The 121896-nt window shown below is 45.1% G+C and overlaps 1 protein-coding gene and 2 long non-coding RNA genes across 12 annotated transcripts; 1 reads left to right on the top strand and 2 right to left on the bottom strand.

Moving 5' to 3' along the window:
- Positions 1 to 11363: 11363 nt before the first annotated feature.
- CD44 (CD44 molecule (IN blood group)) lies at positions 11364 to 93980 on the bottom strand. 9 transcript variants are annotated; one of them, XM_015251765.3, is made up of 19 exons: positions 93774 to 93980; positions 59763 to 59928; positions 55967 to 56100; positions 50107 to 50175; positions 47389 to 47619; positions 43241 to 43357; positions 40814 to 40942; positions 39428 to 39553; positions 37134 to 37247; positions 36554 to 36661; positions 33632 to 33760; positions 32014 to 32151; positions 30118 to 30219; positions 28175 to 28264; positions 27089 to 27295; positions 24390 to 24455; positions 20738 to 20809; positions 18566 to 18644; positions 11364 to 12341 (listed from the first exon to the last, which is right to left on the bottom strand). In XM_015251765.3, exons 1-19 carry the CDS (start codon positions 93841 to 93843, stop codon positions 12137 to 12139), a joined length of 2352 nt encoding a protein of 783 aa, XP_015107251.2. In that variant the 5' UTR covers positions 93844 to 93980; the 3' UTR covers positions 11364 to 12136. The 9 variants fall into 9 exon arrangements, with proteins under 9 accessions (XP_015107251.2, XP_072825881.1, XP_072825884.1 ...); XM_072969780.1 differs by lacking the exon at positions 28175 to 28264; XM_072969783.1 differs by lacking the exon at positions 33632 to 33760.
- Positions 93981 to 111988: 18008 nt separating this feature from the next.
- LOC140699009 (uncharacterized) lies at positions 111989 to 115489 on the bottom strand. The gene is made up of 2 exons (XR_012077035.1): positions 115247 to 115489; positions 111989 to 112172 (listed from the first exon to the last, which is right to left on the bottom strand). It is a non-coding gene; the product is annotated as an uncharacterized lncRNA (long non-coding RNA).
- A 133-nt stretch (positions 115490 to 115622) lies between these two features.
- Positions 115623 to 116808, top strand: LOC140699008 (uncharacterized). Of its 2 annotated transcripts, none has more exons than XR_012077033.1 (2): positions 115623 to 115932; positions 116587 to 116808. It is a non-coding gene; the product is annotated as an uncharacterized lncRNA (long non-coding RNA). The 2 variants fall into 2 exon arrangements; XR_012077034.1 differs by lacking the exon at positions 115623 to 115932 and adding an exon at positions 116007 to 116170.
- Positions 116809 to 121896: the final 5088 nt, after the last annotated feature.

Here is a 121896-nt window from a genome sequence, read left to right as displayed (position 1 = left end):
ACATCGCCATGCTAGAATCACGTCAAAATGGTGTCCCACTACAGTTTGCAGCCGCTTCGGGGCATGGCCACAACCTCAGGAGCCTGCATGTATGATTGAGCGTAGCTGTTGTCTTAGGTGGCAACCCTGGAAGCAGAACCTGAGATAGGATTCAAGTGCATGTGATTTTTTTGAGGAAGTGCTACTCAGGAAACGCTATAGGGACATGAGGGTGGCAAGAGAAGGAAGGGGAAGAGCTGAGCAAGAAGATAGCCTCAGGGAAAGTCTAACTTTGAGCTGTTCCCCTTTGAGGACTTGCCTCTGAGCACCCATATCAGCCAGTCATCGGCTGTGGGCTACTTAGGGAGGCAGCCAGAACCTCCCGGGTAAGGCAGCTCCCATCTGCAGAGAGCCATTCTCTGGAGAAGAGGGGCAGCCGGGAGCTGTCAGTCCTCAACACAGCGGCTGAGGGGTGGACGCACCAACCCGAGAAGGGGGTCTGGGCCGAGGACCGACGGCATCTACCACAGCGCTCACTGTGCACGTGCCTGCCACGCGGCAGGCTCTTGTGCACTTTAAGGCTCTGAGTTCTCCCAAGGACTCTGTGAGGTAGGTGCTCCCACTCTCCTTATTTTACAGATGGTGAAACTGAGATTCAGAAACACACACACGTAAGAAGCAGCCAGCCTGGAAGTCTTTCTCGTTTCAGTGTGTCCCACTCTACTGGCTCTGTCTTCCCTGACGACCCAGCAGAGTGTATCGCCACATTATCAGTTTTCAATGGCATTTGAATCTCTGTGTGGCGGGCAATACTCCTCCGTGTCTGATTTGGGAGCCCAATCGTGCATGTGACTTTAGGGCTTTCAGAGAGGACTGGTCATGCTTGTCGTCTCATAAGGCCTTACATCACCTACTTCGCTGCTCCCTGAAGACATGAAACCCATGACTGGTAAAGAGAAGATCTCAAAGGATACCTGGAGCACCGACGTACGTCTGTAACAGCTGGCCCGGCTAGTCAGAACATACTCTCCTCCCCAAAGCGTCTGCTAAGTCAACAAGCCAATGAGTGCCACCTTGAGTGTCAGCTCTGATCCACTGAGAGTGAGGGGGTTTCCAAAACACTATCTGTGCTCACTAGGAAAGAATCATATTTGCTTATCAATGACTGCAAAGAAAGAGAGAAGAGGCTGTGATTTATGTTCGTCTTATCTCTGCCATCCTTAATTGTGGCAGTCAGGATGAGCTGCACCAAAGTGACAAACAACACCCAAGCCTCAGCAAGGTAAGTTTATGACTAGATCAACCATAGTTCTGCCACAGGTCCGTGGAGGTCATCCTGCCCATTGCAGTTGCTCAGGAACCCTCGGTGATGAACCAGCGACTCTCTTAAACAGGTCTGTTGCATTTCCAGAAGGGAAAAGAGCTCTAGGAAGGGTCTCACATGAGCACTTAAATGTCACGTCAGCTCCCAACTCATTGGCCAGAACTAACACATGATCCCACCCAGCTCCCAGAGAGGAGGCAATGCAGCACCATCATGTTCTCAGAATGGAGGAGATCCAGACACATTTGCTGAACAGCACTAGCAAATGACCATAGTCCACCTCTCTTGTCACTTAACATTCGATTTTACTCTACTTTCCAAATGCAAAATGTGCTCACCACTTCCCCATGGGGGACCACATCAAAGTCTCATCCAGCCATGGCGTCAGGCTCAAAGTCCAGGATCCTGGGGTGACTGCTGCATGAAAAGTCCTACCTAGGGTTCAAATGTGGCTCCTGTTGGCCTAGAAATCAATGGACAAAAAAGCCAAGTTTTCTGCAACTCCTAATTTCTCCTCTACCCTGCCCCCTAATATACTCCAATGGCGAAAAAGGGACAGTTAAGTCACCATAAATACTCTCACCTGGAAAGAGGACAAATGGAAGACGTACAAGTCACTGAGCCATAGAATTTCAGAAATCCTGGTGGGCAGACGTTAGACGGCTCCCTATATTGTGGACAAGGGAAATCTCTTGAATAGATCTGAATCTGGCTCCCTGAAAGGACTTCCCCAGTCCTGTCCCGCCATGACCCTTAATTCCACCTCCTAGTAAATCCTTCTTTTCCCAGCACTCTTCATTGCTGCCTGTGAGGAGGACATTTGGGAATCACCTCTCCTGGAGCAACCTCCTCTGCTTTCAGGGAATCTCAGTGCATGCAGTCACACTGGTATTATTTAAAATTTATCTCATTTGTATAAGCTGTTAATAAACTTAGAGGACACGTTTGACAACAGGAAACATTTCTAGCATAAAACTTCTGGGAATAAAGTATTTTCCGGAAAACAGACGTTTGGTTGTGTATTTATCTTTCTATAGTGATGGAATAGACCATCAATTTTGTATTTTTAACATTCAGTTCCTTTTAATGGACAATATAAGACATCAAAGAAGCCAGTCCCTGCTTTGAGGAGCCCTAGATTCTTTCAGCAAATTCATTTAGCCAAAAGAATGATTCCAAACCAAAACTGAGAGCCAAAATTTAGCATGGGATTAAACTTTCCCCCAAACACCAAACAGAAGATTCATATGTGCTGCATTAGAACCAACTAATAGGGATGAACCGTTTTAGAGTCCTGGATGGTTTTGAAACTCATTTATTAGCTGATTGGTGCTGATGCCAGCTGTCTCGAGGAGCTGTAATGAAAATCATTCCTGTTAAGAAGATGGGGCAGAAGCAGTCTGTGCACAGGTTACGGGAGCAAGCCCTGGCTCTAGGCCCCTCACTTTGGCATCCGGGCTCTGCCATTCACTAGCTGAGTGACTTCACTCCCTGTGCCTCAGTCTCCCCATCTGTAAAATGGGGATCAAAAGGTACTTGATCTTGCATGGTTGCTTGGAGTCTTATTTCAGTTTCTGAGTTTAGCACACATTTATGTGGTGCTCCATGCCGGACACTGTTCCAAGACCTTCACGATGTCAATTTGTTTAGTTCTGACAACTCTAGAAGCGATGTCCTGTGATCTATTGACCCCAGAGAGATTAAATAACTTAATTGAGTTAATACACACCACATTAAGATTTTTGATTATTTAAGTTTTTAATTGAAATATAGATGATTTACAATGTTATATTAGTTTCAGGTGTACAACATAGTGATTTGATATTTCTATTGTTTATACTCCATTTAAAGTTACTATGAAAAAAAAGATTGACTGTACTTCTTGTGCTGTACATTATATCTTTGTATCTTATTTATTTTATACCCAGAAGTTTCTATTTACTTCCCTTCCTCTACCTTGTCCCTCTCCAACCCCTCTCCCCTCTGGTAACCACTAGTTTGTTCTCAGCATCTGTGAGTCCATTTCTGTTTTGTTATATTCATTCCATTATTTTATTTTTTAAGAGAATACCTACAAGTGAAAAATACAGTATTTGTCTTTGTCTGAGTTACTTCGCTAAGCATAACACGTTCCAGGTCTATCCGTGTTGTTGCAAATGGCAAAATTTTGTTCTTTTCTATGGTTGAGTAATATTCCTCTGTGTGTGTGTGTATGTGTGTGTGTATACATCTTTTTTATCCATCCTCTGCTGATGAGTATGTAGGATGCTTCCATCACACCACTTGTTTTAACCAGCGTCTGGTAGATAGTAAACCCCCAGTTAATGGCAGCCATCACAGACAGATGCCCTGTTGTGCATCCCTGTGGCATGGTAGGTGCTCTGTTGCAACTGTCGGTGTCCCCCAGACAAGGATGTGTAGCCCAGAACACAGCACAGTGCCCAGCGCCCAGCACATAGGAGGTACTCAGAATTATGATTAAATGGCAGCTAATTAATATTTCCTTCTCCTCATGATGTTTGAATCCTTTTCGAAACACAAGATGTTGATAAAAAGAAAATGTGGACCATCAGTTGTACCCTGACCCTTTGTCTCACCATCCAGGTGTCCCGGTTCCACTCCACCCCCAACACACAAGCTTTAGAGCACAGACTCCCACCTTCACCCTCTTCTATCTGATTTTACTTTGAGGATTCGAAGACTGAAGTCAGGTAGCAGGACTCCATATCCATGTGGAGAAGGGGGTGGTCTGAAGTGTCCACTAGGGGGCGCATTATCAACAGGTCAGAAGAGGCCGCCAAGATGGTTGGCCCAAAAGGGAAAATAATCAGTTTCTGAAAGGACTGAAACTAGATAGGAGAATTCCCACTGGTCTCATCCTTGGCTTTGCAGACGAACACACAGAGCTTTTCTTCGTCAGCTTTTACACAAATCTCTCAATTTTGCCAAAGGAGAAAGGAGGTCAGGAAGTCTTTGCCTGCTGAGAAACACCCCTGCCTGGTGCTGCCCTAAGACAGAGCCCTGGGTTGCCAGTGACTCTGCAGCTCAGTCTAGACCTTGTGCTTCCAAAGGTGCTGTGCCCCGGAGCCCAGGGAAAGGGGTTTCAGAGGGCAGGAGAGAAGAGAGGCCAAGTATGGCCAGTCCAACCTGCCCTGGGAGTGCAGCCAGCAGAGCTCACTGAGGATTAGAGGAGAGACGCTGTCCTTACCGAGATTTTGCCTGTTCTGATTTCTCATCTACTGTTTGCCGACGGTCCTTCATAAAGTACTATTTCTTCCAGAACAATTGTTCAAGTCTTGCTCTTCTTTGCCTTTCTCTATTTTTATCCTTCTGACAGCTTTTCCTGACATTTCCTTCTTCATTTCTTAATGAGATTCAAAGAATTCTGGGAGGAGAAGAAAATAAAAGTCCCACTCTTCCTGAACTCCAATAACCTCGCCTGAAGTTTGAATTGCCCTTAAGCCTTTGGTGCTGAAACCCGTTTCTCCACTTCTGCATGGAACAGGATCTCTGCAGCTTGGCCCCTGGAATTCCAACCCATCGCCTCTCCCTCCCCATCTAGAAGCACCCCTCCCCAAGTGTGGCTCTAGCAGAGCCTCTGTGTAGTAAGATTTTGTCAGTAATGAGCCTTGGTAATTCCACCCTTCCCTAGAAAATGGGAGGGGGACCTACTGTCCTTTCTGATGGCTATTTGGGCATCTCAGGGTGAGAGGTTCTAAGGACGCCAATCCTTAGAACGGTTTGGGAGGGGCTCAAAAATTCTTGAATTACCTATGACTTTCCCTGCATCGTGACTCATGTTGTACCCAGGCCCCTACTGTGCATTCACCCAAGAAAAACACTGAAGATGTCAGGAAGGAGGGAGGGAACTTGTAGACATCCACAATATTCCATGTATTTTACACATTATCTTATTTAATCCCCCAGTAGTCTTTCTGGTGGCAATTATGATCCCCATTTTACAGATGAGGGAACTGAGGCACAGAGCCATTCAATAACCTGTGTAAGGTCATAAAGGGAGCAAGTGGCTGGGGTTGGATTTGAACTCACAGCCTTATCTTAAAAATCACCATTTTCTAACTAAACTTTAGCTGCCTTTCTTGAGGTTTTTGCCACTCCTTTTTGAGGACTTAGGAAGGAAGAAGCGGTTTGGACTAGACTCCTGGAAAACAGCAGTCATCTCATGATGAAGCAATCAGTCTGGAAGCCCAAGGGGGCGGGACTGAGGAGGCGGGTGACGGCGAGCTGCGACGGGCAAACTACTGGAGTTGAAGACCAGACATCACACAGGAGGCTGGGGTTCTGGTTGTTGGGAAGGAAGGATGGCTCCACCAGACTGCCTGTTCCCCTCACCCTTTTCCCCGGGCTTCATGGCAAAAATCACATTTACATGTGGCTTGCTCCTTTCCCTTCTGATAAACACAGCATCCATGAGGTTATTTATGGTTTTCTCAATTAATTCTCTCACCTGTGACCTAAGTGGTGAGTATATCTTCGCGTACTCATCCCCAGCCCCTCCCTGTGGTTTCTGAACACCTCCTTTGGCCCCACCAGGAATGAGGGCGTGCTGACCTGGTCTGTGGCATTTGGAGACTCTCCTTTAACTTTGACAAATTCTGTTTACCAAACTTCTGCCCATGGGCAATAAAGTACATTAAGTCAGAGACTTTGCATGGAGCCGAGCTCCATTCCAGATCCCACCACTTTCTACTTGGGTAGCTGGGGACCATAATTAACCCCTTGGTACCCCGCGCTGCCTCACTTATTAAAATGGAATAAGAATTCCCCTTCATGGGTTGTAGGGAAGACTCAAAGGTGTGCAGCCCCAGGTATCTATAAGTGCTCAGTGAACAGTAACTTTTACGGCTATTACTGAGCTGGGCCTTCTGTCCTGCATTAGAGACACAAAACCCAAATCCAGCCCTCAAGACACCATCTCGTGGAAGAGGCAGGACCACGGGCAAATTCATGAAATGGCAGAGAAGACCTCCATCAATGACACGTGGACAAGGTGAAGAGGTGGCCCTGAGAGGAGAGAACAGGCCCCACCCGGGCCGGGGTGGAGTGAGCCAGCTTCCTGGAGGTCATGATCAAAACTGTGGGTGGTGCCCCAGCTCTGGTTAATCTGCAGCCACAGCTGGAATTGCCAAGATTTCACCAAGGGAATCTAGCTCGTTTGCTTTCTGGACTGCTTACTCTTCAGCCCTGCTTTAAAAGCAAAAACCATTTCTGTTAAAATCAAAGGGCTTCCCTCACCAGAGCCTTGGATTTTGAACTATTCTGGTTCTAAGTACCCTAAGTTAACAGCAATGCACATTTGAAAGCTACTTAGAGTTCAGAAAACTGGAGAGGATGGTGAAGAGAGAAATAAAGTACTTACCAGCGCGTATGTGGGAGATGAATTAATATTCAGATAGGCAGTAATATTTTTGAGGACCTGATATATGCCAGCCATTGTCATGTACTTATTACCTCATTTAATCCTCTTAGCGACTCTGTGAGGGTTTTATTGTCCCTTTTTTATGGATGAGAAAACTAAGACTCAAAGTATGTGAGATGTGTGAGCAGGGTTGCACAGTTACGTGGTAGTCAGTATTAAAACTCAGATTTGTCTCTTTCCAGAGCTCATGCTCTCTTTACTGTTTTGGCCCTCTCCCAAACTGTATTGACACAGGGTCCCGCTCCTTCCTTTCCCAATAAAGGGCATTTATAGAGTTGTTCATGGTTTTCTAAATTAACACTATTGCCAGCAAGGCCAAAATCGTGTTTGTATCTTAGACATGAACATGAGAGGTGCCCTTGAACACAAGAATCTTTCAACACACCTGTCATAGGCTGATTGTATTAACGGCCCTGATCATTGGGCCCCTTGTAGCTACACTTTTTGCAATATGACTTTGCAGCTCCTTCCGTTAAGAGGCAGAATCTGTTTCCCAGCCTTCAAATCTGGGCTGCTCCTGTGCCTTGCTTTGGCCAGTGGTATGTGGTGTTATGCTGAGTGCAGCTGTGGGCCTCTGCCCCATAAAGGGCTGTGGGCGTCTCCTCTCACCTGGCACCTTGCCTGGACTGGGCACTTGCGGGCAGGTGGGGGTCACATAGAAAGAGACTCCGGTCCTCCCAGCCAGCCCAGATAAAGCCATTGTAGTTCTAAGTAATATTCTTAATTTATTTCTTGGATGATTTCTTTATTTTCTCTGTGTTCTGTTTGCAACTCCTATTCTTTGCATCTTAGATTTCCTAGAATTTTATCTGCTTTTCTTATCTTTTCTCCTCTGTTTCCATTGCTTTGTCTTTGCTTGGTTTCCTGGGATATTTCTTCAAGTTTATTTTCCAATCTTTCCACCGAGGTTATTTTCTTAATTTGTGCTTTTGTGTTTAAATTTTAAAAAGCTTCCTTTTTAGGTGTTTGCTGAATGTTCCTTTTTACACTAGTATTGTGTTCTTTCATGAGTAGACACTTATCTCCTCTTTTCTTCCTGAGATTATTAATGCTTTTTGGTAGTTTTAAAAAATATTTTATTCCTTTTTCATTTATTTATTATTGTATTATTTAATTATTTTTTTTATTTGGGTGGGGGTGGGTAATTAGGTCTGTTTATTTTTAGAGGATGTACTGGGGATTGAACCCAGGACCTTATGCATGTTAAGCATGCACTGTACCACTTGAGCTATACCCTCCCTTTTATTAATGATTTTTTTTAAAAGTTTTATTCTCCATGAATTATCTCTGCTCATCATGTGTTAAGAGTGAGTCACAGAAAGCTGAGAGCCCTGTGTGCCTGGCGGGGCTTGAGATCTTCAATGTAGATTGCTTGCTGAGCCACTTCCTTGGAGAACTATCTGGGTAGTATCTTTTAGGTTTGCTCTGAAGCTTATCAGAGTCCCCAGGAAGACTAAGCTTCTGCCTGGAGCCTATATGCTTGGCTGCCAGCGTTCTGGGAGCCAAGCCGCGGAAAAGTCTAGGGAAACTCAACATTCCTTATGTATGGTTTCACTTTTCAGTGTAACATTTGTAATGTCAACTGGGTATGCTTTGTTGCCCCCCATTCAGAGACTCTCTCTTCTGTCCTCTGCAGAGAATTAACTTCAAGTCTTGCACTGGGTTTGGGAAAGAACAGTCAATCATGTACTTACAGTGGGGAAGAAGATCTGGGGGTCTGACTGCATCTTAAATAGACTTTAAACCCATCCTGATTTTAGCCCTGCCTTCTCCATCCCATCCGGAGGTAGCTAATGGTACTAATTCCTATGCCTTTGGGGCTTCTGCTACACTAACCTGGTTACTTCTCAGCTTTCCCCACTGCTGGCTTGGGATTCAGGTCTTCCAAATTTTTCAGTCAGTTACCAATGAACCATCACTTTCTAGCTTCCAATTTTTGTTGTTCTTGTTTCTTTCTCCATTCTCTTTGACCCTATTGGTTTATGCCTTTTTTGTGATATCTCATTGTCTTTTTAGGGGCTTGCATGAGGGAATGAAGGTGAGTATGTTCACTATCCTCTCTTTAACTAGGTCAGGGGTAGTTCTTGGCTTTTAAAAAATGAACACTTCATGGTATCTTATTTAATCTGAAACACATGGACCACACACCTCCTATGGAAAATTAAACTTTCTCCAAAAGAAGACTCTCAAGTAATAGAAATTCATGTAATTTTTCCTTTTAGACAGAAATGAGTGTGAAACTTCAGCCACCTCATACACCTTTAGCCTTGTGCGTCTTAATTACTCGGACAGCCCTATCATCACAGGTCTGCCTCCCCACACCGCCCACCCCTTTAAGTCAAAGACTCCTGAGTCCGTTTTCTTTAGCCTTTTAATATGTTCCAATAAGAGCTTTCAACAGGGTAGAATACATATCATGCTTCCCTCATTATTACCAGTCCATTAAAAAATATACCAAAATCAGAGGAAGGGTGTGCTGAGAAAACTCAAAGTAACAATGGTCATCATCCATTCCTGAACAATGACTATTCTTTGAAAATTTAACCCAAGTGATTTACAAAAAGGCATATCTATGACACAAGAGTGAACATCGTTCTTAAGCACATCTTACTCTTCTAGAGAAGTTGGAGAGTCCTTTCTCCCATTTCTCTGCTCTACCAGAATTGAATGATTCTTTGGCTAGGAAATCAATTCTTGGTGCCAGTTTCAATGGAAACCTTCTGAGAGGTTCTGCTGGAGAACTCTATTCTGCCAGGCTAGACTCTGAAAAATACGGATATGAAGATATCTTTTGCCCCATTTTTTTTCACCCAGTGCTAATTTACAATGAGACACAGAAGATTTGCAGTTCTAGGAAAAACTACACCTTAAGCTCTCAGCTTTGCTCTCTTAAGCTTTGCAAAATAATAAAATGCTGGCCTCTTTCTTTTATAAACAATTTAGTGACTTGCCCAGGCCACCTGGCAAGTCACTGGTAGGAGTGACGTGCAGTCAAGTTGTGCTTCCGGAGTTTCGCCGTTATTTCAAATGGCAGAGAACATATCCTATTCCATGAGGACAGGGAATAGTGCAGGGGTACAGACCTCCCCGAGTCCTACCTTGGGAACACAGAGGTATATCCAAGTGAGGGGCTACAATAATAATAAAAGAAAAGGCCATATTTAATTCCAAAATAAAACAGGAAATAACCTCCCATGTCAGCCTATGTGATAGGACTGTCTAGAGGGGGTGGAAAACCAACCCTAACCGTGAGACTTGAATGACCATCCACGGCCCCATAGAGAAGCTGGCATAGAACCTGGCATGGCCCTCCTGAACCTGACCCTGGAGTGGCGGGCTGCGCTGGGGCGAAGAGCCTGCGTGAGCGTGTCTGGGTCTGCAGCAGACCCAGGAGAGCTCTTGGAAAGCAGGGAGCGACTTGGACACCAGTGGCAGCATAACTGCGTAGGCTGGTGTGCCCGTTTTCTTTTCATTCAACTTGAAAATAAAATGGACACCAGACAGCTGAACATGGAGCTGGCCAGTGGTGTTCACAGAAGAGAAAGGTTTTCAAAGACCATGATGGGGGGGGGGGGGGCTTGTGAGGGTGGACAGGGGAGAGCAAAGGTCGGGAATGGGCAAAAAGCCAGCATCTCTCCTTTAAATATATCCTTCAGAATCAGCTCTTGGTGTAAGCCTGGCTCTGATGTATGTGGGACCTTTTCCTTCTTATCTTCCTCCTCCTCCTCCCCCATAGTTGGTCTGAGAAACAGTGCCAGTTAAGTTTGTCAGTTTAAGCAACAGATTACTTTTTATGGGGGCCCAAAAAAGAAGGTCCCGTTTTATAGGAGTCCTTACTTTCCAGATTCAATTTCTTCTGTTACAAGTAGCCTCTGGAAGGTTCAGGACCAAGGGAGCCTCCTGAATTTATAAATAAAGACACAAAGGATTTGCCAAGCAAGGGATAAAGCCATTATTCTCTTAACTGGCCATAAACCTACCCATCTGGTGATAAGATTCCAGTGGTGGGAAAGAAGCCCTGTAACCTTTTGAGGGACTCTCCAGGCACTTAACCCTGAGTAGCAATTGCATGCGGGACAGACCACTGGCTTGGTAAAATACAAACGAACAGAGTCATAAAAATACTCCAACAGGATCTACAATGCTCCCTCCCCCTCTTCTCCAACCTGTGCCAATCAGTGGGCTACTGTCTGTGTTCCTTCATTTCCACTGGCTTCTCCTTTTATTACAGAAGGTCAGAAGGCACTTCCATGTTGGTTTTGGACATCACTAACAGGGGCAGCGTCTAGGACATGGGACGCCGCAAATGGTAGGTCATGCAAATGTAATGTGACTTTGTTCAGAGTCTTTCAGGGGAAAAAATCGATAGCCATGAAAACATAACAGCACCTGAAGCTCCTCCTCTCACAACTCTGGTTCTAAGTCAGGACTAGAAAGCCTTCGGAGCCTCAGCAAACAGCATTGTCTCCTTTCTATGAGATTCAGTTGAGTGCGCCTGAGTCGGGGCTTAGCGGCTTAGAGGTGACAACCTTCAAGGAGAACCTCCTCACATCTTCCTGATGAGCTGGTGGGACCCACACCTGGCTGATTTAAAAACTGAAGGAATACAGCACAAATGGCGAAGGTGGAAGAAGTACAGGTATTTATTATGAATCAGCGTAAACCCTTTATGCCTCTGACAAAGTATCAACAAAGGCATAATCCTCAAAGGACCTCCAGGGTTTAATATTTCAAAAACACAGATAAATAGCTTACTACAGATAAATAGCTTCACCCTTTGGGTATTTCCCAGAAGCATTTGAAAAATTTCCAGGGGGTCTGTAGCAGGTGATGTGTAACCAGTACACCCCCGTTCCCGGCCCCACGGGAGAGAAATGCCCAGGGGTTGGGCGCTGGAAGGGCAGCGTGGACCCCATTCAAGCTCCCTCCCAGGGACCCATCCCTCCTAGCCCTGGGGGACATCCTTAGCAGGCGGCTGTTACCTGGGAGGTGGGGTGGAGGGAAGGCTGGGGTCAGGAAGATGGGTTTCTAGCTTTTGCCAGAAGCTGTCAGCCCATACCCCAGGAGGTGAGAGGCTTCTAGGTGGGAACTGGAACTGTCAAATTTGTGCCAATAATTAATAGGGCCCTCATTTCAGAAAGCAATGCTGTTTTTAGAAATTGGACCTAACTTTAAAAACACACAGACACACACACACACACACACACACACACACACAGACACACACACACACACACACCGATACACACCCCCCCAAAAGGAATAGAAAATTTTATGCTAAAAAAGATCCCCAATGAAACAATCAGTAGCACACTGCATCTGTGAAGTGTCCCAGCTCCCTGTAACGGTTAGGTCTCCGACGATGGTTTCTTTCAAAGGTCATGGAGTCGGTGTTACACCCCAATCTTCATGTCCACGTTCTGCAGGTTCCGCGTCTCGTCGGCTGTCATAAACTGGTCTGTGGTCTCTGACGACTCCTTGTTCACCAAGTGCACCATCTCCTGAGACTTGCTAGCTTCTCCGTTGAGTCCACTTGACTTTCTCTCCTCCATAGCTCCATTGCCATTGTTAATCACCAGTTTTTTCTTCTGCCCACACCTAATCATTTATAAAAATCAGATGAGAAATGGGTGCAATGATTCAATTATCACGGTCATTGTCACTGCCACGATCACCACAGTTTATGACGGTCTGAGTATGTTTCATCTTACCGACTCTGAACAATCAGCACTTCTCAAAGCAAGACCCCTGAGGCAGCAGCAAAAGCAGCACCTGTAAACTTGTCACAAATGTAATTTCTCAGCCCCCATCTCAGGCACACTGAATCAGAAAACTCGAAGCAGTAGGGCCCAGGATCTGCGGTTTAGCAAACACTCAAGAGCTTTCTGATGCGCACTTGAGTTTGAGAATTACGACTCTGGGAAGCCAGTGTTATTATTATCCCCCTATTACAGCTGAAGGAATCTTGGGGCTCAGAAAATTCTGCAACTTGCTCCAGGTTACTCTATAAGTAATAAAAGAACTGAGATTCAAACCCTGGTGTGTCTGACTCTCAAGTTCTAACTCTCCTACCATATGATGCAATGGAAATGTCGGTCTCTCTCAAGCTCTCTAGCAGTGCCTGCAGACTCAGATAAGCCATTAACATGACGGCTATCAATCATTCTGATTTGTGTACTCAGGAAAGCCCCATGACTTCCTCTCCCAGTCAACACTTCGATGGCCTTGTCAGGGCTATGCCTGCAAGTACGGGGAAGAATGAAACAATAGTTCTCTGGAAGTGTGACTCCATACTGATTTTTCCCTTAACATTGGTTAACTGCCGTACAACCCTGGGTCTGGAGGTTTGACTACCTAAGGCAAGTCGTTCGCTGTTACTTTAAGAATTCTCAGTAACGTTACTTAAGATTCAAAAGCAGGTCTTCCATGGAAGAGCATGACCTTGATCTTGTCCCTGGGTCACAGCATTGCCTTACCCCACCCAGCCTGATGTAATCCTTCCTCTTTCCTGTAACATGATCACTGCCACATGTCTAGTAAGTCAGATGTTGCTTAAACGAAAGCAAAGTTGCAGAACTTCACAACCAGAAGTGGGGTGGGGATGAGGGGAAACAGGACAGTATTTATGGGACACCTCCTGCATGCCAGACACTTTACATGTAATTTCATGTAATCCTCACAATAATCTCATAAAGCAGCTATTATTCCCATTATACAGCAGTGGAGACTGAGGCCCAGGGAGGTTTAGTAACTAGCCAGAGGCCACACAGCTAGTAAGACAGACAGAGTCAATATTCAAATCTAGGCTTTTATGACCAAAAGCCTGGGCTCTGCCCAGCTCTATGCATGCTGCTAGCCATCTGGAGATGTGGAAAGAGGATGAAGGCAGAACTGTTCCCTTTGCCGCTGGATATTTGGAGTTGTACAGACAAAGCTTCTATTATTCATGATCGTGGGCCATTCCCTCCAGGACTGCCAAGGCCATAAACTTTAATCACTTGTTTGGGGAAGCAGAAATTATACCTCCTGAACAGGAGGTAGATCCTGTCTCCCCTGGCATGATGCGTGGTGAGGGGTGGAGGGTGGGATGCTTGACCTGGGCTGGTCTGTGGGGCTGGGAATATGGGTGCAGTCCACATAGACAGGAGCGAGGGCTTGGACGGCCTGGTGTGGGGACCTTGCCGCTGTGTCACCTGGGGCAACTCACTTAACTTCTCTGAGCCTCAGCTTTCTGATCTGTGACACCAAGCTATTAAGAGTACCAGTCTCACAGGATTGTGAAAATCCCCTGAAACAGAGCCTGGCACTGGATACATGGGTGTGCTGCAATTTTATTTGTTGCTGTTATGAACCATGTGGGGTGAGGAAACCAGGGCCTTGGATAAACACTTAGAATAGTATCCGGAACTCAGTAAAAGTTCAGGAAACCCTCACTATCATTGTTAGTACAACCAGAGCCGTGTGAAATGGATTTGGCTCGTTTCATCTGGCTACCTCCACCCACCTTGTTATATTTACTATGAAGATGATGTAAAAAGCCAAAGGTGGAAGGCTGCTTGTGGTTTTTCAAATTCTCAGTGGGTATCCCAGGTGTTCTTTGGAGCAAAGGTGTCTTATTAAAGTCATTGCCATTTGCCTACCTCGTGGGTGCTTGAGAAGTTGGATGAACTATTGCAGGAAAGTGATTTATAATCATAAAAAAATGTGTGTGCGTGGAGGTGAGTCGGGGGGATTCACGGTATTTCCCCCAAACGAAGCTGACTTTGACCTGCAGGGCTTAGCAGTGTGCGCTTGGGTTTTGTCCTGCCCCAGTTTCTCTTTGGATTTAGGTGTGTGTCTGTTTTCTGTCTGAGTTCTTTTAGGAGGGAAGGGTGATTCTCATAAATAACTCAGCTCAATATCTGATGCTCTGGGCATTTAATAAGTACTTAAAAAAAACAAGTTCTAATTTCTTCATTCTTATTAGTCACAGGAATTTTAGAAGGAACCTGAGAGTCAGGTTCGTCAGAGGGTCCCCACCTCTTCTCTGAGTCCAAGAGGTCAAGCACGTCATCCGAAGCGACACTGCTGGTGACGGCAATAACGACATAGTATCTGCGACTTAGACGTTCTGACTCTGAAGACTCTACTGAGCTGCATCTTGCCTGTTACCTCCCTTCCTCTTCAATCTCAGGCATTAGCTGAAGATGCAGTGACCACATGACGTGGAAGATGCCCGAGTTAAGTCTGGCCAGGAGAGGGTGGGCAGGCTGGGTAGGGCTTAGGACCCAGGTAACATACCTTTAGGGCTTTTATCTTAAAGACTTAGTGGGGTAACTTAACAGCTGATCTTATGTCTCTTCTACCAGATAATCCTTAAAGGTATTTAGAGATTTATTTTGCATCCTGTCAGAGCTGTACCATTCAATCCAATAGCCACCAGCCACATGTGGCCATTTAAATAAAATTAAAAATTCATCTTTTTAAGGTGAACTAGCCACGGTATGACTGCTCAGTAGCCACAAGTTAGTTAGTGGTTGTGTATTAGGGCAGAATGGAACATTTCCGTCAACACAGAAAGTTCTACGGGACAGCTCCGTTGTAGAGGGCAGAAGCAGGTTGGGTGAGCTCAGATGACAGTGAGCTAGGCTGCAGCTTAAAAGAAGGAAGGCATTTCTAAATCGTGGAGCTTTATGGAGGAGACATACCAAGCACAGGGTGGATGGCTGCCCTCTTGAGTGAACAGAAAAGACAGTTATTCCCATGAGAGTGAATGCCGGCAAATGCATTTTCTGTACGATCAGTGTAGAAATATTCCTTAATCACTCCTGTTTTGTGAAGCCTTCTCTGGCCAGGTCCTGACTTTTTTTCTCTTCTTCATATAAATCAGATAAATTCTTTAAGGCAAAGGCACCTAACTTCTTCTCTTGGGCCTCATTCAGTATCTACCAACTCAACTGACTCCTAAGACAATTGTTGGCTCTTAAAGACAGTGAATAAAGCTATGCTTGCCACTGGAAAGGTGCAATTCACCGACTCCGGTTATAGGAGGAACAGCAAGGAAAGATGATGTGGGTTATGACAGGGATGGAAAAGCTAAGGAAATAGCAGGACCCCTAAATCCGCATCTTTAAGATGATGTGACTCACAGGTCACTTGGTCATGGAAGTTCACAGTCAACTCTCAAACCTCAGCTTCAGCAATGAATGCTTTTCCACTTTCAGCCTTTATCTGTAATTCATGTGCCAGGGGCCGGCCCAGTGTATGTTCTCAATGCACTTAGCTAACTCAAATTCAGCAGGCCAATCCTGCCACAAAACCTCAAGATTCTAGTAGGGGAGGAAGAACCCTTTCCGTTTTAGCCTCCTCGTCCCCCTCTGCAGCGCTGACTGCCAGAGCCGCCACGCCAAGGACGCTGGCTGGATAAATGAGTGCCTGATGCAGGCCTCTTATCTCCAAGCAAACTTTCTTTGAGGAAAATAGAATTCTGTATCCCTCTAAAACGCAACACTCCAAGCAGAAAGGCGCCAGCCTTTTAAGAGGATTAGAGCTGGGCCGGCAGCTTTAGAAACACAGTGCACATTCAGGGGCCGGTGCAGCCGTTAACCACCCTTCAGCTGCGCGGCAAATCTGTTTTCGATGATCAAATCAGGACCTGGTAATTTATGGCATCTCAGCAGCTACTTTCCCGGTGAGATACTCGCTGTGCTGGATCCCGCGCGTCCCTGTTTGCCTGTTGCTAGGGTGACCGCTGGTCTTGGGAGGAGGGGGAGGGCAGCAAGGGGGCCCGTTTTTTGCTGCAGATATGATGGGAAGCGACACGGGAGCTAAGGAGCCACGCTGTAGGGCCTCCAGCTGCTCTGGGGACAGCTGCGATGCTTCCCTGAGGTCTCCCCCGCACTGAGAGCATCTGGGGCCACTGTTTCTCTGGTGACAAGTGCGAAGCTTAGGGGCTGTATCCATGAGCAGGAGTGGTGCATTCTAGGGACCGGAACACAAGGACTGAGTTCCAAGAATAGGAAATTCATATTTAACTGAGTGAATGTAATCAAAGGGGAAACACGGAGGCCGAGGGAAAATATAAAGACTCTTTGTAAAGGCTCCCTCAAGTCGCATTATTTCAATTCAACCAAAAAAAAAAAAAAAAAAAACCTCCTTCCATTTAGTCATGGGTGCTTTTCTAGGAGGTCTTTCAGATTTCTTTTCCTAGTTTTCCTTCCTTATGCAATCGGCTATCGTGACTAATTTTTTTTTTTATTCTGCCCTCAAAGGTTCAGAGAGCAATATAGCTGCTTGACTTTCAAAGCCCTTTCATTAACTTGTACCAGCGTCAGGTGGCATTATTTGCTTTCCTCAGATAAGCACCAGCTGCACACGGCAATGGAATTAGCCGTTTCCTGCTTTCCAAAAGCCAACAGGAAAGATTCCAGAATTTTCTCCAAGTCTTTTCCCAAATAAAGGGGCATTTTTGTGGCCTGTTAGATGATCTATTGATACGATAAAGGATGGTCCCGTGTGGAAATAAGATTTTTTTACCTTATAAGAAAAAAAACCTCAAGGGATGTTTATGAAAGGTTTAAAGTTCCTCTCCATTCACTTGGAGAAAAATCATGCATCTTTAAAGCATCTCAAATAGGGAATTTACTCTTAGGTTCTGGAGTAAGTTCATTTCCTCTGATGCTAGAATTACTCTTTTCTTTTACTTCACTTTAGGTGGCGGAATTTCTGAGCCGGGTCGTAGCTCAATCAGGTGTACACATTGTATAAATTCCAAAATGATAGGCTTTGGTCCAGGTAGGGAGACAGGGGGCCTTAACAAAATGAAAACAGCCTACATGCCAGTTCTAGGGAGTTGACTGTCTTTGTTCATACTTTCCTAAGGAAAATTCTTCATTGTTTCATAGCCCTCACTCTCAGGGAACTCTTCCTAGGCCATAAACTGAATCTTTTCAATGGCAGCTTCCAGAAAATAGAAAACAGTGTCATTACAAAATATGAACAACAAACAAACACACAAACCCAATGCCTGCTTTAGGAAAGGGTTCTAGAAGTTTCTGTGGGCTTCAGACAGGCGAAAGGGCCAATTCCTGAATCTCCGTAACAGCGTTTCCGTGCACTATGACTATACTTAATAAATATTTGCTTAATGACTCAATGAATGAATATATTCTTTCATGCCTTCCTGGTGAGATATTTCACAACTTTCATCAGATAAAGTCCCCCTTGGTTTCACCCGGCCTCCCCCCAAATTAAGAAGCACAAAAGATTCAACCATTATTTAAAAACAGATGTTCAAATACTCACAGCCTCGTTTCTCTAACAAGCATCCAGAGCAGGGCTTCCTGAACTGTACTGCCCACATGAATCCTTATCAAAGGGGCCTGGGGTCTTATCAAAACACAGACTCTGATATGGGTGGTCTGGGGTAGGGCCTGAGCCTGGCATTCTGCATTTCTCACAAGCTCCCACGGTGCAGAGGCTGCTGGTTCTGGGGGCTACACTCTGAGCAGCAAGGACATAATGCCTCAATTTTTTTTTAAATTGAAGTGTAGTTGACTTACAATATTCTATTAGTCTCAGGTGTACAACATAGTAATTCAATAGTTTTATAGAGTATACACCACATAAAATCAATGCAAAATATTGGCTATATTCCCTGTGTTATATATCTTTGTAGCTTATTTATTTTACATTTAGTAGTTATACAAAGTGGTTTTTTTTTAATAAGGTTCTTTAATAGCCTCCATTTAATTGGTTTATTTGTTCTTCATAAACTGACAACACAAGCCTAAGTTTAAACGATGCCCTTTCAAAGCTGAAGGCCCTGAAGACCGTCCCCTTACCTTCTCCGACTGTTGACCGCGATGCACACCGCAAGGATCAAAGCCAGGGCCAGGAGGGATGCCAAGATGATCAGCCACTCTGGTGTGAGTGAAGCAAAAGGCACGTGTGAGCTTGGGGAACACACTTTGTGAAAACAAAAATGCACTTTATAAACGGACCTGGTCCAAACAAGAATTATAGTCAGCTCTGCACATGGGTCTAACCAAAGGTCCAGCCAATAATCAGGTAATACTGGAGGAATAATTTTGCTATATAGGTCTTTGTCCAACAGGTCTCTTGTTTTCATCTCTTATCATCAGTCAAGATTTCCAAGACCCTCCAGGAGAAACATGTTTCCAAAAAAGTGCAGATTAACCTGTGGAAACTTGTAGATGCCTTTGGGGCATTGTTAAGTAGGTTAAAGGGGTATTCCTTAAAAGGAACATTCCTCTCCTGTATAAGAGCATTCAGCTTACATTTTACTAAGGAATGAAAGTGGAGGCCATATACTAGGGGGTGGGAAAAAAGACATTCCCGTTGGAGGGCTGAACTTGTGTGCATTCACTGTTAGGGGGGGTCCTTTGGCAAAACTTGTCAAACATCTTCAAAATGTCCATGCTTCTGATCCAGGAATTTACAGGACCTCAGAATTAGCTATACAGATATTTATTTCTGTGCTATTTATAACAGTGAAAGTTGGAAACAACCTACTATTCAACAGTAAAGGACTGGTTAAATTAATGAGGAAACATCCATTGTATTGCGTACTAAGATACAGGAGGAGTGTATGCAATGACACTGGAAAGCTGTGGCCGATAAGTTGGGAATGAAGTGTATGGTATAATTATGGGTTTGTATGGAAATTAGATTGAAAAATGACAGCAAGGATGTACATGAACATGGTAACCATGGTATTTATGGATGATGAGGTAGATAATAAGGGACTTATATTTTTACCCTTTTGAAATGTCTCCAATAATTAACATATTACTTGTAGACCAATAAAATGTCATATACGTGTTTTAAAACCAAGCTTTAGTAGCATTAAAATATGACTTGACAATTTGGATAAATTTAGTTGCAAAGTGGGTTGCATATCCATGCAATGGACTAGAGCTTAAGGAACAAGGAAGATGGGAAGTCACTTATTGTCCATTCTTCTTTGGGAATCTTGATTCTCCTCTGATTTCCTGCTCAGTCCTGCCTGATCTCTACCTGGTGAGGTGAGTCTGGGGAGGAAGGTAGAGTCAGGAGATGGGGAGGCTGACAAGAAGGTACCATTTTTGTTCTTTCCCCGGGTTTCTAGCCCTGAGATGCTCTGTATTCACTCTGACCAGAGCTGGGAAAAATCCTGCTGCCTGGTTATAGCTAACTGCGTCCCACTCACCCCACCTTCTCAGCCCACTCCGCCTTTCCACCTGCTCTGCTCAGACAAGCCAAGGCAAGGTGACCATGTCCTTCCCTCTCCCCCAGGAAGGCTCAGTTTGGAGACCTCTGGAGAGGGGAGAGATAACAAATTTGTAAAGAGTAATTTACTACCCTAGGAAAAATCTTCCTTTTTTGTAACCCCCCCTTTACAAATGCTCAGTTTTGAGTCCAAATCAAATAAACAATGCCTCAAATCTTGATGCTCGAGGGAGCCAGGTGGCCCAGCCCTCTCCCTGCAGGCGTCTCCCTCTCTCCTGTCTGGATCGGTACAGACTGCCCCACGAGAAAAAGCAGCTTGGGAACCAGGAGAAGATTTTTCACTCCATTCAACACACATGACCCTTGTATTTCCTCACTGTCTGTGAAGTGAGAGGAAAGTTACATACTTCACCCCCAAACCCAGAAATAAAGAAAGAACTAGACTGGGATAGGAAGGCCCTGGGGGTGACGTGGAGTCCCCAGGGGGCCACTCATCTGGGAAGGAAGCTTTAGTAACTAACATGGCGCTTACTTTGCGACAGGCCAGGGACAGCTCTGAATATGAGCTCTGCCAACCTATGGGACAGAGGCCAGAAGGAAGGTTCAATCCTCTCCTACCAAGAGGCTGTGGTGCTCTCAGTCACCCTTTAGCCTGCAGGTTCCAGGTTAGACATTTAGGAGAATGTGCTTTCCAACTGGTCTCTTCTTCCTTTCTAGGACCTCCAGACAGACCTGCTTTTAGCATCTTTTTTTTTTTTTTCCTTGCTTCACAGCTCAGAACTCACCTGGAATTTGAGGTTTCCGTATAGGACCCGAGGTGGTGTTTGCCCCGCCTTCTTGACTCCCACTTGAGTGTCCTAAAGAGAAAAACGACATCTCTCAACCAAAGTTTGGAACGCAGAACCACGAGTTCCTTACAGAGCCAACCTCTAGGTGTTGCGTCACTGCAGAATTATTTATAGATTCAAGCCACTGACATTATAATGTGTTACACGAAAGATATCTCCCCAGAAAAGTTTGGTTTGATTAAGGCTAAGGCTTGGAAATGTTATTTTTCAACAAGAGCACGAGAACTCTCAGTGGCAGCATTGTGCAGTGTTTAAGAGGCTGTGGGGCAGGGCGGTGCAAGATTCAAGTCCTACCTCTGCTAGGTCAAGTCATCCCTCTCCAGGTCTCAGTCTTCTCGCTCATAAAATGGGGTAACAACAGAGTCCACTTCCTCATCATTTTACAGAGGTTTAAAGAAGTGTGCAAGAATGGTGATTGTGTACAGTTCACTATTTTCGACTTTTAATTTAGGACCTTGCTACTCAAAGTGTGGTCCCTGGACAGGCAACATCACATGGGAGCTTGCTAGCAGTACAGAGTCCCAGGCCTCACCCCAAACCTCAGAAGCCTCATTTTAACAAGAACTTTAGGGGACTCAAAGGCTTCAAATAGTCCAAAGCAAATCTAAAAATTACATCCAATATCTTCAATAGACACAGGCATAAATATTAAAAAATAAGGATTTGGGGCGGGTGGCAGGGGCGGGGGTTGGCAATGGTCCTTTCGTTCTGTCTGAACAGAATCACCCTAATGAGAGTACTGGCTAATATATTCCTGCAACATGCATTGTCTTTCGAAGACAACATTTTCTACTGCCACAAAACCAACTAAGGAGACAAAGAAAGAATCTCAGACTGAAAGGAAGCAGGAAGTATCGCAAGAGAAAGAATCCACAAGTCAGAACCAGAGGTTCATCAAAATCAGGGGTGAATCACGTTTTACAAGAAACTTCTAAGACATCTTGTGAAGAGACGCACCCAAATGAAAGCTTTGGTTTTTGTTTGCATTTTGTGTGTGTGTGTGCTTCCTTCACTGCTTCAAAACAAAATGTGAAACATCCCCACTGAAATGAACCCAGTGGGAACCCACTGCAGAATCCTGAGGGCTCCCAAGGAAAGAAAATAACCCAGGAAGTCTGTCTGGCTAGTCAGTGGATGGAGATGATCAGGCCTTCAATGAAAAGCTTTTCTCAGAGAGTCAGACTGTCGGTGGTGCAGAGTGGACACTGAAATTTTGTTAACTGCCGTCATTTTGGATAGAAAGGCTCCTGTTCGTGCAATTTGATGTTCTTGTTAAACTCAAAACAGAGGAATACAGATTCTATCGGACATTTGGCTGTTTCAACATGCTGTCTGGACAGTGGCCTTTTGCTTCGCAAACCTCAGAAGGAGTCCAAGGGGTTTTCTCTAGTTGCCTCCCAGTGGCCTTGGCCATTGGCAGGTGTTTGCCTGCACAGGTCATGGGATATTTGCCATCTAAACTGGAGATCTTTGGCCTTGAAAACCACCTAAGAGATACAACCACTCTTGCTGGTCTGCCTCTGACTCACAGCAGCCTTTGATAATTGAAAGGGAGGCCATTAATGCATCATAATCTCTTTATTAGGATTTAAAAAAAAAAAAAAGCGCTCCCGGCAAGGAAAGATCTGGGTGTGTGTGCGGCCAGATGAAACCTCCCATTTGAACAACAGACACCTGCACAGGAGTCAAACAAAAGAGACCGTTCCCGCCCACCTGATTTTCACTTGAAACAAAAGCAAAAGATGGACCAGATACACCGGTCTTGCCTTGCACCCTAGAGGTCTGCAAACTAGCCGGAGCTGGGCTGGCTGGGAAAGCAGGTTCTGCAAAGGGGATGCTCAACACTGCAGCTGGGAGGTGAGATCCAATCTGAGACATGTGCACAGAGATAATTCAACTGGCTGGTGCGACTGTGAGGCAAAATAGCCTAGGATAGTGCTTCTCAAACCACCTAGTGGGGGTGGGGTGGGGTAGGTCTGGTTAAAATGAGGCTCTTGATTCAACTGGTCCAGGATGGCTGGGGATTCTGCAGTTCCAGCCAGCTCTTAGGTGATGTCCCTTGCTGTTGGTCGTAGGACCACACATGGAATAGCTGGGGTCTCCTGATTTTAGAGAGCATTGTCTTGCAGTAATAACTCCAAATTCGGATCATTTCCAAAATCCTTTCATATTCCTGATACCTCATGCTTTTCATAAGAACTCTAGGAGGTAATGGGGGCTGGTGTTCCATCTCATTTTTACTAGTAAAGAAGTTGTGGCTGGGAAAGGCTAAATGCCCCACCCAAGGCCCCCAGAGAGCCTGGGACTTATGTCTTTATTTTAGAAGCGTTTCTACTGAGTCCCCTCACCCCTGTGCTCTTACATAATAGGTCATTACTGAAGTCACCATGTAAATATCCGTCTTCATATTTGCTTTAAGTGTCTGAACCTTTAAGCCTAGAGGCAACCCTCCTCCCACTTAGGCAGGAAGGGGACAGTAGTTCATATGGATCACCTGACTTGCCTGGGGTCACCTGGACTGGAGATGCCAGGGAGACCCCAGTAAGACAGCACCAGCAGAACCTCTCAGCAGCCCCAGTGTCAGTGGTCACACGTGAACCTGCCTCATGGTAGACTTTTGCTGCCTGAAGTCATATTTCTAGGGGTGTGATCAGTACAGTAATTACGGCAGTAATAATGGTCATTACAGAGTACTTTCTCCAGATCATGCTTCTGAGAGGCAAAACAAGTCCCCGGGGCTGGGAACCTGGCTTCACCTCCCAGCTCACTAGTCATGTCAACTCAGCCAGGTAACTTAGCTTCTCTGAGCTTGAGTTTCCTCATCTGTAATATTGGGATAATAATAGTACTGACATAATTAAGTGAGTTAATCATAAATGAAATACATGAAATCGCTGATATTTGGCTGTTGGCCTATAGAAACGGCAGTTTCATATCGTCCAACTTAATACATGCAAAGTGCTTAGAACAATGCCGCCAGCACACAGGAAATTCTCAATGAATGCTAGCTATTATGCCATGTGCTGGGGGTTATGCTAAATACTTTACAAGTATATTCATCATTTAGTCTTTAAAACGATGCCCTGCGACAATTATTATTACCCCAGTTTTATTGGTTAGGAAATTGAGTCTTAGATCCTTTAAATAAGGCCCCCAGTTTACATATGGAGGAGCTGGAATCGAACCCAGGCCATTGTTTTGGAAAAGTCTATGTTTTTATTCACTCTAGTGTAATGCAGTGTTAAACTGACAGCCTGCTTGATTCTTTCTGATCCTTTCAGATGGAAGAATTATCTTGAAAGTGGTAGTTCTCAAAGTGGAGTCCCTGTCCCAGCAGAATCAGCATCACCAGGGCACTTGTTATAAATCTATGGTCAGGCACCACCCCAGACCTACTGAATCGGAAGCTTTAAGGATAGGGGCCCAGCAATGTGGTTTAGTAAGCTCCCTCTGAGATTGTGATGCATCCAAAGAAAAATATGAGAACCATTTTTCAGGAGACACTGACTCATACATACTTCATTCATAATCAGCAGGTTGCATGGTTAAAACAGAAAATAACTCAATAAATAAAGCAGCTCAAACTCACCAGCTGATTCAGATCCGTCAGTGGTATGAGACCTCTCGCTGGAGTCAACCGGTGAGACTTGGTCATCTGGAAGGAGCAACGAGGCAAGATTCAGTACTGTGTTCAGGTACGCTGCATCTGTGTTTTCATACAGCCTATCACAAAGTGTAGTCTTTCAAAGGTAACCAAAGACGATGATAAACGAGCTCTGAATGGGCCCATGATATTAATTACTGTTCATTGCTGAATCCACTGATGAGTGGGCCAGAGCTTTAATCAAAATTTTAAAACCTGGGACAGCACAGACCATCAAAGATAACCATAGGAAGTGTAGCTTTAGTAGAAACTGTAACACTTTAACAAAAATATTATAATGTCTTTGCAGGTCTGATGGTAGGATTTGATACTGTATCTTTGAAATATGGACTATATGCTTTGGATTATGATAAATGTGATTACTGGGAACAGGTGTACTCTGTGGCTTAGGGCATGAGACATTTAAAGAGAATTCTTTGAGGCAGGAAATAGAAAAAGGTTTTGATGTGCAATAAAGAATATTGGAGTTGAAGTATATAAAGATTCAAAGAGAAAAGTCAACTGCTTATTTAGAGAAAAAGAGCCTGAAAATAAGTGAAAAAGAAATGGAGAAATGATAAGTAACATGTGACTAAGGTGTCCCTGGTTATTAGAATATGTTTCAAATAATAATATTTTTCAAAAATTAAATCTATATTTTTAATATCGGAAGTTAATGTGGTCCCATATCCTCAAATATCCATCACCAAAAGGCTTTTGATTGAGACAAGTTCATGAATTGCCAAAATCTGAACCCGCAGGTCAAATTTGGATTCAGCATATGGAAACTCACTCTTCTCCCTTTTCCCCACACATCTCCCAAAACTATAATGGCAACTTAAAACAAAACAGGACAATAACTTCATAAAATGGCTATAGTCACCCATTATGAAAAGTACATATAAGGAATATACAGTAATCTGATCATCACCATTTCCTTGATTAGAGTAGGTGAAGATTACCTGTAATCTCCCATGTAATTGTATAGAGGAGATAGATTGCTTTGTTCTTTGGTTGATGGTAAGAAGAATAACTGAAAATAGCATTTGCTGAAAGATGACACCAATACTGCCCCCACCGCCACCACCATCACAGTCACCGCCACCACCACCACCATCACAGTCACCGCCACCACCACCACCACCACCGTCACCACCATTACCACCACTACCACAATTCCAAATGTTTACATTGTATGGGAAGAAATGAGCCTTATCCAAGTATTTTGGAAGAAAACCAAGGATGAGAGTCAGATCATTTACCCATGGAGAACAACGGAAAGTCTGTACCACCGCAGGATGTAGAAGGAATCAGCATATGTAAAAATCAGTTTTGTGGAGAATACTTTATTTACTAATAAATAGGCTATGTAATCCTTCGAGGCTACTGTGACTATTAAAATTGCCATTTAAAATCTAAATTCATTAGGCTACATAACAGGTCTCATTTTGCCAAGAGAAACCAGGCAGTGCTTCAAGATTCATTTCTCCCGAAGAATACCAACCACACTACTTGGAATTTTGAATAAACCGAGGGCAGAATCATACTGCATAAAGAGCCAATGGATGTAAGGGGATTTGTCTTGCCAATATTGCTGAGGTTAGTATTTTTAAAACCTGTTTTCCTTGAAGCCCTGGGGTGGGCAGCCCAGAGGGGAGAGGCTGAGCATGTGGCATTCTGGGTTTCTGTCTCCACATCAGTTAGAGCACCAATGACGTTATCTGTTTTATATACTGGGTTCTCATAAGATTTATCCTTCTTTTGAGGTGGAAGGGGCAGGGAAAGGACCAATGCTGCTACATAGGTACATACACACTCACATAAATACATATACATATATATTTAAATAATATGTCTTAATGGTTGAGTGGTAAAAAAAACACCTGAATAACTGCCATCAGGAGGGAGAGTTCGGTTTTAGTTTCTTAGCCAGATCAGGTGTTTTGCAGTTCCGTTTTCTTCAATGTTAGTTTCTTAATGCAAATGAAGAAACACAGAAAAGTCAAGTTGGGACGACTGCTTATTTGAGGAAAAAGGTCTCATTCTTACACTAGGTTCATGTCCATCTTAACTGAATAAGTCATCTTCAGTCATCTCTTTGCCATCACAAGAGAAACGATGCCTGTTCATTAATAGGAGATTAAATCGTATTAAGTGTGTATCTTAACAGGAAAAGGTTATCCATAAGCCCTTCACCAAAAGTATATTCACCAATCCATCACCAGTAGAAGATAATAATTTCAGAGCAAAGACGTTAGTATATAGAAATTATTTACAAGTTGGGTAAAACCTTACTAATGGGTGGCATATGCTGAATAAAATGAAATTACTAATATTTGGCTACTTTGACTGACATATGATTCAACTTAACATATCATAAGATCAGAAACAAGACAAAGAAAGAAATTCTTCCGTAACAACCCAGTCACAAAAATAAATGGAAGTTACACAAGCAAATAAAAGCATTATTTATCTAAAGTAAGTCTGTTCACTTGCACACTACAATGATGATCTGTGATGAAAGCTGTTCCTGGGTCACAAATCAGTCTCGTCACAGCCTACACCAGAGAATGTCCCCTGTAATAAGAAAGTGTGTTGTTTTTCCCTATCGAGAAAGCAAATCAGATAACAGATGGCCAAATTACCTGATAAGGAATGATCAAGATTAGAGGTGAAATCTCCAAGAACAGTAACTCCGGTAACTCCAGGGGACTCAGGCTCAGTAGGGGTCACTGGGAGGAGGGTTGTGTATTCATTTGTGTCTGGAGAATGAGGAGTATAACCTTGCACTGAAGTGGCTGAGTCGTCAGGAAGATTTCCACCTCTTCTTCCACCTCTGCCATCATTCCTATCTGTGTGAAGGTGGAATCAATGGTAAACCCACTTTTGTAAGAACACCACCCATCATATGCTTGTCTTCAGAATGTGCAATTGCTGCAAAAGCTTGTCACTTGTTATTTGTGAACACGGAGCAAAAGACAGGGAGGTTTGTTACACCACTGGGCAGAATCAATATTTTGCAATCAACACCACCTGGATATTACTCAATGGAAGAGATTTTGGTGCTCTTAATACCCGGAAGAGACATTTGTTACAACAACCGCCTGGGTTATTAAAATAAGGTTTATGCCGCTAGAACTGTTACCCTGAAGTCAACCCAAGTACCAGATAATCTTGAGCTCTTACTCAACTGGACCACCACCTTTGATGAAGTGGAAGGTAAAAGTGAATTGAAAGGTAAAATTATGCTGCTTGCAACTGGAATAGCCAATGAAAAGTTTCAAAGACCAGAGGCTTTGATTATTCTTTCCTTGGCCATTTCACACGGCTTCTTAGTCACCAGCATCATGGATTTATGGTCCAGAGGATAAACAGCAAAATAATATTACTAATGCCAGGAAAACAGAGCATGATACAATTCAGACCTTTACACCAATCGTAAATCATATATAAGCGATGTTATGTGTAAACCAAGCCACTAACTCTAGATTTGAAGAAGCCCAGTCTTTAAGATTAAAAAATAGAGTTTGCCTTTAATGTACAATAGTTTCTAACAGATCTACAAGCAGAAAAATCAGAGACCCATCACCAGCCACACCTTCTGATCAGAAGTATCAGCATAACTGCAGCCAACTGATGTCCCTCCACCAAAGACACTACAAAGGCACCCATAATTCATTGACTTTTTTTTTTTTCACTAGCTGAAGCCACCTGGGCTTTACAGTCCTTACTGCTAGATGTTGGAGCAGAAGTCGTCGGGTGCTCTTTATCTTCTTCCAAGCCTCCGTGTGATGTAGAGACGCTCAGAGTATCACTCCACTCTGTTTCAATGAGGGATGAATCTGGTATTAATTTGGAGCCATGAAACAAATCCTCTGTTATCTGCTGATGGGGAGGATCTAGCTACAAGTGTCAGATGGGTAGGTGCGTAGGAATACCAAGGTTCGGGCAAGCCATTCTTCTCTGATTGACATAAATGCACAACAGATTTCTGCTTTGCCCCTAGTTGGCTTTGCTTTTCAGTATAACCAACAAGGTCAAGTGCCAAGGTGACACCTGAGCCAAAACTTTGTCCATCCTGGATCCTTGTGGCCCAATTATAGCACTTCTTCCTGTCACTCGGAAAAACCAGAGCACACAGAGACAAAGAAAAAGGAACGTGTGAATCCCAGTGTTCCTATTAACCATCAAGAGCACCTAGCTATGTGTCAAGACACGTGACGGTAGAGAAAATAAACACCATCATAGCGGATAGCGTATTTGTAACCACAAGAGAGGAAGAAGTTCATCTAGAATTACTTGCTCAAGTAACTCAGACCAAATTTATACAAGGAAACACTTAAATCTCTTCTGAAGAATATTAAAGTTATCATTGTACTCAGTTATTAGGTTTCTGATCTCATCTGTGGATGCGGATTCTCATCACTGAGCTGAAACACCAGGAAACTCTTATCTGGGCAAACACAGGGCCCTCGCTGATATATATCAATTTCATGTTGAATCATTGCCCGTATCTGAAAAAGCTTTGATTGTTCTCAGTTAATTTCTTCTGTGTTCTTCTAAGAAACATACTGACCTCTGAGTTACAGGTGCAAGCACTCCATAAAGCACACCACTAAGCACACCATGTCCACCACCAAGTAAATATTACAACCAGGAGAGAGACATTCACCAAATCCCAAACTCAACTTCAGAGCAAAAGTCAACAAGGACATAAAGTAGGAATACAAAACCCTTGACTGGCAAGGACCATTTTTAGGCTTATCTGCATGTCCTTTGATGCTTAACACTGGGCTATTTACATTCTTGACGATCAACACATGCCTGTTAATTTTTCCCTTTGCCTAAAAGGGCTCACATGGAAAGAGTCTGCCTATTATGTGAGACCTTCTTAATTCTGGACTTCTTTCATATTCTGTCAAGAAATTATGAATGGGTGATCTCCAGGATAGCTCTATAAATGTAGTGGACGTTAATGCTACTAGAAGTTTAGCACTGTTTCTACCATGGTGATGGAGATATGAGCAAATGTTCCTCTTTTGTTCCCTGGCCCTGCCATCTATGTCAACTGTCAACAGCAAGCCTTGCTCCTCCTCTGTGGGCTGATGTGATTTCCCTACTCTCCATCACTATCTAGCTCCAAAATGTCTTTTTACAACCATCAAAACGTCCTACCCCTATTCTGCATTGACTGAAAGATGGGAATCAAAAGGAGATGGTCAGTTAAAGCGTAGAGAAACGACCATCTGAGCTGTGGTCTTGGGTTTCACTGACATTACTACTCAGAGAAGGAATGGAGTCCCACACCCTTTTTAATTCTTTCTTAACATAAAATCATTGACTCTGGGAAGCACCAAGAATGGAAGTATAATCAAGTTTAAAGAATTCATCAAGAAAATATAGACAGTGAAGACAGCTTTTATGTTCTGAGCTGAGCTGAGCTACGTAGCACTGAGCGAGCTGTTCCACCACCAAGCTCTGCATCAGGGCCCACGGGAGCAAGAGCTGAAGCAGGAATACAGGTCAATAAGGAGACTGGAGGAGGGTATAGCTCAGTGGTAGAGTGTATGCCTAGTATACACTAGGTCCTGGGTTCAATCCCCAGTACCTCCATCAGATAAATAAATAAATGAACAAATAAATAAATAAAGAGACTGAATGTCATTATCCTTACGAGTTGTCATTGAAAGAGGTCCTGTCCTGTCCAAGTCTTCCACCAAACCTGTGTTTGGATCTGCAGAAGGCTGAAGTGTTGTACTATGGCTGGTGTCCATATCTGAAGGAATTAAATCGGGGTTATTACTTGATTTCCTAACTACTACCTGAGGGTGGTTTATGGTCTAGAGACAAATTATTCTTATATTCAAACTTGAATAAGAGGAACTGAAGTAGATTATCATTTCTCCAAAAAAGCATTCCAAGAAGTAACTGGTTTTCCCTGAAGGGCCGAGTTATATAAGAGCTATGATTTTTGTTCTTTTTTGCTGAGTCTGGAAGGATGCTAAATGAGCACATGATGGGCTTCCCAAGCCTTGCAGAGAGAGAAGTATAACCCCCGTGTGACTTGTCCCATTCCATACACATGATGTGACACATGGAGACAAGACAAAGTGCACTGGTTCAGGAGCCATTGTGTCACATCCTCCTTACTTGGCAAAATAACTTTCTTTATAGCCCTCTTCCCTCATTTGCTCCTCTTTCGCTTTACAAAATGAAGGTACAAATAAAACACAAAATCATCATTCAATAATCTCTAGATGGAGGCCACAGGAATATTCTAGGGCAAGAAATAAGAAGCAGTGGATGTCAGTGAATCATTCTTCCCATAAACACAAGCAGGAGATGTCTTTGGAATGTGACATGTACAATGTTGAGCATTACAGTTTTCACTGAAAATATTTATGGAAGCTGTTTCTAATAATTATCACAAATCAGTCCTGCTGAAATAACAAGTTCTGGGTGAAAGAGCGGTCACACAACCCATAAACACCATTACTACTGCTGGTGTGATTTGAAGTCCACCCACATTGCTACCTCTGGGGAGATATAATCAGTCCCAAATCACCCCAGAGGGAAACACTGGACCATCAGGCACCCACCTGTGCATTGTAGCCTTTACATACAAAAAGAAAAGGACAAAACGTGGCTGACTCCATTACCCCAGATTTCAAAAAAGAAAGGCTAGCTAAGTCAAATCAAAACCCCAAGTGGATATTCTCCCAGAAAAAGTCCTGCCTGTTGATGGTCCCTAGACACTCTTGTTCAGCTTCTCATTGATAAGTGGAATCCTTTAAGAGGTATCACACCATTCCACGGTTGAAGCCATTTATAATGTTCCTGACATGATCAATTTAATGGAACATCTATCTGCTCATCAGTAAGTCACTGGGTATCATATTTATATCTAAATATGCAAGAGTAAATAATAAAATTTTCGGAGCCTTTGAGGTACTTGTTTGGAATGAGTACTCACCAATTTTTGATCTCTAAGATTTCACTACCAAAGACAAGTTACATCTTTGGGTCTACAGTGGAAATAGTCATTGAATAGTCACTCTTTTTAAAACACTGCATTCAAAATTGTAGACTAGATAAACAAGATGATACTGTATAGCACAGGGAAATATACACAAAATGTTATGGTAGCTCACAGAGAAAAAAATGTGACAATGAGTGTGTATATGTCCATGAATGACTGAAAAATTGTGCTGAACACTGGAATTTGACACAACAATGTAAAATGATTGTAAATCAATAAAAAATGTTAAAAAAAAGAAGTAAATGGAAAAGAAATCTTGAAACTGCTCCTCTTCAGAGGAAATGACTTCCAGTCTCAACAACTTAAGACTAATTCTTCTTTGACTCCCTTGCCAAATTCTCCACCCTCAACCAGGACTTCATATCCAGATCAATGTGCATATCACTCTTACCAAGAAAACTAGTTTTTTAAGAAACTTAAAGTTCCTTAGGAAACCACACTGGTCTAAACTCAAGGGCACATTTCTAGGAAAACAGCCACTTGGCAGCTTTAAAAAACATAATATATATATAAAAGCTCAGAGGCCATTACCCATCCTTCTTTCTGTTTGATGACCTTGTCCCACTGGATGTGAGATTGGGTCCAAGATATAAGTCCAGGAACTGTCCTCTTGATGCTGCGTGGTCACTCTTTGATTTGGATGGCTGTCATGGGCTGAAGCTGTTGTGACTATGCAGTTCAAGCAAGTGTCAAAATGTTAGTTGACATTTGGCCAAAGATAGATCGATTTTTTTTTTTAAAGACTGTATTCTCAACACAAGACAATGAAACCATCTTCTAGGTATAGAGGGCCAGGAAGCAGCATAAATGCAGAATGTCTTAGCAGGTATGGGTTCATTCAGGCTCATTTTCCTAGCAATCAGCATGTGAACTAGAGGACACAAAAGCATTAGTGACTTCTCTAGTGGGTAGACAATAAGTTATAGACATCAAAGTAAAGATGAAGGAGCAGTTCTTGACCCATGCCAAGTTGCCACTGTCCCCTAAGGGAGGAAGTGTAAGAGCCCAACACATGATGTCACTCCGAGACAACCACATCCCAGCGAAAAACACATTAGGCCAGCGGTGATTTAGAGAAGGAATCAAGTAACAGCTTCCCATGAGATAGATACACATGAAAGTAAATGCCACTCATCTCAAAAGCATGAATGGAATCCATTAGAAGCATTACCTTCTAACAATGGGATTTACGGCACAAGTGGCATACAGGAATGAAGCACATGCTTTTGCTTTCTTCTGAGCTAATGAAGAAGTATAGGTGGCAAAGATGACAAGAATAGCCCCTTAGCAACAACCACACCACACAGCCAGTCACTGAATCCATTGCTTTGCCAGGTATGCATTCAGAAGTTGCTGTGCACAGGAACAACATTATGCATTACAGTCTATGTTGCAAATGGAAACATGGGAATAGTTCTCGCTGACACCAACTAAGAAAATGGTATTCACAGTCTTTAACAAGGCAGGATGCATTTCAGTCTTTCTGTCACACAGACAAAAGAATCACGCACGGGAGCCAGCAGAGCCAAGTTAGCGGGCATCATTTAGAAATGATGACAAGATTTGAGTCCAATCTCCACAATCCCACAATTCAAGAATAGACAAGAGGTGTTTTCTGTACATCTAAGAAGAAATCATTATATATTCAAGGAGAAATCTCCAAACAAACATGACAAAAGGGCCAAATGACACCAGACAGGTATTTTTCTCAAAATGTCTGGCTCCATTTCCTCAAATACTGGGGTTATGAACAAATGCTTTCTAACAAGCCCACTGTTTCATAGAACTATGTTGTAAAGCTGGACCCACATCATAGGGTAGATTCCTTTACAAAGGAAAAGGGAGTGTTTTATAAGATCAGAGTCTCTGTTACAGTCTCACTAGGGGATACTCCAAACTAGATCTGAGAGTGACACCTGCAAGAGCATGTTTCCTGTGTTTCCTTTCTGTGCCTGAATCCATTGCTCTTCACGTAATTTGCTACGAGAGTTAAAGGGTTGGCTCTGCGCCGACGGCATCATCATTGATGAAGGAACCTTAACATCTTGTGACAGTCCCTTCAAAGTCTTCTTGTTCACTGCCCTCAATCCCCAACGTTTAACCCAAGAGGAAGTTTTCACCCAAATTTGCCTGTTAAACCATCCATTACCAGCTGTCCCTGCTGTTGAATGAGAGTCTTCCTTTGGTGTTTGGGGATATTCCCCAGGCCATTCATTCTCGAGCCACTGCTCTTTCTGGATAGCTGTTTCTTCTGTTGTACTACTAGGGGTTGCCCAGGCTGTGAGAAGAATGTCAATTGTGAGCCATTATTGTTCAGTTAATTTCCTTACCAACACATATCTTTCTACCCTGAGAGCACATACATGTAGGAGAGAAGGTAGGAGAGGAAAGCAGTAAGGAGCGAGACCACTGATACACTGAAAGGGGTATCAGAAAACCCCTTCGATTTTTCAGAAGGGAAAACTAGAGCCCAAAGAAGTTCTGATTTGCTCAAAATCATATAGTCAGACTGGGACAAATTTAAGACTAGACCATGATCTATGAATTCCCAGTATTATTCATATTTTACTAGAGTCTGTGGACTCATATATCCTGTCTGAGAAAACCCTTTGTTCAAAAAATTAACTTCTTGTCTCCAGGGATTTGGGGGGAGCAATATATTATACAAGAATCAATGACAACACCAGCCTAGTGGGAAGCCTTCTCCCAAATGGTGGCCACATGACTCATAACCACACACACTGGAAACGCACCAGCAGTGGATCTGCCCAGCATGAAAGATGCTGGGAATGGCTGGGATGCTACTCCACTGACATATTACGAGGTTATGTCTATGGAGCATCCCAAACTGCCAAAATTACTTTTTAACAAAAGTAATTCAGTGGAAGAAAATTTTTCTAACCACTCTTTGGCATTTATATAAACAAAAGGAGTGTAGGACAGGCTTAAAATTTCAAACACTCAGGGTTGCAATTGTTCAGTTTTAAAAAGGACAAAATGAATGAAGTAAAATTCTATCAGGGTGCCTTTGGGAAAAATCAGAAAGCCACTGACATTTTCATCTATAGCAACTAATAGTAAATTATTTGTTCATCGAGAAAATGAGAGTGTATAACACAGCAATGATATCTTGATAAAAAAAAGAAAATGAGTGTGTAAACTTGCCAATTCGAAGTATGTTTTGCAACTCGTAAAACTGGTTGTATTTCATTATTTTAGAAAATGATATACATGACTTGATAATAGCAAAGACTTAAAAAAAAAATAAAACGTATTGTCCTCATTTTACCCTTGCATTGGCCAAAACATTCCTGGGGTTAACTGGCTATCCAGAGGGAGGAAAAGAAAGAAACAAACTCTTAAATTTTACCTCCCACTGACTAAATCACTACCTCCTGACAAATAATGAAGTTAGAAGAAACACTGGGTGTAATTACAAAAAAAAAAAAAAAATTAAGCCAAACATAGATTGCCTACTTAAAGCTTAAAAAAAAGAAAAATAAAACAAACCAAAAAATGCATGCACACACACACACCCCACCACTGCTCTATACTTCTTTTACCACTGTCTTTATAAACACAATGATCCTTTAAAGATCCAGTAATCTTCTGTTGCTTTCAACATATGGGTTAGCAGGGGATAGGATTTCCATTGTAAATATGAAGGTTGGATCTCTTCTAGAAGTTGTGATGTTCTTTGGATAAAGCCCAGAGCTCACCAATCAGAATCTCTTTGTTTTGAGAGTCCTGGTAATAGACCTGCCATAGCAGCTGCTGCTTCCTCTCTGCTCAGTTCTGTGTTGTCCCGTATTTCAACTACCCTCCAGTAATGATGCCCCTTCCCCCCACCTTTTGGCAATAGGCTCATGAATTCCAAACCTCCTAAATAGTTTTCTGCTTTTTAAGTACAAACTGTCTTAAATAATTTCTAAGATACACTGTTAGGACCCAAAGGGACGGGTACAGAATCCCATTCTGAAGAGACCTCTGCTTCTTAATTTCTTCTTCTATCAAAAGACTCTTGTTAACTCACCTCGTAAACCTCGTGCGTGTATCAAATCTATTGGGGTAAATAATGAGACGTAGGCCTGTTGGGCGTAATCAATACAATGCCCAAGACTTATTAACCTATTCAGTCCTAGCTGATGTCTGAGACATTTCTTTTGTTGTCTGAGGACGTCCTCAATCATGGATTCCCAAACTCTTTTTGCCTCTAAGTGATTATTTCTTACATTTCTGCTTTAGGAGTATTCCAGGCTATGAGAATGATCGTTGAACATAATTTTAACCATGCTACGAGCTATTATCCTAAGCTAAATCTTCTTTTATTCCAAACATCATAAGCATCTCCCTGAGAGGAAGATTTTAAAAAAAGAAGAGTGTACACTTCTTATTTCTTTTTTTGTTCTATCCTCATAGTCCAGCAGTGAGACCTGAAATTGTTTTAGGAAACCTGAGATGTTTGCACATAAGTAGGAATAACAGCATCAAAGCCTTCCCCAAGAGTTACCCTGGGCTTAAAAACAGAAAAACAACAGTCATGGAATTCAAATGCAGACCATCTGAGCTACTAACGTTCCTCCAAGGGGTACAAGGGGTGCCTTTCTACAATGCAGTGAGGAACAGAATGTGAAAAAGAAACTGGATTCATCAAAGATCTTCATAGAAAGTAAAGATTTCAAAGATCATTGCACTTTTCATGTTTTCTTTCCAGGTCCCACTACAGGCATCAAAAGAACACACATCATACATTTCCATGAAAACACACAGATTACCCAGATGGAAACTCTGGGAATCTTTAACACAGATTCTTCAAATATCTCACATATTTTTAAACATTTTAACTTTTTAGACATTTTGGCCATTTAGGCAATCTGATAAGTTAGCATTTTCCCCCCAAATTCTAAGAAATTGGGCACATATTTGGCAGCTTTTCACGCTCTGGGGATAAGAGAAGTTATTGTGTGGAAATAGAAGATGTAGCCAGTGTCTACACAAGAGTCTTCCCTATTCTTTGGAATGACTTCCCTAACTCATCTCAGCCAGGACTGCTGACCACCATCCTTCTTACGTGTGCCTGTAGAATGCTGGGTCTCCTCTTCATCATGGTGACTGAAAGACGAGTGTGGCGTCTGGGTCCACTTTTCTCCATAAGCACTGGTGCTACTTCTGTCCACATCTGTCGTGATGATGGTTATACACACAGTGACTTTTTATCAATCAACTTTTGATGATTCTGTTCTTCCACTAAAGTACATGACCTCTAATGGTCCTGTGCCTAAATGGTACCTCTGAGCATCTACCTTCAATGCTTTTGAGTGACTTCACTCATCTCTCCCAAGGGAAAACCAACGGGCATGGACTTTCTTAATGTTTACCTTTTATTCCACTATATCCATTTTGTCAAGGGCAGTATCACAAACCATTTTAATGCATTCATTTTTAAAATGAAGCAACATAAAATATCCTGTGCTCAGATGATATAATTGATAAATGACTCCTAAGCTGACCTGAGTATCCTCATGAAAGTTCACTAAAAATTTGTGATGAGATATTAACTAAATTTCCCACTGTGTCCCGATGATTGATCTTTGCAACATCAAAGACTTTGAGGGAAAAAAATATTTAATTAAGTATGCATAACCCATTACCAGTCATCCTTGTGGTTGTCTGAAGCGATACTTCTGGATTCGAATGGCCTGGGCTCCATTGGGTCCAATCCTGGTTCTGTTGTGGGTGGTTAAAAACCCGGGGTGTAGTTGAAACTGTGATAATGATGATTGAAGTAATTAGGCAAATGTTATTTCTGGAGCTTACTCTGGAGTTCACCACTTGCTTTGCACATTTCTCCCTTCTTTAGTCTATAAAGTAAATCATCTATACCAGGTGGTATAGACGGTTAAGTAGAAATGCCGGGAAAGCAGAGTTCCTTCAGCTTGATTCAGCCATACTGTTAAGCATCTCAGTGTCCTTTGCATTCTGTCAGAGAATACGCTGGGGTCAGAACATGAGATCTTCTGGAGAAAGCAGCCAAAGAAGCTGCAGCAGGAGGAAGAAGAGCTTTGAAAACACCAGCCCTCCACCGAGGATAACCAAAGGCATCAGAGCTTTGCCCATCCATGCAGTCTGCAAGTACCCTCTGCGCTTGAAAGCCCAGGGAATTCATATCACTGGCAAGTGAGCAACACGGAGATCCACTGGCTGAAGCGTAGACACCTGGAAGTTATACCACGATGACCACTTCACTTCATTAGCAGTTTTGGTGGGGAAAGAAACACCATGAGCAGCCAGAGCTTTCCTAGAGATGAGTCCAAGAAAGAATAGCTACCTAGAACAGCCATATGACTCAGCTATACATTTCTGAATATTTATCAAACGCTTACAGTATTCTCGCCCAAAACAAAGCATTTCACAAGCAAGCCATTCACAGCCAATGAAAGAAAACCAAGATGCATACATTCAGTAGAAAAACACCGTTAAGTAACCAACCACCATCCGCGGAAGCTCCCGGAAACTAAAAAGTGGCGTCCATCCACCAGGGCCCTGATGCTGTCACCCAAAACAGTAGGGCTGGAGTAAGAGATGCACCTGGCAAAACCACGACGAAATCAGAATCTGTGTCTTTTGTGAGGGGTTATTTGTAAATCCATCCTAATTCTTTCCAACTTTTATTTTGATGCCCAGATAATACAAAACTCTTTTCAGAACTATAATACTTTCAGCTCTATTTCACAAATTAATGAAGTCAGGTTTAGAGCCATTAACCACATTCTCAATAAGCATGCGAAAGTGGCAGTTACCACACCCCAACAGAAAAAAGTCGGGCATCCTGCTGAATTACGTGCACAGGTGCCAAGAAGAAAAGTGAGCTGAAATTGGAAAATATGCCACAGAGATGAGAAAATATCAAGGGAAGTTTTCCCCTGGAGTATGAGCGTATGTTTTATTTTCAGCTTAATCTGTTTGGCTTACCACCCAAGAGTTTAGTTTCTCAGATATCAAGACCACATCTTTACGATGGCCCCACCTAGAAGATGTGGCCACATTCCGAACTCAGGAGACAGTATAAATCTCCAGTGTTTGGGGTTATTTGGTTTTCTTTCTGAAGTTACTAAAGATAGTTTCCTTGTTCCCTAGACTAAGCTGTGTGGAGATGTCCAGCTGAAGGATATACTCCCTACAAGCTTAGATATAAAGCATTTAGTTCATCTCTGGTATTTATTGTATCAATGTCCTCCATTCAGATGCACTTGGGCTTAAGCTCTTCCTTTGGAGCCCTCCCTCCTGGGGTGCTGGCCTCTTGGGAATGAAACTCTCAAGTTTCAACAGAATGGACATAATTTCAATGACCTGAGAGAGCTCACATAGCACCCCAAAGGTACACCTTCTCTGAAAAAAAAAAAAAGGAGAGCTGTAATAAAATCAGGCTCAAGATTCTCATCTCTGTTCAGTAATATCTTTGATCATTACAGGCATGAACAGGAAACTCAGTCATCTGGTAGAATATTAGATGAATCTTTGAATTTTTTAAGGGGATATTTCAGCTCAGTTTCAGTCCCTGCTCTCAAAAAGTTTTATAATTGCCACCAATTTGGGTACCATTAGGCAGTGGTTTCACTATTTGTCTTTAAGAATTGGCCCTGTTTTGTTGTAGCTCAGCTTTAACACTTAAACCAAACAGGAAGAACATGAGGCATTAGGAATTGCATAAAAGATATTTTTCCCACTTCTCCTCCAAATACGTTTTGGCTTCCATTAAAAAAAAAAAAACACAAACAAAAAGCAGTTTCTTCCTTCACAGTCTCATCAAGGTATAACTAATGTATAGGCTTATGTTCATTTTTCATATTAACTGTTTCCCAAGATTGGAAATCACTACTGGGCATCACTCGGATTAATCGATACATCTGGCAGCAATGGTTCTACTGGAATGGATTATTCTTACTGGTGCTGGAGAGAAAATCTTCATCATCATCAATGCCTGATCCAGAATAACTGGGCTGTTTGTCTCTTTCATCTTCATTTTCTTCAGTTGGCTCCCAGCCTGCTGAGATGATATTTGAATCCGTACCTGTTGTGGTGACTTGCGTTAGTGGCTGAGCTGGATGCCAAGCAACCCATTTGACAAAGGAAGAAATCAGGCACAGAATGTATAACGGAATTCCCAAGATTATAAGAAAAAAAGTGAGACATTTGACTTGTACATCCCAAATGCTTATAGTCTGGTCTCTGAAGCTAATATAGAGATCCTAAAACAATTAGTGAGGATCTTTCCAATTGAACACTCTTATTAAGGAAGTTAAAAGAATAAATGTGGACATAACCCCACCAAAGAGGTAAAAGAAAAAAAAAGCCGATAAACACTCCCTCATGCTTTCAGATGCATTTATTATTAACTTGTGAAGCCTATGCCATTAAAGCTAGAATGTCAAGAATAGAACGAAAAGATTTCGCACATGCCTATTGGTTTTGTCAAGCCACCTTTAGAAAAATCTTGGAATCTAAACCCATGCCAATCATTTCTAAAACCCGTTAGTTGTATTCACAATGGGCCAATTCACTTTTTGGTCTTCTCCAGCACGCAGTCTCTGTAGCTCTGAATGCAAACAAAAGCTACACTGCAGTTCCCAGTAACACTTCCGCATATAGCAGGGAAAAAAAAGTTAGTCAATCAACAGAAAAACCATGCCTGGCATTTATTAGTCAACCAAAAGGGTTGACTAGAGCGGACTGTAGCCAGTATTGGGGGAAATGTTCACTTTTCCCCTTTTGGATGCAATCAGTCATAGGCAAGGAAGTGGAAATCCTCCACCTCTTCTCAGTGGTTACTCAGTGGTCAATCTCTCTTTATCTTTAAGAAAAAGGGGTTTTCTACATTTTGAATGAGATTCATGCTATCTTTTGGAATGACCACTTGCCTTTTCATACTATGAGTATCTATCCCAAGAACAGTCTCACTGTTGGAGGTTTTCTGTGTTTTGTTAGCTCTAGCTATGCCACTTTATTTTCTCATAAAAAGTCAAGAACGTTTCATGACTTCAATCATTTTAGAATATCTTTCAGAATCAAAATTTTGTTCTGTCTTCGAGAAAGACCCAGCGCCTTTTTAACAGCCCCCTTATTAGCCTCCTCCCGAGACACATGGAAGAAATCTGCTTATGAGTGTTACAAAATCAAACATAAATCACAAAGCGCATTATCCTTCTAAAGTCATCAAAAACATTTACGAAACCAGAATGGACTTCAGACTTGGACAGCATCCCCGAGGTCAACAAGAATTACTGAAGACTGTCAAGAAAACATACGAAATGAGATAATAATAACTCATTACCAGCCGTTATTGTTGTTGTGTCAAGATGACTCTTGGAATCTGATGGCTGAAACCACCGTGAAAACCAGTCCTGGGCTTCTTGCCTCTCGGTTGCTGTTTTGGAAGTTGTACCACTAGTGATCATCAGAGCTGTTGTGATCATAATTGAATTGAGTGCGGAAAGGTTAATTATCAGTTCCTAAGAAACAGCACTGCATATGCTTTCACTCTTTTACTGCCCAAGTGTCATCTCTACTTGATATCGACGGCGAAAGAAAAGGAAGAAGCACAGATGTTGCATTTCTTTCAGAAGCCCAAGCTGGGATTCACAGAATGTCAGAGATGGAAAGACCTTAAATATCTGGTTCATGCTCCTCATCTGGACAGACTTTGACTTGTTAAGAAGGTTAAACAAGACAGAGGTCTTGAGGAAAACATGAGAACTGTCTTTGAATTTTGAAAGGCTGTGACGTAAATCAGGGATTACATTTTTATCTGTGCTCCCCAAATGCCAAATGAGGACCGCTGGTGAGAATTTCAAGGGGATGAATATTCTTCCAGATGTTGGATTTAAAAAGGTAATCAATCATCTGAACCATCCAACAGTGAGCTTTTGCATAAAGTATTGCATTCCCTACCATCGGAAAGATCACTTAGCAGGAAAACATTATGTGTAAGACATTAACAAAAGATCAGAAGTGTTGATTGAACTAGACCATTTAAGATCCTCTCCAAATCTGAGCATCCATGATTCCAAAACCCAGCTCTTCAGAGTCCTAGCCTTTTGTCTTCTACATACTCCATCTTGGCCAACCAATATCATCACCAATAATTTAGGGCATGATATTTCTGCCAGCAGTCCCAGACACAAAGCCCCAGCAACCCGAAACACGTGGAAGAAGGACACGGGAAATGGAAGACTGAAAAAGATGCTGTTCCACTTTTCTCCATTTAGCATCCAAATCCTCTAGCAGCCTTGCCCATGGTCACTTTTACATCAGCACTAGATTTTGCAAAGCAGAACAGAATATTCTGAGTCCCAGTCTTTGAAAACAGAATAATCAATCAGGCAAGACAGAGAAGAACTGAGCCCATGATCTCATGAACAAGACAAGAAGCAAGAGTCTTGGTTGGAAAGCTTCCAAACACTGCCATTTCTGCAACCAGGATGTCCATCAGAGGAAGAGTAGAGAATAGTAGATAACAAACTGAGAAAAAGTTCGAGGAGAGAAGCCGAAGCCATTATTACACCCAAATACAAAAGTAAAGTAAGTTAGATTTCTTTTTCCAGCTATCAAGAAAGCACAGGAGTAGCCCAAGATGAAGTACTGACAAGAAGACTTTCTCCTTCACAGTGTTTGTCCTATGAAGATACACATTGTAAACATTTTAAAATAGCATTTCTTTATTCTGCAGGCAATCTCTCTCCCTCCTCTCAGCATTATCTTAATCACTATGATATGTAACCGTAACATCACATAAGCACTATTTTCCTTACAGGAGTAAGGAAATAAATAATACAGCCCAAATAAAAAATACAGTTTATTCAATGTCTTATAAGCTAAGCAAATGTAGAGGATCATTTAAAAATATTTTTTACTTATTTATTATTGTATTACTTAGTTATTTTATTTTGGTGGTGGTGGGAGGTAAGTAGGATTTTTTATTTTTAGAGGCGGTACTGAGGATGGAACCCAGGACCTCGTGCATACTAAGCATGCACTCTACCACTTGAGCTATACTCCCGTCTGTAAAGGACCATTTTTATAACTCTTCTTCTGCAAAATGAATGCCTAATTATTCTGAAATATAGCCGTATCCTCCATCAATGAAAGTTAACAAATGAACATATGCTTATAATCTCCAATGGCTATAGACTTTGAATCTTTTCCCATCAAAAGCTCTCAAGTCGAAACACTTTATAATGATTTAAAATTAATAGTCAGGCATCTAGGGAGCTTGTTAGAGGCTCAGATTCTGACATAAAGCAACAAGTCAGTTCCTGCATTTCACAGTTGAGGTTTTAGACATCCAAACAAGAATCCAGGGCTGACACTTTCCATCCATAAATCAGTATTTCCCTCTGGCATTATGATTGGCTGTGCTAATTAGATCAGCAGAAAATAGGAGTAGGCATTTTCTAATAGACTTCTTTCAAGAAGACGTGTTCTGAACAAATCTCCCAACTGAAGCCTCTGAGGGAAAAGTAATTCTGATTCTATGTGCATGTTGCCAAATGGAAAACAAGGAGGACATTTAGGAGAATCCAGTCATATCCTCAGACCCGTGGGCCTCTCATAAATTGAATGGTCCCACACCCTGTTCTCACTAAAGATGATGACAGAGCATCAGCAGGAAGCTTCGGCATGAGAATGGATGTCCTCTTCCTCAACACTGAAGGCCTTGGCATTCAGGGCAACACGATGAGCAAAAGATGTAACAGTTTACCTGTCGTTGCTGTTGTCTGATCCTGAGTCTTAGGCCGTGAGTTACCATACCAGGACCACATCCAATTACTTTGCTCCTGAGTGGCTGCATGACTGTTTGAGTGCACAGTTGAAGTAACTGGATCAATTATAAAAATATCATTTAGTGAGGTCTTTCTATAAAATCTTTATCTCAGTTCCATCTATGTATAATGTACATATATATTATAGAATGAAGATCAGACAAGAAAGATGGAGGCCTGGTTTTATCTTTGCAGTCTCCGAAAGCCTCTTAGAATCTTAGGACAACATCAGAAATGCAAATTCTGTATGGGTATCAATTCAGTACTACTCATTCTTCCAACTGAGCCTCTTGAATACAGGCTCAGAGCAAAATCAAATAGCAACTTAAGAACCAATTATGGAAAAGAGATTTTCTGTCTACTTGATTGGGTGACCCAGGCATGAGCTGAAATTAGCATCTCATAAAGTTGCTTTTCATTCATTTATTTTCGGAGTATCTTTAGAACTGCTTGCTTGTATCTTTTGGGTCTGTCTAGCATTTTACTTAGGTAGCTTGTGATGACAACTAGCATTTCAAAGTTCCACCCACACTCGTTAATCTCAAGTTAAGCTTCATACTCGAGCAGGAACTTTGCAAAGAGTGTGTGTTCAAAGTGTTGAAATCAGATAACGCTTCCTCAAGTATTCATCCATCACTTCCCGTCACTTTTAATTCTAATTCAGAGTGTGTTTCCAGAAAGGAAATAAAACTGCCCAAGCTTGAAAAATTCTGGACTCTATTCAAATTAGAGAAAAGATAACCAGTGCTATTTTGCAATCTGAAATCTCCCACTTGACTCTCAAGTTGGACTTGAGTCCAGAATGTTTCCCTGTAGAAGCAGAATGGCAAAGATCATCAGGATAAACATCTAAACCAGTTGAGATTTTTAAAAGCCATTTAAAATCATATGCCACGTTGAAAATCTGATCTAAGTTATGGCTTCTCTCCTCAAAAAACAGATCCTACACATACACAGTTTCAAAGTTTTGCATATTATTTCAGGTGACCTTTGAATGCCTCATGGCCAATCGAGTCAACTGGAAGTCCATGAACTCCAGGTTAAAAGCTTTGATTCTAAACACATCCAGTGTTAACTGCCCACACAATACGTTCTGTGCTACAAAGGACACATTTGCACAGGATGAACTAGACAGACAGGAGGCAATTTCACCAATCACGCACCCAGTTAAACCTGGGCAACCCCCTGGAAAATCTGCAGAGAGCTCATTCTTCCCTCAGAAACGTTATGAAAGATGCAGAACTGTGGCCTCCCTCACCCTATAGTACATCAGGTAGGGACCAACAGGAAGGAAACATACAAGAGTGAGACAGAAATAGGCATCATTTCTGTCTTCCTAAAAAGAGTTGTATGAGATTTGGGGAAAAAGAAAAAAAAATAAAAGCTACTGCCTAAGCAGCACAGTTTTCAATTTTCTCCACCCAAGTGGACCATGCCAGACCAAAAAATACATATATACACAAATATATTATATAAAATATATATTACATAATTATTATAATAAATATATACAATATATATTTTAAATATGTATTTAAAAAATATATAACCCAGAAGACAAGGAAATAGAGCTTTCCAAATAGGAGTCTGCTTCTTGAATTCGTTTAAGTTACTGGATTCCAAAGGATTCCAGATCAACAACAGAGAAGAGGCTGACTCTAGGAAGACTTTTCCAAAAACATTTATAATAAAAAGCCTGCTGGAAGTCAAAACCTACCCAGATGGTGGTTCTTACTGGCTCTCCCTACTGCCACCCACTAAGGACGCTTAAGGATGGAATGAGCCGCGCAAGCCCAAGATGCACTTCTTTGTACTGAGCCAGCCCTCCTTGACCTCTGCCCCCCTGCCTGCATCAAGGAGGATTTGCAATCACTCCCTCTCACTGAGTCCCACCTCTCAGTCCAACAGTCACGAGGCTTAAGGACTCTCCTTACTGGATTTGGTAAATACGGTCTATTCAGGAACTTATTAGCACTAACTGTTTCGAGTACACCGTAGGCTGCAGTCAAGTTTCTACCCGATCGTTTTCTTTGACAGTTTTCTTTGCATGAGTTGACTTATTTGGAGCCACCACTGGCCTTCCTGGCCCCTACAGCACATCCCTGACTCTCAGGTTGGCCCTGTTCTCACTCTGCTGGACATCATGAGTCTCTTTCTAAACCACTAAAAGAAACTTACCTAAGTGCTCTGGAAAGAGGAAAGCATAATTCTTTTCTCAACTCAAATCCTGAACTGTTTTAGTTAAGAAAACACACTTAACTAAATCATTCCCTTGATTTCTGAATGGTACACAGGCTCCATGAAGACACGTCCAGCTCTGAGTCCCCAGTAAGTACAGCAATGCCTGGCACAAAGGAGACCTCAAATACTAGCAGAATGAATGGCTAGCTTACTAGGCCTTCCTTCTCATCAATATTACTTCCTAATAGTGGTTACCACTGGATCCCAAGCATTAGAATAGCTTGGTACATAGTAGGTCTTCAAAATATGTTTGCTGACTAACTTAGGCAGGAAAGGTGCAGTCCTTAAAAGATGTGCTAGAAATGTTTATAAAATGTCCTCATTGCCTTTTCTAAAGCACATGTGAAATACTCTTCTACACAGGCTATTAGCAGCTTGACTGCTAATTTCTTCTGGCTCCCATGAGATATATTTTGGCCCGATTTTTTTCTTCGGTGGGAAATGGGACTTGAGGATAGACCTGATCTGCTTCCCACTGAAAGCACTAACAGTTGTGTTGGCCAACATCTGACAAAACTGCATGCCCGGGTGATAACCACCTTCAACGTGGCTACTTTACAAAGGCGGGGAACTCAGGAAGCGGCTGGGAAGGCTTCTCTCAAGAAGGATCGTCTGTGCGATTATAGACAATACAGTGACACCCTCTCCAGAGAGCCAATAGTCTGGGAAATCATGGGCAATTTGAAAACATCTGCTTTTGAAATGTTTCACAGAATCTGCCGGGGATGACCAGAACCCAGTCCTATTTGTACCACCCCCTCAGTAAGATGCTAACTGAAATTTAGAACACCGTTGAGAAAGTAACCTTACATTATTACATCACAGTGTTCAGGAGACTACCCTGGCTTCTGGGCGATGAGGAAGAGAAAAGGGCCCCGTCTTGAGCATGTGCAAGACCAGGACATTTCTGCCACACTCTTTGGAGCTCAGAGTTCCACCCCTCAAGAGTTGTAGCCAGGAAAAGAGAAAATCCACACCATACTGGGAAAATTGCCCAGGAGGCAGATGTCTTGTTTGAGTTCGAATAATCCTCCACAGGAGGAACGCAGCCAATCTGGAAACCTGTTTTAAAACAAACCATAGGGAAAAAGCAGAGAGGGAAGCAAAAACGGAGACAAGAGGAAGATGTCAACACTTTCCAATGAAAGTGAAGCACCAGGGGCCAAACCCCAAGAAATCCAGTGCAATGTTTACATATCTCTGCTCCAGCGGCCCCAAAGTCATGAATTAGCCACATAACCAAGCAAGTATTAAGAGCCTTCCCCTATCGGCTGGGATATAAAACTCTTAAAAAGGTTTAATTTGATCAGATAACTCCTTCAGATACACTTCCTCAGACCAAAAACAAAGGAATTGTTTAGACAATCATGGATGGTGACTATGACTAATAATAATTAAGGACACAATTAAGAACATGAACATAAATCAGGTTAGAACATAAAAATATAAAATGAAGCTGAAGAAAGTAGCAGATGGATGGTATGTGTACACCACCATCCCAATTTACAAAAACAATCTTATCCATAGGTGGGTAAAAACAAGAAGGAAACACGCGAAAATGCGAATAGCTTCCGCACCAGGCTTGAACCATCACATCTCATCAACAAGGGATGTTCTCCTAAAACACTTCCAATAAGGTATTTCTCGTAGATGAAAAAAAAAAATTGCAGGCAGTCGCAGTCAATGCATACAGCGCACTGACACACACCGTAGCCCGCCTCCGCCCCAAATGAGGTCACCACCTTCTATCACAATCAACACACGAGTGCCTAGCACTCGGGGAAGACCAGAGATGTTTTCTGCAAACGCATCGCTATTGGAAAGCACAGTGACTTATTCTCCTTACTGGTAGCAGCGGTGTTCTCCGGGTTGCTAGAGACCGGGGGACTGCCTTGGTCTTGGGTCGGGTGCGCAGTTGGAAGGTGGGTGTGGAAGATACTGTAACCCCCGGAAGTGCTTCTTTCGCTGGAGCCACTGCTCACGTCATCGTCGAGCGTGTTGCTGGGGTTGATGTCCTCGGGGTTCCTTCTGTATTCCCCTTTCTGGCTGTAGCGGGTGCCGTCACGGTTAACGATGGCTGGGAGACAGAGAAGGCACTTTGAGAACTTGCCTGCTGACGTGTCCTGACTATAGGAAAGACTGTGGTTATCATATGAGACAGTGACTTCAAAGCCACTTTCCTTTTTTATTGAGCAAAACAACACAGAGTGGCCGATGCACTAAGGAAATGAACCCTCCCCTACTCACCCTCATACCCTGGAAACGGGGAGAGGGAAGCAGGTGTGCTTGGGAGTCCTCATGTTTGAATCCCAGCTTTGTGTGGCTCTAGACAAGGCAGGTAACCGAGCTTCAGTTTCATCATGTGTAAAATGGGATAACACCACCTTCTGTCGTGAGCACTACAGGAGTCATTGTATGGAAAGTGCTTAACATTGTATCCAAAATACAGTTAGTGCTCAATAAGTGATCATTCTTCCTCCTGGTTCCCACCCTCCCTTCTGAAGTCCATGTGATATTTGTTGTTACTAATTCCACCTATTTGAAAAAGGATTTAAACTAGGAGACAAAGAGGCCAGCAGTCTTTGCAGGGATCAACCAGGCGTTACTGGTTTATCTGTGCTTCGTTTTATTGGGCTTCGCAGATACTGTGTTTTTCATGAATTGAAGATTTGTGGCAACTCTTGTGCTGTCAGATGATGGTTACCATTTTTTAGCAATAAAGTATTTTTAATTAAGGCATGTATGTTTTTAAAACACACTACTGTTGAACACTTGGACTACAGCAGAGTGTAAAAGTAAGCTCTATGTGCACTGGGAAAACAAACAAAATCTTTATCACAGTATTCACTTTATTGCGGTGGTCTGAAACCAAACCCACAGTGTCTCTGATGTATGCTTGTACATTTACAAAGGCACAAAGAATTAGATTTTCTTTCTAAGGTGCCAATTTTGTCAGTTTAAGTGAACTCCTACTGCCGGCTGAGAAATCAGCATGCTTAAATATTGGCAGACCCTCTGCTACATTCTGTGAAGTTCAACCTGAAATTAAGAAGCACAGATGGACATAAAGATCAAGATCTTTGGTTTAAACAAAGAAATGACTAGAATGACAGGAGGAAGAAAAGCAGGAAGTCGTTCACTGTTCCCCTCTAAAAGTGTCTGCTGCCTTCAAGTGTGGGTCCCTCAATGCACAAATGTGCATTTAGCTGAAATGATTTTCTGCTACATTGCACTGGTAGGGCTAAAGATTATTTTTGTCCACCTATCTTGCTTGCCCAAGTGGAACTGTTAATAAAACATATATTAAAAGTATCCCAGAGTCTCAATCACTCTGATAATCTCTGCAGATGAAGATCTGATAAGGAAATAGGACCAACCTTGAACAGGTCTGGACTTTGATAAAGATCTACAGGGATTGAGAAAATGGGGCACTTCTTGAGCATCTGCCACAGGCCAGGCAGGCATCAGACACATTATCTTTCCTAATTTTCATGACAAACCTCATTTGTTGTTCCATTAGCCAGATGAGAAAACTGAGGCTAGGAAAGAGTAAGTCATCCCTCTAAGATCAGCCAGATGGTAAAAAACTAGGATTTCAAACCAGCCTGATGTAGCCAGAACATCTCACACTGCAAGCCTCCTCTTCCTTTTGCAAAGTATAGGTCAGGGGCAATCCCTTATATAATAGTGGAGGTGGGGAGGAGGGGCTGGATTTCTGTGGTCCAGAAAGATTCTAGTCCCCCTGCCGCCACCACCACTGTCCCTATGCACACCAAGGGGTCTGGCTCTTAGGAGGCAGAAATCCAGTCTCCTCATCACTGTGATGCTTCTCAAAAAATGAGGCTCAGAGGCAATCAGATCAGGGTTAATAGAGTGACCTATTCAAAAGTTCTGGCTGAAATACTCTGTTTGCTGAAGTGCCAAATGCCTACTTCTGGGGATAATCAAGATGATTTTTAGGTTGACATGGTGTAAATAATGTTGAAACACGTAGCAGGAAGGTTGTACACTGATAAATGTATTATCATTTCTCAACAATCCAGTTAAATCAAACAGAAACTCTGTGTGGAATGCCCCCTACCCCTAAAACTTATTAATCCCCCTTCCCTGAGAGAAAGCCTAGAGTTCAGACTCAGAGCCTTCAGCAGCTAGAATTTAAGAACATTATTGAATTTTTCCTACGTTTAAATTAGGTTACCTTCTATTTATGATCAGGATGTTGGTTTTCCATTTGCAGTTTTTGAAAAATGTATTTTAAGTAGAAAAGAATGGGTCAATTAAATGAAAAATACCAAGTAAATGACAGTGCCATGTCCACAGAGATGCAAAAAAAAAAAAAGTGCAAGTTTTCAAATGACTAAAGTTTGAGGAACAAAGAATTGGGGTAAACCAGATAGCAGTTTCAAGTCACTGAAGGAAAAGGCGAAGGGATGGTAAATCATAGTCAGTGTCCCTAGTCATAGGGAAATGAGTGCTATTCTTTTCAAATACAAAAGACAGGAAATGCACCTGATCCTTTGCCCAAGAGCGGGGAAACGCATTCAAGGTTAGAAGAGATACGTACTGATGGTAACTTGTCCTTCAAAGGCACTGGGCAGCTCTGTGACTGACGTACAATCTTCTCCAGGTGGAGCTAGAGGTAGACAAGAAAAAAAGGCATGAGAACACTAAAAATATGAGCATAATTAATGTCCATTTCTATTATGACAAGTTTCTGAAGCTTGATTAAGTCTCCTAAGAAATTCTCTGAACTTTGTGATGCATTTTTCCACTTTCATTTCACTTTGTACACTTTTGGAAGCTTATCTGTTCCTCTTCCCAAGCCAACAAATCCATTCATTAACCAACATATATATTCCACACCAGGGGCTGTGGGAGGCTGGTACAGAATAATAATAAGACAGACATGGTCCTTCTCTAATGAGGCGTATGTTAGGAGTTATATTTTAAAAATTTGTTATTATAAATGTCATGTTAAAATAAAGAAGTGTATGAACTATAATGAGGAAATCATGTGTAATCCCAATAATATATAGAAATGATGGGACAACATGGCCAACAAATGTAATCAAATGCTTATCAACATGAACAGCATGAGAATCTGAAGATTAAAATAATCAACAAAGAATTTAGGGGTAGCAGAATTTTTCAAAAACCAACCTTTTGTCTTTTTATTAATGCATTAAATAATTTATTTAACTAAAATCCTTAAGTGCCTACTCTGCAGACTGCTTCTCACCAAGTAGTTTCTGAGGTTGTCCACCTTTGGTCTAGGTGTTCACATCACCTCCGGGGACCACTGCTTTGGCAAATCTCACCATGGGTACCTCTGGCTTCTTTGTCTTTTGTCCTCTTCTACTTTCCCTCTTCTTTGGGAATAAAAATTTCTGACTGTACGCTGGGCCTGCCTGACTACCCATAAATGTTACGAGCAGTGATTTGAGAAGCACTGTCTAAGGCCCTCTGAAAGCAGACCTGGAGGTTCTACCCTGCCTGCCCTCCCTTGAGTCCTAAAGGAAGCCTGTAGGATGCTTTAACCAATCGTTCCATTCATGCCCAAATGCTCTAGTCCGTAACTGCACCTTGTGTTGAGTACTACAAACTCAAAGCGCTTTGAACTGGCTTTGCAGTTATAGAAAGGTTGGATTCATTTTTGTATGACAGCTATTATACCGTGTGTGTGTGTGTGTGTGTGTGCTTTAATGTAAAATGGAAACATTTGTTAGGCTAATTTCTTCTAGAGTTGCTTCTTGGCAAAGAGGAAAGAACAAAAAGGGATGGATGGATGGACAGATAAATGGATGGACAGGTGAATGGATAGAGGGCGGCGGGCAGGCAGATTGCTATCACAAGGAAGTCTGGCATCATAAGTATTTGAAAGGTCCTGCATAAATCGCTGGGTGCTCATGACATTGGACAAAAACACAATTTGAACAAAACAGGGTTTGATCGCTTTCCAGTTCCTAGGAGCATCTTTTCCCACAGATACAAGGGATGTCCTTTACCTGCTTATCCTTTTGTCTCACGGTAAAAGTAACCAGCAGCTTTATATATTCAACTGGAGAAAAGTAGGTTTTAGAAATAGCCATTCTTGCATGGGCTGATTAAAAGATTTTTCAAAAGAGAGACTCTTCAAAGAGAAAGTCACCTCCTTGGAAAGACCATTCCTCACCATCCAATCCAGAAGAGCCCCTCGCATCTCCCCAACACCCATCACCATTACATACTTGTTCTCATTTATTCTTCTTCGGGCTTACCTTTATCTGAAATTATCTTGTTCATTTTACGTGACAGCACATCTCCCATCCCCTTACCCCTGCTACCCACCCATTTCCACAGAAATACGTAAGCTCCCCAAGATTAGTAGTAACTGTATCTGTCTTGGCTGGAACATGTATGTGTGATGGGGACAGAGAGGCACTCAAATATTCGCTGAACGAATAACAAAGAAAAAAAGTACCAATGTAATTTCCCAACAGTCCATCCTTCCAGTAAATGTACCTGAGATGTTAAGCCCCAAAATGGTCTGCAACTATAAACAGGTCAAGAAACATTCAGATAAACCCTGAATGGCAATGCCATAAGAAATTAAGTTTCAGATCCATCTGTTCCTTTATTCATATCAAGCATTTACTCAACACATATGAGAGATCACATTACAAACAAGGAGCAAAAGATGAATGTTTCTTGTCCCTGTTTTGGAGGAATTCACAGGTCATGGGGGACATTTCTTTACATTTTTACAATTTTCAAAAAATGTTCCCAAAGATTCCCTCATTTGAAAATCAGGGCCAACAGCCAACCTGGGAGGTCTTGAAGAGTATCGACCTGCTCTGTTTCGGGGATACCACCCGAAATTGGCCTGACTTGTGAGATGTTTCTGGTACTGTTATGCTGCAGAGACCCAGAAACAGGTCTTTGGAACATGACTTCTTAATGGCAGGGATGGAATAACCTCCCCGAAATTCAAATACAACTGCTGGTAACAGCAGTGCCCTGGGAATTTCCAGGAATGAAGTTGTAATAGAATGAAGCGTGATGTCAAAAACACTGAGAGAGTCTTGCAAATGATTAAAGCATTTGTTCAAATGGCGCCCCTTCACGCTCCAATTCACCCTAACTTTTATAAAGAGCATCAAAGCTGGCAAGCAGACTAAGATGGATGCTGACCCAAATGTGCAATTCATACATTCATGCTCCCATGTCGGACAACAGGGCCTCCCTGGACAGCCTTTCATTCTATTTAACGAGCACTGCACGGCTGGGACAATCAGGCGTGGTGAGGTTTTCCCGAAGCTAAAGATTTGTTAGAAAGACTCTGACGTGGGCTTCCTGGTGGGCTGCATCTCAGAGACCAAGACCACCACATCAAAATGGCCAAGAGAAATGTTAATTACTCAGTCTAGCCAACCACTCAGTGACAGGTAGAAAGACACCTTCCTCGACGCCTAATGCACTCAGGGTATCCAACACATTGAATAAATGAGCGAATGAATAAACAATCTTCCCCTAAATTTCGCCTTCCAAAAAGAATGAGGCATTTTACTGAAAGTACAATGAACTAATGACAATGAACTAATTTAGGTCAGTTCTCTGTGTTAACACAAAAGTCACCAAGCTTGTACTGGGCCTGACCGCTGAGAGAAGGGGTAATAAAAAACCATGAAGCCTTTTCAGGGTCTGCCTTATTTTCATTTGTAAACCTCAGGCTGTGTTTTACAAAAATACTGCTGAAGTTGTAAGCTTCTGGGAGCCATCTGCTAAGATGGAGCTGGCTCTGGTCACTGTAGCCGGTTTGTGGGGGATCACATCCCAAGGTCCTGACACCTGCTTGGAGGTCTCAGGCTAAGCTGGAGTCAAGGACGTTTCTAATGTGATCCTTGGCAGAGAGCAGAAAATTATCAGGATCTGTAGCTCACTTAACACCCCCATTATCCAACTCTAAACCAAGACATTTAGAATTTATTTTTCCTTGGATAAACGTTCTTCCTTGGCCCTTTATTTTCCTCTCATTTCTTCAACAACGTGAGCTCCCAAGACAAGAAATATGGCCTCTGGTTCCTTCTCACTCCACTCTGCCCAGCACGGTACTGAGCGCATGAAAGTGATCAATAAACAATCTTTTTAAAACGTATCAAAATTTGATAAAAGCACTCTAACCATACTGAGTAAATCCGGACAAGAGAAAAGGAAAACATCACTTCAAACTTTACTGCTTTACTGCAGCTAATCTGGTATGCAACACCCCCGGCCAGGACTTCTCAAGTTTTCAGCGGAACTAACCTCCCCCAAAAAGAGAGAAGTTAATGAGCACTGTTCACTCTCTTTTCTGAAGATGGGCCCAATCTTATGAGCAAAAATGAGGGCAGGGAGAAAAGTCTCAGCAGTAACTTGTCTAGATGGCTTCAACTTCAGGCAATAAAACAGTGTGAGCTTCTAACTTTTTGAGTGAAGGCTGTCTCCAGCAAGGGATACCAACTTGTAAAACAGGTGAGACAACGAGCATACACAACAAGGTAACCAACTGCACACATTCACTCCAGAAGGTTCAGTGCGGGGAGCAACAGGCAGTGCCCAGAGGCTCTGGAGAGTCCACAGTCCCCAGCCAGCCCTTCCCACGTGACCAACCCCTTCACCTAAACACAAAGCCTTCCCAAAGGCCTCCTCTGTCCTCTGAGATTAAGATAAGCTAACAAGACCACATGTTGCTTTGTGTCTATTTCCTGTTTATTTGCTCGTGGTTCTTCTCATTATCATGTCATTAGAACGGACATTCTGTGTGGGTATGGGGACTGGGTATCAATCACATATTGTTAAGCCTCAGGTAGACTCTCCTCCTTTTGCTCAAACTCCATTTGTGTTCTTTGCTTATACAGCAGGGAAGAGTAAACACTCTGCAGTTCTCTCCTCCTTGTTTTGAGTGTCTCTCCACTGGTTCAGTGACCTGTACATATTTGACATAATTTGCTAGCACATCACACACTCCATTTCAACTAACCAGCCCTGATACTCTCTCTTTCTCCTAAACTCTAGATTTCCTTTCTGAATTCCCACTCTGATTCCTACTACTCACGCAATAGTGGGTGGGTGGTATAGCCAAAAGCTACAGATGTAATCTCATAATTTCTTTGATGTGTTTATTTAACCTTAAAACTTCATGCAGATTTTTTTAACATTTTTTATTGAGCTATAGTCATTTTACAATGTTGTGTCAAATTTTATACTCTACTACCATATATAATATCTGTGTGTGTCTCATAAACGCCATGTCGTAAGTCATCACATAATAACAGCTGTGTCTCATGCAGATAATGTCTTAAGTCATTTTCTAGCTAATTTAACACCCCCTTCCCATGTTTAAAGAAATTCACACATCCAGATGCGTCAAGTCTACCTTAAGACTTCATCTTCCCCTTCATACAATCTTAAACCTTCAGGGGGAACAGAAGGCCCAGTTTGAGAAGTAAGACATTTGATCGTTGGCATTCAAAAATTTTTCATTGATGGATTTAACTCTCCACAAAAGACCCTAAAGACCCACGATGGATAGAATTTTAAAATTGTGCTGGGGCCTGAGTTAGGCTTGTAAGCATGAGCTTCCAGGCTAGTGGTTGGAAGCAAACCCTTCGCCCAAGGAGGGGGCCTGACCAGCAGCCCACCACGCACAACCTAACTGGCCATCTTATTCTCTAGTTACTGGGCTTTCAATTGTTAGGTAAGGACACTCAGCAAGGTCAGAGGCCTAGCAGCCTTCTCTCCAGCCCCCACAGACAATAAATGCCTCTAAGCCAAGCCATTTGGCTTACGCCCCAATGCTACCATTAGATGGATGTCACTTCCTTATTCAAACCCTGCAGTGACTTCCCATCACACTGAGAATACAGTCCAAACTCTCTACCATGGCGTGCAAGGCCCTGTGTGATCTGGCACCTGCTTACCTCTCCGCCCTGGCACTCTTCCCCCTGATCCCTGGGTTTTATCCACCACGGCCTCCCTGCTCTTCTCAGAACAGGCCATGACGCTCCCATGTGCCTGGCTTCGCACTGCTGTCCACCGTACTGTGGCTTCCCTCTCTCGCTCCGATCAGCCTGCCCTAAACCCACTCCCCCTATCTTCTCAGAAAAGACGCCTCCTTAGCCTCGTGCGGTCCCTTGCTCTGTTTTCTCTTTTATAACCCTTGTCACTCTCTGACTTCATGTAAGTTACGTAACATTTATTTGTTTACTGCTGGCCCCCCCCAATGTAGCAGGTAAGCACCCTGGAGACAGGAATCTTTTTCCTGCTGGAGAGACACTCAGTGAGCCTCTGCTATGTGGATGGAGGCCACGGGAATTCCCACGTTAAGTGGAGATTGTCAGCCACGCTGCGGAAGGCTGGCTGGTCAAGGAAACCCAAAACACAGAGCCAGTCCACCTGGAACCAACCTGAAGCATTGAAGCAATACGTGTCGTACTGGGAGGTATTGGACGTGAGGACATACACCCCTGTGTTGTTGGCAGCACAGATGGAATTGGGGTGGATCCGGGGGATCACCACGTGCCCATCTATGAACCCATACCTGCAAAAGAAAAACCAGAGGTTATCCACCTGCAAGGCTGCAACCAGGGATTTCACAATATCCCGCTGAGTGACATCGCATGCCGTGCAATCCTTGCTTCAGTTCACCCCTAGGGATGTTAGCGGTTTCGACAATTGAAGTAAATGAAAGCCAAACATAACAGCAGAGGGGCAGTCAAAGGGATCAACAAGGCTGATGGAGACAAAGTGACTTTTTTAGAGCTCTATAAAAAAGCGTAAAAAAAGAAACAGATTCATGAAGAAAAAAAAGTTAGTTTCAAATAAAATCTGTGGTCAGCAGTCAGGCTGGTCTGAACAAGCAGAGGGAAGCCCAAGTCACAGAAGACAGAACGACCCCTTTATGATGTGAGACCCACTCTGGCTCTCCATTTCCTTCCTATTTTCCAGAAAATACAGAAAATGACTGGCTCCCATGAGGCGGGAGTAAGTGGCTCTTCATTTCCGTCCACGGATGTCAAACCTGCCTTATTTCCCATCCGCTCCTCTTCTTCCCTGGCCTCGCCTTTTTCTTCATTCCCCTTGTTCCAGACCTCGTTGCTCTAAACACGAAGTCTTATTATATAAACAGATTCAGTGCATCTTGCCTTGTGAGCATCCAGGGCATAATTCCATTGCCAGTGGAAGTCAATTGACCATCATTAAAATGGGAGTAATAGTGATTAAATAAGTAGATGGCAATGTCTCATTAGCTCAGGAATTTTCCAGAAGCAGCAGTCAGAGAAGCGCTTAAGCCCCCTCTGCCCCATCATGGTGTTTCTAGGAGCCTGTTGGAGCGGGAAGCCCTTTCAGATACAACACACAGCACCCAGCCTCTTCCACTAGCATCATGGTGGCTGAATACTCACTGCATGAATTCTCTAGGATTAAAAAAAAATGCCTCAAAAAATGAGATATGAGCTGAGAAAATACCATTTGCAAGGGAAGAGCAGAGAGGGAGAAGCTAAATCCAACAGGTTTTTGAAAATGCAATGCTGGCTAAAATGCGCAGCCCAAATCCTTTAAATCTTTCCTGCCAGGGGCGACATACTGCATCACCCTGCAAGACCCATGGAAATGGCTGTGAGTTTGACATTTCTAAGTACTTAGAACTCATTATGTCTACGTTGCAAAAGCTGGCATGACTCATTCCTCATCTGAATGGCCAGACTGGTTTCTCCAAAAACTCCTGAGTTTGGAGGGGGAGGGGGCGCAATTAAATGTTAATACGTTTCCTTATATCTGAGAATTGCGACTAATCAGGGTGGGGCAGACAGAAGAGAGTAGCTGCTAAGGTTTTACCATCACCTGTGAGACTCTCCCATCTGTCCTCTGGCGGGTATCTGATTCATAGCTACCTGAGTGAAATTATGGAAATGAATTTTGCAACACTTAAAACCAGCTATGGGTGGAACGATAGAATTCTTTGGCACAGTTTTTCTTTTTTCTTTTTTAAATACTAATACCCCTTGGTGAGCCTGCTCCCCATCCCATTTTCAGCTAGTCCATGTAACACTGAGGTGCCAGAATCTGTAATTCCTTTTGTAAATTATCTCTCAGTTTTTGCCACACATCATGTCAACCGCCAGTTTTATGAGTCGCCCTGCCCCTGAGTTGGGGATTATTACAATTTATAAGCGTGTATACAGCAGGAGTGGGTTGCGGATCACAGGAAGGAGAGAAATACTCAGCAAATCCATCCAGCAGCACACTTCCAATTCCCTTTTGCTCTCAGTCCTTGGGGAAGGCTGGGTCATTAAATCTTGCCCTGGGCTCAGAAGCAGGTCTGGAATCCCAACTCCTCCCCCGCAAGGGATGTGGCCCTGAGTGGGCTGCAGAAGGAAGCCTCAGTTGCTTCCTCTAGAAAGTGGATAATAAAACTGACCCATGGTGCAGTCTGAGGACTGAGTGAGGGACGTGGGCAGTCGGGCCGAGGGGTGCCCAGGATCTAAGCGCTCGATGATTGGCCAGTGGGCGTTGTAAGAACTTCCCTTGTTTTCAGCATAGGAAACATTTCTGTATTTCATAAGTTTGTCTTGTCTGCATTTCACAATCAAAATTCAGCTTACTAAATCCACTTTCTTAGGCGACTGGCCTCTCAGGGCTGTATTTAAACAATTAGCCTTGGGAATAGAACAAATGGATCTGCTAATTAGCTTTCCTTCACTGCAGCCTACAGCTCAGGAGCAGTAGCTACCAGAGCGGTCCATTCCTTTAATTTTCTCCCAGACCTAGCTCTGAACACTTGTCTGCACACCTCGGCTCTGTTTTACAGCAGTGCTGCTCAACAGAATTTTCTGTGATAATGGAAATGTTCTCTAATCGATGTTGTCTGGTAAGAGTAGCCACTAGTCATTTATGACTAATGAAGCACTTGAAATGTAGCTCATGCCACTGAAGAATTAAAGTTTTGATTTTATCTAATTTTAATTAAGTGTGAACGTGGCTAGTGGCTACCACATTAGTGTAATTGTAAAGATTTTCCTTTTCCTTTTCAGCAGAAGAGTCTCATCTCCCATCCATACTCTGGCTGCCTCACTCTGTAACCAAGGACAGGGGATAGGTGTATTTAACTTATGTTTAATGGTTTCTGTAAAGAGTTCTGCAGCTTGACTTTTTAAAAAGCAGCCTGGTTGCGTATGTGTGCATTAAAGAAAAAAAGGGAACCAAGTTACCTAAGGACATCACATTGCAAAAGCACAGAAGGGCAGCTGCAGGCTGGGGTGGAAACTTCGGAGCAGTCACTCAGATTCCCCAGAGCTCTTCTAACAAAAACAAACCAGACCAAAACACTTCACCACGGTGGTCACCACTGCTCATTCCTAATGTGCACCACTCACCACAGGCCATCAGAAATTCAAAAATAAAAAAAATTAAAAAAAAAGAAGGGCCACGCCTGCTGTGAATGTCCTCGAGCAAAAGGCCCGGCGAGCAGCTCCATGAGCACGGTGATATCCGGTCAGAGGCCTCCTGTCTTCCTCTGATCACTTGCAATAATACATCGGATAGGTCATTACAAGCTATTGAACTGTGCTCTATAGGAGGACACTGTGTTTATCTATGTATGTAGAACTGAATCACTGTGCTGTACACCAGAAGCTAACACAACATTGTAAATCAACTGTACTACAATAAAAACAAATGAAATAAAAACAGACTTAGAGGAAAAAGAATATATCTTAATAATTTCCATGTCCTTCTCTCTCAAAATACAGCAACACAGAAGAGAAACGAAATAAAGAGAGTTGTTAGAAAAATCTGCTTTAGCCAAGTCTGCAGGGTCAAGACTCCACCAGGCACATATTTATTTTAAACACTGTTATTTGCTTTCCGTGTTCTTGTGGTTCCGACAGTGGTATAATATTGCACGCTTCTTCAAAGCCCGGAGAGAGCGCTGTGGAAGCACTTCAGGCAAGTGGATTCCAACCCATGACACGTAATGGCCTCCTCTGGGCAACCCCGCCCTGATTCACAAAGTGTCTCTAGCCGGCCTCAGATTTTAGTCTTCGTACAGGTTCCAAATGGACGTGACCAAGTTAATGGGCGGGGCTGACTCTTCAGGCAACCATCCATTCAGCTGTCTGGGAGGGGCCTTCCCGGCTCTAAGCCCCGCCCCCTGCACCCAGGCTGCCAGCCTTCAGCAGAGGGTGGGCGCTAGTCTCTCACCTGCAGGTCTCAAACCCTTTGTTCCGGGCTGCCTCCATCTGGGCCATGGTGGGCAGAGTGCTGTTGAAGGCCTTGCAGAGGTCAGCAGCCTCAGTCTTCGAGATGCTGTAGCGACCATTTTTCTCCACGTGGAACACACCTGCGTAGCGGCAGGTTATATTCAGATCTGCGGGATGAAACGGGAAACGTTAGAGTCTTCTGCATCATTAATTTGGAAAGGGTTAACAAGTCTGCTTTAGAGCAACCTCATTAAAATGCCAAATGATCTTCCCTACTGGCCAGAGCCTTCAACATTCACGGCAGCATTTCAAAGCACCACTAGCTCAAGCTCAAATGTGCGGTAAGAGGTAAGCCTCCGTTAAAGCAGCATCGCTCTTACAGTCTCTCCACCGACAGCTCCACAACAAAGTTTGTTAAAAGCGGATGATTTCTTTCTGGTTAGGAAAGTGATACAAACTTATGGCAAACCTACGAAATTCAGGGAGGTAATGAAGAAATAGCAACTTCACCTCTAAGAAGACTACTGCAAGCATTTTAAACATTTTCCTGTATCTTGTTTCAGTCTGTTTTCTGAATGTGTGTGTGTTGTATGTGTGCGTGCGCGCTTGTATAGTTTAAATATACAATTTTAGCTGTGGGAAACTTTTTTCCCCACTTAATCTTACATTATGAATATTTCCCCACCATCATGTGATGTTGCTCCCTGGCTGATAACCTCCAATGGCTCCTAGTTGGACCCAGAATAAATGTCCTTATCATGGCTGATAAGACTTACATGATCTGGCTCCTCGCTCCCCCTCTAACCTTTAAGTAGCTCCCTCTGCTCTAGGCACAAAGCTTTCCTTCAGTTCCTTTGGATGTTCTGAGCACTTCCCCACCTTAGAACATTTATAGCCATCTTCCCCTATCTATATCTGTCTGGAATGTTCTGTCCTCCAATCGTCCTGTTTTTGTTTTTCACCTCCACATTGCCTCATGGTAGGATCGTTTCTTGAACATTCTTATCCAACCCTCAGCATCTCCCTCACCTTGCCCTGCTTTTGTGTCTTCACAGCAACTCGTTTGTGATTTATGTACCTAGTTATTTTCCGTCGGCCCTTTCTGTGATGAAAGCCTCAAGGAAGCAAGGGCCTTTGCCCGTTTACAGCTGTTTCTTTAACACTCAGGACCATGGCTGACAGAGAGGGGATGCTCAGTAAGTATCTGCTGAGTAAATAAACAGCTCATTGGAATTTCCTCAAAAACACACTTTGAACATCTGACAGACTGACCCAGGACTTGTTCTTTCCTCCCAAGAGTTAACTGCATCCAAAATGAAACCTAACTGCCACCAACCAGTTAAAAAATGATTTAGTCCTAGGACTTCTGTGAGTTCTGCAGACACGAATCTGAAATCTCAATAAGGAGCTAGGAGAAAAAAAAATCACCTGACCCTATGTAACAATCTCAGAAGACTTCAAAGACCTTCAGTGAAAACTTGTTATTCTTCTGTATTACGCCCGGTTTGCACTAGAGTAAATGCCAACACAGAAAGGCTAAGTCCTTGAAGCCATCTTGGTGAAGTGTCAGCACTTCCTTGAGCTTCGGGGACAGTCCTTCTCTAAGGAAGCTCACGGGCGTTGACTCTGGGCCCACCACATGGTGGCCCACGTGCCAGGACCGACACCACTCCATCAGTCCCAAGCCAGGTCTGGATTCAGTCAGAACTGGCTTTAACTCAGACTCCCCCCCTCACATGGGCACGTCCAGAGGTAGCCAGGAAGATTCTGCTTAGTGATCAATGAAAGAACTGAGGCTCAGAGAAGTGAGTTGCCCAAGGAAGTGAGAATTGCTGTCTGGAGCCTGGAGTTGCCTTCCTGAATCCCAGTGGCTTTGTTCTGCGTTACTGTGCTGACAGACAGGGGAGGGGAGGAGGCCTGTGACTGCAGCATCCCTGGGTACCCAACACTTTTGGGGTTCTATGTTGTACCATCTTCCAAGAACCCTAAGAAGCATCTTTTATGTATGTAGGTATGTACTCACAGGTAAAAAAACTGAGACTCAGAAAAGTTCAATGACTTTGCAAAGTCACCCAGTTACTTAGTGGCAGAGCTGGAAATCCATTTCAGGTCTGTTTAACACCAAAAGCCACGCTCCAATCCACTCTGTTATGTGACAAGGATCCTTTCGTATCATTAGAGCAAGTTCTCTCTCTGGAGGGGAGAGACAGACCTAAACAAACTAAACTTACATAACGACAAAGATAGGGTCCGTGGTCTGAAATTGTACAGCCAACAACTGCTTTCTCCTTTCTGGCAGGAAGCAGGTTCCAACCACTAGAAAAGTGTCTGACAAATGCAAACCGAGATGATAAGAGAACAGTTAAATTTCTGTACAGCTTTTCTGGATGCTGAAAATGATAAAAGAAGAAACAAGAAACGGAGCTTTGAAAAGACATAAGCCAGTATCAAGTAATTTTCTTTTCTTTGTATCATTAGCATGCAGGTGCCTTTTAAAAGCATCAGAACTGGGTGAAATGGGGAAAATGTGTTTGGGGACAATTAATTCCTTTTTGGGTCTAATTCCTTTTTGGTGTCCTTCTAAATCCACCGGCACAATACTTGGCTGATGAGGCAAGGGGAACACAGAGCAGGGAAATGTACACAGTCCTTCTGAAATACTGTTTGTTTTTACTGACATTTTCAGCTCTGGTCTCGGTCGGCTTATCTTTGCCAAAGGAAACTGTCACGCTGGGTGACCGTCCTTCCGGGCACCCTCCATGTCTTGCTTCCAAAAGAAAAACAAAGCCTCCTGATCAGCTTCTCGGAGGTGAGGCTGACTGCAGAGACTTCAGCAGATGCCAGGAGAGGCAGACCTCCCATCAGTGCAGGGTCAGGTGGCCGCTGTCACTCCCAGGTTAAAAATAAAGTCTGAGGCATGGACGGTGGTTTGGAGCTGAACGGCAGTTTCTGTCTTGTTAAAATGAAGTTGAGTTTGCCACCTGCCACACAAAATATGCAAATGCAAAAAGAGCCAATTCTGACTGAGACTTTTGAGTAAAATCCCTTGAGTTCCGTGGGCAGCAGCCAACATCACTTGATAGACAATACACACACGCATGTGTGTGTCTCTGGGTGTGCCCGCAAGCAGCGAGTGCATGTTGTGCATGCCTGTGGTCAGCCAAGACAGGAAGGGACAGATAAACTCAAGCTTCAGCCTTCCTGGACTGCGAGGCTTAAACAGATGGTCTAGCACGTTTCAGAAAAGGGCTGCTGAATGAATGAAGAAATTCTATGTGATGTGAGACTTCCACAGCTTACATTTCTTTTCATTTCACAAAAAAAGGTCCGATTTCTAACCCTGATGGCACTGAGCCATCTAGGAATTGCAAAGATGTTGCCAAAAGCTTTGTTTCAGGTCAACTGTCTGTGAGTGTTCACAGTTCCTCCCCTCTGGGTCCCTCGTGTCTTAAAAGGGACCAAGGCTTCAGGGCTGCATATCCTTTAAGTCCCGATAGTTGCTGAAGTCTTTCCAAAAGGCTTCCTTAACACTTACGCAAATGGAAATTATTACCCCAAAGGGTACTAACAACACAGCAATAAGAGCAACTAGTGCATATTGTACACTTATCATGTGTATGACAGGCACTCTTCTAAGCATTTTCCGAGTATGAACTCATTTCATCCTTAAAACAGCCCCAAGAGGTAGGTAATTTTATTATCCCCATTTTCCCGATACAGAAACTGAGGCACAGAGAAGGGTAGAAACGTGGCCAAGTTCACAGAGCCAGTGATGAGAGAGCCAGCCAGTCGGGGCCTCAAGAGCCCACAGGCTCAGCCGCCAGCTACCACTCCTCACCCCGATTCACGTAACTTTGTGTTCCGTTTTAATCTCCCCGGCGTAGAACATTCCCGAGGTTTGAGTAAAGAGTAGGGCCGAGGCCTGAGTAGCCGTGGACCACAGATCACTGGATGGACACCTGTGTCCCCGGGAATGGCCTGGAACACACAGCAAACCCCCGCAGAGAGGCAGGGCTCCCCAAGATGTCTGTGTGTCTCTCCTGAGAAACAAGGACCTCTGGGCTCCGGGATCTGCTGGTTCTCAAGAGCCTAATACTAAACAGCCGATCACATCTCTCAAACAAGCCTCTCCAACTGGACGTGGATCAAGAATGTGTTCCGTTGAGGCCTCTGGTCTCCACTAAACTCCTGTGTCATGTAATAAAGGCATACTCCCACGGTCCTCCTCGGAGAGAGCCAACGGGCAACAGTGACTGTTGGAGGCCGCTTTTAGATTCAGGGTGGGGCCCCTCCGGAGGGAGAGTGTCGGTTGCCATCAGGTTTGCCAGGAGGGCAGAGGCGTCATGGGCCCAGCACCCAGGGCTCTCACTGCCCACATGGGACGAGGTCTGCCGGTGACCTGCTAGGAAGACCACAAAAAGCAGCTCTCTAAGAGAGCATCCTTACGGCTTCACCCACTCTCTAGCACCAACTTACCTTAACCTCTATGACACTGAGCCTTCCCTTAATGGAGGACAGGACTGCCCTGTCAGGGCTTGTGGGACTGTGAAATGAGCTAAGGCATGTCGGACACTTGATGAAGCGTTTGGCACTTAATTAGAGCCAATGGGCGTTGCATACTTATTAGGTGGCTGTACACTTCAGCTAAATTAATTCCCACAAAAATGCTATGGACTCTGAAAAAACAAATGCTCAGGAGTAGGCACTACGGCCAAACCTGTCTTAGAGACAAGGAAACTGAGGCACAGAGAGGTTAAGCGGCTTGCCCAAAAGTTATCTAAATGGGAGAGTCAGCGTTCTAACTTCTGCTATGTTGCCAATTATGCAGGGCTCTGGGTGAATTCATTCTCACTTGGGCAAACCATAGTTGACCAGTAACACCAGCCATCTACCTATATGTTCCACTAAGCCTCACATCAAGGAAAATAGATCTGTCTAGTGAAATTGCCCTGGCACATTTCAAAACCTTCCCTAGGCCCTGAGATGAATCGCTTCTGGGTGTGCTCCAGTCACTTTGCAAGTGGTGGAAAATCACCACGTCTGCTGAGAGCAGAGCACCGCGTCATTTGTACTTAACTTGCCATTATCTACGAGTTTCCAAACTTTCCTGAGAGGTGAACAGGGCTGGGGGCGGGGGTGTCACACAACTGACCAGTGGAGCTGAGTGACAAGAGGTCTTCAACCTGGCATCCACGAGTTGGTCTTCAGGAGTCTAGAAACCTGGGAAACTATACGCAAGACTGTGTGTGTGTGTGTGTGTATGTGTGTGTGTGTGTGTGTGTGTGTGTGTGTAGGTGTTTTGGTGAAGACAGCATCCCTGGGTTTCCATTAGCTTTTCAAAAATACCTATGACAGAGACAAGTAAAGAATTACAAGAAATTATCTTCAGGGTCTCTTCAGTAATCTGAAATTTCAGGATTCTGGAATTTTGGAACCTCTTTATGGGCTTCATGACAGCAGGGACCGCATCTCTCCCTCAGGACCCAGCACAGCACTGCACAGAGTAGGCACGTGTGGGACAGATGAATGAATGAATGAATGAATGAATGAATGAGTGAGTGACTATACCTCCCTTCCCCCCTCCACAAGACAAGCAGACTGTGGGGTGCAAAGGGGACATGTCTTAGGTCCACTCCCCTCGTCACGTCTGAAAGAATCGCCAGCTGGGCCCTGTGCCTTGAGAATTCCCACCTGGACACTTCACATGTCTTTAACTCGAAGGATTTGCTTCTGATTTGCTTTGCTATTTTCCCCGAAAGCAAATGTTTCAGAGACCAGCTGTCAGCTTTGTAACAGGCTTTGTCTGGCTGTCATCTCAGAGATGAGCATGGCCTCCTTGTGAGGCCAGATCTGAGGGAGGACGACAGATACAGTGCATCCTGTGCTAAGACCACGGAAGATGGTCTACAATCAGCGGTGCCCGAGACTCCCCGTTCTCCAAACCAGACTTCTCCGGATGGTCCAAAATTGAACCCACTGGTTTTCCAACAGGCTCCAGCCAGATGTGCCTGGTCCCTTTTGTCACCTCCTCAGGAGGGAAGAGGCAGAATTAGATTTTTTCCTACTGATTTGGTCCCTGAGTAGGCTCTGTGTCTGGGGAAGCTGGTTTTCTGGAAGATGGGAATAAGGCCGGTCCCTGCGACCCAATGACGTGCGGTTCCCACGGCCATGATGACAACGGCGAGCGCGCGCCCAGCGCCTGGTCCGGCCCATGTGAGGTTTTCAACACTTTGCACCGAAGAATTCACTGACTTCTCACAACAGTCCTTTGTGGTCGGCACTTTTATTATCCCCATTTGACGCAGGAGGTAACTGATTCCTTGAGAAGACATGAGTGACCTGAGCCAGGGGCTGGTGGACGTGGTTTCAGACTGGGCAGCCTGGCTGATGACACCACGGTGTTAAGTGGCCTCTTGTGCGTGGGACAGATACTAAACCACAGGAAACCCTCTTATTTTCCATTTTGCATTTTTAAAGTGCCGAGAGGTGAGGATTAAAAACAGAGCTCTGGGGAGGGAGATTGGAGTTTATTAAATATAATTTTGAGATCAGAGGTCTCTTGATTTTGGAACATGAGGCTTAAAAGGGCAAGGCCCTTTGCCCAAGAGTTTGGTAAGACTTTAAAGTGAGAAAATCTGAACTAATGGAACTTCCACCCGTCCCCAGGGAGAAGATTTTGAGGTCTCGTGTTCACTGGCTTTCCCTAACAGTGGGCTGGCTCCCTCTCCCCCATTTCCCCTGTGCTCTTCCCATGAGCCCCTCGGCAATCAGAGAATCCAACTTCGGCTGCAGCCTCACGCCTCCTCTGTCCTTTACAGCCTGAGGGCTCTGGCCAAGGTCAGGCAGGGCAGAATAAAGAGAGGACCCCGGACTCCAGGGTGGCCCAGGGCTGGGACGCCAGACCACAGGCTGTCCTTGTGACATTTTGAGATGATAGTTGCTCAACCCGAAAATCTCAACAGACCAGGCCATTGCAGCGGAGCAGCGTACTCCACGCTGTGGGTTCCCGACCCCATCGAGCTCCTGCAGTCGGTCACACGCGAGTCTGCTGAGCAATGACAGCCAAAAGCACTGGTGAGCTCACCCCGCTTTTCATCTTCATAGTGTTTATCGTGAAATAGTGACGTTTCTGTTTCTGTCTTCTGATTTGCTGAGCTCGTGTCCGAAAAAGGATTATGCCACTCACAAATCTAACCAAAATGATTCTGATCAGAAGTAGGGAGAGAAAAAGCCAGTTTTTTAAAAAGCCTTATTGCTGATCAGATCATCTGTGTTTAAAGCCAGGAGGGACAACAGACAGCTTCTAACCAAATTCTCTTGAGATGCAAGAGAAAACAAAACCCGCGATGACTGAGCCTGGTCCCCAAGCCAGTTTTGAGAAAAGCAGGACCTCAGGGGTCCAGAATTGCCAGATTCCTGACCCTTTGTTCCGTGCTCTTACTACTGAACCCCTTTTATAAGAGGCTTGTGCAAGCTGTTCCAATAAAGCCACAATCCACTGTCTAAATGGGACATGAAGAAGCCATTCTGTTCTTCACTATAATTGTCTGATGTCTTCAAAGCCCAGAAGTTTCCATCTGGGAGTCTTCCTGGCTAGAATAGCCCCTGCTGCTACCCAGGCCTGCCTGTCCAGAGGGCTGGCAGCCTTCCTGCCGCCCCACATCACTCGCCCCCATCCCCTGACGTCCATGTGATGGGCGCCTGGTGAAAGGCTCCATTGTTCAGCATCCACTTCTCAACGAGGCCAGAATCACACTTGGTGGCCGAATCGCCTTTGGCTGCCCAGGGTAGACCATGAGTCTTGAGTGACTCAGTCTCTCCCGGAATTGCCCTGGAGGCAGGCAAGGGTTTAAGGAGCAGAGAAAATAGTCAGACACCATCATACCCAGAGAATTTCCTCCAGAATGTGTCCTGGGTTGCTTTCAACTGAGCTATTCATCTCTTGGCACTTTGAAAAGAAATGCATCCCAACTTCTTGGCACCTGGCTATACTCCCTGACTGCTCAGCTTCTTGTCCAAAGAAACTGTCAGCCAACAGGGGCCCATCGCATCCCCTTTGCCAGAGAAGAGTCCAAGGCTTCCCTCAGCCACTACCTCGGCCTTTCTCCAGCCCAGGCCTCCAAATGACCAACCCAGTGAAGCCTTCTGGTTGTTTTCAGAGTCTGAAGAAAGACCTCACCCCTGCCTCCTGGTGGGGTAATGGGAACTGGGGGAGACGAGGGGTGGGGAGGGCCTGGATCCAACAACGAAGAAGAGAGTGTGTCCCAGAACTGTCACCTCAGTCCCCAATTCTGTAAGGCCAAGTGGTCTTTGGTGAGCAAGTCTCGGGGAAGACAGTCGAGGGAGAGAAACCACAGTGTGTACCTTTTGGGTGTTGCCATGGTGACCACGAAATGCTTGGCTCTGACCCTAAGACCTTTGTTTTCTTCTTTTTTGGATCGTATCTGTTTAGCAGACTGACTAGCACAAAACCAGGATGTGGTCAATGAAATGAAAAAGCATCTCAGGGGCCCACATAGGGTTTTTCCTGTTGCAAGTAGAAAAAAAAAAAAAGGTCCCTCTTTGTTTTGTAACTAGATTTTTTCCCCCAGGGCTAGTTACAGTTTTGGCTACATCACCTAGTTCAGGTACAACTTTTGCTCAGGTCTGTTACCGGATGTTTGAGGAACTGGCTGACTTGATATTGAAGGAAGTATGTCATGAGAGTCGAGGTGGGCTGAGACAGTCACTCACAGGTAATCACTGCATTTTGGGGTAGTTAGTGGGTCACTGACACACTGATGAGCCAGGGGTCTCCATCTGGGAGAAGAATGAAAGGGTTCTAGCCTAAATCCTGGGTAGTATAAGCTGTGTGACCTTCAACAAGTCATTCGAGTTGTCTGGTTCACACCTAGCCTCTGCCTCCCAGGATGAAATATGGACGGAGTAAAGAAATGCTTTGAGCTGGTGAGATAAAAAGGGAGAGGGGGGATACACACACCTGGGACAGTATGAACATCTCAGAAGGCTCCTATAAGTTAAGGCATACACGGGCTCCAGCCCCAGCAGAACAGATGCATGAAAGAACAAGCAAGCGTCAGCAATCGCGCCACGGGAGAACGTTCCTCCTTCAATTAAGAAGCACTTCCACATCCAAGAGCAGTTCCGTGAAGCCTGTCAGGTAGGCAGTATGGACCCATTTTCCAGATGAAGAAGCTAGGAGCAAGAGATGCAGAGACTCCACAGTTTCACAGTGTTTGAATAAAGCCCAGACCTCAGCGCAGATTTCCAAGGCCCTCTGCTTTTCCCCGTTACCTGTGGTACTGCCCTTTCCATCCTGGGTTGTCAACAAACGGGAAACGTGGCAGCACTCAGGGAAGAGCGATGGTTTTCAAACTTCCTCCTCCCCCGCCACCCAATGATGTCTTAGGTGGAACCACAGGATTTAGGAGAGGTAATGGCAGAGCTGCCCCAGTAGGAGCGGGAGTAAGGGTGGAGGGCAGACCCCAGACCCCCAATCCACCAGCTACTCATTCCTGCCCGGCCCCCACCCCACCCCATCAATAGTCCCGCCACCCTCCACAATGCTCTAGGAGGCTGCGTGGAACACTCTGGAAACCACCGCAGGAGGGTCCAATCCTAGCAATGATAACCACCACTTGGGAAGGCCTCCCATGTGCGGGGGACTCCAAAGCCTAGCGTGATAGCTGAGGACACAGAGGCTCAGAGCACCAAGCGGTTAGCCCAGGGCTCTGCAGCTCAAAGGAAATGCATTGTATAAAAATGCCTTACAGGTGATGCAGGCTGGGTATTTTCTTTTTTTGTATTTTTCCCCCTCAGTCTCAAGAATAAAAATACCTTGCAATTAAAGTTCTCCTTAAAGACTGTCTCTAGTTCATCCCACGGAGAGGAGATAGCAAAGTCTGCTTAAAAAATCCTGTTCTACAGGGGCGGGGGCTGGGTAACAGCAGACTTGACAGGATTGACAGAGTCAGAAGCTGAGGTGAGGCTGTTGTCCTTCACGATAGAGCCATCCAGACGGAGGGGAGCGAGCAGCCAGCACCGATCCCCACAGAGCCCGACATCACCACACAGGCCAGGGTATCTCCAACTTGGATTTGACTTCCTCTTCTCTATCTCTTTTCAGCATCTTCTCAAGGGATAAAGAAAAGATGCTGGAATTCATGGAGCCGCTATCCTACCTCGGGCACGAGTCTAGGTGTGGTAACAGGTGTCACACCGTGGCATCCCCAGAGCCGCTTCGAGAGGTCAGATCATTAAGCCCATTTTGCAGATGAAGCAAGTGAGGTTCAGAGCACAACTGACAACATTTGCTGTGAAAGCGGCAGGGCCGTGAGTCACACGGTGGGAGGATAGCTGGTCTCCGACATCCCTTAGCCCAGGCATTTACCAAAGCCACGCCGCCCGCTCGGGGCACACGGGTTCTCCCCCTGGGGGCTGGGAATGCAAGGGCACCGTGGGGTGTGGCAGAGCCTCTGGCTGGGGTCCCAGCAACAGTAACATTAACAGAGTACCTACTGTGTGCTGGGTGCTTCACACCGATTATCTCATTTAATCCCTACAGTAAACACGTAAGGACTATTATAGGATCCATCCTTATTAAGATAAGAAAACTGAGGTTTAGAGAGGTTTAGAAACCTGCCCAAGTTGCACCATTGCAGAATCAGGCAGTCTGGCCCCTCGCTCTTAGCCGCCACACAGGAATGCCTCTCTCATTGCTTAATTTCCAGAGGTCCCTGGTGAGTTTCGGGATAACGCCTTTTGCCAGACAGTTTGAGCACCACTGGATTCGTATTTGCTAGTGCCATGCCAAGAGAGTTGGTGGATGGGAGCTGGTTACTACTGTCTCCTCCCAGGGGTAACTAATAGACCCAGTGAGATGGGGACATTTTCATAGAGAAATCAGTCCTACACTGGGACTTAAGAGGCCTGTGCCCTGGAAAGGGGTGACAATCTCAGGACCACAGTTTGAGGAAAAGCTTGATGAATGGCTTGGATTTCTACCTGGCTTTGAGAGTCACTCACTACCTGTGCTCTTCCCATGACGGATGCTATCTGGTTCAGGCACCCCTTAGACTGATGGTTTTTACCCTCTTTGTCCCACAGCACCACTTCCATTCACAGGCGGGACCATGCCAGTCACACTCCGATGGGCACCAGGTGCCTTGCAATCCCAGTGGCCTCTTTCCCAGTGGCCTCTTTCTCTGTCACTCAAAAAATCTTACCTGAATGCAAGTATGTGAGTGTGCAAGTTTTTCTGGGAATAGCCACGGGTTTGCTGCAGTTTATAAAGAAAAGAAAGTCATCCATTGGCCTTGGTACTTGGTCGCTAGTAGCCCAGTACTTACAATTCACCTGCAACCCATCCTGACTCACATGTGGATTGAGATAGAACAAGAACCATGCCTTTAGGTTACCCCTTTCCTCTTCAAACACATCAGCAGCGAAGTGATGGAGCTGCAAAAGTATTTGTTTGCAGCAACAAGCATTACAAGTGACCGAGGAGAGGTCTAGATTTCCACTGAATCTGAATTAAGGGGGCTCAGAAATCATTAGGTAAGTTTCCTCCCCAGGCCAAGAATCCTACCATTATTCATTCTTCAGATGCTTTCAACAGTCATGCAAGTGTTTCAAAGCAGAAACCCTACGGAGGGAGAGGCTGGATTGTGGGGATATTTTTAAAAATCTGGGCCAAAAGATTTCCAGGATTAGTACAGTTCCAACTGCCCTGTGAGCTAATAGCTTGCAATTCACACCACTTCCTGAGCTTTCAATCTGTGAAATCTCATCTGTAACCACAGATGCCACTTGCAAACACCAGGCTCTGGAGAACTTACTTCTGACAAGCTTTTAAATCCGACTCAAGCCACAGGGTTTGGACCAAGATCTTTACCATTTCATGCGTAGCTGGAGTGGGCCAACCATAACTTCCTGCTTTTAAGGAACATGGCTCATGAAAAAAGCCAGGAGGCTGGGAAATGGAGGAAGTTACAAATGACCCTTCTGTGAAGTTTTCAAAGAAAATAAGATCCTGATGTTCCTTCAAATAAATGGCCATCGAATGTGGCAAGAGACTACACTCAGGTGAAGGCTTAAGCTCGTTTCGCCAAGGACAGTTGAGGGCGTCCTAGAAACATCAGGAAGAGGGGACCCGGACCTCTTCCTCTGAAGTCTGTGCCTCCCAAGTCATTCTTAGTTCCCTGAGGGCATGGCACAGGCATCCATTCAAAGCACCTTCTAGAAGATACGAGTGTTCTGTACCAGACACAACCTTCGATGCTAAGGAGACATATGAGGTCCTTGCCCTGAAAGAGCTTATGTTCTAGTGTGGGAAGCAGATAATATACAGGTAAACAATTAGCATAGAAACATGGCCACTTCAGGTAGTGATAGGGTGACCCCAAAACAAAAGGGGATTCTATGCTATGGGAGAGAATGACGGACTGCCTCGCCAGGCCGTCTGTGTGGTCTGACGCTCACTCTTCCATGAACTTACGGGTATATTTTACTTTATTATGGGACTATCGGTGACAGGGAGGAGGGAGGAGGGAGGAAGGAAGGAAGACAAATGATAGATAGATGAATAGACAGATGGATGGAAAAATGAATGAATGGACAGAAGGATAGATAGACACTATCATAAAACATTACTTTAGGAAGAAGTCTGCCTCGAGTGATACTAACCCATAAAACGTTCTATTGGGACCTTCCCTTATTATCTCTATATTCACAATGTCTGATACACAGTATGGCGTCCAACAGATGTTTCTTTAGTTTAATGGGAAACGCATCAGACCAAGTCCAGTGACCTGGGCTCTGGTGTTGGACTTCTTACTGATAAGCTGTCGGCCCTTTGGAGAAGTCTTCAGTTTCTTCATCAGACCAGGAGGAAGTTGGATTTGGTAGTCTCTAGGCCCCTGGCCAACCCAGCCCTCTGCCTCCAGAGGGAAGCCTACGTGTCTTTGTAAGTTGTTCTCTAAACACTCCAGGAACCTGAGTGGCTCCCCCTTGCTTGCAGGGTTGTGGCGTTTCCCTCTGGAATCCGGGCAGTGCTGGTGTGATGAGCACGTCAGGCAGGCTGGAGCGGCCAGCAAAAAGACACAATAGACAAAACAAGAGCGTAACCAGCATCCTGCTCTCCAATTACACCAACGAACCGCCTTCCAGCACACAGAGACCTGCCCCATCGACGCTGGAGGGAAAGAATGGTTTCAATTAAGAGGAATACAGCAGGACTGCTGATTTCCTTAGAGACACTACTCCTAAATCACTCCAAACGGCCCCAGTGCTCCCTGCAGCCAGTTCAAACCATTCTTCAGCTGTGAGACAATCCTCAAGTGAGCCGCTGCGCACAGCCCCCACCTGCACAACTGGAAGTCCAGACACCCACCCCCAGCTGGCTCCCTGATCTTTGGTGGTCTCGGAGTTCCAGGGCCCGTGCAAAGGGCAGAGAGGGAAGTTCCCTCCATCTCCTTTCTCGAAGAGAACTCTCAGTAGTGCCAAATTGCTTCAGGGCCCTCCATGGTCAAGGAGCCAGAAAAATCCAGGCTCTCAGGAATAGGAGATGTCTTGAATTTTCAAAGCCTCCAATTCTGGGTCTAGAAGAGCAGGATGCACCCCAGAAAGCTGACTGGGCAAGCCGCTATGAAGTTCAAGGGAGAAGGGAGCTCTGGACCGAATTCCAGCCCCACAACATGAGAGTGGAGGCTTCTTAGGCAAGTTCCTTCATTTTACGAGCCTCAGGTTTTCAGCCTGCATAATGGCTCTAATGAAATTCATTCATTTAGTCAAAGGTTATTCGTTGCGTCCCTCAAAGAGAGGTTTAGGGGAGTAAGAGAATAAACACAGGTTCAGTTTGTTTCATAACAGGTGCTGAGTAAATGTCAATCGTATTCCTTCTCCCACAGGAAGATGGAGCCTTGGACGATCCACAGCTCCCCTGGATACCAAGGGGACCCCTGAGTTCTAGCTTATAATGTACTTGCACCATGAGCCATCATTTGTGCTTTCTTCTCAGCCCAGACAACAGCCTGCAGCCACACTCTCATAAAATTAAAAGCAAAATGAGAACCTGCCACAAATGCAAACACTCCTATTAAAAGATACAAGTTTCAGTCACTTCCGAGGTGTGGCTGGGAGGGGCCAGATCTTCCTCTCTTCAGAAGCAAACAGAACTACGCAGTTAAAGACAATTAAAGGTATTTTTGGAAATGAGAGAATTGGACACCCCAATGATTGACGGGTGGGCATTTCGTGCCCTCAAAAGCTGGTCCCCCATCCACCATCAGGAAATTCCAAGCTTGGGCTTCTGGGGAGGAAATGGGCAATGGGGAACTTCACAATTTCCAGAATGAGAAGGAAGTGATCACATTAAATTGCCCCTAAGGGCCTTTCGAGACTGAGGCCAGAGAGCAGCACTTTAAAAAAACACTTCTGCCCAAGAAGGAGGAAAATACCATCTCGTCCTCCGGCCCCACCACCCACTGCCAGCACCCAAGGCAGGAAGGGGCAGGTCCTGCTGAGACAAGCAGCCTGGGAGACTGACTGCCGTCGTGCAAGTAAAGACAGGACCTGGAGCGTGTTTCCCCATTCGCTTTCACCAGCTTCTGCCATAGCCAAGCTTCCTGGAACATCCCAGGCTGCATTAACTGCTCTGCAACCGTCCGTTGTTCCAGTGAGCATGTGGGTGTCAGCGCTCTGCTGTGCCCTCCCCCCAAATTAAATGAGATCTTACTGGGCTAATGTTTTGCCCAGAAAAGGAATGAAAGTCTTCCAAAGGTGGTTGGAAGCATTTCTCAAGTGCAACAGGAACCAAGCGTGGGCTGAATGGGGAAGGGAGAGGTCCCAGGTCTGGAACAGCCTTTCTGCACACGATCACAGTGGTCCTCACACAGCCCTGCAGGGAGGTATCATCGCTCTATTTTAAAGATGAGAAAACTGAGGCTCAGATGGTAAGTCAATTGCTTAAGGCCATGGAGTTGATGAGTGGCGGGACTTGAAGCCAGATTTAACTCCAGGACCCACACTGCTTTCTGAGAGCTGGGGAGAACCAGACTCAGACCCGACCTGTGCTTGGCCCACAGACCGAACCAGGCGTAAACGTCCTCAGATTCAGCCTTTAGCAAAGGAAGTAGAGAATATGAGTTTGAGAGGCGTTATTTCCTGCTGGCCTATCTGAAGTGGGGTCTGTTCCTAAATGTCTTCCAGGGGGACTGGGAAGCTCATTTGGAGAAGAAACCGGATGAGTTCTCCACAGGCTTTCACAATGCAGAATGCAGACGTGGCTGTTAAGTTTGGCCTTCCAAACAATACAAAGAACAGGAAGCTCAAAGAGATAATAGGGTGCCCTTCCTCTACCCTGATAAACAGTCCTTCGGGAAGGCTGGGGACTATCTGATGATGCTTGTTTGAAAGGAGGGAGAGCTGTCCCCCACCACGTCCCAGAGGGGAGCCACGGGGAGACCCTCCCTCTGCCCCCAGCAAGAAGAGTCTGGAATATCCAAGGCTTGCTTCCCCAAACCCTGCCCCATCTTTCCCGTCCCTCAGCAGAAAAGGTTTCCTCCTTGTCTTTCACATCCATCCTGAGTGGTCAAACACTGCACATATTCAGCTTCCCTTTTGGTGGTCTGGCAGGAAACCATGGAAGAGACTGTTTCTTAGGTGACACCAGCCAAGGATGAGGGTGGGAACTGGGGTGGTGCAAGGCCATAAAGCAGAAGGAGAGAAGATATGGTCGGCTTGCGGACTCGTATTAATTTTTTAAGCACTTGTCTCTTATTCCAATAGATAGATAGATAGATAGATAGATAGATAGATAGATAGATAGATAGACAGACAGACAGATAAAGTTTCTTTGTAAGCTGAATTTGGACATCACAGCCTGACTCCACCATGGTAAGCCACAATCCCACAAACCCAAGCAAACATTAAAAGTGGATACTAGCCTTCAGAAAAGAGAACACCAATCCCAAATTTATTCACTCAACAAGGTTTCATTCAATGCCCCCATGTGCTGGGCACTGCGCTAGGCACTGGGACCAGGGCACTGAACAAGGTCAGCAGGGTTACTGCCCCAAAGGAGTTTATAGCCCAGGAGAAAAGACAGACATTCAACAAGTCCAGAGCAGAGCATAATGAACATTATAACAGAAGTACAAGGTGCTGAGTGCTTAGTCTAAAGGGAGACCTTTCCTCCCCAGGGCCTTTCTGTCCCTGAGAGATGCCTCCCCGAGGGATGATGGGGACTCGCAGGCCAGGCTCAGCAAGCCTCACGGTCAGGAAATTCACCCTCAAAATAAAGCATAAATCATTTTAGCTTAATAGAATCCATTTCCTCTAGCTGTTTCATCATTAGATTTTGAAAAGCAGCAGCCCCCTTCCTGTGTAAGAAATAATCATATCCCGAGGTCCACGTTACACATCATTGGGTTTCTCATCCCTAGATTCAGTCATTATAAATCCTTTAATAATATTTAAGTGAAAAAAAGGAATGGAAAACAAATAAACAAACAAAAATCCTGAAGTTTCCGTCCATGCTGATGGACTCGTGAACTAACGACATGGAGGCAGGGGACTGGCCCAGAAAACCCACCTGTTTGTCTTTGGGCTTATTAAAGTGTTCAGATGTTGGGCCCTTGAGCTTTGGACTCAAAGAAATTATTAGGAAGGAGTTTTCCTGCTTGTGAAAGAGCAATTATTAATGTAAAATTCAATAGTCAATTCTAGACTGCTTGAAAGCAAATCAAATCCATTGGGATCCAACATAGCGCAGGAACGTGGACTTCAGCCCTGAGGGGTGGACATCTAGGGTTCAAATCCTGAATCCGCACTAATTAGCTACCTGACCCTGGAAAAGTCATTAAACCTCTCTCCTCTGCAGGAGTGTAATGATGCTAGCCATGAAGTTAATGTGAGGGGTGGATTAGATAATGGAGCTGAAAACACTTCACACACATTAAAACACTCCAGGAGTGTAGTTATTGAAAAGGGAAGCAGGCTATCTCCCTTGGGGGTCACCATCTCATAATCTACAGGAAGAGCTGCTTGCCCAAGGTCATAGCAATTCTTTTTAAATGGACCGCTACACAGTGGTGGTCCTCACGCCTGGTGCACTCCAGCAGGGCTGAGACGGTTTGCAAAAATGAGTTTCTAATAATAAAGTACTCCAGTGTGCAAGAGTTTGACTATTTCTTGTAAATTATAACAGATTTAAGATTATTCCCTGATACGCTTTTGTTGGAGAGAGAAAAGGATAAAGTTACAGCTGTTGTGACCATAAGCCACAGACCACCTAAGCTTCAAACTGCAGTGCGTCCACCTTGTGAACTCTATCCATGAGGCATGTCTTCTCGGGATAAAGTTGAGGGTGTGGCTTAGGAACAAAAGAACTTCACTTTGATTTTTTTTCCATAGACTCTACAGAGTCTCAAACCACAACTCTAACAGATGTACAGACACCCTTTGGGGCCTTACTCACTGCAACAGACATTATTAACAATGCAACAAAATTCTTCTAATTGAACACTGATTTTGTTCAAAATTTTAAACCTATGCTTCAGGGAAGATGAGTTCCCCGCCCCACCGCAACTCCTAGCTCCAATGGATAGGTCACGGCTGATGTAAGTCAAGACCTACAGCCAGAGTTCTCCTCGCCAATGATTGGTTCAGTGTGGGCATTCCGGGGCATGTGAGACCCCATCTTTGCAATAAGAATTAAAGTCAATTAAAGACTTCTGGAATGGCCATCCTTCCAGTTTTTAGAAGAGATGTTTGTGAATAAGCACTCCTCTTTCTGGTACTGGATATTTTTTTTTTCCATGGGATGCCTGGAACTGTGGGAGTCAATTCTGGATCATGAAGGAGGCTAACCTATAGGAAGACACTGTGAACAGCAGGGTGGAAACTTGGAAGAAAACTAGGTCTTTGATAAACACCATGGAGCCCCTGGAATCTCCCTCCTTCCACACTTCTTGTTGTGGGAAATAACGTTTTATGAGAGCTGATTGCTCTGTTACTTACAGAGATACTCGGCTGACATGCACTGATATGCGTATATCAAGAAACACGTGACAGATAATAATCACATAGGGGACAGATCATGAGTTGATGCATGGATGGGTTATAGCTTACGGTCAAGCATGATAGCTGTAACTCCGCCCTTCTCTCTCCTACCCAAGAAAGCACATCTGAGTAAAAGTGAAAGGACGTTATTGTCGTTGGGATGATCACCTAGAATCTGTCCATGTTTACAAGACACGGTTGTTCATAACGGACCATTCGGATTGCTGGTGCCTATGCGCTACCAATTAATACATAGTGTTATTATTATTACATGTGCTTTCCTCTGAAAGCATCTTAAGTGATTTTTTTTTCTCACCACATCTATCACACTTCCCTGACAGAGTCCACTCTGGTCATCTCTCAGTAGCTACCACCAGCAAAGAAGATAAAAGGGTGAGGCCCTTGGAGCCAAACGGCTGGACATCCATCCCAGGGTTCTTGGGTGTTCCTTCTTCCTGGACCAGTAGCTGCGCCTGCGTGGCTGCTGGAAGTCATCGTATAAACCACCTCCTTCACACACACCAGTCAAAGCCTGAGCCAAGCTCTAGCCACCAAAGTGCTCAAAACAAGACAAAGACACTTCCAATAAAATGGACCAGACTTGATCCTAAACCAAGGCTTAACGTTCAAGATTCTTAAATAATGAATTTTTCTCCCATGGGAAAAAATGACACTTATTGTTTCCCAGAGTTTGGGCTCCTTTGTTCCCCCAACATGTGCTTCTAAAAGTCTGAGTCAGCTTGGAGGTTCCCATGGTTTTCTTCCCACCACTAGTCTATTGCAGGGCGTATGCGCTAAGCCAGCTGCTTTCAGAATGTTGACGTGTAGAACTTTCTTTCCTGGCTGTCTCACTCAGATGGCCCACACATGAGGCAGCCGGAGCGGGACCTGTGTTGGCTAGAGTTGCTATGAGGAGATTTGACCCTACCCTCCAGACTGTCCCCTGGTCCTGAGAGCCGGTGGGGTTGAGAAGTTCCAACAAGTCGGCCCCCACAAGGAACTGCGGGGATCTGAGAAACAACCGGCAGTGCTACTCATCCTTGAGAATCCTTGAGAGGCTTTTCCTGAGGCCCTGGCCCAGCTGAGGTCTCCCTGCCACATGCTGTCACAAGCCCCTGTGCTTCCCTTTCCTTGTTTTACCACCAGTGTCATCAAACAAAGGCATAATCAGTTGTTTACTGTGTCTTCTCAGATAGACCGTAAATTCCGTCAGAGCAGAGCATGTGCGTCTTTTGTTTAAGGTTGTAGCCCCAGCGCCTGGCCGAGTGCTCGGTACATATTGGTATTTGATAAACACATGTTGGGTGAACAAAAGAGTCACTTGAAAACCGCTGACTGCTCAGGCAGGCTGGGCAGAAGCTAGGCCAGGTTATGCTGGGCCTTCTGGTCTCCGGATGCTCATTGAATCAAAAAGGATCAAAATGAAGGCCAAACCAGATCCAAGTACAGTGACAGCCTCAGTAGAGTGTAAACATCTACACTATTTCCCATTGTGCCACGAAAAAAGCAAAAACGAAAAACAAACGAACAAAAAAAACCCAGAAGCATTTCATCTTCCTCTCTCTGTCACTCAAGGTCTTCCTGCCCTGGTCATCCGCTGTCCTGTTTAGTGCCCTTCCCTCTCCTCTGTCACCTCAAAGGATGAAACAGAAAGCACACTGGACTGAGAGTCAGAAACCAGGGTTTCGACTCTAACTAGTTGTGTGAACTTGGGCAAGTCACGTGCAGCCTTTGAGACATCCTTCCCTTACTTGTCCAATAAGACAAGTGGGCTACATCGTTTCCAGCACTTTGCCCCATCCTAACACGCCATCGTCACTTCAGTGTCACCAGCTCATGATAACTTCCACTTAGGGCCCTTTCTCCTTTTCTCCACTTTTCCCTCTTTGGAGCCATACTTCGGTGCCGTCTTGGGGACCCAGGTCAGCCTGCACCTTCTAAGCCCTGGCAAAGCATCTGAAAACCCTCCCGCACCAGCCTCCAGCGCTTTTATTGAGTCACCCCAGCAATGGCATTGGGACTCAACTTGGCAGGGCACCCCAGTCCCCTGTAGGCTGGCTGCATCCACCGGCCTCAGGAAGCAGCAGAACCAAGAATCTGAACACATACCAGGTCCCCTAGGTAAGCACTGCCCAGGAGGGGATGGACGGCAGCTCAGAGGAGATGGGTGAGCATTCCAAAGAATACAATTTCAACGATTGGGGTCAACCAGCAACAGGAGACAGAGATAAAGGGGAACGTTACCTCAGGTAATAATAGAACCTTGTAGTTCTGCCTCACGTGCTCCTGCCTACCAGCACAGAACACTTTCACACCAGCAGGCAGAGGTGGAGAGGTCTGGGGCAGACAGACGGATTATTATCCCCAGGTGGCTCACACAGTGTATTGAAACATTAGGCAGATAAAGCCAGCAGCCCCAGGTCACACAATTAGGCTTTGACACGGTGGGAATTAGAGCAGAATGTCCTAATCTCACCCAGGGGCTACTTCTAGTAGACTCTTGACGGAGCCTTTAGTTCATACCTTGGTTCTATCTTATCTTACCTGCCCAGGTAGCGAGCTTCTTTTTTTCCCTTAGGGATGAGTACGGGGAAACTTGGGCAGCCCAGAGCGGGCTGATCAGGGTGAGTTCAGAATCCAGCCTTCTCGACTTGGATGCTACCGGCAGGACCCAGCAGGATCAGTCTGTGGAATGCTGCCACTGTTTGCTTTTGGGAGGCACGGAGGAGCCCCGGTGGCAGCTGAGAACGCAGAGGCTCCAGGGCTGGGAAAAGTTGTAATTAACGTCCGCACACAACCCTTTCATCTTCAAAGGCTTTACTCACATTAGCGAGTTATGCCTCCTATCACCCCCGTGGCTGAGGCATCACTCTGTCTTCTCAGCTTTCAGATGGAGAAGCTGATGCGAGAAGGGGCCCTTTGCCAGGAAGTCTGGCCCTGATTCAAACAGAGGAAATTCCTGGCCCCGGCATCTTACTTTGCTTGGGGTGATGAGAAAACAGATTGTGAATGAATCCTAAGAGAAGGCTGGAGTGAGGAAACTACTCCGGGAAAGAGACTGCATTTATATTGTTCTGAAAGGAGGTGGAGTCTACGCTACGGCTAGCTGACTGGATTCAACTGGCTACCCGCCCCAAGTTACACACAACTATCAGAAAGGTAGACTGGAAAAGCCCACTGCTGCAATGTGATGACATCTATGTGACACAAGGGGGTCAAACCCTCCATATTGTGCCCATGGCAGACATCGCTAATGGACCACAGCACTCTCTGTGGCTGAGCCAAGGTTGGCTTCTCAGCACAGTCCTCTAGGATGCCTCTGGTGATCAGCGGGAAATGGTATATGAGCTGAAATCGGTTTGCCATTGCTGCCCTGCCATAGAGTCTGTTTGGGATTCTCTCAAATTGCTACTCAGGCAAACCTGCCAAAGTTTTTATCTCAACCAATGTTAGAGCTGGCCTTTTTCTTTCTCTCTTCCTTCCTTCCTTCCTTCCTTCCTTCCTTCCTCCCTCCCTTCCTTCCTTCCTTCCTTCCTTCTTTCCTTCTTCCCTTTCTTTCTTTCTTTCTCTTTCTCTTTCTTTCTACATCTTTATTGTAGTATGGTTTCCGTACAGTAAACTACACATATTTCAGATGTACAATTTGACAAATTTTGATAGACGTGTACACCAATGAAACCACCCCCACAATCAAGATAGCTAACATTTCCATCACACTAACATTTCCATCACTCCTCAAGAGGTGCAATTTTCGATTTCCCAATTTATCCCTTCCCACCCCTTTCACCCACTGGTAACCATAAGTTTGTTCTTTATGTCCATGAGTCTGTTTCTGTTTTGCAGATAAGTTCATTTATGTCCTTTTTCTTTAAAGATTCCACATATAAGTAATAGCATATGGCATTTCTCTTTCTCTTTCTGGCTTACTTCTCTTAGAATGATGATCTCCAGGTCCATCCATGTTTCTGCAAATGGCATTTTATTCTTTTTTTTATGGCTGAGTATTATCCCATTATGTATATATATGGGATATATATATATATATTTATTTATATATATATATATAAATATATATATATATAAAACTGGATATATATATATATATTTATATATATATATATATATCTCACATTTTCTTTATCTGAAGCTGGCCTTTTCCTGAAGTCTGTCTAGCACTGTCTAAAGAGGGTGTCATGAGAACTTCTAAGTCTTTGGGGCAGAAGAATTGGAACACATAGATGGTGCCACTGTTCCCTGATCACCTGAATCACGCCAACCTCACCGCTCACTGCGCTTCAACATGGCCTCTCTTATTCAGGTGGACTGAGCCCCCTCTCCACCCAAGTCAGACCATACTTATTTCTCCCACTTTAAATTTTCAGCTCATCCTTTCCTTGGGCTGCTCCCCTCTCTCTGTCCATCTCCTTTTCCATGCTCAATTCATCCTCAGATCTCACTCCTTCCATGATGCCATCCTCTACAATTGCCACTCCTGGAGATGTCTGCTTTCTTGTATAATTCTTTCACCCATTTGCTTTTCTTTCACCAAACTGTAAGCTCTGTGAGGACAGAAACTAGGTCTTCTAATTCCCTCACTTCTTTCCACAGTGCCAATCACACAATAGATTTTAGTGCATTGAATTGGTGAGTCTATCCCCATTTTACAACTGGGGAAACAGAGGCAAACAAAAAAGGCAGAATCTTGCCCACAGTCATCCTGTGACTAAGGGGGAGAAATGTGGTCCCTGCTGGCCACACGTGGTTCTCACTTCTCCTAGAACACTGTGTCTGGGGGACTGGCTGGAGATACAGACGACTGAAGCGTACCCAGCGATCACTGAGGCCACTGACTATGGTGTCGTCTTTCAACTTCTGGTCGGCGGCTTCTAGGACTGATATGAAACGGGTCCACCCAGGGTGGACTGTGATCTGATGAGGATTTTCAGGGACTGACAGAAGGTCAGAACCCCAACAGGGCATATGGTCTCTGACTCTCCGCTTTCACAAACACCTAAGTAACGTCGTCTTCATTTCATAGCCTTTCTTTTTCCCTCCCTCCCTGCTCCCCACCAACCCGCAGTGAGCAAGAAGAGCTTCTCTAGTTTCATGAAAAAGAAATAAGTATCTTAGCAGGAATCTGGAAGGTTCTCCATAGAAGTAGCAACTCACCATCCCAAAGGCCTGCCTTGCCCAGTGCTTTGGCATGTGTGTGTGTGTGTGTGTGTATATATACACACACCGATATATACATTTGTTTTTTGCTTGTGTTGGCTGACTATTTTTTTTTCTCTTCAGATACCCACGGCCACCCTAGTTATCTCACCCTCTAACCACTGATTTGTCTGAACGTTGTGGCCCATTTTGCACCAACGCATCCCAGGGTCCCCTTGAGGGAAGCCAAGAAATCCAAGGTGTTCATGGAGCTTTCAGAGTAAAGGATATAATCTTTTCTCTTCTTCAGGAGTTGGCATTTCTGGCCTCTTGAAGTAATGTTGGTTCATAGTAAAGCATCTTGCATTCAGATCCTGTAGCTAATCCCAGGACTGGCTTCTTGTGGTTGTCGCTGTGTGACTGAGACCTGGTGCTAACCTCTCTGCTGCGAGCTTCTCCGTCTGCTCTCCTGTCAGTGGTCAGGAGGATTCGGTGGAGTCCTCTGAGCAAAGCACCTTGGCCCAGGAGTCATTCTTGCCCATTGGAGTTTAGAGTGTATCTGGGTCCATTCGCTGGTTGCTTCTGGTGTGGATTAATAATTCACTTCTGACATTTGATACAAACCAGGCATCACTTTTGTGTGTTGTGGGGGTGGGGGGAGGGCGGCACTGCCTTATAGACATGTTATTCTTTCCATTCAGTTTTATGAGGCTTAGGTGTTCACGGGCCCACAGAATGATGGATTTATAGAACAGGAGGTCTGAAAAGGACCTTACAAGAATCCTGTTGTCTCATTTTACATGTGGAAAACTGGAGGCAATCTGGGGTGAAATGATTGGTTCGGCATCACATAGTCAAATCAGAAACAGAGAGGAACTAAAATGTCATAGTCATTTTTGCTCTTGAGGCACCTTCTATGTACTAGACCCTGAGCTTCAGACACTACGTGCTGAACATTGTTCTAAACACTCAGCATGTGCAACCCCAGGGCCTCACGCTGCTCTTCAGTGGCAGGAAGGAGAATCAACCTGGGGTCTGTCTTGTTTCAAAGCCCTGACTCCTTCTACATGGTCCTCCTCCAAAGCCAACCTCTTCGTTTCCATCACATCACAGGAAACAGCTGGTTTGGTATGGAAGGTCTTTAAACCACGGAAAGAAATGACTTCTCCCTTTTTATTTTATCAGTGACCAAAAAACCAACCTCTTTTCTCTGAGTGTTGTTAAGAACATGACTTTGAAACTTGGGGTTCTTTGTACACAAGACCAGATTGGGACGAGAGCACTGGGGCAGAAAGGCAGACAGACCTCTAGGAAATCAAGTTCTGTTCTGGTCCACTGGACACAAACCCAATGAGCTCTAAATCTCCCCTGCCTTGCCTGACATGTCAAATGTGAAGAAAGATACACCCAAATGAGAGAGAAGGCAGACAAAGGTGATTTCAAGGAGATTTGAGGATCAGTACATGAGACCCTAGGAAGAAAAAGAAGAAGAAGAAGAAGGTTTCTAGAGACCAGAAAGAAGAGAAAGGGTGCAAATGAATTATCCAGAAACTATTAAAAAAAAAATCACAGAAGGTAAACGAAAAAGATGGCTTTGCTAGCCAAATCTAGAAATTTTACTCATTCAGCCATCCAGCATTTACTGAACATGTACTATAACTGAGGAATTGACAGCTGGGGACTACAGCGATACAAAATTGTACTAATGTTCATAAATGCATATTAAAGCATGAGATTTTTCCATAAGGCACTTATATGCTCATCTGTAAAAGGGAACAAATTATCATAATATAGCTCAAAGGCATCCCCTGAACATCTTTTTTAGTAAAGATATGCTTGTGAAGGTTTTAGGAATTATCAGGGCGAAACAACTAGAAGACAGCAGGGAAAAGTAAAAGTCACTCTGGGAAGTCTAGAGGGACGTACTTGACCCCTAAGGCTGACACTGATAACCAGTCCCACCACAGAGGACCCCCTACGAAGGTGACTTCTGGGCAGGAGACTTCTATGACAATGTTATTTCTCTCTCCAAACTCTGGCTTGCATCTGTGTGCCCAGCACTCTGGTGGGTACCTGAACCCTTGTCCTCCCCTTTCAGGGAAATGTGGCCCTGAAACTTACTGGTGGCTGCGGGGCTAACTCAGTGACATCCACTGGTCACCTGCAGACTGTAAGGCAGTGCTCAGCTCTGCTGGAACCTGCTTCGTGGACTGGACACCTTCAACAATGTCAACATCTGACTTGTATACAGTAGATAATCGTTTAATGCTTTTGGAGTGTACGAAGACTGGGGCCAGGGCCTGGGCCTAGAAATGATCTTCCAGGCCAAAGGCAGGAGACCAGGTATGAGCTGCATGGACTTGTTAATTTTTCCCCGGTGTCTCAGTTTGCATAACGGTGAACACTTGTGAAGAGGCCTTACCATCTTCTCTAATACCTTGGTGGGTTCTCTTTGAGAGAGGAAGTAGAAAAAGACACTGCCTAGATCCATGACGGTTATGTGGTTTCTTCTAGAAGGCATTGCAGACCTGCTCAAGTGCAAAGAGATGTACTGAAAACGAAACAGATGGGGATCTGGGTTGAATCTCTGCCCTGGGGCCAAAGGCTCAGGTCCCTTCATGAAAACAGAGTCAGATGTCTCCAGGGGGCTTTGCCTCCTTGCTTCCGGGGTGGCTTGTTCCTCAGGCAGGGCCCTCTGGAGAAAATGCTCTCTACCTCCTTCCCTTCCTCTCACGCAAAGGTCACCTGCTGGGGCCAAGCAGAAGCCAGGCCTCTGGTTTGTGTTGGGGCTCGGAAGAAGGGATGCAGCTCACCTCTAGCTTTTGCTCATTCCTGGTACCCAGGGTGAGGGTAGTCTGATTTGACAACCTTTGCTCTCAGAGTCCCCTCCTTCCCTCACCAGTTCTAGCCAGTAGCGAGAGGCCCTGACACTAAAGACCCTTAAGCTGAGGGCAAACATTTCTGCTGCTATTTGATGGGCTCATTTTCCAACTGTATCCTATTACGATCCAAAGTCTCAGATGGTGGAGAAGTACCAGTCAGCAATCTTCATCTTCCATCCAGTTGAACAAACAACTCAATTCACCATCCTTTTCAATCCTAACCCCTCTCTAAGTCCCCACCCCCCACCCCATCACCCCGTATAGAAGAAAGCAGAACTTCTGTCCGGGAGTTGGAATGAATGAGTCACTCAGAAGACGAACGGGAAGAAGCTTCCATTACAACTTCTTCTTTCTCCTTCATATGTGCAATTCCAGGCTCCTCCTGTGACATCACAGTAGAAAGGGAGAGCAAAACCATCTCTGTGGATGTTACAATCCCACCCATTCAGATTCCTGAACGGAGTTTACGAAGACAACCAGCGTACTATCAGGTACCATCATACGGGTTTCTGGGATGCCCTGGCATCCTGATACACTAAGGGCGGCACAGCAATGTAGTGACCAAGGGCATGAGCCCCGTAGCTGGACCACCTGGGTTGGAACCCCGGCTTCATCGCTTACCCGCCCTGTGGCCCTGGGCAAGTTACTTAAATTCTTTATGCCTCAGTTTTTTCATATGTAAAAGAGGGATAATAAAAGCATTCGTTCACGCGGTTAGTGCGTGGATTAAACAAGTTTGTATGTGGGAAACAACTGAGGTGGTGCCGGCATGTGGTCAGCGCTCTGTGTTTGCTGTTATTACTAGCAGAGGTTATAGCATCTCAAATACATACAACTAGCTGCAAAGAAACAAACACAAAAGGAACAAGAGCTGTAACTCTCAGGGTGCGGGGAAGAAAGATGAACATCAGGCACAGCCCGAGGAGGCTGGCCCCGGCACCACAGCAAATGCTCAGAATTACTGGTCTACGGGAGTCATCTCTCTCTCTCTCCCCGGAGTTTTGCAATTAATGTTTACTCCCAAAAGCTGAAGACTTGAGAAAGATTAGGGGGTGGGGGGTGCCTGAGTTTTGCAAATCACCTTCTTGGTGACTCAGCCCCTCCCCACCTACCTGGGACCTGCGTGCCCACACCTGCACTTAGGAGGGACACTTGCCTCAGGAGGACGCACCCAGGCAGCCAGTGCACCGCAAACTCAGGGAGATCCGGCTTCATGAGGTTCTGTTGCCCCATGACACCCACCCCTCCTCTTGTATTTGCCTCCCTGTCCCCAAGCTCCAGGGGACAGCTGACCTATGGGTGGGCAGGACCGCCCCCGTTGTGGGCAACTTCACACTTGACGAGCTCGGTGGGGAGGAGGCATGGTTTGCCAACGTCAGGCTTCCCTGGAGACCTTTAGTAGCTGCAGGAGACCTACAGAAAGAGCAAGAACCTTCTGGGAAGTACTCCTGCTTCTCTCCCGACTGCCACCACCTTCTAGAAGCAGGAGGCGGGAGTTGGAAGGCTGTGGGCCTCTCACCCAGGGAGTCCAGCCTCAGCTTAGCAACTCCAAAATAAGCAGACCTCCAAGCGGGCCGCTGCTCCAGAGCGTTTTCTTTTGAGGCTTAAACTGGAGGGTTGGTATCATCATCCTGCCTGGCTCCCACTCCCTTCTTAGCTCAAGAATCTAGTAACCCTGTCCTCAGACAGACGTCCCCAGCCACAGCAAGCAGCCACCAAAGCCACAAATAGACAGGCGATGTCCCTCCCTCGGCAGACCAAACACGAACCCTGTGGCGGGTAGCTGGCCAGCCAAGCGCCCTTCTCAGCCCAGTCCTGAGCGAGGCAGCCATCACCACCGTTATCACATACAGATAAACGTTTGGCATCTTAGGTAGGCTTTCCAGCATGCTTTCGTATATACAGCTGTAGTAATTTCTATATTCTAGATATTAATTTCAGTTCCACAGTTACTGGTAAAAACTATGGGCCATGACTGGGAGCTGGGACCACAAAAATGAATGCGTTATGATGCCTGATGTTAGGGGGCTCCCACGGCACTGCCGAAGAGAGATAAGAGAAGACAGATAACGGTTTGGGGTTTTCCTCCATTGAGAAGTGTGAAAGTCATTAGCACCTCTTGGCCCTAAAAGATAAATATGGCTCTTTATCTTGATTTTCCTGTGCAGCTTTTAGCCTAATTAACTGGGGATCTATGGGAACCAGATACCACATTGTCAGAGACAGAGTTGGCCACCATCCCATTACACCAGGCAGTGACTTTAACCCCCTCCCCCTCATTTGGCAATGTCTGGAGGCAATTTTGGTTGTCACATCTTCGGAGGAGGGTGCGCTACCAGAATCTACTGTGTAGAAGCCAGAGATGCACAGTCAGCTGTTATCCAGGAAACCCTACGCTAGACCGTGAGCTAGTCGGAAGCAAGGACTGTGCCCTGGCAGTGAGTTCTCAGGACCCAACCGCTGTGTGCATCCAATAGGCAATGCATAATCATTTGTTGAATATATCATTCAGTTAATGAACTTACTTGAGAGGGGATAAATTAATAGCAGGGTAACAGAAATATACACGCCTTTAACTCATCCCCTCTTCAGATACACAAATTGTCTCTTGTCCACATTGCCGCCTCTTCCCCATCACTGATTCCCCAGCCTTCCTGTCTGTGCCTCATCTTGACAATGCTGCTAGCCTTACGGTCTCAGTTGGACAGGCTGTCACTTGATTGCACTGTGTTACACGTGTAAAACCATAGGTTCTAGGAAATAAGTCCCACATCTCACACATTTAATTCCCCTGTAGTACCCAACACAATGTGGGACCCACAGAAGACACCTTATAAATGCTTCACGAGTGACCAGCAATACCCAAATTATGTGTAGACACATGTGTTCAGAGGCACATATACCTACAAGCACACCCACAACGTGTCTATATCCACATCAAGCAACCGAGAATCCAATATGCAGCTTTTCTTGATTCTTCACATATTGGGGTGATCGAGAAACGGATGGAGAACAGAGGAATACAAATGTTTCTCTCCAAAAGTACATGTCTTCTGGACCACATATCAATTTAATCAGACACTAGACTGATTAAGGAGTTGTATGGATATGAATTCACTCAAGCAAAAAGCCTTGCAAGTCTCTGACTTCGAATCACACGAAGCCATGAATTTGTTTGTAGAAAAATGCATAGATATTTGGTCAAAATATACACTAGGCTTCAACTGGTAGAGTATTGGCACATTTGAAATCCTGACTCTCCTGGAAAATCTGGAGCGCACAGTCCCAGTGTCTGTGCCAAGCCAGATTCCACAACCACAAACTTTAGAAAACACCCCTTCCTTACTCCGGCGAATCAGGCTGGCTTCCCAAACCCCTGTTGGCCAGCTTTGAGGGAGTACCTTTTTTAAGGAAAACGGTCAATTTGCTAAGTGAGTGACAAGTGGGGTTCCAATGTAAGGTCGGAGGTCCCATTCTAAAGAACACTTGTGTATTTCCCATGCAAGCAGGGACACAAAGGAAAATGAGCCATCGGCTTCTTGCTGTGCAAACCCCTCAGAATTTCTCTCTGAGGCAGAAAAGATCCCCTTTGAGGACAGCTCTATCCAACAGCATCTGCCACCTACTGCAGCTCTTTCTTTCACAAGAGCCACTTCCCTTTCAGGCTCTGGGTGGAGTCGGTTAAAAAGGAGGCGCTGGTGAAACACAAGGACAGCCTAGCCCGGCCCCGATCAGGATGGATGGCAGAAGAGGCCGGCTCCCCTCCCATCACCCCCTGTCCATCACGGAACCCTGCCTGGAACTGTCTGACACCGAAGGTGGATCTTAAATCTCATTTGGGTGGCCACATGTCTCCGAGAGCCCCACAGTGGCTTTCCATTCAAGAGCCTTGATTTTTCTAGAGAACCGTATCAGTCCATCCCGGGGTGCTTAAGACTCTCCCTCACTGGCGCACATACAACCTGCTAAGCGCTGAGGGTTTCCACCCAACATGTGACAAAGGAGCTTCCTGGGTCATCGCACTCAAAATGCTCACAGGGTCAGAGCCTCCGCAGGGCCTCTTTCTTAATTTCCAGGCAGAAGGCACTGCCCTGACTTGTCTCTTACACAAGGAACAGCCTCTCCCTTTTCACCAAGCCTGCAAATGAGAGCATGTCTAGAAGGGCAGCTGGACTCTGATAAGGGAATTGGTTTAATTTTAGTTACAAATAACTAGGTTGGCATCTCTGGACAGCTGTGGCCAGGCCTGGGGAGAGACAGGCCAAGGCAGAGCAGGGCAGCCAAGAGTCCTCAGTCTGCCAGGGGGAGAGGAAAGCCACTCACACCAGGCTTCGTGTTCGCCAGCCTCATACAATTTCCAATGTCCTCCAGAGGCTAAGTAACAAACCAGAGGAACACAGGCACTGGAGTCTAACCCGAGGGATGTCAGACAGAGGGGGACCCCAACGCCACCACTCACTAGCTGTGCATCCTTGGGCAAGTCATGCCATCTCCCTGAGCCTCAATTTCTCTATCTAGAAAAAGGAATTAAGAGAGAGCTAAATGTATATAGGGCTATCATGAGGCTTATATAGGATAACCTACTTAAGCTTCTGGCTGAATGCCTAGCATAGAGTCAGTACTCAGTAAATTGAATTCCCTGGGGACTCAGGAAGCTACAAGAGCAGAGTGCCTCCGAGGGGTCCAGAGACACTCCAGGAGACCCTGGACAGTACAGAGACTCTTCCCTGAGCAGCAACTTTGCTTGATAATAAGAAATCTATATAATTATTCTTATATTAAACTCAAACTGGGTACACTGTGAAGTAAAACACAAAATTGTAATGAGTGTTGAGGATAGCATTTAAGGCATGAAACAAACATTGCTCCGTCAGTAGACCACACCTTCCCCGCCCACTGAAGTGGGTAGAGGTGCGGCTCACGACAGCCCATGATGATAGAGGTATTCTGGAGACCCGAAGTTTGGAAAATGTCCTTGGCTTACACTCTGCCTAAGAGAGGAAAGTGATTTCTCCTCTCTTCTCTCTCTTTCAGGATCTGTTTCCTCCGTGGGAAAAAGAAGGGATTTTTCAGAATGATCTGTAGAGTCCCTATCTCTGAGTCTACAACAATGAGTCAAGAAATATTTCTTGAATGAATGAAAGGGGATCTGTCATTAACTAAGAATTTCATGCTGCCTAGCACCCTCTCCTGCGTGGGGCTATTGCGGGGTGGCGGTGGGGGAGAAATGGAAACTTTCCCTACTAGCTGCTAGCCTCAAACATACCTCCTTGGCACCATGCCTTTGCAGGAAGTAAGATGTCCATTGTGTATGTGGAGGACAACTGAACTAACTAATGCTAACCTCAGCAGTGATGGTGTTTTGCTTCCTTGCTTCTTCACCTGGGAAAACACGACTAAAGCTGGAACTCCCAGAAAGAGGGGTCTCTAATGCTCAGAGGCCACCCCCAAGCCCCAGGAGCTCTCAGACACATCCATCTTTCTAAACGCCAGGAGCGCAATTCCCTAGCAATGACCTCTCACCCAAAGAGGAAAGGAGAAGGAGGTGCCCACTGCCCTCTGCCCAGGACCACCTTCTTCCTTCCACATGTGACACCTAGTTCAAGGTATCTGTTCTCCAAGTTACAGATTCTGGGTCCAATGCTGCTTCACTACATTTGGCCATTTCTCTACTTCTTGCTTTCTAATATGAAGACTGGACTTTTCTTCCTCCCTGAAGTCTTGCCTTTTTCCAAAGTTTCCTCACTGTCCTCTGGAGCCTACTGCCTCCACTGGAGGGGTGCCACAGAGCCTCCCCGCCTCCTCTTTCTCCTTGCCCTCTCTGCCTGCCCAGCCCCAGCCCCAGCCTGAGCCCGCTGTTAAGTCACGTCTCCTGTCCAAGTCTCAGTTCCTCTCAAACAACTTTATGAGCACATGGAAGCCTGGGCCCAGGCAGTTATTGCTACCAGCACTTTTTTGTGCTTCCTCCGAATTATCGCTGCCCAAGGGACCATGAAAATGCAGGCAGGAGTGAGCTGGCTGGTCTCAGGGAGAACTTCAAGGGTCAGGACATTGCCAAATATTTGGGGATGGGCCCTTTAGAAAAATCAGCCATACAGGGTGGAAGGAGTCAGGAGTCAGAATCCTCAGAAACAAAGCAGAAGACGTTATAGGAAATTAACAGACAAAGAAACTTGTCTGGAGGCCACGGAGACACCAGCATGGCTCCCTTTCCCTGAGGGCAGGCTCAGGGCTCTCCCCGAAGTCTTTTCCTCCTCTCTCTCATCTCAAGCACGTCTGCCTTTTAAGGGCTCCTTGGAGCTCCCATTCCCTTTGGAAGCTTCCTCTAAGGCCCCTGTCCACCCCACTCCTCCTTCCATAAAATCCTGTCTGAGTTTGTCCCTGCCATACGGACAGCCTAACATATTCTGACTAAGCACAGGCCAAGGGGCCTGGTTCACAGGAGCACCAGTCCTTCCGGCTGTGTGAATACCAGCAGGTGGCTTAACCTCTTTGAGCTGCAGTTTCCCTCCTGTACAACAGGGCTGATGACACGACACTCCTCTCTGGGCCATGGAGAGGGTAAAATGAGATGTAAAGAATTTAGCACGGTGCCTGGCACAGTGAAGAAAGTTACAATAAATGCTGGCTAGTGCTGCATTTATTATTTATTATTATTATTATTATTTATTTTTTATTATTTATTATTTATTATTTATTATTATTATTAATTTTGTTTGTTTGTTTCAGGAATCTAAATCCTAGATCCCCGCTTGTCCTCAGTCTAAAATACCCAGGTCAGACGGTGTCTTTTACTTTCTTGGTACACCCCAGAACTGGTTTTAATAAATACCTGCTGAGTGGAATTAACCATAGGTTGAGCTGTCTTAACGACCCAGCTGGCACTTCTTAAAAGAAAAATTAATTCTGCGAGTGATAAGCAAATCAGCCATGTAATTATCTGTATATATATATAGACAAAGAAAAGGAATGCTTGAAGTTCAGCCTGGCCAGAATACCTCACACGCAGCCACCCCCAGGCCCTCCACAGCCACCAAAAGGCACAGACCCCGTTGGAATGGGATCTTGGCAGCCCCAACTCCAGGATCCCTAATGCAGCCCTGGTGCCCAAGTTCCTCCTGCTCCGAGGCTGCCAGGCAGGGAATCCAAGCAGCATTTCTGTCTGGATTTCCCCTAACTGACTGGCAGAAGCAGGAGGTTGCAAGCTTGGAGCAGCTGGCCCAGTCACTGCCTCTCCTACTCACACTCCCCGCTCCAGCCTGGCACCTCGTGGCGACCCAGAACCTCACCACAGGGCTGCATCAGGTTCCCACAAGTGCTAAGATCCTTAGTAGCTGGGGCCAACCGTAAGAGCTTCGGAGACCAGGCGCAGTGAGGGAGCCGCAGGAACCCAGGATTCCTCTCGGGAAAGCTCGCTGCCACCAGCTCTCACACATGGCAACTATGCCCACCTCTCTGGCCACCTCGCTAACAGCCCAGCCCCTGCCCCTGCCCCAGTCCCTGCCTCTGTCCCAGCCCTGGTCCCTGCCCTTCTCTGCCCGTACTCAGCCCCGCCTGACTTCGAGCGCCCTTGGGCACAGGAGCCTGTTCCATCCAGACACGGGCTGCGCGCACTCAGGAATACAGTTACTTTCCGCCTTGGTGCTCCCGCTCCATCGACCTCACCCAAAACTGCGCGCCGGCAGCCTGCCCAGTAAACTTGCCCTCGCTCTTTCTCTTTTCAACAAAACGGTGCTTCCCACCGACAGGCTCTCCAACAGCTTAGCGCAAATCCTCGCCCGGCTCTCCTTAACCAAATCCGCGCGGCTCGCCGCCCACTCGACTCCGGCCCCCAAGGGCCAACTCAGCCCGCGCGGCTGCTGGCTGGGTCCCGGCCGCGCCCGCCACTCCCTCCCGCGGCCCCGGCGGCGGGCACTCACCAATCTGCACCTCCAGGCTCAGCTGCACGAGGCAGAGTCCCCAGGCTGCGCGCCACCAAAACGTGTCCATGGCGTCGGAGAGACCGAGAGAGCAAGCGAGTGGAGCGGGGCGCTGGGCGGGGGCCGGCGGAGCGCTGGGCGGAGGAGGGCGCCCGAACCTGTCGGAGGCTGGGGTCCGGCTGGCAATGAGGGCGCCTCGGAAGTTGGGTGCAGTTTTTATTCGAGGGCCGAGAGTGACCTAAGAGGGAGGGAGCGAGCAGAGGACACACCCAAGCGAGGGGGCTGTGACTAAGCAGCCGGCAGACGTTTAAAGACGTACGGGCTCTCCCTGGCGCTGGCCCCTCCGCCCCCGCCCCGTTCTCCGCCGAGCCGGTAAAGCGGGGCTGCCGGGGCGGGCGCCCGGAGGGCAGCGGGGTCCCCGTGCACCCAGGGTGCGCCGGCTTTCCTTCCCCGGCCTCCGGAGGCAGGAGGGAAAGACTGGTCCTGAAACCTCTCCTCGTGGGAATGAGCCTCTGGCCTCTCCTCTCCGCTAAGTTTCTCTTTGACCCTAGCTGGGGAACTCGTCTCTCTGGGTTTCACAGGCAGCTGGATCTTCTGGGAGAGGAGCCGGGACAGTGGCCAGGTCCTTCGCTGGACAGTGGTGCTTTCCTGCCCACGGTGGGCCGCTTGTGATTCTTCCCAGAGGAAAGAGGAAGAGCTCATTCTTTCCGCGTGAAAGGGAAGGGAAATCCATGTGCCTCAGGTGGATTTTTGATTCTTATCAGGACTGCTCAGCGAAAGCTAATAATAACCAGCCGTGGGGCTGTTACTGGGCTCCACTAACCCATGTGTCATCTTCCAGTCACCTTCCACCTGGACCCATCCACCCGTTCATCCATCCTCTCACTCACACTCTCAGTCATCCTCCCAAACATCCTTCCATCCACCCATTCATCTATCTACCCATCTTACCCTACATCCCTCCAGGGCTCACACATCTATCCATCCACTGTCCATCCATTGTGCGCCCACATCCAACCATCCTCCTGTCCATCCATTTATCCAACCACATATCCTTTCATCTGTCCAATTAACCACATATTCTTCCATCCACCCTCCCATACAATTGATCATCCACCTTTCTTAATCTTTTCACATCTCTTTATAAATCCACATCCATCTATATACTATCCTCTTCTCCCACTATCTGTTCATCCATGTATCCATCCCTCGTCCATATATCCATTCATCATTTTATCCATCCTGTCATCCACCCATACAACTATCCCTTCTTTCTTGCTCTCATTTATACTCCTATCTATGCAAACATTAATCCACTTTCCCCATCTATCTTATCCAGCAAATCTCAAAAAGGGGAGGAGATTGTCATATTCTGCATTTTAAGTTTGAAAAACCATACTTTGCATCATAATTTCATATCTACCTATAATATATCATGATTTAATATTGAAAAGCAAAAGCAGCATTTATTGTTAATGTGGACTGCTGAAAGTAAATCTGAATGGAATTCTTGCCTGGCGAGACACACAGAAAATGATAGTGGTTACCAGTGACTATGGCAGGACCATGATGGAGCCGTGTCAGAATTTCTGAGGGAAAGCAATTCCCTTTTGATTTTGGAGAGCAGTTTGGAATGACTTGAACATTTGATCAGATGAAGAGGTTGAGGGAGGACAGCAAGATATGCAGCTCGGGGGATAAACAGGGGCCAGGTCATAAATTATACTAGGAAGTTTGAGCTTGATTCCTAAGAAATAAGGAGCCAAAGTGAACTTTATTTGTATTACTATTGTTGTTGTTCTTATTGTTATTGTGCTGAAATACACATAACATAAAATTTACCATTTTATCAATTTTTAAAAGTTACCATTTTAGCCATTAGGAAGCACTTAGTACATTCAGAAAACTGTGCAACCATCACCACTGTCTTATTCGGGCTCCTGTAACAGATAACATGGGGTGGGGGCTTAAACCACAGAAATTTATTTCTCACGTTTCTGGAGCCGGAGACGTCCAAGGTCAGGATGCCATTTTGGTCTAGTTCTGGTAAGAACACTCTTCCGGTTTGCAAATAGTTGTCCTCTCCATCTTCTCCTATCCTTCCATGTGGGAGAGAGGAAGAGAGAGAGGAGAGAGAGGACAAGATCTCTTGTGTGTCTCTTCTTATAAAGGCAGTAATTCCATTCATGAGGGCTCCATCCACATGACCTCATTACTTCGCAAAGGCTCTACCTCCTAAGACCGTCATACTGAGGGGTTTAAGATTTCAAAGTATGAATTTGCCTTGGTGGGGGGCAAACATTTAGCCAATAACAAACACTATCTGGCTCAGTGTAAGTTTTTTGAGTTGGGGAGAGACTGCTTGACTACAGGCTGCTCCTCTTGCATTTTCAGGGAGAGTGTTCGGGACTGAAAAATCACTGGACCTACCACTCCCCAACCACTCAGCGACTGGCATCCCGTGACTCACGGGGTGATGTGTTTGAAACAAAAACAGTGCCCCTGAGCCCCACTTGAAGAGCAAGCACTTTGAAAAATACTGCCAGTAGCAGCAGAGTTGGTCCTGCTGCTGTCTGTGACCAAGAGGACGCTCTCCTGAAACAACTGGCTCCCAGGTAGATCTCCAGGCTCTAACCACCTGAGAAGCCAGCCCTGGTGAGTTTCATGGCAAGAACACTGCACAAGGGATGGCCTTGGCCATCTCATGTCACCTCCTGGGCTTCCAGCTTTCTTTTTTTTTTTTTGGAGGAGGGGAGAAATGTGGGATGGGTATTATATAAATACTAGAAAAACTGTCTTTCTGTGCTTCATGGAAGTTGGAGGTTCCTTGGAAACCCCTCAGAAGCAGACACAGAGTGGTCTGTGCCGCCCCCAACACTGTCCCCATTGCAGCCACAGAAGTGCCACTTGCATCAATTTTATACACTCAACTACTGGGTGAGATTTCATTTTGACAAAGAATTTCACCTTTAAAAAATGTATAAAAACCACTCGACTAGGTCATCTTGAACCCTGGTCCCTTCTGCACTTGTGTGGTAACCTCAGCAAACAAGAAACAAAGTAATGGATGTGAAAGTATTTTGCAAACTGCAGTGGGACACGCAAATGCGAGGCATTGTAATTAGGATTCTTCTCCCAGGGGAGATCTTTTGCCTGCCTGCTTCCCGACAGTTTAGTGAGGGACTGAGGTTGTTTGCCCCCATGCCACAAATGATTCATTTCAAGCTGACCTGGTGACTTACTGAGTCAGGGCTGGCCTTTGGGACTTCCTGGATCACCTCTCTAAGCCAGTCCCCTCCCCACTCCCACCCATGGGTCTTGGTCTCACCAAGTCTTTCCCGTGCTCTATAAAGGTGAAATCCTCAAAATCACTAATCTTAGATGCTCAATATCAGTTGTAATTTGCAGCAAATACTTTTTTCTTTTAAGCAAATACTTCTTAAAGCCAAACCATGCAATGTGGGAAACTGAAATAGAGAGCTTGAATTGATCTGGGTTGATGTGAGGTTACACTATTTGAGAAGAATCCAGAATTCGATCTGCAGCCTCGGATGAGGAAGACCAAGTCTGAGCCTCAGCTCTCCCCTTATCAGCTGGTGATTTTATTCAGGTCACTTAACCTCTGGGAGGGTCGGTTATCCTGTCCACAAAATGAGGTTAACCAGATTTTTCGCACAATTTATTAGGAATAGTAAGTGAAGGAAGGCAGCAAGGACTGGGGTGCCTGCTTCATGGTGGGTCACATGACCCGCCAGCCTCTAAGTCACCTGAGGACTGGACCATGGCTGTCTTAGGTCCCGTGCACGCTCAGCTCTCTGTGCCCGATGAGTCTCTGTATGTGCTGTGCTCAACGAAAAAACATTCCATAAATGCATGAATCCCTGTTCATTCTCTTGTTCTTTTTCCTCCCAGCACACTTCAGAGGGTGACTTCAGGAATCACGTGAGCCAACAGGTAGAAGCATTCAGACAACTTGGTGCTTTCCAGACAAATACAAGCAGCAGGGTCACAACTGGGTGACCACTTTCAGACCCGAGGCAGCCAGAGTCTAGTTCATGCTGGCAGACTAGGCTTTGTTTATTTTTTTTCCCTAAGATGTTGGGACCCGCTGGCTTCTGACTAGGAATACATCTTGTTCCTCTTAAGCAAAGAAAAGTCAGATCAAAAGCAAATGTTAGAAGGAATGTGTGGAGCAAGGCTGGGAGATGGGAGATTCAATCCTGGGATTTGAGGGTTATGAACACAGCAGGCCACCAGGCTCTTTTAAAGGGACAACATTCAATTCTGCACACATGGGGCTGCTTCCCAGGGAGGGAGCAATCTGGCAAAGTGAATGAAAAAGTTCCATTCCAGTTCATCTTTCACTCAAAAAATAAATCCATTCCTGGGTCACCCTCACAGTGTGAATTCCACATATGCATGTGAGCAGAGGTGAAAAAGCTCTTGTGAAATAATTATCAGTGAAGTCTAAATACATCGGTAGTTTGGGAAGTAATCTTCATGATACATAAACGACATTGCATGACTAATTGATCTTGAGCTAACCAAGTGTGATTATGGAGCTGAGCCTTTAGGATTACTAAGGCTTTCAAATTATGGCAACAAAAGTAGTCGGTGCATCCTGGAAATGCCAAGGAGATACGATGCCTCTGGACTCCAGATACGGCATGTCAGTTACAAAATAAGCTTTACACAGACCTCTGGAAGTTAAAATAGTATGCTGTTAGGACCAAATCCCACAACTCAATGGTAACTAATTAAGAAATGTGAATTTTTGAAGATGAGGTTTGAATGAACAGTATGTGACTTTATGTAGCAAGCTAATTAGGAAGACAAATGAGAGTCTATATTGTGTGCATTATTTAAAAGAAATTTAAGTATTCTTTTTAAGTTCACATAGTAACTAAAATTCTTATTTATTCATCTTCTCTTCACGTCGTATGAATTGCTAGTTAAACATCTATTGGAAGTCTTTAAGGGATCTGCATCAATGAAAATTTAAGCATTATTTGTGTTGGTCACATCCATGATCGATATACAATGGTAGCTAATATCCTTGAGGTTGTCTGAAAATTGTTTGTTCTCTTCATTCATTCACATGTGACTATTAGATGTTGAGCAAAATTTAAACATTTTTGATTCCATCATAATTGTCACACTCCACCACTGCTGCTATCACCACCACTACCACCACCACCATCTCCACCATCATCACCACCATCGTCACCACCCCCACCACCACACCACCACTGCCAGCAACACCATCACCACCACTACCATAATCACCACCAGCAGCATTACCACCACCATCACTACAATCACTGTCACCACTACCCACCACCACCACAACCCCATGATTATCGACATTGCAGCTAACTACCAGTGCTTAGTACCTGCCAAACCTAATGCCATTTAATTATCATCACAACCCTATGAAAGGTTCATTCTTATTTTATAGATGAGGAAACCAGGGCTCAAGAAAGTCAGTTGACTTGTTCAAAGTCACATCTTCATTTCACTTAAGGGAAATCTTTCTTGCCATTAAGAGATGGGGAGATAGAAAATTTTGATCCCTTTCTGATACTTGATCTAGCAAAAATGCTAAGTCAGTTGAGCCTTAATTAATTAGTTTTCACTGAATTTTGTTCCAGTCAGTTTCTTTTAAGAAGGAGCATTTCCTCTGGAAGCTTTTGTTAGAGCTGGGGAGGCAGAAAGCAGGTTACAAAGATAAAAGATGGAGAATGTTGATTCTTACAACCCACTGAAAAATCAGACTGTTAGAATGAGGCAACTTGAAACATATAAACTCAGGTTTGATTACTTACTAGAAAATTCTAGATTTGCATAGGACTCTGCCTTCATTCCTTAGAGTGTCATCGTGAGATAGCTGCGTGTCCTCCCTAGAAATAAACACCATTCTCTGTTAATAGCACTGGGAGGTTTCTTCAGTGACACGCTCCTCATGAGACACTTTTTGGTTTGCTGGCCATACACACAAGTTATAGTTCCTTCTCTCAATATTGCGTCTAGATCCTGAAGACCTGCCCCCCACGGCAGTCATAGTTTTACTATGTGACCTCTCCCCGACAAGCCCCTGACTGACTGGGCCAGGTGCCAGACACCTGATGCAAGTTGGGCCAATCAGAGTCTTCCTTCTAGAAACTTGGGAGTGGAGTGTGGCTCTTCCTGGAAAACAAAACATGGAAGCTATGGCGTCGCCACATACCTCCACGTGGATGGAGAAACGAAAGAAGAAAAGCTGAGAGAAAGGCAGGAAGACATGAGTTCTGACACTTTTCTGGTTTCCTCGTTCTAGTCCCGTCTAGACATCTGACTGCACTCTTCCCCCTGACGCGTGTGATGCACCCTGATGTCCTTTCACAAACCCCCTTTCTTCTCCTCGCGTTAGCTTTATGTGGCTTCTGTTGTACACAAAAGACTTGTTGAATAAGGAGGGCATCCGTCTGGTTCACAAAAGAGTAAACAGAGGCACAAATGGCTGGGATGTGCCTTCTACCGTGTTTTCGATTCAGGACTATGACTCCAAATCTCAGGTCTTCTGATTCTAAGTTCCATGCTCTTTCACTACCTGGCCTCACCTACAGTTTCCCTCCCCCGCCATCGGCTAATTATACCGCAAGAATACAACTATTTCTCCTTCACTGTTATAGAAACTAGGCTTCTCTGATGATTTGCCCACAGTTGCATGGCAATCCGAAGGAGTGGCAGGTCTTCTGAGTCCTGTCTTCTCAAACCTTCTCCAAAAAGCCCCTTTCTGCCCGGACATGCCTGACAGTCTATTTCAAAGGCAGAACCTTCCAGCTGGCACATGGTAACAGCTGTTTCTCTTCAAAACACCCAAAGGGTAAAACTTCTGGGCTCCAGTGCACAGGAGTGAGGCTCCAGCCAAGTCTGGACGGGGCTTGGTATCAACTCCTACAGAAAAGGGAGTAGGTACTGAACTTGGATGGGAGGCCAGGCCAAAACCCATTTTATTGCCGGATGCTGTACCTCAGCCGCAGTAGACTGCTGCTCTGGAAGGCCCTGCGTGGGTGAGAGGGAGACCTGAACTGAGCTTCTTTGGAGAGGACGTGGTGAGAGAGAAGGGAGGAGAGAAAAAAGAAGAGACACCTTGAGAGAGCACATGAGAGGTGGAAGGGAAAATGGCACAGACATGACGCCACCATGGTACAAAGGGAAATAAAAGCCTTCTAACCATCGATCTGTCAGGAACATAATGGACTCCTACCGGAGGCATTACGTGGACAAAGCACGGAGGAAAAGCCGAAAATGAACTGGACCTGCCCTCCCTCATCAAAAAAGATTATAGTCCTTATGAAGGTTGGCAGATGAGTTGCCTTTATTAGTTCCAGAAATATTTAGTAAGCGCCTCTGTGCATCAGGAAGCACTCAGTACTAGGACTGCAACAGCAAAAAAAAAAAAAAAAAAAGACAGACTAGCGTTTAATACGGTGAACAGGAAGTTCTGCTTGAAGAGGTGACACTTGAGCCAAACTTGCAAAAATATGAGAGAAAAGCTTTCAAAAAAGAGGGCACAGCAAATGTAAAGATTTGAGATGAGAATATTCTTGGTGTGTTTGAGGAACAGAAAGGTCAGTGTGGCTGGAGCAGAATGAACGAGAAATAAGTGGTTAGGAAATGAGATTGAAGAGGAGGCCAAGGGCTAGCTCTTGTGTGGCTCTGCAGGCTATGGTAGGAAGTCTGGATTTTACGCTGATTCAGTAGAATGATTTTGGTGGATTTCCCTTCATTTCCCAGCTCCTATTAGTTAGTGACAGCCTAGGTCACTGTGATAAGAAAGATTCTGAGGTCTTATAGCTCAATGGGTAAGAAGAGTTCAGTGGTGGGTTGTTAGTATATATCCTGTCTGCATGATAATGCTAACGGTCAGTATGTGCCATCTCTCATGAGGATAGAATATTACATTGTATTAGTCAGGATAGTCTGACTTATGCTGCAGAAAAAGCATCACCAAAATTTCAATAGCTTAACACAGTCACCCGAGTGACTTCTTGCCATGCTAAGTCTGCTGTGGGTCCAGGCAGTGCTTCAAGGCAGCTGTCTTCCATGCAGTAGCTTAGTGATTCTGTGTGTTTCAATTTTATGGAAACTCCGTTTTAACACAATTGCCACATCAGGGAAAGAGAACAGTAGAGGACCTCAGACCAGCGATTAAATGCTTTGGTTCAGAAATAATACATGCCATTAGTGCTCACAATGCATTGGCCAAAACTACTCACACAACCTCGTCTAGCTGCAAGAGGGCTGGGGAAGGGTAATTCTCCCATGTGCCTAAAGATGGAGGAGAACTTAATGTAAGTACAGTTGTCCTTCTGGTATCCAAGGGGGATTAGCTCCAGGAGCCCCCGACAAATACCAAAATCTGCCCATCCTCACGTCCCTTATCTAAAATGGTGAAGTACAATGATACAGTTGGCCCTCTGTATCTGCTGCTTCTGCACCTGCTGTTCAACCAATCTGTGAATACAGAAGGCCCTGCAAGCAGTAAAAATGGACACGTAAGTCAACTTTAAAGAAAGTCCAGTAATCTTTCAGGGCAGTCTATACTGAACTGGTTGGGGAGGAGTAAATAAAAAAGGAGTTTGAAGAGTAGTGAGGTGTATCAGTGAGGTTCAGAAAGGCTCTATAGAGAACGGGTACGTGAGAGAGATCTTGATGGATATTTTTGTTAGAAGGTCACCCTGTAGCTCAACTCTCCCCACTGCAAGCTCATTAAACCCTTCCCTTTCCCTGGTCCATCCCTTTCCACAATCTTGCAGTGGGCTCTTTACTCGTACCTGGCTCTTTAGATTTAGCATTTTGGATGGATTATCACATGATGTGGAACAACGTTATTTATTTGCTGTATAACCTTCAGCGATTTACTCATCCTCTCAGAGCTTAAGTTCCTCATTTAATGCTTTATATAATTATCATGAAAATTAAAATATATCGGGTAACAACATATCTCTGTAGATTATCATAGGATTGGGAATAGAGCAGAGTCCAAAAAACTGTAGTTACTGTTATTATTTTTTAAGGAGAGCCATTATTGTTTTATTAACCAAAAAGTACAGAGAAAAGTAGTTCCAGGGTTGGCTTGGAGCAAAAAAGAAAGAGAGTGGGGGTGGCAGCAGGGGTTCGATTCCAAAATCAGCCATCTAGGACCTTGGGCACAGTGCACAAGCAGGGAACTGGTCTATTTAGCTGTGCCTCTCTTTGCCAACTCACTGGGACCTTGTGAGGCTAGTTTCAATGCTATTTGTAAAATGTGTTGAGCCCATTTCCCAAAATACTAATTTCAATAGAGGTTAATGTAAGGGTGCTTATCAATAAAGGCGTTCATTGACAAATACGTTTGTGAACACTGGACTAACTATGGGTTAACAGGTTTCCTTACTGCAGAGTCTGTTTCTTTTCACCCCCTTGGCCACTTGTTGAATATTTGTCTGTGCCAGGAACTGCAGGTCAGCGGTGTATTTGCCCACGCAGTCTTGATTCTCCATAGTATGTAATACACAATGTACGTTTCCAAGAGGGGGCCAAGGTATGCAATTTTCCCCAAAATTATTTGACCGCAGATTCTTCCCCCTTTCTTTAAAGAAATTTCTCAGAAAGTTAGTATATAAACATAATTTTTTTATAAACATAACTTTGAAATCCCCACAATAAAGTGTGGAAATATTCATATTGACCAAACAAGGTCTTATTTTCAACACACTGTTACAAATCCCAATAGAGTCCAGTTTCACCTTGTGTAAATCTGTGTACTGAAAAAGGACTGGGGTGAGATGCTGCTGATTTTTTTTCCAAATAAGGCAATGAAGATTTAATGGAAGGATATATATGGCACAAAAAGAAGACCAGAAGTTTTAAAAGGTTTTTTTAAATAATAGAAAATTTCAATCATAAATATAGATAAACAGGAAGTGAGAAAAGTATTATGGATTCCCACGTACCCATCACCCAACTTCAACAATATCAACTCATGGCCCATTTTATCTATCTGCACCCCCTACTTCCTTCTTTACCCCTGGATTATTTTGGAACAAATCCCAGACATCATATCTGTTTATCTATAAATACTTTAATAAGTGACTGTAAGAGATAAGAGCTCTTTACAATAACAGAACCACCTATGGGTGATTTAAAATTTTCTCCACCAGAAGCTTTCATATGAATCATTTTATATATATATATATAAAACTTGTTGATTTTTTTAATCTTATCTTTATTTTTTGATTTACAATGTTGTATGACTTTCTGGTATACAGCATAGTGATTCAGTTATACTATAAGTACATTACTTTTGAATCTAACAATCACATTTTAAAAACATATTAAGATGCAGTAAGCATCACTGGTATCTTCAGGTGCGTGCACGAGCATGTACACACACACACACACACACACACACACACACCCATACACATACGCTGAGTGGCACCCACATCATCTCTAGGGAAACACCCGGGTCCTGAGGGCAGCCTCTACCACAAACTGGGTGGACCTGTTCTGCCTGCAGTAGACCTGGAAGGGAAATCCTGCCCATTCTCATCCCAGTCTGTGGGAAATGGGGCAGAGGGGAATCTGGTCCAGTTCTAAAAGTGAGTGGTCCAGACTGGTGGCCTCTGGAAAGCAATGTGGGGGAGGCTGTCACACCTGGGAAGCAGGAGGCAGGATCACCATGTGACATCCTTCAGAGAAGGTCCGTCAGCCCCTCTTCTGCCAGACAGCAGATGCCCCAGCATCTGCCATCTAAACTAGCCACTGGGTCAGAGAGTTTAGAAGATCATTCCTCACCAGCAAGTCTGGCCCAGGGATGGTGGATGTGAGTGAGGGCATGAGAACTCTAAATACTCAGGAAAAACCAGAGGGAAAACCCAGAAAGACAGACTGTACCTAAGTTATAGTTGGCTTTTGTTCCAGTTGTACCTAATCTGGCTTCTCAGAAGCAATCACTGCCCCTTTCCCAGTCCAAACGGGGCCACACCAGTGATGGTTGGTGCTGTCAAGACCGGGCTTACCTTATTCAAGGATGGAAAACTTTCCTCATTCTGGCCTAGGCTTGCGGAGGAGGGGGATCCCCAGGACAAGGGGTCATGGATCTCCACCGAGAAATCAACCAACAATGGCATTTCCACTGTCTCATCTCGTGGAGAAACTGCCCCTTGTCCAATGACTGGTTCCTGCTCACATCCACGTTGTATCATGATGCACTTAGGCTGGGACCAGGTGGGTGATGTCTGCAGGATGCAGACGAATGACGGGCAGTCTGTCAATTTCTCAGATACATTTCATCTTTCTCACTCCCCACTCTTTCCATCTTCTTTTAACTTCTGTTTTCTCCCGACTTGTCCCTCTCGCTTTTCCCCTGCCCACCTCACATCCTCATTATTCAACCTCTCCCCAGTTTCCCTTCACTCCTACCTCTTGGCTGGCTGGCTTCCCCTCCCACCAGCCACACTTATGCATTTTCTTAAAACTTCACTCTTGCTCCCACTTCCTTGGTCTGCCCATCTGCCACCTCGTCAGCAGGGGTTTGTCCCCTTCTCTTTCCCCACCCACAGAGTGTCAGCCCCAGGCAGCCTGGTTTAAGTTTTTCATGTGTTTCCATTCTCATCACACGCAATCTGGAAACTCACCTTCAGAGCAGAAGGATGGCTCTGGGGTGCAGCCCGCGGGATATTCCAGTTTCACACTTCTCTGTTCCCTCAGAAAGTAGGGACAGGCTTCTTCAAGCAGGGGGAAAGACAGAATGCTAGGAAGTTATCTCATGGAATGAGCATGGGGGGCATGGGAAATGCCTTCCAGTTTCAGTGCTTATAAAGAACCCCATCTCCACAGGAAAGAGATGGAGGACAAAGAAAGAACCATTTATGTTATCAGGCAGGCACTGGGAGAAGGGCAACCTCAGGATGTCTCACTGAATTCTGTGTTGTAGGACTGGCTATTGTCACTTAAGGATAAAGAATCTGAAAATCAGAGAGACTAAGTGACTTGCCCATAGTCACACAGCAGCCGAGCCAGCGACAGAACCTGGTCTCCTGTCAAAGCACTTGTTCATTCCACTGCAATGAGGGCCTCTGTGGACTGAGGAAACTGGCTCACTGGAGTTCCTTTTTCTGTCGTAACCATCTGAGAAAGTCTCTTACCATCCAATACCTCAATACTTGTTTCCCTCGGTCCTGCCCTTTACTCATTTGCATCACATTTCCTCTAGATAAGTTTTTGGTGTAAACGTCTTCACCTCCTCTCCTGTCCTGCCCCATGCACTTCCCCACCCACATCTCAGTGATGTCACCAGCCCCTTGGGCAAGTTGTGGAACACTTCCCTGCTCCGTGGTGCTTCGGGATTCTAGCTGTCTGGAGTCAGGGTCAAAGTTTCCCTTCCCTGTGAGATGCTTAGAGAAAGCTGCGCTCAGGATTTCAGTGTCTTCCTCAAGTTAAATGGAGACCTGGTTAGCACATGTTGAGCCATCCTGTGTCTCTGGGATGAATCCAGCTTGATTGTAGTGTATAATCTTTTTTACGTGTTGCTGTATTCGATTTGCTAATATTTTGTTGAAATGCTGGAGAGGCTGTGGAGAAAAGGGAACCCTCCTACACTGTTGGTAGGAAGGTAGTTTTGTGCAGCCATTATGGAAAACAGTATGGAGATGCCTTAAAAAATGAAAAGCAGACTTATCATAAGATCTAGCAATTCCACTCCTGGGCATACATCCAGAGGGAAGCTTAATTCAAAAAGATACATGCATCCCAGTGTTCACAGCAGCACTATTTACAGTAGCTGAGACATGGAAACAACCTAAGTGTCCATCAACAGATGACTAGATAAAGAAGATGTGGTATATTTATATAATGGAATACTACTCAGCCATAAAAAAGAATGAAATAATGCCATTTGCAGCAACATGGGTGGACTTGGAGATTGTCTTGCTAAGTGAAATAAGTCAGAAGGAGAAAGAAAAATACCACATGATATCACCTATATGTGGAATCTAAAAAAAACACAAATGAACTTATTTACAAAACAGAAACAGACTCACAGACATAGAGAACAAGCTTATGGTTACAAGGTGGGAAAGAGGGGGTGGAGGGATAAATTGAGAGTTTAGGATTTACAGATACATACTACTACATATAAAATAGATGACAGGGTCCCACTGTACAGCACAAGAAACTATACTCAATACCTTATAATAGCTTATAATGGAAAAGAATATGAAAAGGAATATATATATATATACATATATATATATACATATATATATATGTATATATATATATATATATATATAACTGAATCACTATGCTGTATACCAGAAACTAACATAAAAAAACAAATGAAATAAATGCATACTAAGAGTAAATTCAGGTCACCTAGTTTAATTCTTTGATCAATTTTATATTAAACTCTATTGAAACATTGAAATAAAAAGAAGATTTGAGATCAGGAAAGGGGAGAACATGACCCGACTGCAGCCCTCACAAGGTCAGGCTAATATCTACGGGTCAGATGGAGGCTGAACCCCATTAAGCCGTCCCACATATGCCCAGGGACCCTCTCCCCACCCACACACTAACTGATGCACAAACACGTAATTCTACCTACGGCACCCCGTGCAGATCTGTTCTGATTTTATTGACGAGGTAGTGTCTCTGCAATGCAGAAAACAATTTTGGTAAAAAGAAAAAAGATTCACCCGGATCCCATTTGGCATTAAAAGTTATTTTTGCTTTTGCATATTTCCGTTCAGTTTTTGATCACATGCACTCTCAGACTTTTTTTCTACCCTGTTTGCTGTCACGCTGTTCAAAACATTTTCTTTTCTGTTTTGCACCCTGAGCACTGTATTCTCTAGTGCTCAGTTTTCACTGTAAGTTCCACAGTTTACTATTTTAAAATTGTGGCTAACATTCCACTGAGTGGATGTAGCATAATTTATTAACATATTTCCCTGTTGAGGTACACGTAAGTTGCTTCCTCTGGCCACAATTACATAAAATGTTCTAAGGAAAATTTTTTTATGCATGTAGCTTTTTGCTTAAGTTGAATTATTTCCTCAGAAAATATATCAGGAATGCGAATGGTCATGAACTGCTTGATTGCAGTACAGGGTTAGTATTGAGTGGCATTCCAACGACCAGGTTAAAAACATAAGTTTGGCACTTGCTAGCTGTGTGACCTTGGACAAACCACTTAATCTTTTTAAGCCTCAATTTCCTCAAATGTAAAACAAAGCTAACACATAATGCTTAATCCATAGGGTTGTGGTGAGGACTTGAATAAAATAAAATACCGCGCATTCCATATATCTTACCTGTTACTAGTACTCCCCTGGCTACAACTGCTGCTAACACGAACACTGTTTTTTTTCTGTTCCTTTACATTCAGCTGACTCAACACCATGTGGCTGAAACCCAAAATATTTTCTTAGAGGCAAACAGAATTTGGTTTGCAATCATTCTACAGGTCAAACTATTTTAGAACTTCTTATTTCACGCACATCTCTCAGCCTCGCCACCTGCTCCCTGCACGCATCTCCTGTCTGTCCAGAGTCTGAGTCTTTAATCAAATCTCAGTCCTGACCTGGTCTCTTTTCAGGCTCTTTAAAGGTCTTTGTGGGAACCTGGCCCTCTTTGTTTCAGAAACCATACTCCAGATCACATCAGGTATATTAAAACCCCCCCCTCCATATCCTGCAGGAAATAGAATTATACAGAAGCAATAGACTAGTAGATGTAATGTGAGGTTTTGCTTTAAATTAAGTACCTGATAATTTTGATTCATTATTCCAGTGAATAATGACTTTCACTTTCCTTCCTGAATTCAGAACCAAAGAAGAAATGCATTCAGGAGTCCGATAGATGGAGGTGGAGATAATGGCTTAATTGCTAGGAAAAGCTGAAGAAAAGAATATGGTTTAAATATGTGGCCACAGAGAGCTTTCTAATACTGCCTCCCGAAATGAACTTCCAGGCTTCTCCCATTTGCCACGGAGTGGCTGGAAGCCCAGAATGGTCCCTTGCTGCAGGCAGGCAGATCTGAAGGAGGAGAGAGGGAGGAGCCGAGTGGAGAATGTTCAGTTTTTCTCCAAACTCACCTGCAATAAAAGAGGGAGCAAAGGATGATCAGAGAGGCCAGGAGTATTTTCAGCTGAAATTCTCCACATGAAAATATCAGGCAAGGGAACAACAGGTCTCTTTCTGGATCCAGTATTCGATCCTGTGCTGACCTGCTGGGCATAATTCCCGTCTCACCATCTGGATCTTGCGTTGTCTGTCTCACAGCCATGGTTAAACCCACTCTCCCCTCCCTTATTCCCTGGCCCTCCCCTTGTCAGCCCCAGGCAGTCCCTGCTCCGGACAGTGTGGCCTAAAGCTGACACCCCCAACATGGGGACGCAGCTCTCACATTTACGGCTCTTAATTCATGGTTTCACACTGCTTTCTTTCCTGTCCATGTATATATAAGTCCATCCATCATAGAATAGGATTATGTCAGAAGCAAAAACAAACAAACAACAAAACCAAAAACAAACAAGCAAAACAAAAATCCCAGTTCAAACTGGCCCAGTTTATATCTGGGATATTTATTATCTGACGCGACGTCAAGGGAAAACCTGAATGTGGTCTCATCAATGACTCAGTGATACTGAACCCAGGCTCTTTCTGCTCTGTCATCCTAAAATTTGACTTCATCCTAAAATTGGTCCCACTTGTGTTCCTAAGATAGATGCTGAAATTCCAGGCACCCCGTCCAGGGACCACCTCATCCAGAAAAAGAAAAGAGACCATGCTGTCCCTGTTTCACCTTTTTTTTAAAGGAAGAAATCTTTCCTAGAATCCCCCTCACACCATACTGACAACTGCAAAACCAATCTCTAAGCAAGAGGGCGGGACCACCGTTACTGTTTTAGACCTCCTCATGGAGTTATGACTAGCAAGGATGGATACCCCAGCAAAACTAGGGCCCTAACAAAAAGAAAAAGAGAGAACGGATGTCGGGTAGGCAGCCAGCCATGTCTGTTGTGCATCACTAGGTCTCAGTGGTTATGATTTTAAAGAACTAGTTTCTACCTATTTCTCTGTTCTCATCTCGGAACCTCAATTTCCTCATCTGCCTTCTGCATCTTGCGAAGCTGCTGTGATCAAGTGAGATAACACGTAAACTACAAAGTGCTGTGTAAACCTTGCATCTGATGAACTTGATGATCAAAACATGAGCTTCTCCTACCACTGCTGAGGTGCCACTCATCGCAGACCTGAGCAGTTGTTTGCAGAGTTGGGGCAGTCCTTGTAAGACCGGAAAGTGGAAACATCTCGTCATCGGGGTGAAAGTTCCTCTTTGCCCTTTAATAGAGTGAAAAAATGGAAATACAAAGCCAAAGCAGATTAAACCAGCAAACATATGAAAAGATGCTCAATGTCACTAATCATTAGGGAGATGCAAATCAAAATCACAGTGAGACGTCACCTTATACCCATTAGGATGGCTACTGTGACCAGTGCTGGCCAGAATGTGGAGACAGTGCACCCTTGTACACTGTTGGTAGGAAACAAAATGATGGCAGCCATTATGGAAAACAGTATAGAGGTTCCTCAAAAAAGTCAAACTAGAATTACTATATGATCTCTCAATTCCACTTCTGGATGTATAGACAAAAGAACTGAAAGCAGGGTCTTGAAGAAACATTTGCACAGCCATGTTCGTAGCAGCATCATTCACAACAGCTAAAAGGTAGAAGCAACCCAAGTGTCCACTGGATGAATGGAAAAGAAAAATGTGGTATATACATACAATGAAACATTATTCAGCCTTAAAAAGAAAGGAAGGCTGTCATATGCTACAACATGAATGAACTTTGAAGACATTATGCTGAGTGAAGTAAGCCAGTCACAAAAAGAAAATATCGCATGATTCCACTTATGTGAGGCATCCGGAGTAGTCAAGTTCATAGAAACAGAAAGTAGAATGGCGGCTGCCGGCGGATGGAGGGAGGGGAAAGGGGCTGTTTTTGTTTAGTGGGTAGAGTTTTTTGCAAGGTGGAAGAGATCTGGAGACTGGTCAGATAACAATGCAAATGCACTTAATGCCATCGAGCTGTACATTAGAAATGGTTAAGATGGTGAGATGGATGTTATGCATTTTTACTGCAATAAAAATTTTTCAAAAATTAAAGCTTGATAATATAAAGTGCTAGGTAGTACAAAGTGAATTAGGCACTCACCCCCACCCCATAGACAGTTGATGGGACTTGGAATGGGCTTGTGTGTGTGTGTGTGTGTGTGTGTGTAAGTTGATTTGGCAGTATCTATCAAAATGAAAGGCAGAGGAGGGAGAAGGGTCAGAGGAGCATTATCAGGGAGAAGGTCTGTGGGACCTAAAAGAAGGGCCATTGTGTAATAGGACCAGGTGGGACCCCAAGAACAGGAGTAGAGGCAGTGTCCAAGGACTGTCCAGCCTCTGCCCAGCTTAGGTGCCATTTGCAGCCAACTTTCTCCCTCTTTTACTAGAATTTAATTACTGAGACTTCCCAGTAGTTACAGAGAACCTCTGAAGCATACTGCAGAGGCTAGAAGAACTGAGAAACAGACCCCTTGCACTTGCTTGGCCCTCTACATGGAGAAATCCCCAGCCCTGCCTATCTGAATTCTACCCATTCACTGGGGAAACATCTCAAGACCTAAGAATCCTTTCCTCACTTCTCAGTCCACAGAACAATGATTATTTTTGTTAATATCTTTTGAGATCTGGCAATTGTTTGTATTGAATTTCACATCTTAATTCAACAAATATGTACTAAGCGTATCTGGTCCAGACCAAGGGAGTCAAAGATGATGAAAGGGTAGCAGCCTCCATGGAATATACAATCCAGTGAGGGAGGCAAATGAGCATTCTCTAAAGCTAAATATCCTACTGTTATCAGGCAGATACAAAGCATCTTGGAGACTCAAAAGGAAAGAGAGTCCTTCTGATTGAGAGGATGAGTTGGTGCTTTTGGATCTGGACTTTGAAGAATGCAAAAGATTTTAACAAGTCAAGTCTAGGGGAGAACATTCTAGGTAAAGACAAAAATAAGTGAAGGCACCAAAGTGGGAATGTGTGGGAACTCTTAGAACAGGTAAGGTTTTCTCTATGGCTTGAGATAAAGCTGGAAAGGTGGATGTATCAGTTAGGGTTCTTTGAGTTGCAAGTCACCAAAGTATGTTTTAATGTATCTCATACATTGTAGGTGAAAGCAGGGGAACTCCAGAAGCATTTTGACCAAGGATCCGTGCTGTTTCTCTGTTCTTCTCCTGGTTCTCCACTGCTCTGTGCTGACACTGCCCTCGTGGCAGTCATCCTCATGATGCCTCATGATCACAAGATGGCTGCCGGCAACATCCAGGGCATAGGTTGTTCATGTTGAAAGGGAGAGAATAAAAAAAAAAAGTTTTCTTTCCAAGAAGCCCCAAGCAAATCTCTCCTCAGATCCCACTGATATGAAGGACTATCCAATCCTGAGCCACTCAATCACAGGGGAACTAGTATGGATGGTATAAAATAATTGCATAATCAACATGCAAGGTAGAAAGTCAACAACAGTGACTCCTGGCAGGCTTGGACCAGACTGTGGAAAGTCTTAAGTCTCAGCCTCAGGAATCTGTACGTAAAATAAAAGGCATGGGGGAGCTATTGATTTTTTTCCAGCAGGAGAACAGAGAGAACCAAGTTCAGCACATAATTACTTGGGTGTGGTGATCAGAAATATCCAAGCAGAGGAGAGTGGATGTGGAAGAACCACGTACCTACTGCCACCACATCTGCTTCTCCCCACATCAAAAATGGCTTCCAGGAGAGGCTCCCATAAATGACTGATGAGATATGAGACCAGTGGGAATGGAAAAGAGAGTCTGGATGGAAGAAACATTCCAGGCAGAACTGACAGGAAGACAGTAGATGGGGAAAGAAAACTCAAAGGGATTTGAGATAAAGTTATCATAAGTCAGAGGCATGACTAATAGTAATATTAATAACAACATGATGCTAATAGTAAAGTAAGAATAATTAATAGTAAAGAGTCACATATATTGAGCAGTTAATATTTCCCAAGGTACTTAGTTAATATTTACTGAGATACTTACTGTTGTTCTGATACATATGTATGCATTCATTTACTCCTTACAATAATCCTATCATTAGCCCCATTTTGTAGAGGAAGAAACTGAGGAACGTAGTGGTAAAAGTAAACAATTCAAGGTCATGTAACTGGTAAGCAGGTAATTTAGGGTCAAACCCAGGCTATCTGACTCAGGACCCTATTCTTTCAGTCATTAAAACAATAGCTAATATTTATTAAGTGCCTATCATGTGACAGTACTCTACATAGTCTCTTTAATCCTTAAGAGTCAACCTATAAAATGGGTGGTATTACCTCTGTTTCATAGATGAGGAAGCTGGGGCACAGAAAGGGTAAGGGACTTGCCCAGAGCAACCCAGCTAGTAAATGGCAGAGGTGGGATTCAAATTGCAGCAGGCGTAGTTCTGAAAAACCAGCTCTTTCCATGATGCTGTGAAAAAGACAAATGCATCCTAGGATCACGGGATCTACATTCCTGGTATCGTCAACTAATTTCTAGCTTAGGGACCAAGCCTCATACATTTGGGGTAACCCCTCGGTGAGTCCAGGACCTGGCACATAGATGCCCGAAATCAAGAAAATTATGAAGTCTCTGGGAAACTCTGCATACAAAGAAAAAGCTGAAATGACAGTAGGAGGATCCTGACCAACAGAGGCATGAAGTTCAAGGAGGTGGAAGGGCGGGATGCTAAAGAGAGCAAGCTGGGGTCAGATAGTCCTGAGTCCAGTTGCATTAGCTGGGGAGCCTTGGGCAAATGGCTTCGTCTCTGAACTTCAACGTCCTCATCTGTAAAAGGGAGACAATAGTAGCGGGACCTCACTCTGGGCAGCTGTCTAGCGAGGACTCCCCATCATAAGAGGAAGCAAGTGAACATCTGGCTCATTGCCTGGCACGCAGCAGACGCTCATTACATGGCAGCGATGTTGCTAAGATTGTTATTATTTCTACAAGAGAACGTGGAAGGCCAACAGTCCATGCCTCAGGGAGAAGGATTCTTAGGCTTCTATTTCACAATGTTCCTGCCCCTTTGAAGCCTCCACACGGCAGCTGCCTTGGCCTCCAAGTATCACGGCAGGATCTCTTCAAACCCACCGACAAAAGCCAGCTGCTGCTCCAGGAGCAAAGCAGGAAAGAGGGGTGGGGGTGGGGGCTAGGAGAGAGGAGGTGGAGAAGGCCTGCCCACCCAAGGAGCCTTCTGCCAGGCCCTTCCCAGATCCTGCCAGCTCTGCAGTATGGCCCCAGCACTGGCTGAAGCTGCGCTTCCTGCCCCATCACGTGGTTTGTATTTCACAATGTAACCAGCAGCTGTTGGCTGCTGGTTCCGGCTATTAATACCATGACTGAAACGTGGTGGAGCTCTGAGGTCAGTGCTGGCCCTGGAGCAGCTGCTTCCCTCTCCGCATGGGTGGGGGGTGAGAAGATGGAGAGAACCCAGCCCTGGGGAGCCCTGGGAACCACAGCACAGGGCACTGGCTACCCCGGAGGAGCCGTTAGCTCTACCAGACTGAGCGCCCCCAGCCTGGCTAGCCTAGACCCAGACTCTGGCTTACTCACCAGGAAGAAGCAACTTCCCCTCAGCACCCAACGCTCCCAGAGGCTTGTGGAATCCCGTGAGTCTATAAGTGCTTAGTCATGGAACATTAGAGCTGGCAAAGCCCTTAATCCAACCATCCCGTTTTATAGGCAAAGAAACTGAGGCCTAGAGGGGTGAGGTGACTAGTCTAAGATGGCCCCATGAGTCAGGGAAGGGCTGGGGCAGGAATGCTGGCTGCACACAGCGAGCCTGGGGCTTTTCCATTACTCAAAACCACAGAGCCCACCCCAGAACTCTTACGTAAAAAGGGCTGGATCCTGGGATCCATGTGGGACCCGTGACCCTGATCCAAGTTCCACACACCTTTAAACGAGAACTTGCTGAGAACAGATGGTGGGCAAAAGTATTGGCAAAGAAAAATGTAGTTTTACATAGAAATGTGCTCGCCTGACAATGTGAAATAAAGAAGAAACAGATTCCCCAGGCAGAAAGCATCATACAGTCCCATCTGGCTAAGGACACGTGCACACGCGTGTGCACAAGCAGAAGAAAGACTGGAAAGAAAGGGAAATCAAACCCACTTTCGAGAGGATGGGCTACAGACTTGTCTCTTGGTCTGCCTTTTCCATATTTTCTAAAATTTCTTCTTTGGGAGTGTTTGTGCTTGAAAGAGCAATATTAAAAGGATGCAGAATAAACAGGCAAGTGCCCGGTCCCCAGTCACCGTCCCTCAGTCGGGCTTGGGCGGGGCTTGGGCGGGGCTTGCGGAAGATCCCAGAACAGGCCGCACCCATTGCACAAGGCGGGGGCGTTGTCCTCTCTGGTGAAGCCTCTGCAAGCTTGGGCTTGAGGACCGCAGCCACAGGCGTTGCTGCCGTCTGGAGCCCGCAGCTTGGGCTCAGGGTTCTCCAGCGCGCACCAGGGAGGAAGGGCCAGGCGCCAGTCCCCGGCCTCCCAGCTGGCTCAGCTGCGTGTGTGCCCGAGGCCTGCCATGTGGAGAGTGGGCAAGAGCCAGACAGAGGCCGGGTGGCCCTCTTAGGAGCTCTGCCGGCCACACCCTCCAGGAAAGCGCCTGGCCCAGTTTTGTTTCTCAGACACGCGCATCTCATTCCCGTTTTGCTGTCACGTACCCATTATGATGCCAATGTCCCCAAGACCAAGCTGCCTTTCTGGGTTAGCCCTTAAGGGCTGCCTGCCAAGGGGACCTCCCAATCTCCTCGCTGAGCACAGCCCAGGGAATGGCAGGTCTTGTCCCCAGGGCCACAGAGCCCAGAGGTGGTTTTGTTTAGACAGAACACTGTCCCATGCCATATACCAAGTCAGAACTGCGGCGCCCGCCCAGTGCCGGGGCTGGGCCCCCTGCTTCCTGGATATCGGCTAATCCACGTCTCGCCAAAGGGCCCAGGTACCACAGGAAGTGTCATCATACACTGAAGGGGCACTTTCATTAGGACAGCTTCTCTTGTCTCATAAAGGGTGGGTCTCACTATGTCTTCATAAGGTGGTAACAAATGCAGAGGGAACCCAAACAACCAGGTGCGAGGGCTGCACGGAGCAAACACGCGGGGCGGAGGAGCTGAGTCCCGGCTCTGCTCGCCACTAGCCCATCTCTGGGCCCGGTTATGGGACCTCCCGGAGCTTCACCTTCCTCTCGTGTAACATGCACCTCAGCGGTGCTGGCAGGATTAATTCACTCTAAACCTCTACCTCTGAGGTTAGCACACTTCCACCCTCGGGTACCTGGGGTCCTGCTTGTTTTTGTGTGGCCCTCGAGCCAAGAATAGTTTTTACATTTTCAAATTGCTGGAAAAATAGAATAAAAAGAAGAGTAGTAGTTCGCCATAGATGAACATTCTATGAAATTCAAACTTCAGTGTCCGTAAATAAAGTTTTATGAGAACACAACCATGCAGTCATATTTATGTATTTCCTGTGGCTGCTTTTGGGCGGTAGCAGCAGAGCTGAGAGGTTGCAGCAGAGACCAGATGGCCCACAAAGACTAGAGGATTTACTATCTGGCCCTAAACAGAAAAAGGTTTGCCAACCCCTGATTTGGACAGTCTGGTCCATGGCAGAATGTTAACAAGCATTCCCCTCCCTTCTCATCATCTTTTTGATCCTCTCCACCAGGTACCTTTGGTCCTGTCCCAAAGACAGGGAGCATCACTGTTTTGGGAGGTTGATGAAGGAGGGGGACCCTCCCCACTGTGGATCATCAGGCTCAGAGTCGGAAAATCAAGTTACAGAGATTGGATCTTCATTCTGCCATCACTGGCTGTGTGACCTGGGGAAAGGTGCCCCACCTCTCTGAGCCTCGGTTTCCCTTACCTATAAAATGGAATAATGATAACAGCTCCTGTTTCCATTACCGCTTGCCACGTGCCAGACAACGCTGGGTGATGTCAGTCACATCGGTCACTTATTTAATCCTACCAGTTCTACAAGGAGGTCCTCTCATCACCCCATTTATGGGCAAGAAGAGCTGAGGCAATGGGAGGTTAGGTGAGTTGTCCGGGTTTCATCGGCAGTGAGATTCAGACAGCCTGTGTGGGAGTCAAACAGCTGCATCACTTGGGTGCTTCAACAACTATTATAGAGCCCTGCGGGCCGCCCAGCCCTCCTGGGAGATTCAACTGAGATAAGGAAGCTCGAATGCTTTTTGTGACAAGTTCTCAAATGACATAAGCTCTTTTTATCTTGAAAGAAGAGGAAGGGATAAGTTTCCCAATCTCTCACTGATGGCGGCATTTCAGAGAGTGTAGCAGCACGAGAACGGAGAACTTGCTGGGTGACAGCAAGTCCTGCCAGGGTGGTTCTGTTCCTAGCTTGGCTGGAGGAGGGGGAGACAACCCCCTCTGCTCCCCAGGTCAGACACTGTCTGACTGAGACCTTCCCAGCCCACCCTGGAGTGACAAACAGGAGTCACCTTTCTCCTCGGGTGGTGGGGAAGCCTTGGCACCTTGGCCACTTGGCTTGTGTCTCCATGCCAAGATCCCATCTTGGCAGGGATCACAGAGGAACAGTGTCAGTTCCTCAGGCTTGAGCACAGGACCTGCTGCTCTGCATTCTCCTGTTACTGAAGGCAAGTTCATACCCCCGTCACACCATGAGGCCATACTGAAGCATCCAAGTTTGAAGCAGAGAAGGGTTTATTGCAGGGCCGAGCAAGGAGGACCAGGGTGGCTCATGCCCAAGAAAACCCCGAACTCCCCGCAGGGTTTCAGCAAAGCATATTTAAAGGCCAGGTAAGGGAGCAGGTCTCAGGGTACGGGATCAGCTTGTGTACAATTCTCTGATTGGCTGATGTGGAGGGAACAAGGTGGTCAAAACTATCAACCCCTAGGTGCCAGAAGGTCTGGGGGCCGTGTGCTCTTGATCATCAAGTAGTTAATTTCTGTCCCTTGGTGATGGTTTTAAGTATCTGAAGAACTCAGGAAATATACATGAGATACTATTATCTGGGTACTTCAGAGAGGAGCTGCAGCAGAGGACATGGGGGAGGGCCCTGCTCGGTTATACTGCCAGGCGGATGAGGACGCACCTTTTCTGTGGAAGTCTCCCCCAGCCCTCCCTCCTGTCCGGCCCTCAGCCCCCCCCTGCACCTCTTACTCCCACGTGAGCATTTGGACAAGGATTGAGTGGTAACGGCTGGGCAGGCTGTGTCTTGCCTTTTTGTCTAGCTGATCCTCTTGTGTGGCTGGGAGGGTGGGGAGCTGGCACTAAAGATGCAGCCAGTGTGGTAAAGGGTTAATAGCTCGATCACCACAGTTGAAATTCCTCCACCACTGCCTGCCTGTGGGACCTTGAGCAAGTTACTTGACCTTTCTGTGCCTCTGTTTCCTAATGAGCAAAATGGAGAGCGCACACACCTTGCAGGCTGGTTGTGAGGGTTCAGCGAGCCTTTAATAGTGCCTGGCATGGATCAAGTGCTCAGCAAACATGGACTATGATCATTTCTCTCCCTCTCAGCAACTGCTTCAGCTTCAGGTACCTCAAGAGTGTGAGAGAAGCTTTGAGAGATGCTTGCGTTACATTCTGCACCAGAATATGTCCTTAATTCACCTGATGTGTGTTGAGAGCCTGCTGAGTGCCAGGCACTGTTTAGACCTGGAGAATGCAAGGGGCTCACAGTCTAGGAGGCAGGGGGGCGGGGGGTGAGAAGGAAGGTGGGCAAACAGACATGTACCCTGCAGAGGAAGGTTGATGCTTTGACACCTGTGGGCCCTGGCGAGGGATCTTCTAACATCGACGAGATGAGCGTGTGATGGTGGAGGGGACAGAGGGCAGGGAAGACCTGCCAAAGGAAATACACTGGAACTGAGTTGTAAGTCACATGTAGGCCTCGCAGGAGCAGGGATAGCATTTGTAGGCAGTGGGAACGGTGGTGAGAGTCACGGCTCAGCACATTTTGTCCACACAGCCTCCTTCACAAGCCTCCACGGAGACCCAGCTTGGTGCCCAGGCTCAGTGCCCAGGCGTGGTCCATGGGACAAGCCCGAAAGTTCCTCCTAGCATCTAATATTGAGGCCCTGGCTGCCAGGACTCGACAGGAAGGAGAAACAGCCAGAGCCACCGCTGGGAGGGTGGGGAGGAAAAGCGAAAGTCTTAGGGGAAGGCCAGGGCCGCTCCTTCCCAAGGCTGGTTCAGAGCTGCTCCACCCTGAACCCAGTCAACACGCTGCTGATGGCCAAGGAGGCCCCGCAGGAATTGAGAGCAGGGAGGGATGGAAATCGGGCCAACAGAAGACAGCCCAAGCCCCTGACGGAGGGGAACGAAGCAGCTGGGCCTGACTGTTAGAAGACAGAGAACTTGTCCAGGGAGGTGGCAGCCTAGCCGGCCGAGGACGGGGACGCCTTCCCAAAGCCTCTGACTGTGGGAAGAGTGAGCGCCGTCTCCCCTGCAAGGACCAGGGCAGTGGGCACCCATCAGCCCGCCTGGTGGATGCCGCTTCTGACCGCTCTGATGCCTGCGGCCCCACCTCGCCCTCCTCCTCCGACCTGCCCCTTCCCCCCGGCTAGGCTCTCTTCTCAGTCCTGCTCAGCACAGGCAGCTCGTGGGTATCCACCCCGGGGCAGGGCCTGGCCCTGGACAGGAGAGAAGCAGAAGCCCTGCATCTCAGCCCAGCGTTTGCCCCTAACCTGCAGCGTGGCCCTGGGCCGTCTCCATCCTTCTGCTTCCTTACCCTTATAATGAGACCACACGCTTGCTTTCCCTTCAAGCTTGCTGGGAGGGATTAATACGACATGAAAAAACACTGAATTGCTTCAAGTGGGAATGGTTGTGTTTTTGATGTCTTCACTGAATGCAGTGTCTCGGAGCAGGGGGAGTCCGTCCGGTTCCCTGTTGCATCTGACACCGAGCACGCCCATGGTGCTCGCAGGTGGTTCTGCCCAGAAAGGGGAGGAATGGGGGAGGGGATTTCAGGCTTCAGTGAGTCCCCCTTACCTGCCCCAGCGTTGTGATCACCTGCAACTTCTGGAGTGGGAAGAGCTGGAAACAAACAAGCAAGCAAGCAAGCAAGCAAGCAAGCTAACCGCGCGGGCTACAGCACAGGACGGGGCGCCTGCTCCCGCCCCCTGCCCTGGCCCCTGGGACAGATTGTTGGAAGCCTCTTCACAGTAGCCACTTCAGCTTCTTCCCGATGAACAAGTGAGTTTAGCCTGGGTGGGCAAGACTTTGAGCCAAAAGCTACGTTTCTCACCACCCTTGCTTCTAGAGTAGCCATGAGACAGAGCTGTGGCCAAAAAGATAAGAAGGCATTGGATTGAAATTCTGGAAAGCCTCCAACAGGTTCACCTGGCATTGTGCCACTGTTCTTCCCCTCTTCTGCCTGGAATGCAGAATTGGTGCTTAGACCTTTAAAAGCCATTTTGCAACCATGAGGACACAATCCATATGCTAAGAATGAGCAAAGGTCCTGATGACATCTTTGAGCTGCCTAGACCTCCTACTTCTGGAAATATGAAGTTCTTAGTTGTTAAAACCACCGTTTTCTCCCCCTCCCTGGGAAGAGGTTAGGGTGAGGAGATGGAATCTGCTATCTTGCAGTCAAGCGCAGTTTGACTTACTTCCAGAGACCAGGTCAGTACCACCTTGGGCATCCTCCAAGACCCCACAAAGGACTTACCACACTGCACTATGAGAGTCACTTGCTCTCACACAATCCCCACCAGACGCAAGCTCAGGGAAGGCAGGGTCTGCACACTGTGTTGATCACCAGTGCATCCACAGGGCATGACAGTTTCTGGCAAACATTAGCTTCCTATATGCTTTTCTTGAATCAGTGAAGGGAAGAACACTTTAAGTTCTAACTCCAGGAGACGTAGGTAACTTGCCTTAGACCTAGGAACCATCTCATCTCAGGCCAATTTTGAAACCTCTGTTGACATATTTTTGAAAAAGTCAGCTTTTAGAATGGCTTGCTTAAAATACACAAAGCTTTGTAAATAACTCTCCCAGCCTCCCACAGAACCACTGCCTTTTCCTAACCACCCACAGCCCATCATGACTGCCCTCAGCTTGCCACTACATGACCCAGAAGGCAACTCACGCAAACCCTCCGGCCGATTCTGATGCCAAGTGATTATCCTGGCTGAGAAACGGCACATCCCACAGCATATGGAGAGCCTCATTGAATATACACAATTGTGTATGGGGAAACATTTACAGACATCGTTGTCAGGTTGTCTTCCTATCCTAAACATCTGTTATTTTTAGACTTGTAAAATTACTTTCTCCAAGACTTCCGGAAGGTTCTAACAGTCTCCTCCTCCTCTTTCCTTTACTGTGACTTTCTCCTCAAAACCTGCTATTTTCAGTGTTTCCTCAAAACATTCACACTTTTTCTGTATCCAAGTTATCCAACTTGGAAATCCAAGTATATAATTTCTTTGCCTTCTTTTGGAAAAGCATGGGAAGTCCATACATTACTAACGAGAATGCAAAGTTCATATGTTTCCTAAAAACTTGCAGTTTATTTGTGCATGAGTGATGACAGTCCCTTGAAGAAAATCACAGATGAGGCGGCAAGACTATCTGCTAAAGCCCCCTCGATCTCTTTCTAGGTTCACACCCTCCCACGAAGTTTGGCGGGGCCATACAACCTGGGATCCTTGCTCTCCTTCCTAGCCCACTGACATAGCAAAGAGATTTAGATCCTGGGCAGTCAAACAAAATGATAGATATCAGCTAATTCAGGAAATTAAACACTACACAATTTTCATTTCCTTAAAAAAAAAAAAACTCCTCCTCTGGTATTTCCATGTCATGCAGAGAATTGTAAAAAAATAAGACATTTGCATGCTAGCTCTGAAAGAAAGCATGTGTTTCCTTGGCATGAACAGTGCTTCCTCAAAGTCTCTGGATCTCAAGGAGCCATAAAATTGATTCTGTGAACATTTCAATAAGGAGCAAATATGTGCGTGGTGGGTGGCTATAGCA

Source organism: Vicugna pacos, chromosome 10 (assembly GCF_048564905.1).
Source record: "Vicugna pacos chromosome 10, VicPac4, whole genome shotgun sequence".
Lineage (NCBI taxonomy): Eukaryota > Metazoa > Chordata > Mammalia > Artiodactyla > Camelidae > Vicugna > Vicugna pacos.
This window is presented reverse-complemented; position numbering and strand designations above follow the sequence as displayed.

What these genes read in the sequence shown, in the direction of transcription:
- CD44 (XM_015251765.3), bottom strand. Translation starts at nt 93,843, where the DNA reads ATGGACACGTTTTGGTGGCGCGCAGCCTGGGGACTCTGCCTCGTGCAG. An exon ending in AAAGGGTTTGAGACCTGCAG is followed by an intron (nt 56,101 to 59,762) that starts GTGAGAGACTAG and finishes TTTCTTTTGCAG; the next exon opens with GTATGGGTTCATAGATGGGC. An exon ending in GTATTGCTTCAATGCTTCAG is followed by an intron (nt 50,176 to 55,966) that starts GTTGGTTCCAGG and finishes GTCTACCTCTAG; the next exon opens with CTCCACCTGGAGAAGATTGT.